At 44.4% G+C, this 144,179-nt stretch overlaps 1 protein-coding gene across 1 annotated transcript; it reads right to left on the bottom strand.

The window, feature by feature from the left end:
* Window positions 1-52,186: 52,186 nt before the first annotated feature.
* Window positions 52,187-130,686, bottom strand: NUAK1 (NUAK family kinase 1). Its single transcript, XM_010367514.2, has 7 exons — window positions 128,687-130,686; window positions 96,620-96,740; window positions 76,182-76,333; window positions 73,296-73,361; window positions 61,922-62,041; window positions 59,624-59,756; window positions 52,187-56,790 (listed from the first exon to the last, which is right to left on the bottom strand). Exons 1-7 carry the CDS (start codon window positions 128,942-128,944, stop codon window positions 55,637-55,639), a joined length of 2,004 nt encoding a protein of 667 aa, XP_010365816.1. The 5' UTR covers window positions 128,945-130,686; the 3' UTR covers window positions 52,187-55,636.
* Between the last annotated feature and the right edge of the window lie 13,493 nt (window positions 130,687-144,179).

The raw sequence follows: 144,179 nt of genomic DNA, 5'->3' as shown, positions 1-144,179 counted from the left end.
ATAGCGCCACTGTACTCCAGCTTGGGCGACAGAGTGAGACTCCGTCTCAAAAAAAAAAAAAGAAAGAAAGAAAAAGAGGTGAAGGGGCATCATGTCTACAATTTCCTCTTGGGCAGGTCAGAAAAAGAAATGCTAACATGTATACAGAGACAGAATAATAAGGCAAATGTGGTAAAAATGTTAACCTTTGGGAAATCTAGATAAGAATATTCAAGAAATCCCTGCTATTCTTGCAACTTTTTTTTGTAGATCTGGTACTAACTCAAAATAAAAATATTTTTAAAGAAGGAACACAAAAAAAAATCAATCTTTTCTCTGTCCATATATGCTCCTGAGCATGCAAGGTGTGGAGCAGAATTGTTCTATGTTTTCACCTACAAGAGACTGCTTCATTCCAGAGAAGGCTTCCTTGTATTGATGCTAACACAGCAGAATTTGCTTTTCCAAGGAAGAAAATCTCCCTAAACTATCAATTAAGCCTTTTATAGAAAAAGAGAGACATTTTAAAATTGGAAGACACTGCTCTCTCTTGTCTAAGAGGACATAGCAATGCCTCATCTCTTTCCCCACTTCTAAAAAATGTCCATCCCTGGTTACACTCATCATTTGACACCCACTCACAAGACCCTTTTTTGTCTGCCAGATTTTCATAGGCTTCTAAAGAATGCAGTGAATTTGCTGTTGCTGAATGTAGTTCATTTGCACAGAATTCCTCACCCCTTTTTCTCATCTGTATTTTCATCATCCATGCCCTTTTCTCCAATAGGCCACTTGACAGCAGAACTGGAAAGGGAGAGAAGGAAGGGCAAGGGTTGGAGGGGAGGCTGCAACTCATTCAGTCAAGAAGCATTCATTTAATGAGCACCTACTATGTGCTGCCAACTGGGCCAGAGAACCAGCTGGGAAGAAGGCAAGCCCAGCTCTGCCCTGACAGAGTTTTCACTGAGGAAGATAGGTGAAAGCTGCCAACCAAAGCATGGAGAGTGTTGCAGAAGGGGAGGTATAGGGTGCTGGGGGTATGTTGAAGGGAGCCAACTTACTCTGCAGAGGTCACAGAAAATCCTACGCCAGAAGGATGGCCTTGTGTCAGTTAGGTCAAAGGAAGTCAGAGAGGGCGAAGGAAAAAGAATGCTTTTCACTCATAAAAATAAATACCCATACTCTCTTTAAAAAAACAAAACAAAAACAAAAATAATAGTACTGTCTGTGGAACTGTAAAATAGTACGACCACTGTGGGAAACAGTATGGCGGTTCCTCAAACAATTAAAATTAGAATGATGTGGTTTCCATCTGCATCCCCACCAAATCTCATGTTGAATTGTAATCCCGTGTTGGAGGTGGGGACTGGGGGGACTGGTGGGAGGCGATTGGATCCCAGGGATAGAGTTCTCATAAATGGGTTAGCACCAACCTCTCAATGCTATTCTCATGATACTGAGTGAGATCTGGTTGTTTAAAAGTGTATAGCATCTCCCCCCTCTCTCTCTTTCTGCTGCTACTGTCATGTAAGATGCCTCACTTCCCCATTGCCTTCCACCATGATTGTAAGCTCCCTGAGGTCTTCCCAGAGGATGATACCACTATGCTTCCTCTACAGCTTGCAGAACTGTGAGCCAATTAAAACCCTTTCCTTTATAAATTACCCAGTCTCAGGTATTTATACCAGTGCAAGAACAGACTAATACATAGAACTACCGTATGACCTCCACAATCCCACTTCTGGGTATACAACCAAAATAACTGAAAGCAGAATCTCAAAGAGATATTTTTATACTTGTGTTCATAGCAGCATTTGCATAGCATAGCAGCCAAAAGGTGGAAGTAACTCAAGAGTCCATCCATAAATGAATGGTTAAACAAAAAGTGGTTTCCACATACAACAGAACACTCTTCAGCCTTTAAAAGGGAGGAAATCCTGTTCCATGCTGAAACATGGAGGAAACTTGATGACATTATTCTAAATCAATCACAAAATAAGTAGGTCACAAAAAGACAAATATTATATGACTTTCTTATGTGAGGCACCTAGAATAGTCAATTCATAAAAACAGAAAGTAGAATGGTGGTTGCCAGGGACTGAGGGGCAGGAGAAGGGAGAGTGTTGTTTAATGCATAAAGAGCTTCAGTTTTACAAGATGAAAAGTTCTGAATATCTATTTCCAACAATATGAATCTATTTAACACTTAACACTACTGAACTATACACTTAAAAATGGTTAAGATGGTAAATTTCACGTTATTTTTTGTCTGTTTTGAGACGGAGTCTTGCTCTGTCACCCAGGCTGGAGTGCAATGGCGTGATCTCGGCTCATGGCAACCTCTGCCTCCCAAGTTCAAGTCATTCTCCTGCCTCAGCCACCGAGTAGCTGGGATTATAGGTGCTCGCCACCATGCCCAGCTAATTTTTGTATTTTTAGTAGAATCGGAGGTTTCACCATATTGGTCAGGCTCTTCTTGAACTCCTGACCTCAGGTGATCCACCCGCCTCGGCCTCCCAAAGTGCCGGAATTACAGGTGTGAGCCACTGCTCCCGGCCCTCATGTTGTTGTTTTTTTTTTTATACCACAATTAAAAACAAACAAACAAACAAACAAAAAAACCAATCACTGAATTCTTACCCAGATCCAAGTAATCCCTGTCAAACAAAACATTCAGATGGATGATGAAGATAACGATGGCTACAGGTCAGGTGCTCTGGTATTCTTCTGTGTCTGATTCAGCCACAAGTAATAGAAAAGTGGCTTCAGCAATAAGGAATGAAGACAGGTATTTGTAACTGGTTTATCCAACATGCTGTATTCAGTAAGTGCTAAGCAGTGTTGTGCCCCTCTGTCCCTGGCCACCACCATTCTACTTTCTGTCTTTATGAATTTGACTACTCTAGGTGCCTCACATAAGAAAGTCATTTAATTCACATAAGAAAGACACATTTAGTCTTTCAAAACTTCACTAACAGCTCACAGCTCCCCAAACCCAAACTGTGAACCCCTTGATTAGGCAAACAATGGCCCATAGGACAAATCCAACCAGCGGCTTGTTTTTTAAATGAAGTTTTATAGGAACACAGCCACACCCATTCGTTTCCATATTGTCTGTGGCTGCGTTCACATTATAGCAGTAGAATGGAGTAGGTGAAACAGATAGAGTTGATGAGTATTTGCAACAGAGACCCCAAGGCTCACTAAGCCTAAAATGTCTACTCTATATTCCATTTACAGAAAAGTTTGCTGACCCTGCCATGTATGATAGCTTGGGAAGAGTCCTTAGTTTTTCTGATTACTATTAGGTATTAACTAATCATCTCATTTACCATGTGATAAAAGTCCAGCCCAGTCAAATATCAAAACCTCAATTTCACATCCAAGTTAAAGGTTCTTCCTCATTTTCCAGCCCCTCCTTTTTACCCAGTTCATGCTAGGCTGAAGCTAGAAAGTCTCTAATGAGTAGGGAGGACAGGGGTATCTCTCTGTTCCTTGCTCCAGCTGTCTCTCGCTTGCTAATGTTGCTTCTCTGATCCCTATAGGGCAGAACAGGAATAAGAGGAAGATCCTAATCAGTTGGTGCCATTGTTACCTGGCATTGTGGCCATCTGATGGCAGATGGAGACATTTTTGTGGTTATTGGAGACTCTCGCCTTAGCTACTTCCTGCCGCACCATTTTTGAGCAAAGATAATCCACCTGCCACTGACCAATTACCGCCACCTGCCCCCATACACCCTACACAGCCCTCACCTGCCTTGAACTTCCAAGGGCGAATCCTTCCGTGGTGATCTGGCATGGCTTCCCCATCTGTTCCCTGCCACGGAGGCCTCCACTCTTGCTGTTCTGCCACATAATGCTCCACCAGTTTCTCGCCTTTAAACTTCTCCAGGCCAGAGTCTGGCAACAGTCCCTGGGTCTCCCAAAACATCCAGGCATCCCAAAGTTCTCCCAAGAACTCTCCAATTATGCTCACCTCCAACACAGTGGAAGCCTGGAGCCTACAAGTTTGCACAGCTGCCAGTGTGGGTACAGTGGGGACGCATTAATGTCTGTGAATCATTCTCTTCATCTTAAACCAAGGGAAGGGGACCTAAAGAGGATAATTCACAGACAGCAATGGCTGTCAATGAAGGATAGTGCTGTCTCCCTCACCCGCTTCCTGAGGACATTTGGCAATGTCAGGAGGCACTTTTGGTTGTCACACCTAGAAGGGTGCTGCTGGCATCTAGGGGGCTGAGGAGCAGGGATGCTGGTAAACATTCTACAATGCACAGCATAGCCCTTCATAACACAGAGTCATCTGGTCCAAAATTTCAGTAGTTCCCAGATCCAGAAGTCTAGCCTAGAACTTCCCTGGATATAATGTTGGGAGGAGGGGAGAGGTGCCTGTAGGACTAACTTTCAGGGCCTTAGTCAAGAATAGAAAAAAACTCCCATTAGATAGCCTCTGTTACTTGTATTAAGAACTCCTGAGGGAGAGCGGCTCCTGGACGGATTCACCCATTAGCTCAATGATGTATTCGTGGACCCTTTTTTGAGGGCAAAGACTTCTTTCCACTGTACCATGTTCACTGTGCCAGCCCATCTTCCTAAGCTTCCTTGCCTCATGTTTCCAAGATAACTGATCCACCTCCAGATATCACTTACCAACTATAGGCTCGAAGGCAGTAAAAGGAAATCTTCCTCCTTACCTTTTTAATCTAACCAGCAATGATAGCCATTCCCATCCCCCAAATGATCTCCCCTCATGCCTGCTGGCCAGCGTTGCATCACCTGGCCACACTCAGACTTTCTGAAGGCAAGTGAAAGAAGAGTACTTTCACCTGAGTGGCTTTCACACTTACCCCTGGGGTGGAGAAGGACCCAGCCTTTCCAGAGTAGTATGGCTGCCATTATCTGAGACCAAATTGTTGTCCTTGTGGCAAGTACAAAAGAGAAATAATGACTGTCAGGCAGGAAATCAACAGTGTCTGCCACATCTCCGTCCAGTTTCTCCAGCCTTCTCTCAAAGCTTGGACAACTTGATTCTCACATAGAGGCTCTAGGGCAGTGGTTTCTCTACGTTCAACATGAATTATTATCACCTGGAAAACTTGTTTAAAAAAGTTACAGGTGTTCTGTTCCCACAGTAGCCCTACCAGTCAGAATATCCATAATGGAATCCATGGGTCTCTATGTTTAAGAAGCTTCACCCATGATCCTGGTGCCCACCAAAGTCTAAGGATAACAGTTCTAGTACAAATCTTGACTCTCAGCTGAAGAGATTTGAGCACTTACAGCTCAAAGCTCAGGGATACTGCAAATCACGCACTTCTACTATTGGTCTAGAGCTTGTGTTTCAAATTTAACTATATGGATCCCTAAATCCAGACTCCATGTATGCTGTAAACCTGACAACTTAAGTCCTTCTTTAGTACTACTACTATAATTACTAATTACTATTATTATTGTTGCTGTTGTATCTATTTCTTTATTATCACATTTACTATTTATTGAGATCTTGCCATATGCTGGGTACTATGCAGAACACTTGACATCATTAGCTCATGTAAAGTGAGCTATTGTGGTAGCTCACTTGAGCATTGTGGTATAATTTTAAAAATATATCTGGTCTTTGTTCCCAGTTCCTGGCACACAGCTTTAAAAACTCTGGGAATTTCCTGAGTGATAGGAATGTCTTTGTTATGCTAATAAAGTGGCTCCTGGCAGTTTCCCTAGATAGATTCAGGATGGGAGCTGCTCACCAAGAAGGTCAGTCATGTGATTATAGAGCTGGAACTTTCAGCACTCTCTTCCCCAACCTCTGGAGAGGAGAGGGGCACTGGTGACTGAGTTCAATCTCTCAACCACTGATTCAATCAATCATGACTACAGAATTGAGACCTCAATAAAAACTTTGAACAACAAGGCTCTAGGAGCTTCCTGGTTGGTGAATGCTTTCCTGAGTTGTGTGAGTTGTCCTAGTGAATTATCACACCTGAGAAGGGGTCAGCCCCCACATTTGTAGCCAAGTTGGACAAAAGTATGAGTAGCCTGGGGACCCCAAGTGCAGCTGACATCTGAAGTAGGGGTAGTCTTGTTGGGAACCCTCCCTTTTAACTTGTGGGATCTGACACTAACTCCAGGTAGTTAGTGTTAGGATTAAATTGAATTGCTGGACACCCAGTTGTGGGATAATTGGTGTTGAAATGCACTCATAGAATCATATGACAACAACTTTATCAAGGGGATCATTATTCCCATTTTACAGATGAGAAGCTGAGACTGAGAGTGGTTTTACATTCCCATGATCACATAGGAGGAAGCAGTAGAGCTCAAATTGACACACATACTTGTTTAACTTGATAGCCTGAGCTCTTAATCTAGGGTGATAGTTTAGTACACATCAGGGAGGACCACTCACATTTTGTGTATGTGAGTGACACTCCTGCTGTTATGTAATGCAGAGCCCTATAATCACTTCCTTAGCATTTGCCAAACTTGCCCGATCAGACTCACCTGGGGCATTTATAAAAACGAGGGATTCCCAGGCCTCTCCCCTGAAGATTCTGATCCAGTATGTTTGGGGTGGAGCCTGGTAATTTTTACTTTTAACAAGCTCTCCAGGTGATTCTGACAATCAGGCAACTTTTGCAAACGCTGCACTATGCTGCCTCAATCACCCTCCTTGCCTGAATGTATCAATCTACCCTATAATCCAGCCTTTCTGTTGCCCAATTTCTTGGAGCATCTGACACACTCCTGTGAGAGACTCTGAAGACCTGGATATAGCCTTTTCCAATTTCCACACTGTCACTCAGTCCTATACTTGGAAGAGTTTTAATGAATCACGCAGTATGACTCCAACTCAGCATGTCCAAAGCCAAATCTGTCAACAGCCCCACTCCTGCTTCCTGCTCTTCCTCCTACATTCTCTAACTTAGTGAATGACCCACCATCCACCCAAACCACCAAGCCAACAATCTTTGGTATATCTGTGTCCTTGTTCTCCTTCACTCTTCACATCTGGTCAACATTTCCTAGTGATTTCTACCTCCTAAATAATACAAACCAGCTTCCCCTCTCCTTTTCCACTGCTTATATAATATCCCATTCCATTTTCACCTAGACCAGCTTTCTAAAAGGCTTTATGCCTTCATTCTTTGTCCCCCACACCCAGCCCATATGTATACCACCCCATAGGAGGAGACAGATCATATATTCCAAAGGTGATTGCAATAATATCTCTCATCTCACATGTTCTTCTAGAATCTTGCTACCTCCATCAAGAAGAGGGATGTATTTCCCCTTCCCTTGAATATGGGTTCACTTTTGTCACTGTCTCAACCAATAGAGTATTCAAACTGATGCTTCATGACTTCTTAGGCCAGTTCCTAGAAGATGACTGAGATACCATCTCGCCTACTAGGACACTCAAGTTTGACATCTAAGCCCTCAGGTAAACAATCCACTTCCCTGAAATTGCCATGCTGGGAGGAAGTCCAAGCTAGCCAATGCAGAAAGACAACATGGAACAGCCCTGAGACTACACAAAGACATGGAACAGCCCTGAGACTACACAAAAGAGATGTCCAACCAGCCCCCAGCTTCCCCAGCCCTGCATTAGTCCAACTCCAGCCACTGGGTGCAACAATATGACAGATCCCAAACCAGAATTGACCAGCTGAGCCTTTTTCTAATTCCTTTTTTTTTTTTTTTTTTTTGAGGCCGAGTCTGGCTCTGTGGCCCAGGCTGGTGTGCAGTGGCACAATCTCCGCTCACTGCAAGCTCCGCCTCCTGGGTTCACGCCATTCTCCTGCCTCAGCCTCCCGAGTAGCTGGGACTACAGGCGCCCGCCACCGCGCCCGGCTAATTTTTTGTATTTTTTAATAGAGACGGGGTTTCACCGTGTTAGCCAGGATGGTCTCGATCTCCTGACCTCGTGATCCGCCCGCCTCGGCCTCCCAAAGTGCTGGGATTACAGGCGTGAGCCACCGCATCCGGCCCCTTTTTCTAATTCCTGACCCAAATACACTATCTGAGATTATAAAATTGTTGTTGTTTGAAGCGAGGAAGTTTTGGGGGTCATTTTTTTAATGCAGCAATAGCTAAACAGAACTTCCTCAATAGGTACAAATGGACAGAATTGTACAAAGCAAAACTATTCAAAGTGTAGTCCCTGGCGAGAGTGAACTGTGTGTTACCGATGTTAAGTGGAAAACTTTAGAAAAAATACATGTAACAATATTTATTTGAGCAAAGAACAAGTCGTGAAGGGGACAGCACTCAAAACCAGAAGAGGTTTTGAGAGCTGCGCTCTGCAGCGTGGGAAGTGAGGTTTTATGGGCTGAACACAGAAGTAAAGTGCAGAAATAACTTGATTCATTACAGACAGGTATTTGCCTTACTGGGGCATGGTGGGATCAGTTGGATGTCTGTGATTGGCTGAAATTCAGTTATTTGTTACAAAAAATACTCCTAAAGTAGGTTTTGGCTTGTTCAAGTACTAAGTTAGGTTGCAATTTGTTACAAAAACACAGGGACGGCCCGGGGCTGATGCTCTCTCGTTTATTTTGCTTTCACGACAGTCAGTCTGGAAATTGGGAGTATTTAGAATCTTTCAGCAGGGTGAATGTATGCTTCTTGAATCTAACCATTAAAAAATGGACAAACCTGGGTTCAAAGAGCAGTCAACTTTTGACTGGCTGATCAGACACAGCCATACTGAAAGGATGAAAAGGCTCTGTAGAAGGAGAAAGAACACCAGGCAGAGGCAAGAGTATGAAAGGGGTCCTCGCTTAATGCAACAAACAAGGCAGCATGTGCACAGGACTGAAAGAAAGGAAGGTATCCTTAGATGAGAGCTCATCTTAGGAATCCCTTTAACTGGAAACAACAGAAAACCCTACTCCAGAGGTAACAAATTGTGGTTTACTTTTCTCATTGTATAAGAACAGCGTCAGTGACATTCTCATAGCCTCTTGGCACTGGGCAGTTCTGTGCACATTAGCCAGTCTTCCAATTGCCAAAACTTGCAACTTTTAGACTGCTTTCTCCAAAGTCACAGAAGATCTACCTGCCCTCAGGTAGCATAACTCTGACGTGTGTGTCCTACACTGGCCCTGGAGTCCCCAGCAGGACTAAGCTGCAGTTGCCCACAAGAGATTGTACTTAATAACTCACTCGATATTGGCTTACTTCCCCCCTTTGTCTCATGTTCTCTCTCCCTTATCGGTGTTTCCTGAGAACACTTACAAATAAACTAATTGCATCCTGTGAAGCTAATGCAGCATGAGTGAGATAGAAAGTGATAGGTGATAATGCTGGAGAAGGAAACAGGGAACGGAGAGGCAGAGAGGCAGGGACTTGTCCAAGGAAAACACAAACTCCCATGGCAGAGCTGGAATGAGACCCTGCCCTTGGGATAGCAAAAACAGTCTTGGTGAGTCTTCCTACAATGACTTTACCTGAATTCTTACCTCTCAGGACTTCCTCTCCTCAGGCAGCACCCACCAGAAAGAAAGTCTGAAACTGAGACTACCAGATCAAAAACAAACAAGCAAATGAAAAAAGACCCATAGGAGCTGGGAGTGCCCAACCGAGTACATCCACATCATCCAGCAAAAGAAACAGAGCCCTTGAAGTCAAACAGACTGGGTAGCACACACCTCCTCCGTTTGCTGGCTGTGTGACTAAGGGCAGTTTCTTAACTACTCTGTGCCTCCTCTGTAAATATCAATGTGTTAATAATCCCACCTCTCCGGATCATTTCAAAATAAAATGCATAACATTGATAAGTGCCACGGTCTTGCCTGACACACAGTAAGTGTTCAATAACGGCCAGCCTCCTCTGCAATTGCTCCACACACTCTCTTTCACAACCAAATGGAAGATCAAGCAAAGATTTTTGGCCAAATAATCGACTCCATTTGTCTGGCGCGGCTCAGCCACTTGCTTCACATGACTCTTTCTATGAGGCTAATACCTCATTACAATAACATTGTACTCTAATACCAGTGGGCCCATAAACAAAGGCCCAGCTAAAATAAAACCATTGTAATCATGGCCCAGATTTAATCACTGGCTAGTGGGGTCCCCAGTGGTTTCACCAAGAGCCAGGCAATAGTCAAATAATCAAACTGCAGATGCTGGGATAGCAAATCGGCTTAAATTTAAACAGTGGCAGAAACCCAAACTACAGCAGGGAGAAAAGAGAGATGAAGAGGGGGAGATGTAGACTTGCACAACGTTGGAATTTCCCTTCCATGGCCTCCCTAGTTAATTGGCCCATAAAATAACCAGGCTTGTTAATGAATAATAGGCTCGTTCCTGAGAGGCACCTAGATTAGGCGGTCGCTCTGGGCCTGCTGGCTGTGGACCCTGCTGTAAGAGCTGAAAGGGATCCCAAGGGCAACATGAAGGCAGAGGCATTATGATCTCCATCCTCCTGAGAGCTCACAGGCACTCAGCTACTTAGAAAGAGGATCCTGAGTCACAGAATCAACAGTGAGAGGGAAGCAGAGGCAGGTCCCTTCTAGAGGGTTGAGGGAGCCGAAGCTTATACAATTGGGGGACCCTCTTTGAGAAAAATCAAACAAAACTGCATAGAAAATATGCTCAGCCATCCAGCACCACCTTGTATGAAAGTATAGTCAAACTTTCAGACAAGACCTCAGCCCTGGCTGACATGTCAATTACAGCCTTGTGAGAGACAAAAACAGAGAACCCAGCTAAACCATGCCCAGATTCCTGACCTCAAAAACTGGGAATAATAAACATGTGTTTAAGCCACTGTTTGCTGTAATTTGTTATGTGGCAGCAGACGAGTGGTAGAAGGAAGAGGATAAAAAAAGAAGATACCAAGGTCATTTTGCTAACTGGGTGGGGCAAACCTAGAGATGTTATTTTATTATGCACTCAAATTTTTATAGAATTATTGGAAAGGTACCTTGGAGGTCGTTTCATCAAATTCCTTGACTTTTAACTAAAATTGTAACTGGACTAAACCAATCTGCTTCAATTTTTATGTAACAAAGTTGTGAGTTTTTTTACATGCCATGGACTCCCAGGTAGAAGGTCATATAACCACAGCATGCCCAGATGAACCAAGTGTACAACCACAGGGGGAGCCTGAGTGCTTGGGCAGAGGAGAAGGGACTGAATTAAGAGGTGGACACCAATGACAGGATTCAATCAGATCAAACCCTGGCATTACCCCATGGCAGGATCCAGTCAGATCATGCCTTCTGGCATCATCTCATTGCAAGATCCAATTGGATCATACCTCATTACCCTATGCTTATAAAACCCACCCAAGCCCTCAGCTCAAGGAGACAGATTGGAGCATTTCCCCCTGTCTCCTTGCCAGTTGACTCAAAATAAAGCTTTTCTTTTCTCAAAATCTGGTGCCATGGTATTGTCTTCCACGCACATCTGGAAGCACATGAGTAACATTTGTTACTGATTGTTCAGTAACAAAACGAAAGCTTAGGAGACCTGCTTTGATCAGTAGATAAGATTATTTTCTACTTTGTCTACCAACTATTCTCAAGTCCGTGACTCCCTGAGTTGTGTTTGAAGCATGTTTTTCTTTCAAAATATTAATCATCTCATTACATTCTAACTTATCCTTTGCTTACAAAAGAAGTTCATTTCATTTCTGCTTCTGCCTAAAATTATCGCAAGTTTTGAGTCAGTGATGTTAAAACGAGTCTGTATCATGAGTCAATAATCAGAACCCTCACAGTGAGTCCTCCATTCACTCTTAGGAGGCATCATAGAACTGTAGACTTGGAAGGCACTTTGGCATTCATTTAATCCAAGTTAGCTCAGTGTAGGAGTTCTGACCAAGGAGATATAAAAGGAAATTACGTGTGCAACATCCAGAAAAAATACTTAAATAAAATAGGCATACTCTTCTTCATCTTTGTCCTCTTTCTTGATGGCTAAAATGTTTTGGGCATGGAACTCAAACTGCCATCTTGGATTATGAAGTAGAAGTTACGCATTGAAGATAGAACAATAAAATGAAGAACCTAGCTGGACGCAGTGGTTCATACTTGTAATCCCAGCACTTTGGGAGGCTGAGGCGAGTAGATCACCTGAGGTCAGGAGTTTGAGACCAGCCTAGTCAACATGGTGAAATCTCATCTCTACTAAAAATACAAAAATTAGCTTGGTGTGGTGGTGCACACCTGTAGTCCCACCTACCTGGGAGGCTGAGGTGGGAGAATTGCTTGAATCAGAGAGGTGGAAGATGCAGTGAGCCGAGATAGCACCACTGTACTCCAGCCTGGGTGACAGAATGAGACTCTGTCTCAAAGTAAAAAAAGAAGAATCTGGAATTCCTTATGATCATAGAGCTGCCAAACTACCCCTCCCTGCTCCCTTCTAGACTTATTTGTATCGAAAGAATTAAACTTCTATCTTGTTTAGGCAACTATTAATTTAAATTTCAATTTTGGGTCACTGGAAGCTGAGCTAATCTTAATATATTCTTTTTCTCCATTTTTAAGATAAGGAAGACGAGATTCACCAGGATTAAGAATAAATCTACTGTTCCTTCCTATTATAAACTAAATGCCCTCCCCCACCAAATTCATATGTTGAAACCCCAATCCCCTAGGCCGGGCGCGGTGGCTCAAGCCTGTAATCCCAGCACTTTGGGAGGCCGAGACGGGCGGATCACAAGGTCAGGAGATCGAGACCATCCTGGCTAACACGGTGAAACCCCGTCTCTACTAAAAAGTACAAAAAACTAGCCGGGCGAGGTGGCGGGCGCCTGTAGTCCCAGCTACTCAGGAGGCTGAGGCAGGAGAATGGGGTGAACCCGGGAGGCTGAGCTTGCAGTGAGCTGAGATCTGGCCACTGCACTCCAGCTTGGGCGACAGAGCGAGACTCCGTCTCAATAAATAAATAAATAAATAAATAAATAAATAAATAAATAAATAAACCCCAATCCCCAATGTAACTGTATTTGGAGATAGGACCTTTATGTAATAAGACGTACTTGAGGTTAAATGAGATCATAAGCAGGAGTAGCTGGGGAGACCTGATTCAATAGGATGAGTGTTCTTACAAGAAGAGACACCAGGGAGCTTGCTTGCTCTCTCCTCACCATGTGAGGACACAGAAAGAAGGCAGTCATCTGCAAGCCAGGAAGGGAGCCCTCACCAGAAACCAGCCCTGCCAGACTTCAATTTGGGACTTCTAGCCTCCAGAACTGTGAGAAAATAAATTTCTGTTGCTTAAGTCACTCAGTCTATGGTATTTTGTTGAGCAGACTAACATACTTACACAGATTAGTCCTCCCTATAGATAAAATTACTGGCCAGAATCTACTGACAGTAATTTTGTCTACAGGGAGGACTAATCTGCGGAAATATATTAGGGTCTATGAGGGTGCTAAACATTGACCCATGACACAGACTCGTTTTATCATCACTGACTCAAAACTTGTGATAATTTCAGGCAATTTTAGCAACAGTATGTCTTCTGTTTTTCAAGATAAATAATACCTCCAGTTTTCTTAATGATTCTTCATAAGAATAAAATGTCTAGGACTTTTACCAGCTGGGTGGGTCTCTCCAGAATCTAATGAAAAAGATAGGCTCTACTAGATTTATAAACTATATCAATAATCCTCTCAGGCATTTTCACCAAACATTGAACTTCCTCTTCCCAAATATGATCTGAGCAGAAGGAAGGTGACATCTATGGAATCTTTAGGCTCGTCTTTCCAGTCTGGGTTCTTGAGATTTCAAGAAAGAGATAGACATGCATAAATAATTTCCAATGATGACACTGCAAGCAGCCTTGGAAATGTAAGGTGTTGGGGGAAATCACCATACTCTTAATAAACAGTAAGGACAATAACCCCATGTTATTCCTTTTACTATCAGATGGTTTCAAAGCAATGGAAAATGTTGCCTACAAAGACTCAGGAAGTAACTTAGGTCAAGGAACCCATCTTCTCTCAATTGAGCCAGCAATTGTTCTTTCTGTAGGAAAGAAAATTTTGATTGTCCAGCATCCCTTCCATTTGGGGATGCATGGATCCCCCACTCCAAGTGCTATCGTAGAACTGTGAATTCTCCTACTCTAGCTACAGGGGTGAGCCAGTGATCCACAATGGCCAGTCAGATATTGTCTCTCCAACCACAGTGATTGGACCACAATAGACATATGACCCAAGTCAAGCAAATTAGTCTTCACTGAAACTTCTGCTAAAGCAGTCTGGGAAGATGATCTGTTTTGGGGGGTCTTGGGAAGATGTGAAGTCAGAACTTCTAGTGGCCATCTTCCTGCATCACAGAGAGTTAACCTGTCTGTAGGAGAAGGGAATGCAGTCAAATGCAGAGGGGAAAAGAGCAAAGAGATGGAGAGAGAGAGAGAGAGAGAGAGTATACTCTGAAGACGGTTGATGCCTGGATCCAGCTATGCCTGAAACTTACATTTTGACTTCCCAGTTACTTAGGCCAATAAATTTTGCTTTTTCCTTATGTTAATTTGGTATGGGTGTTTTGTTTTGCTTTTCTGTCATTTATATCAGAAAGAGTGCTAATACACTCCCCATGAAATAGGATCTGACTGGATGTTTTGGTACCATTTATTCAGGTGGGCCACTGTCAGGCAGCACTCTCCCACATTAACCCACACTCACAAGTGGCAGGTCTTCCTTGCTGCCCTCATCTTCTGGCTGCCCGACCCTCAGCTGCCAAACAGCATGGGTGACCTCACTCCTGCAGACTCCTGCAGAGCACAATGACCATGCCATAGTGTTTAATGCAGGAGAAGCATAGTTGGGGCCACTTTGCTGAAGTCTAGCCCAGGCACCTTTAAACTGGCAAATACAGTTATCTAAGGGAAAGTGAGTGGACAGTGCAGGGCAGGTTCAGCAAGAGGGAGTGGTTGAAGTTTTCCTGTTGCCCTGACAGGCAGCTTCCAAATCTGGTTCTGCATGTCCAGCATTTGCTCCAGAGAGAGATGCAGCTTGTCTGTCTTGGCTCATCTGTGTGTCAACGGGAGGGTTGGGAAGGAGGAGTAAGCACTGATATCCACAGACAAAGAGAAGTGAAGTTGGCTTGCATTTGAAGTATCCAAGCCCTGTGACATGCCACTGAGGGTACCAGCTCCTGGGGGAATGCACATTCCTACATGTTTGTTTGACAGCCCAGCGCTAGGGCCCCCATGTCACCGCCCCAGCCTTGTTAGTGACAGCACATCGGGGAAACAAACAAACAAAAAAAAAAACAGACCTTGATGGCATTTCCTTCCACTTTGACCTGTGAGGGGCTTTCACAGATGTCAACTCATCTGAGTCTCACACCAAGCATGAGGACAGAAGGAGGGGACAGGGCAGGGGTGAGTCTCTCTCATGTTTTATGTGAGGAGACTGAGGTTGAGAGAAATTAAATCACTTTTGCAAAGCCACATTGGCAGCCCTAGGCCTTACTTCCCCTGCTTTGGCTTTTCCCAGTTGTATCTCACCTTGACCATCTGATCCACCCACTCCCAAAATCCATGCAGGCCAAAGCAATCCCTGCATTATCTTGCCAGCCCTGGAATGAGGCAGAAATTTCATCAGTACACACACAAGCAAGCCACCCCAACACACATGTATTCATACACACATGCATCTACTCACAGGCATGTAGTCTCAGTCACGTGTTCCCATATTATACCTGCATGTATATGCTATACATTCATGCATATAGGCTTAACACAAACACATATGCAAATACTTATGCATATGCATAGCATGAAGACATACACACACATACACACACACACACACACACACACACACACGTGGTGGAGTTAATACCCTGCCACCCTCCTTAGGCAAGTTCACAATACTCCTAGAACTGATGCCTGCGTTCCTCCATTGAGCCAAGCCATCCAGTCTGCAACAGCCCCCAGATTCCAGCAATCTCATCCAAGATCAAGATTTGAGTTTTTCTTTAGTTATATTCTCTCATGGATGCTCCAGAGCTCTAGTACTGTCACAATAGCCGAAATAAAATTTGTCACTAACATACGCAGAAATTCAATAAAGAAAAGGTGTGATCCGATGAAAGACCATGGGACTTGTTCGCTGCTACCAAAGCAGTAGCAGCTACAAGGAGAGCACGCAAATAAAAAACAAAAATCCAGCTTCACCAAACCAATAGTCCAAAGTTACAAAACTAGTCCAAAGTTACAAAACCAATGCAAAACTCCAAATAAATATTGACAGGTCAGATTAGAAAACTATCGTCCAATGCCACCAAACCAATGCAAAATTTCAAATAAATATTGACAGGTTAGATTTAGAAAATTACAGTCCATCTTTACCAAACTAATGCAAAATTCCAAATACATATTAACAGATAAGATTTAGAAAACCATAGTCCATCTTCACCAAACTAACGCAAAATTCAAAATAAATATTGATAGGTAAGATTTAGAAAACCATAGTCCATCTTCACCAAACTAATACAGAACTCCAAATAAATATTGACAGGTCAGATTTAGAAAACTACAGTCCATCTTTATCAAACTAACACAAAATTCCAAAGAAATATTTGCAGGTAAGATTTCAGAAACCATAGTCCATCTTCACCAAACTAATGAAAATTCCAAATAAATATTAACAGATCAGATTTAGGAACATAATCAAAGAAATACCAGAATCATGAAGTAAGGCACCTATTTAATTCACTACATTAATTCAGTCAAAAATATTTAGCATTATTTGAACACTTACTTTTTGCCAACATAGTATTGGCTCAAGTATAGAGCAAAAGAACAGAATAAATGATTAATATAACTAAGCCTATATATATATATACATACATGTAAATGGATAATATATATACATAAATGGAAGAGGAGATTTCAGAAATAGACCCATAATGATAATAATGGTGACCATTTAAATTAGAAGAGAAAGGAAAGACTATCCAATACATGGTATTGACAAAACTGTCCTCTTACAAAAGAAAAAATAAAATTAGATCCTACTCCACACCATTCAAAACAATAAATCCCAGATGACTAGAGTTCAACATAGAAACCAAAACTATGAAGTATGCTCCATAACAAATGAATTCAGACACAACATGACCAGTGGCTGGCAATTAGTTCTTATCCTCAGCAGCTTGATAACACTGACCCCACACTGTAAGTGACAAAGCATGTCTTGGGTTTCACTTCTAGTGTTATGGTGTGATTTTTAGCATTCTAGAAGAAAACATAGGATAATGTTTTTACAACCTTGAGATGGGGAGAAGATCTTCCTAAGCAAGACACAAAATGCAGTAGCTGTAACAAGAAAGATTGACAGATGCGAACTACATCAGAATCAAGTTCCGTCAAATTAAAACCAGCAAGTGACGTTAAAAAGCAAAACACTGAACACAATCCAAACATTTTTCAATAGATAAATCATTAATATTTGATTACATTAACACTTGATTGCAATAATTAAACTTGATTACATAATTTATCATACAATCATTTTACAGACTCTTAAATAGTGGTTACAAAGAATGATGCAAAGTTACATCTACTGGTACGAAAATGTCTCCACGACATAGGGCTATGTGTCAAAAATGAATCACAAAACTGGTTAAATAGATAGGTAGATAGATAGATTAGATAAGTAGATAGATAGATATGTAGACAGAGAGAGAAAGAGATGATAGATATAGATCTCATTCCTTTTTTAAAAGTGTTTAAAAATAATGAAGCTTCATAATAAATGAACTATACTCATAATGAACTGTTAATGGTGATTATCTTTAAGGAGGAGAATGGGGTCAACAGATGAAGGATGAATTTAACTTATCACTCTATATGCTTATGAACTGTTGAGTTTTGACAAAGAGAATGTATTCATGGATTTGTTTGTGTGATATATAAAAGGCAAAACCATAACATTTGGAACTAGACAGTTCATTTGCCATCCCAGCTCAAGTGTTTATTAGCTTCCTAACCTGCAGCAATTTGCCTATCAAAATAAGGCAAGAACACCCACCTCATAAACATTGTATGAGCAATGAATAAAGTAAGTTAAAACAAATGCTTATTGAGCACCCACTGTGTACCAGGTTTTTAAAATGCACTATTGCCTTTTAAATACACTATCCTACTGAACTACAGTGTAGTAAAAGCTTCGTAAGGTTGCTATAGCATTTTGCATGTCAGGAAACCGAGACCCAGAGAAGTGAAAGAAATTGCCCAAGATCGCAGGGCTGGTAAGTAGCAGAGATGGTATGAGACCTGGGTCTTTTCTGCTCTAAGACTGGTGCCAGTTCCTCCCAGGTTCACCACTCCAGGTCTCTTTTTTTTTTTTTTTTTCTAAGAGGAGTGGTGCTTACACTGGGCTTAGGCAACACCCCAGAATAAACCTTAGATCAGCTGCACTACAGCCCCCCGCCTAGACCCTGCAGAAAGGGGACCAGGAATTACTGACTCAAAGCCGCAGCAGATTACTCACAGACGACGTATGCAAGCTCCCATCTCCCACTTCCTCTGAAATAGATAACAACAGCTATTTTAGCCTGAAATGCCACTGGCATAAAAGCATGAAAAGTCATAAATCTGGAATGATAAAAACTCGTTGTAAAGTAGCAATCAGGGATTTGGATGATAAAATCCCATACCCTGCTCTGGCCAGTTGGGACCCCCACTCTAGAGACGCCCAGCCAAAGAAGGGAGAAGAAGAAAAAAGGGGGACAGAGGGGAGATCAGTACCACATACAGTAGGAGGCTAATCAGAACTTCTTTGCCGGAAGCTGAACAGACATTTAACACCAGGAATGGCTAACTGCATATTTCGAATTGTTTACAGCAGCGTACATAGTCTGATTTCTCTGTGGACTCCAAATCTTCAGTGAAATCCGATATTCCTACAAATAGGGACTAACCCTTTTTAAAGGGTTATTATGTGCTAGGAACTGTTCTAGGACTTTCCACAAATTAATCCATCTAATTCTTACAATAACTCAATTATTATTCCAATTTCCCAGATGAGGAAACCAAGGCACAGAGAAGTTTGGTAAGTTGCCCAAGGTCCCAAAGCTAGTAGCAAGTGACAGGCCCAGGCAGTGTGACTTCAGAGTCCTAACTGTTCACCATCATTCCATATTTCCTCTCAAATATTTGGCATGGGGATAGAAGGGGGGTGCATCAAAACCAAAGAAGGGGCTGAAAGTCAGGTCTGGGTTGACACAGCACAGATAGGTTAGTCTCAAACAGAAAAGGACCCTGAGAATGTCAAGAATACTCAGAAATCTGGAGAAGAAGTCAGGCGCAGTCATTCACACCTGTAATCCCAGCACTTTGGGAGGCCAAGGCGGGTGGATCACCTGAGGTCATGAGTTCAAGACCAACCTGGACAACAAGGTAAAACCCCGGCTCTACTAAAAAAATACAAAAATTAGCTGGGCAGATGGCATGCACCTGTAGTCCCAGCTACTTGAGAGGCTGAGGCAAGAGAATCACGTGAACCCTGGAGGCAGAGGTTGCAGTGAGCTGGGATTCCACCACTGCACTCCAGCATGGGCAACAGAGTGAGACGCCATCTCAAAAAAAAGAAACCGGGAGAAGAGAGTCGAACTGCTGAGGGGATGGAATGAGGTTTCAAGACAATCTGATCTGGATCTCAAGGGTTCTGGAGCTGTTGTCTGGATTATGTTTCTGAAAGACTTTGCCACTTTCCCTCCCTCAGATCTCTCTTGGTGGTCAGTCCTAACGTGTGCTGGGTGTGGCATCCTCAAGTCCCTTGGCAGCTGGGTCCTTCCCTTTCAGTGCCTCTTTTAGGGCTCAGTTCTATTATCCCTTTGTCCTTACTTGGTTGTGTTAGGAGTTAAAGGGATTAATCTCACCTCTGCCTCACTGCCCCTAGGGCAAAATAAATCTAGAATTATAAATACAGAAGTCCGATGGAGGATAAACTATCACCTATAATCTTGGTACTGCCTAATTAGAGAACACAGCTGATTTTCTCTGGTTAAATAAGTTCTTGCAACTTTCCCCTAAATCTAGCCCAAAGTTCTTCAGTGGAAATTTCTGTGATGATGAAAATGTCCCATATCTGATCCCGAGGTATTTACACCTTGGCAGAAGGCTGGAATTGCAGGAAAATACAGGGCCTGCACTCTGCACTCTAGAGGGTGCCATTTGCTCCCTGTCTGCTAATGGCAACTCATGGAGTTTTGCAGTGCACCACCTGAGCAGCTGCCTATGGGAGCTCTGGAAGAAAGCCTGCATCCTGCAGACAGGCCATTATGAAAGGAGAGAGAGAGGAAGAGGTGAACATCAATCAGATTAAGCTTTCCTCATCCCTTGAGGGAAGATTCAGCAAGAAAAAAGTAGGAAGAGCATTACTTCCAAATTCTTTACCTCCTGGAAAGAGGGGAAAAATTTCCTCAAGAAAACATGAGAATAGGGGAAGAAATTTCTCCTGAAGAATTGTCTGGATCAAAGCACCCAGCTACTACTTGGCTGCTTGGCTGGAGGGAAGATTCCCCTCTACACCACAACATACCCAACACCCCCACCCTGCCACCACCACCACCAAATGCTTTCAGGACTGACACAGCCAGAAGACTGATAAGACCAAAAGTTTTTCACTGGCTAAGATCACCCTTAGCCCACAAAAATGTTACATGGGGCTGCTGAGTGAAATCAGCATTCTTCACCTCTCTCTGCCTTAGTCCAGTTAGCCATGCCCCTCCTCCCTTAAAGAAGAAGAGTCATAATTTTAGCCACAATTTTCCCCACTACCTAGTGCCTTAACAAACAGAATTTATCTGGCTTCATCCTCACACAGTCAGGGAAGCTCCAACTCCCATCACATTCCTTCCAATGAGTTTGAGGAGTTGGGGGTGGCAGGGGCTCAACTATGCTCACCAATGTCCCCTCCCAGCCAACAGACAGCAGCCGCTGCTGCTTTTCTCTCCTGTCCCAGCGGTGACATCTCCTGCCCTCCTCACATCCTGCCCAGGTTGGGTCGGCCCATGGCTTGACTTATTCTTCATTCGAGCCCCTCTGAAATGCTACAGAGCTGAGCCGCCTGGAGCCACCAGGGTCTGACAAGAGTCACTGACAGTGTTCCCTTGACTTTCCTGCCTACTTTGTGACCATGGCCTCTGTCTGGGGCTCTGCCTTGGACAATAAGCAGTGTTAGGCAGATGACGAGACACGGAGATGACACGCATGTGGCTTGAGGACAAGAAGAGGGAAGCTTTGGTGGGCTGAGCATGATGTCTTCCCTGAGGAATAAGATTCGAGCTAAGACCTGAACAGTGAGAAGAGGCAGCCATGCAAAGGGGTCGAGGCAAGAGCAGTCCAGGCAGAGGGAACTTTGTGCAAAGAGCCCAAGGCCAGGACAGGCTGGCTTGTCTCTGAGTAACAGAAAGGAGACCAGTATGACTGGAGCTAAGTGAGCAATGACAAGATTGAGATAATGTCCCTAAAATGCCTGAGATTTCTTAAGTGCTTAAAGAAATGGCAGCTGCTTGCAAAGGCAAGTAGTGCACAGAGAAACAAACGTTCTCTGTTTCGTCTCTGTTTAGTGTCTTTTGATGAGGGCCCACTCCATGCCAGCCACTGGGCTAGGGACAGCCTTGAGTGATTGTGGTGATCATCGTCTGGTCATGAGAGGGGGTTGCTTTTATTCCCATTGTGCAAACGTATTTTGCCAAATTGAGCAAATAAAAACACAAAATGCCTACTTAAATTTGAATTTCAAACCATAGATAATCTTTCAGCTCAAGTATATCCCATGCAATATTTGACACACGCTAACGCTTTAAAATGAAGCAGAAGAAATGAAATACAATGAAGAAATTGTGTTTTACATTGAAACATGGATTGCACACCTAATAGATGCCAGGCATGGCCCAGTAAACAAAGATAATAAAGCCTGACGTCGGAGGAACACCTACCATTGCTCTACCTGAAAGCCTTACAGCTCAGTCTTTCTGGAGGAAATTAGGTGATGAAAATCAAAATCCTTAAAAAGATTCTTATTTTTTGGCCTAGAAATTCCACTGTATATGACTTTCTGATACATTAGCTAATTTTGTAAGTTCCTAACATACATCATTATTTTTTTTGCAGAGCAGGCTACAATTGCAAAACATCATTTCTTCCATCAAAACAAATAACAAGCCAGGTGTAATGGCTCACTCCCATAATCTTAACACTTTGGGAGGCCAAGGCAGGTAGATTACTTTGAGCTCAGGGATTTCAAAACAGCCTGGGCAACATGGTGAAACCCCATCTCTACAAAAAATACAAAAATTACCAGGGTGTAGTGACCTGTGCCTGTAATCCCAGCTATTCAGGTGGCTGAGGCATGAGAATCATTTGAACCCAGGAGGCAGAGGTAGCAGAGAGCCAAGATCGAGCCATTGCATTCCAGCTGGAGCAACAGAGTGAGACCGTCTCAAAAACAAAACAAAACAAAAACACAGACACAAACACACACACAAAAAATAAAAATAAAAAAAAATCATGTAGACTAATGTCCTCTTTTTAAGAAATGTTTTATTTCCATAGGTTTTGGCGGAACAGGTGCTATTTGGTTTTATGAGTAAGTTCTTTAGTGGTGATTTGTGAGATTTTGGTGCACCCATCACCTGAGCAGTATATACTGAACCAAATTTGTAGTCTTGTATCCCTTACCCCCTCCCAGCCTTTCCCCCAAGTCCCCAAAGTCCATTGTATCATTCTTATGCCTTTGCATCTTCATAGCTTAGCTCCCACTTACGAGTGAGAACATATGATGTTTGGTTTTCCATTACTGAGTTACTTCACTTAGAATAATAGTCTCCAGTTCCATCCAGGTTGTGGCAAATGCCATTAATTCATTCCTTTTTATGGCTGAGTAGTATTCCATGGTAAATGTATATACCAGAATTTCTTTATCCACTCATTGATTGATGGGCATTTGGGCTGGTTCCATATTTTTGTAATTGTGAATTGTGCTGCTATAAACATGTATGTGCAAGTATCTTTTCCATATAATAACTTTTTTCCCTCTGGATAGATACCCAGTAGTGGGTTTGCTGGATCAAATGGTATTTCTAATTTAGTGTGAAGATTCCTAAAGTCTTTTTGGTCATGATTATGAACTGTTATGATTTGACTTGTGCCCTCCCTCAGAAGAAATTACGTTAAAGGCCTAACCCTCAGTACAACCAGCTGAGATGAAGCCAGGCATCTGAGGATGGAAAGGAATTCCAGTCCCACAAAACTCAAGCGTTCCCTTTTTTGGTGCAGGTATACTCCTGCCAGTTTAAAACTAATAGCTATTTTTTTTTTTTAAGTTTGTAAAGTTCTTTGCAAATTTGATTAGAGGATTGTAAAAGATCCTGGCCAACATCGAATGATATGTAAATGTTTCATAACAAACAATCACAACTGGCTAGCATTCTACAAACTCACTGCAGCGTCTCAGACCTCAGGCCAAGAAAACTCTGCTGTTTCACGTTGCTCTCTTTCACGGGCCCTGTCTTCCTCCCAAAGGCTGTGTGTGTCATCTCCTCATCCCATGGGCTGTGTTCTTCACATCCGGCACTGCCTGTGACCCACAAAACTCCTGCAAGACACAGGGAGAAGCTCTGAAGCTGAGGCAGGTTAGAAAAGAAGAAATTTCTGAAGGTTGGGAAACAGGAGATTATTGAGTCCACATAGTCAATGTCACTATCACCATCACCATGGTCATTGTCTCCTTCAGAAGAGTTTATTGAGCATCTACTAGGCCCCAATACTGGAAATAGAGCATGAGAAACACAGTGGAAGTTGCTGTCCTCCTGGAAGTTCCATCCTAGTGGAAGAGAGACCATCAAAAAACTCCAAGTCATTTCAGACAATGATACATGTTGTAAGAGATGCAACAGGGTGGTGTGGTAGGGAGGAACTTGGATGAATTAAGGAGGTAAGATAAGGAAATGAGAGTAAGCACCACTGCAGGAGAGATAAGGAAGAGCTGTGAGGCTGGACATTCATGAGGAGAGTTCTCCAGGCAAAGGGAACAGCACAGGCCAAGGTCCTGACATGGGAATGGACTTGGCGTGTTTGAGGGGCTGAAAGAAGATTAGTGCATTTGTGCTGTGTGCAATGAACAGCAGGGAGAGGGTGGGAGAGAAAGGAGGGGCTTGTAAACCTTGAGGAGGAGGTAGGTTTTGCTCATAGCTATTATTTATTGAGGACCTATTATGCTCCAGGCATTTTACAGACACTCTTTAAATTATCTTGATAACCACACAAGGTTGATATAATGACTGCCATTTTATGCATAAGTACAGTAACACATAGAGAAGATCCAGGATGTGTTTATGTCCCACAGTAAATGGCAGAGCTGGAATTTACAGCCATATTCATCCAAGTCCAAAGCCATGCACCTCACCACCACAGCATGCTTGGTGAAAGGTTAGGAGTTTAGTAGTTATGGTGCCTCTGCATGCTCCCCTCTCCTCCTTCCTCTGCATACCCCCAACTGCTTGTGCCTCCTCATTTGCTCTGCTCTTTCTCTCAAACACCTGTGGTATGTGAACAATCTGAGGGCCAGGGCAAGACAGCCTCCCTAGAACCTTACGTGAGTCTCAGAGCCCGGGACTGTGTCAGCAAGCAATGTTGGAAGGGAAACCTTTGTTCTCCTCTTGATGTGTCTTTCCACGCAGTAGCAAGAGCTCTCCTGGGGCGACACTCTTAGCTTCTTTCTGCCCCCTTTCTCACCCCCTTTATTAGTCCATTTTCATACTGCTATAAAGAATTGCCCCATCCTGGCTAACTCGGTGAAACCCCGTCTCTACTAAAAATACAAAAAATTAGCCGGGTGCGGTGGCGGGCGCCTGTGGTCCCAGCTACTCGGGAGGCTGAGGCAGGAGAATGGCGTGAACCCGGGAGGCAGAGCTTGCAGTGAGCCAAGACCGCGCCCCTGCACTCCAGCCTGGGCGACAGAGGGAGACTCTGTCTCAAAAAAAAAAAAAAAAAAAAAAAAAGAGGTTAAAGAATTGCCCAAGACTGGGTAATTTATAAGAGGTTTTTAATGAACTCAGATCAGCATGGCTGGGGAGGCCTCAGGAAACTTACGGTCATGGTGGAATGTGAAGGGAAGGAAGGAAAGAACCTTCTTCACAAAGCAGCAGGAAGAAGTGCCAAGCGAAGGGGGAAGAGCCCCTTATAAAACCATCAGATCTTGTGAGGACTCACTCACTATCACGAGAACAGCACGGGGGAAACCGCCCCATGATTCCATTACCTCCACCTGGTCTCTCCCTTCACACATGGGGATTATGGGGATTACAATTCAACAAGAGATTTAGGTAAGGACGCAAAGCCTACCCACATCATCCCCCAGGGAAGAGGGGAGACTTAACCTGATTGGTGAAGTTGAAAAGCAAGTTCTTTTGCCTTCCCTTACTTCCTGTCCCCTTTCCTCCCCACCCCTCCTGTCCCATCCTCCTTCTTTCCCTCCCCTCCCCTCCTTTTGCTTTCTCTTTCTTTCTTTTCCTCCCCTCCTGTCCTCTCCCCTCCCTTTTCTCCCCTCTACTTCTCTTTCTTTGCCTCCCCTTCCTTCCCCTCCTCTCCCCTCTCTTTCTCTTTCTTTGCCTCACCTCCCTTCACCTTTGCCTCCCTTCCCTTCCCCTTCTCTCCCTTTCCCTTCACTTCCTTTCCCTCCTCTCTCCTTCTCTTCCTTTCCCTCCCCCACTCCCCTCTCTTTATCTTCCTTTCTCTCTTCTCCCCTCCTCTGTCCTCCCCTCCCCTCTTTCTCTTCCTTTTCTCCCCTCCCTTCCCCCTTCCCTTCTCTTTCTTTCCCTTGTTTCACCTCCTATCTCTTTCTTTTCCTCCCCTCACCTTTTCTTCCTTCTCCTCCCCTCCCCTTCTTTCTCCTCACCTCCCTTCCCCTCCTCTCCCCTTCTCTTCTCTTCCTTTCCCTCCTCTCCCCTCCTATCTTTTCCCTTTCCTACCCTCTTCTCCCCTCCCTCCCCTCCCCTCCTCTCTCCTTCTCTTTCTCCTCCTCCCCTCCCCTCCCTTTTTCTTCTCTTGCTTTCCCTCCCTTCCCCTTTCTTTCCTTTTTCTTCCTCTTGGCACTTTGCTGCCCACATGTTCTGTTCTTAACACATCCACTAGCCCACAATCTGATCCACAGCTAACTCACCTCCTGGTGTTTTTTGAGGAACTAACAGTGGGAGAAACACTTGTAGGAGAACAATTTACGTTCAAGAGTGTGTCACCATTATTAGGCACCCACTGCATACCACCATAAAGCTGTAGTTTTTATGTTACTAACAGACAATAGTCTTAGCCCAGTGTACCACCCTAGATTACTATGAGAACCAGCTGAGATAAGGCAGTGAAAGACAAGGTGGTTCAAAAACCAAAGAACCCTGTTAATTAGAATGGAGGGTGGAGGACATGATTAAGACAGAGATCTACATACCCTGAGAGTACAAATAGGATCTCAGAACCAGGAAGAGGCAGAGAGTGTGAGGGCACAGAAAGGGACATGAGGCACAGCCTGCCCGCAGCAGTACACAGCAGAAGAGGTGAGGGCCATGGAGTTAGAGAGAACTGGGTCAGAATCTTGGCAGCCCCATTTACTGGCTGTGACATGAGACAGTTCCCAGCTTTTGGGCCTAAGTTCACCTCAGTTTCCCCATCTGTGAAATGGATGGGGCATCTGCTCTTCTGCATGCCAGCATCCATGCCCCTCTTCTGACCACAGCCTCCCAGTTTTCCTTGAGGAGCGGCCTTCCCCTACTCTCAGGTGATGTTGTGAAGCAGACCCCCTCCCCCAGGTCCAGCATGGGCATTTGACATATATCTGTGCAGTCTGAGCATCAAACTGCCACCGCCACGGTGGGTTGTTCTGAAACGGACAGATAAATCTGTCCTCTCATTCTGACACTTCTGTTGAAACTCTCAGGAAGAGAGAATCTCTTCTATTCAGACTGTGCAGTGGGTAAATTGTAAAACTGGAGCTGTCATGAGAAAAGTTGCCACAACAAGCAGCCTGATTGAGGAGGAAATACAAGAAGGTAAGACTAGGACTTGATAGCTTCTGAACTCTGGATCCAGCCAGACCTGAAGTCGTAGACTTTTTGGATATAAATAAATAAGTTACTTTAATTTTGATGAAGCCAAGTTAAGGTGCCACCTGTAAACAAAAGTAATAGAGCATTTAATTTAATAATAAATTCCAAGTGCTTATGTCATGGGATCCTTGGGGTGTCACTTCACCAGCTGGAAACCTCTGTGGCCAGCAGTGCCTTCTGCCTGAGTATTGTTTGTGCCCGCTGGACTCAATTCCACCCACTTGGCCCAGCAGGCTGCGCTTGGCTTGCACTACTGGCCCAGATTCCACACCTGCCAAGAGCGAGCCAGGCATGGAGCAGCAAGGGGTATGTGAGCAAACAAGCAAGCACAGGGTCTGGCCACTGTACACAGCCAGGCATACCAGCTGCTGCAGTGGGGCAGGCAACTCCAGGCACTGGCAGAGACACTGGCTCCGTGCAAGGCTGCAGCTGGACCAGACATACGGCAAGTGGCTTCTGTTGCAGGCACCAGTGGGTCTGGGAAGGGGGAACATGATAGCGCCCGAAAGCTCAAAGATGCCAGAAACCTCAGAGCCCCAAAAAGGGTGTTACAGCTCTGACTTGGGGAGCCCCTAGGTCTTGGGTCCCTGAAGGGCCACAGCTCTACTCTCCTTCTTGTCACCTGCAATGTGGCCAGCAAGGGGATGTGTTTCAGCCCTGTTTGTGTTACAGGTCTTTCAGTCCCACCATTCAGCAGGTCCTGAGTTCTTGTCCCACATCCAGGAAGGATGAGGTATGCAGACAACTAGAGAGTGAACAAGGCAAAGTGCTTTATTGAGCAACAGTACAGCTCTCTGGAGGTCCAAAGTGGGTAGCTCCTATCTGCAGGCAGGTCGTCCCGATGAACATGAAACCCTCAGCAGAGAGAAGACCTGTAGTGGGTAGCTCCTATCTGCAGGCAGGTCATCCCAACATCTGTGTGAGTCTGGCTGAATCTGGGGGTTTTATGGGCTCAGAAAGGAGGAAGTGCATGCTGATTGGTCCATGGGCAGCCAAGGGCAAGCGCAGGAAAAGCACCATAAGTTCTCACTCCAGCCACAGACTCCACCCAGAACTGGCAGCTCAGCCCCCAGGCTTCAGGCCCTCCCTGGCATGAAGGTGTTTCACCAAGGACCCGCCCCTTTCTGCCCAGGAACTTGTCTGCCTCCTGCCATCAACATGCTGTCCAAGGCACCCAGGCTGTTCCTGCCAAGGAGCACCTGCAGGCCCACACAGAGCTGCCCTCAGTCACCTACCTCAGCTTCCCTCCCATGCTCATCGGTGCCCAAAGTCCACAAAGGGCCAAGGCAGGAGGGGGCTGGTATATCAGCACCACCCCAAGTGTGCACACACCCAGCAGGGTTGTGACAGCACTCGGGCTTGGCCACAACTTTGCTTCACCCCAGGGTGGGCACCAGGAGCGGGAAAAGGCCAGGCAGTGGGAGCAGGCACTTTCTTTTTTTTTTTTTTTTTTGAGATGGAGTCTCGCTATGTCGCCCAGACTGGAGTGCAGTGGCGCCATCTCGGCTCACTACAAGCTCTGCCTCCCGGGTTCACGCCATTCTCCTGCCTCAGCCTCCCCAGTAGCTGGGACTACAGGCGTCCGCCACCACGCCCGGCTAATTTTTTGTATTTTTTTTTTTTTCAGTAGAGACGGGGTTTCACTGTGTTAGCCAGGATGGTCTCGATCTCCTGACCTCCTGATCCGCCCGCCTCGGCCTCCCAAAGTGCTGGGATTACAGGCATGAGCCACCACGCCCGGACGGAGCAGGCACTTTCAAGCCTGTAGGGGCAAGAAGCTTCCTGGGCCCCCAAGAGCACAGGGATGCCCGGGATGCCCGGGTCTGCAGCATGCACCCAGGGAGCATGGGGCTCCCACCTCACCCACTCAGCAGGGGACAAGGCTCCCACCAGTTCCTGGCTCCTGCTGGCTCTTTTGCACAGACTTTTACACAGAGTGCACAGCCCCAGTTGTACCTACCCCGCTGCAGCTGGTGTCTTTGCAGCAGCCACTACAGATAGGCCACTGCTGCCATCACTTTAGAGCCATGCCTGGCACACAGTAGTTACTCGATACCTGAAAGCAAGAGCCATATCTGGGATCGAACATAAGCAGTCTGACCTCACAGCCCATACGTTTAACACAATGTAAGATTTTTTTCTGAGACTCCATCAATCGAGTGCTGAATTCATTAGATGATAATCATAGGTGACATCAGAGGAATTCCTGAGATGCAATTCTCTCCCTGTCTCCATATGTATACACACTCACACAAACACACATATATATATAGAGAGAGATAATCAGAGATATGGACCCCAAAATGTCTTAAATATTATTGAAGTCTGTAGCTGTCCACTTTCACACTGTTATAAAGAATTACCCAGGCCGGGCGCGGTGGCTCAAGCCTGTAATCCCAGCACTTTGGGAGGCCGAGACGGGCGGATCACGAGGTCAAGAGACCGAGACCATCCTGGCTAACATGGTGAAACTCCATCTCTACTAAAAAATACAAAAAACTAGCCGGGCGAGGTAGCGGGCGTCTGTAGTCCCAGCTACTCAGGAGGCTGAGGCAGGAGAATGGCGTGAACCCCAGAGGCGGAGCTTGCAGAGAGCCGAGATAGCGCCACTGCACTCCAGTCTGGGCGACAAAGCGAGACTCCGTCTCGAAAAAAAAAAAAAAAAAAAAAAAAGAATTACCCAAAACTGGGTAATTTATAAAAAGAAGAGACTTAATTGACTCACAGTTTCACAAGGCTGGGGAGGCCTCAGAAAATTTATAATCGTAGTGGAAGGTGAAGGAGAAGCAAGCACCTTCTTCACAAGGCAGCAAGAGAGAGAGAGCATGCAGGGGAAACTGCCCCTTTAAAAAGCATCAGATCTCGTGAGAACTCCCTCACTATCATGAGAACAGCATGGAGGAAACCACCCTCATGATCCAATTACCTCCCACCTGGTCCCTCCCTTGACACATGGGTATTACAATTTGAGATGAGATTTGGGTGGAGGCACAGAGCCAAACAGGTGACAATTAGAAGCTCTGATTGGCTATCAGGGCCATCATAAGAAATTCTAAAATGTGATTTTATTACATAATCAAACATATCTGAATTATAAATAGAAAAATAACAGTAGTCATTATCTAGCAAATGATTTATTCAGAAGATAATGTCTTTGAAAACATGGATAGAAAAGGAATAAGAGGTCAGGCATGCTGGCTCATGCTTGTAATACCAGCACTTTGGGAGACAAAGGCAGGAGGATCACTTGAGGCCAGGAGTTTGAGACCAGCCTGGGCAACATAGCAAAATCTCATCTCTACTAAAAATGAAAGATAAAAATTTTAAAATTAGCCCAGCATGGTGGTGCATGCCTGTAGTCCTGCCTACTTTAAGGCTGAGGTGGGAGGATTACTTGAGCCCAGGAGTCTGAGGTTGCAGTGAGCTATGATTATATCACTGTACTCAGCCTAGGCAGCAGAGCAAGACTCTGTCTCAAGAAAAAGGCCCAGGCATTGAAAACTGTGGGACACTGCTCCAGTCCAAACTAGTTGCTTTTAACGCAGGTGGAAAACGATGGGAGCCAAATCAAATACAACTACAAAAGGAGAAACTTGTTTTCTCTAAGTTCTCATCAGAAATTCATAGTCCTGAGGACAAAACCAGAGGATGATGTACCCATCCAAATGTATTTCTTTTTTTCTAACTGTATGTGGATTGAGCTTTCCAAAGAACTTATTAATATGGCAGACTAGTTGGCCAACATTTCTAGATGTGGAAACGTTCCCACAAAGCCTTATAAAATGAGCCTGTGACCAGCAGAGGAATCTGGTAAAGCAAAGGAGCAAAATTATCAGACTCCTTCATCCTGTTCAGACTTGGCCAAGAGTCAGAAGAAAGGCTGGCTTGGCCACTTCACACAGACCACCCACGTGACATATGCACACTTCCAGATGGACATATACAAATCTTGACTATTGCTATTTGATTATTTACTGATCTCCCCCGCTACACCTTAAGACAATAATCTCCTCCTTATATCTCCAGTACGCAGAACCTTTGCCATGCAGTGAACATTCCATAAATGTCTGTTGAATTAATTCATTTTTATTGAATGTGGCATTAGTCAACAATGATTAATGTAGACTGAAGGACCAAGGTTCAAATCCTGGCTCTTACTGGCTAAATTTATGATCCATCTAGGCTACACTGCCTTATCTGTAACATGAGTAAATTTGAAGTAAAAATTCTTTTGCCATGTTGGTGGAAAGGTAGATGGTTACAGACATTTCAGAAAAATCTGGCAGCCCTGAGTGAAATTAAATTGCATATGTCCTCCTAGATACATATCCCAGAGAAATTATCTCTCCCCGTGTTATGGTAATGGCTTATGGTAATGGAAGATGCTAGGAAAAATAACCAAGTTGAACTTATATGTAATGAATGTAGTCTACAGAATGCAATGGAGCAAAAAGGCACAACAAACCATATATCCACAGAGCAATGCGGCTAGATTACAAAGGTGCAGGATTATGCAAAACAAGCAAGCAATCCAGAAACACATGAAAAGATGTACAACCTCCCTCATAACAAGAAAAAAAATACAAATTAAATCTGTACTGAAATACTATTTCTCACCTATTCGATTGTTAAAAATATAGAAGTTCAGCTTCACTGTTGGCAGGACTGTGGATTAATAGGCATCTTACACATTGCCGAGGAGATGCAAATGACACATCCCCTGTAGAGGGGAATTTGAAAATATCTCTGTATTAGTCCATTCTCATGTTGCTATGAAGAAATATCCAAGACTGGGTCATTTATAAAGAAAGGAGGTTTAATTGACCCACAGTTCCACATGGCTGGGGAGGCCTCAGGAAACTTACAGTCATGGCAAAAGGTACCTCTTCACAGGGCAGCAGGAGAGAGAATGAGTGCCATCAGGGGAAATGCCAGATACTTATAAGACCATCAGATCTTGTGAGAACTCACTCACTATCATGAGAACAGCATAGGGGAAATATCCCCATGATTCAATTGCCTCCTACCATGTCCCTCCCACTACACATAGGGATTACAGGATTAAGATTCAAGATGAGATTGAATGGGGACACAGCAAAACCATATTAATTTCATAAAGTGATGTAGCATTTGTGCTTTGACCCTGCAAGTCCATTACCAGGAATCCACCCTGGAAATGCATCTCCACAAATACAACATGCATCCAGGGTTATCCACAGTGGTATTGTCTGTAATAAAAGAATGCAAGCAACTTAAATTTCAAACAATAGGAATTTAGTTGAAGAAACTATTGTACATTGTCACAATGGAGTACTATGCAAATGCAAATGTAAAAAGTATTTTAAAAATTTCTGTTTACTGATTTGGAATAACTTCAGCATATATTCTTGGTAATAATTCCAGTATATATGTTTGGAATAACTCCAGCATATATATGCCCAGGTATAGAACACTGTTTATATGTGCACTATATTTCACAAAATAAGAAAGAGAAATGAGAATATATATGTATGTGTTTACTTTTGCTCAAAAAAAAGCCAGAAAGATAAACCAGAAACCAATAATCATGATTATGTTTCTGGTTATGGGGGTAAATAAACAGGAAGGAGGGGTAAGGATGGGAAGAAGCCATCACTGAGTAGAATTTTTAATTTAGTTTTGTGTTTGGAACTATGTGTTTTACACATTCAAAAATAAATTGAACCAAAAAGAGGGGAGAAAAGACTAACTCCAAAATTAAAAACAAATGTTTGAACACAATATCCTAACTATTCATCCTTAGGGGGATATACTCTACAAACCAACACAACAAAAATTTTTGCAGAGAAATCTTAAATCATTCAGTAGTTTTATTGTTAGTAATATATTTGTATTAGAAAAATAGTATTAAGTGAAAAAAATTAAAAAGAATTAGGTTTATAGCATATCATTTGTGAAAATTACAGACTCATAGACTGGTAATATTTCATAAGAACACAGCTTTATTTAATGGTTTATGTGTGTGTGTGTGTGTGTGTACATATATTACATACATATATACAAATATATTACACATATATACAAATGTATTACATACATATATACAAATATATATATTACATATATGTATATATATATACACACTCATATATACATATATGTGTATATATACACACTTTAGGGCTATTACTTATTGTAGGGAGAGAGGGACATAGAAGTCAGAAAAAAGGGAAAAAATAAAATGAGAGAGAGCCTTTACAAGGACTAATGATGACTATGTGCTATGAGCTGAGAAAAATGACTTACGAAATTTTCTGAGGCAAAAAGCAGTATAGATATCAAATAAATAAAATGAATGCATTGATTTGAGAAGTTGCTGAGGTTGCTCCTGGCTCTGATCTAAATTTTAAATAAAGAAAGTTTGAAAAGACCTTGAGCTACATAATAGCATTCTTTTACTTCCAGAATCCAGCACAATGTCTGGCTTATAATAGGTACATATGAAATATATACTGGATAATGCATATCAGTTATGAATTACATTTGACTGCTACTAACAGAGATCAGACTTCATAAGAAGAAGCCTGTTTCTGTCATGCACAAAAGATGTCTAGAGATAGGCAGTCCCTGGCAGGGATAGTGGATCCATGGTCATTAGGAAGGGATAGAGGCATCTATCTTTCTGCTTCACTGACCTCATGCAATGGCTTCATCCTCAAGGTCACCTTGTGGTCCAAGTTGACTGGCCAGATGCCAGTCATACCATGTACATTATAGGCCAGATAAAGGGAGAAATGGGAAAGACCAAAAGAATGAAGACAAGTTTGTCCCCTCCCTTTGAAGGAAACTTTCCAAAAGCTTTCTAAACTTTCTAAAACTCTAAGTCACACTTGTGATTGCATTTCATCTAAAATAACTTAGTCACTTGGCTGCACCTAGTTAGAAGGAAGCAATAAGGGAGGCTGGTGAATATAATCAAAGGATGTACCCGGCTGGAATTTAGGATTTGATACTGAAGAGTCATAGATATCAGAGTTGCGTAGGAATTAGCAGTCTGACATAAGAGAAGGAAATGAGGCTTTTTGAACACCAACTATGTGCCTGGTGTTTAACAGACTCTACACGCAATATCACATGGCCATGTCTCATGGGAGACACTTATACTAAAAACAATTACTCGTCACTTATGTAAATTCAAGTTTAATTAGGCATTCTATACTTTTATGAGTGAAGTCTAGCAATCCTACACACTTGCTGAAATGTGACTAAGGCTGCTGGTAAAGCAATGAGCTCACTGGCTTGGTGGTAAAGCCAGTAGGCTCCAGAGTTGGCCAGGGTGTAAATCTCCATTGATTATATGAACTTGAACAATTGCCTAGTCTTTTTCTCCATGTCAACTTCTTCCACTGTAAAAGAAGAATAATTGTCTCTATATCTTATGGCAGTTGTAGGATCAGATGAGTTATATGAGAAAAATACCTAGGACTGAGTGTGCCTAAATAGATACAAGGAGTGAGTTTTGGACTCACTTGGATAGGAATGACCCTGTCCTTCAACTTTCAGTCCCTCCTGACTGACATCCTGGTTGGCCGTGGCCTAGTAATGTGGGCTAACATCAACCCTCTCTATTTCAGTCATTATTAAAACTAATAATGATGATTAATCATAATGGCAGTAATTATGGTCAACCATCCCACTGTACTTTACAATGTGGGAAAACGATCTCCCTTATATTATGTCTGCTATCATTTTCCATTTTGTTACCTGTAAAATATCAGTGATATTCACAATGATATCCTCTTCAGAGAGTGATGTGAATATTAAGTGAGATGATGTGTGTCGGATGCCTAGCACACAGTAGGTGATCAAGAGTTCACGTGCTTAATTCCTAAACTCTACTGCATAGACCTACATGTGTGCAAAACTAGTGAATATTTTCTATATTTTAATATTGAATGTATATCTATATTGAGTATATGTATATACTGCACATTTATCATAAATAATGCCTAAATGAACCAATTCTTGTCAGTGCTCGTAAGTCACCGTCACAGATAGTTTTTATTGGAGGTCATCCCAGGGAACTTTTGAATTGGGGTTTCCTCTCTGTGGAGCCTGAGCTTGGCCTGTTTCCATTTAGCCTGGTCCTCACACCAGTGACAGTAACTAACCCGCTTTTAATCAGTGGCCTATGACTGGACCTGCTCCAGATATCTCAAATCAGGAAATAGATTACAAACGAGGCCTTCTTTTTGTTCTTTCTGTCATTGGCCTGGCTCAGGGCTGGGAGGATAATGGAGTAGGAGAAAAGAGCTGTGTCAAGGATGCCCACCTTGAGATCCTTGAATCCTGAATCCCACCCACCTGGGATTCCATCTCATTTCCTTTGCAATGCTTGGTGGAGAAGGACAGTAAAGAGGGCAAGGAGAGGCAAGACAGAAGATGAAGTTCCCCAGTGGTGGTCTCATCAGCAGAGCCTCAACGTCCCTTGTCTAAATTTCAAGTTGAGAGAGAGTAGGCCATGCCACACAATATATACTAACAACAGGGGACCAATTCAGAACAGATGTCTGAAGGTATATTTCACTAAATAGGGAAAAAAATTAAAGTTCTGCCATGCCCAAGCCTCAAAAGCAAATGGGTCAGAGCTGTTTGGCCAGCTACTGCTCCCATTCAACCTGTCTCCCCAGAGTTCTCTGAACCACACACCAGATAAAATCCACCTGCCTCTTCTTTCCTCAGAAAGGATCTGAACCTTGACTGTCACTGCAAGAAGAGGCCACAGAATGTGCATATAAAGCTTAAATGACTTGAGTTCAAATTTTAGTTCTGCCCTATACAAGCTCAGGATCTTGGGAAAGGAGTTTCACCTTCCTGGCAGCCTTGGTTTCCTTATCTATTAAGTGGGGATAATAGTAGTTCCCTGCTGGGTTATTATGTGGATTAAATGAGATGGTGCAGGATGATTTGCCATTTTCTGTGAGTCAGTTTTTTGGCTGTACAGCAGTTGAAACTTCTGGGCCTGTGACCCAACCAGACACACCTGCTCAAAGTTTTAAATCTCAAAGTAATGGTCCACAGACACAGAGATGAGGCAGGATCCATTTTGGCAATACTGTACTTACCAGAACCACCCCATTTTCTAGAGCAGTGGTACCCCTAGCAATGCCCAATGGCCAAAGGCCAGAGCTGGCTGTGGTAGTACAGCAGCCACAGTGCCAGGGGACAGCCAGGGTAGCTGTAGTCTAGCCAACACCCTGGCTCTATGGTCCAATTTTGGCTGAGTTCTGGCCACCTTGCTTCCTTTATATTCCCAACTATTTCCCAAACCTTGTTTTCCAGCCTTCTTGGAGTTTCTGGGAGATGCCTTATATTCTTTCATAAATTTCTTTCTGGCTTAGATTAGCCAAAGACCCTTTCTATTGCTTACAACTCAGATCCCAGTCTGGTATCGCAGTCAAAGGACTTGACATGGTGTCTGGTCCACAGCAAACATTCAGTGTATGCTAATTTCCCTGTGTGTCAGAGATGTCTCCCTATTTCTGTCCCCTCATAACCATAAACATAATCATTATTATTGGTTTCTGATTTATCTTTCTGTCTTTTGTTGTGTTTATTAGTTTTCTACTTGTATTAGTTTGTGTTGGGGCTGCCATAACAAAGTACCACAAACGTAGGGGCTTACAAACAAAAACCATTCATTACGTCAGAGTTCAGTAGCTCAGACGTCTGGCATGGCATGGCTGAATTCTGCTCAGGATCTAACAAGGCTGAAAAGGTGCCTGCAGAGCTGTATTCTCTTCCAGAGGCTCTAGACTGAAGCCCCTTCCGAGCTCACTCAGGTTGCTGAAAGAATTCAGCTCCTTCCAGCTGTAGGACTGAGGTTCCCATTTCCTTGACCTAGGACACCCTCCATCTTCAAGCCAGTAACAGAGCTTTGAATCCTTCCCATTCTTAAAATCTCTCTGACTTTCCCTTCTGCATTCCCCTTCTGCAATTAAGGGCTTGTGTGATTACACTGAGCCTACCTGGCTAATCCAGGATAATGTCCCTATCTTAAGTCAACTCATTGCTAACCTAGATTTCCTCTGCAAAGTCCCTTTTGCCATGGAAATAACTAACATTCAATACCCCCAGAATTAGGGCTGGAGTCTTGTGGGGGCTGTAAGCCTGCCCTCTACACCCTCCTTCCCAAAGGCATGTGGACAATGCCTCCATTTTCTCTTCTTGCTAAAACTGTTGGTATTACCTGGACAATGTTTTCAAGTGATATCTGTGGCAATGTGCTGGAGGAAGCAGAGAAGAGACCAAGCAGTCAGGGACTCAGCTCCAAAAATATCTAAAGAGCTTCATTGAAAGATGAAGAGGGCGGAAACCAGTCAGAGGAAGCAGAAGGGGGACAAAGAGCCATGGGGAAACCAACTGGAGATAGAGGGAGGGAAAGGAGAGGTGAGGCAGGAAGCAAAACCGGTTCTTCCCGGCTTTCCATCCAGGCCTCCGGTGCCAGAAGGCAAAATGCAAAACCAACAACGAGGAGAGGCAGATTTACTAAGTGAGAAGAACGGGATTTTTACTTGAATACGTGGAATTTGAGAGGTCTGAAGAACAAAGTGAAGATGTGTCTCCACGTCCAGGGAGGAGGCAGAGGAAACTTGAGAAAACTCAAGCTAAGATAAAATAAAAAATATATAAAATAAAATGTTAATAGTGAAAGCAAAGGAGAGAGAGGGAGGAGAAACTCAGAGTAGAAAGGACAGGCAGGGGAGGAAGGATGAGAAGCCGTGTCTCAGACATGCTGACAGCGCCACATGGGAGTCACAGCTCCTGGCTCTGGCTGCTCACAACACGTGATTTCAAATTCCCATCTGCCACAGAGTGTTTTTATGCTTTCATGTGAGTCTGCAGCCCGGCACAGGCCTGCAGATATAAAGGCTGCTTAGGGATGTTCTGGAACTCCAGATGGCACTCTGGGATTCCTGCCTACATGCCTTATGCTTCCTGGGCCCAAGAAAGATGCTGCCACCCGAATTCTCCCCAGTTCCTGCCCACCGTCTCAAAACAACTCGCACAACGGCCTCTCTCTCTCTCCCTCTCCTTTCCCCTTTCTGCTCCTTAGGTCCCTGCCCTGGGACATAGTGGAAAGATCATGGATTCTGGAATCTGACCTCTGGAACCTAGGTCAGTATCCACCAGCTGTGTACCCTTGAGCAAGTTACTTAGCCTCTCTGAGGCTCAGATTATTCACGTATGGCACGGAATCAGCAACACCTATCTCAATAGGCCTGTTGTGGGTTAAATGCCTAGCACAGTGCCTGGCAAGAAGGAGAAGCCCAATCAATGTCCGTCCCCATCCTCCAGCCTGGCACACAGGCCTGTGGGTCTCTTTTCAGAGGCAAACAGGTCCAGCCAAAAGCCCCAGGGCCAGGATGACCGCGGCGAGCACAGCTTTATGGTCAGGGGGACTGAGTTGCCATCTGTTTTTACCACTGATTGATACAATCTTTGGCCCGTTATCACTGTGGCCTCTCTGAGCCCTGATTTCCCCATCTATAAAATAGGGACAGTGACAGCATGCACCTCCACTGAGGATCTCTTATTTGCCTTGTATTAGTCTGTTCTCATGCTACTAATAAAGACATACCTATGACTGTTTAATTCATAAAGGAAAGAGGTTTAATTGACTCACAGTTCCATATGGCCTGGGAGGTCCCACAATCATGGCAGAAAACAAGGAGGAGTAAGGTCTTGTCTCACATGGTGGCAGGCAAGAAGACAGTGTATGCAGGGGAACTCCCCTTTATAAAACTATCAGATCTTGTGAGACTTATTCACTATCACCAGAACAGCATGGGAAATACCTGTCCCCTTTATTCAATTACCTTCCACCAAGTTCCTCCCAGACATGTGAGAGTTACGGAAGCTACAATTCAAGATGAGATCTGGGTGGAGACACAGCCAAACCATATCATGCCCCTTCCGGTGCATTCTCCACCCTTCTCCACCTGCTCTGAGCCTTGCAAGCTGACCTGTGTCAACTACAGGAAGGGATATCTGCCCTCTGACTTCAGCAGAGGTTCAGCAGTCATTTCCCAGGCTCCCTCCCGGCAAGGTCACCTCTGGCTGGCTGCTTTTCCTAGTGACCGCTCCTGTCAAGGAAGCCCTCTTGACAGAGCTCTCTCCTTCTAGAGTCCAGCAACTCCTTCCTTCCTCACACTGTCGTTACTATCTGTGTAGGGAAAAACTCTGTCAAATCTTGCTTTTCTTCTGCTTTCACACCACCACAACAATCATCAACACAGAAGACTTTTGTAACAAAGATGTGGAGATTTGTTGCCACACACCAAGCAGTAGACCCCAGTTGGGCATCCTCCAATTCAATGCCAACACTAGCTACCTGGAGATAGGGTCAGTCCCCAAGACTCTCTTTCTCTCCTGCACCAAGACACCAGTCACAAGTCTGGACCTCTAGAACTTCTGACCAACTAGCTTCAAGTTGGGGTTCCTATGACCCCCATTTTGGGTTTAATTAATTTGTTAAGACAGCTGCCAGAACTCAGGGAAACAACTTAAGTTGACTGGTTTATTATAGAGGATATTGCAAAGGATACAGATGAAGAGATGCATAAGGTGAGAAATGGGGGGAAGGAGTGCACAGTTTCCATGCTTTCTCTTGCTTGGAACATCTGAAGGTTCCTGGGTGCACCACCCTCCAGGAACCTCCACGTGTTCAGGTATCCAGAAGCTGTTCTTCCATTGCAAGTGACAGAAACCCAAATCAAACTAATTCAGCCCAAAAAAGGAGAATAACTCTCATCACTATGAAGTCTCAGGTTAGTGTTTGCTTTGAGGGCAGCTTGGCTCAGGAGATCAAATGATGCTACAATACACATTTCACTTACTCTCTTAGTTCTGTGGTGCTCTTTCTTGGCTTCATTCTCAGGCCATCTCTGTTATCATTTGATGATAAAAATTGGCCACCAGTAGTATCTCTAGATTTACATCATCCTAATGGCGAGTCCAGAAAAAGAAAGAAGGAAGGAAGGAAGGAAGGAAGGAAAGAAGGAAGGAAGGAAGGAAGGAAGGAAGGAAGGAAGGAAGGAAGGAAGGAAGGAAGGAAAGAAAGAAAGAAAGAAAGAAAGAAAGAAGAAAGAAAGAAAGAAAGAAAGAAAGAAAGAAAGAAAGAAAGAAAGAAAGAAAAGATGATGACAACAATCATCACAAATCCCCCCACCCCCACCCCCGCCACCACTCAACATCCATACTTGATCACCCAAATGGCATTGATTGGTCCTGTTTGGGCTTTAGAATGAATACTGAACTAATTATTAGGTCCAGAAGAAAAAAATTGAACTAGTCAGAGTGAGTGAAGAGCTTGTCCCTATAGTGTGAAAGGTAATTAAAGCCCGGTGAGGTCCCACTGAATCACATTGCCTTGCCTGAAACAGAATCCCAAAATAAGTGATGTAGAACTGACACAAAGCAGATTTCCAGATAGGACCATATAGATTTCCACTATAGGACCATTAGGGGCACAGACTATATATTCAACAAATGCTATCAGAATGGAAACTAAGAGTTCTATGAGATTAATACTTTCTCCTCTCTCTGCCCTCTCACTCCTGTCTCTTTCTCCCTCTCCCCCGAGTCTCTCTGTCTCATATATTCACACACACACACACACACAAAGAAGTAGTTTCAAATAGTCCCTGGGGCACTAACAGAGGAAAATGGCCATGAGGATGAATTCCAGTATTACTCACAAGATAAATTCTCTTGTTACATCAAGAGGAAAAGAAAAACCATTAACTGAGGCATAAACTTCCTAATTGTGAAGACCATGATTGGCAGGCAGTGAATACCTCATCATTCTCAAATAGAAAATAAGCTTCAGGAAGCCTTTAATAATAACCTATTATATTGACATGAATAAGGTTGAGCTAGAGCAGGCTATGCTGAAGTGGTAGAGGCTGAAAGAGAGAGAAGATTGTTCCTGATGTCCCTTTGTATCTCACCCTTATCCAGATACTGAAACTGAACCACCATAATGAGCCAAGTATCATATTCCAAAAAATCTGCCAGACATTCCTGACATTTCAGCTTTATTGAATTACTATGTAGTGCAGCCTTAGAAATATAAATCATGGAGAAGCGGGAAATGCGTTTATTTCATTAACCAATCTAGCCTTCATTGAATGCCGGCTGGTACCTCTCTTAAAAATAGCTTTAGAGTCTCACCCTGCAAATACATTTGCATTCTGTTTTCCAGCAGCAGCAAACCTGATGATAGACTATTGTTTAATTCCTATTTCTCCTCAGAAGCCCTTTCATTCCCATTTAGTTGGCCTCATGTTGTTCAGAACTTTAAAGAACATCCTGTCTCCTTTGTCATTTCTTGGTCTTCCACGAAGTAGCTGGCCAGACTTGCTTTTTTGCTACCATTCCAATCAACCAGCCACAAAGAGGAAGAAATGGTTCCTGAGGTTGGCGACAAATATCTGGATGCATTCAAAAAGCCCAAATCACCTTGGACACCAAACTTGGTGCTCTGTGAAAGAGTTGCGCAGGAAAATCCTGAACTGATAGAACCAGTAATGAAGACAGAGATGATTTGGTCATAGCAAGCAGCTTTGCAAGTTTAGATGGCAGAGCAGAATTAGGACCAGAAGCACCAGAGTTAGATGGCCTCGGTTCAAATTCAGACCATAACACTTATCAGCTGGGCAACTTGAGTTAGTGACTTTCCTTCTTCCAGTTTCCACTTCATCAGCAGTACTAATGTTTACCTCTAAAGGCTGTTGAGAGGTGGCTTCAAGAAAAACAAATGAGTGGGTGCGGGGACCTGTAACCTACAAAATGTCACTCAACTTTGTTATTATTATGACACCCAGACCAAAGAATACAAGGGACATATACATCTCAGCTTGGGACAAAATTTCAGAATTTATCCTTGCCACCTTTTCTGTGAGAATTCCTTTGCTTTCTCATTCTGTCCCATTTCCCAAAAGGCCTATGTTGTTCTTCATGCTTACTCTTAATTAACACTTAATAAATCTCTCCTGAAACATTAATAGCTGGCCAAGATTTAGCTGACAATGGCTTAATGTATGATACCTCCCCAGGGGTGTTGGCGTTTATTTTAATTTGAAAGGAGACCCTAACTTCTCTCCTAACAACCCAGAAACTACACAAGGGTCCAGGGAGTCATCCCTAAAATGTCACCATCTGGGACTTTCCCACATGATCATATTGAAAGTTTGGGAGACAGTAAAAGAATGAAGAGGAAGAAAACAAAGCAAAACCCACTGGGAGCTGCATTTCCCTCCCAAAACAACAACAACAAAAACCTAGTGCGTGGTACACAGCAGGTGTTCCATTAATAATCTTAAATGGAGGAATAAATGATAGAATTAATGAACCAGCGAACAAATAAACGAAGAACTGCCCCATACTTTCTCCATTCACTCACAAGGAAGAAAATAAATAAAAGCTAACTTTGGCAGGCCACTTCTGAGAAGTCGCCAACTATAACAGCAAATTCCCTGCCTAATCCTTCTTACTGGAATTGTAGCACTAAGAATAGCCAGTTTGCTTTTTACTGACTGGGTTCTTACCTGCCTTCTTTCTGGAATGTGGTCCAAAAAAGGGGAGAATGGGATCTTGATCATGATGAAGGGCACAGGCTTTGAAGTCTATCATATTTGGGTTTTAGACCCAGTGCTGCTAACATCTATTTGTGATTGGGCAAAAGACTTAATCTCAACTTTTGCTTCTACCCATGAAGGAGAAACTCCTATGGGATACACCCTGACCCACTGAAAAAACAATCTACAAACAAAACAAAATAGATTCAAGAAGTGTTTTCAGACATTAAACAGCAAGTAACACAGGACCATAATCACCAATAAAATGAAAAACTAAAGTAAACCAGACAATTGCACCATCTTAACCTGGAAGTAATTTTTGGACTGAATCACCAGGAGGATGAACCCAAACAGAGAAAGTCACAGAGATCAGGGAGGCCAGGGTAGATAGATTTGGAAAGCACAGAGTACTGGAGTGAAGGAAACCATACAAAGAAAGAGCTCCAGAAATCTGCATAGGGGCACTCTGGATCTTTAGCTAAACATTAATCTCCACATACAAATGAGGCTGGGCAAGGAAAATTAACAGAAAAAAAATCACTAGAGAGCTGCAAGCCAAACAATTCTCAGAGCTCACCCAGGGCTGAAAATATTCAACTTCCCACCAGCCAGAGCACAGAGACAATGCTAAATACATGGGAAAGGTAGTAACGCCATGGAAGTTTTATGCCTTGGTAGTGGGGCTAAATAAGCCCTTCAGTAAAGGGATTAAATTAACCATTTAAAAATATCAAAATTGAGCCTCAAAAGAATCAAGCTGAATTGCATCCAAGTCACTTGACCCACCAATACAAAGCATAACACTCTTCAAAGGGATATAATAAAATCCAGCAATAACCAATTAAAATACACAATGCCCAACCTCTAGTTAAAAAATTAGTAATTATGATGAAAGAATATGATTTGTAAAAGAAGGAAAATCAATCAATAGAAACATCTATAAATTTTAAAGATGGATGAATTATCAACTAAGGACTTTAAAATCTTTCAGGTATGCAAGCTCAAGTGTTTAAAGAAAAACATGAGTATAATGAAAGAATATATGTATATACAAAGGAACACACACATACACTATTTATATGTAGTGTGTGCATATATAGATAGATCTATCTATAGTGTATATAGTGTGTGTGTGACACACGCTATATACACACACATGAAAACATGCCAAATGGAACTTTCAGGAATGAAAAAAATTCAAGAGGAACCACAGAGAAAAAGAAAAAGACTGAAAAATATAAACAGAGCCTCACTGAGCTGTAGGTCAACATCAAATGGTATAACATAAATGTTGCTGGAGTTCCAAAAGGAGAAAGATGAACAGAAAAATAAAATTGAATTTATAATGGCAATTTTAAAATCTAAATTTTTGATGACATCTATAAACTTACAGATGCAAGAAGGTCAATGAACTCAAGGAAAGATAAACACATAGAAAACCATACCAAGAGAAATCACAATCAATTGCTAAAGAAATAACTACTAAATGAAAAATATGAAAAGCTGCACAGAAAAACAGACATGATAAACCCAGAGAACAAAGAGAAAAATTATCTCAGATGTCTCATCAGAAACTATGCAAACCAGAAGACAGAGGACTGATATCTTTGAGGGATAAAGATGTAAAATGTCATGTAAATTTTGATAACCAGAAAAAATATCTTTCAAAAGTAGAGTTGAAATAAAGATTTTTTTTTTCAGACAAAAAAAAGCTGAGAGAAGTTGTCACTAACTGATTTTCAGAAGAAGAAATGTTCATGGAAGTTCTTCATGAAGAAGAAAACTGATACCAGAGGGAGACTTGGAACACAAAAGAGTGAAAACACAGCAACCATAAGATTATGAGTAAATATGAAAAGAATAAATCAACAAGGAAATCAGAAAATATTTTGAACCAAATGAAAATGAAAACAAACCATGTCAATATTTGTGGGATGCTTCAGCAATTATTAAACAAAACCATACAGCTTTCAATGCTTATATTTGAAAAGAAGAAAGGATCAAAAATAATGACATTAAAGCTTTCCACAAAGGAAATTCCAGGTCCAAATACCTTCACTGGTATACTAAATCAAATATTTAATGAAGAAATAATGCCAACTGTACACAAACACTTCCAGACAATAGAAAGGAAGACAAGATTTTCTAACACAGTTTAAGGTCACTGTTGTCCTGAGACAAAACCAGACAAAGACATTAAAGAGAGAGAGAAAAACTATAAACCAATGTCTTGCAGGAAAAGAACATATTTTGCAAAATATCAGCAAAACGAATTTGGCAATATATTTAAAGAACAATACAACATGAAGTGAAAATTATCTCAGGAAGGCAAGTTTGGTTTAATATTCAAAACTCATCTAATACAATCACCGTATTAACATACTAAAGAAGAAAAAACATAATTATCTTAATAAATTTAAGAAAAGTATTTAACAAATTTCTTTACCCATTTATAATTTAAAGAAATCTCTCAGCAAAGTAAGAATGTAAAGAAACTTCTGGCCAGGCACAGTGACCCATGCCTATAATCCCAGCACCTTGGGAGGCCGAGAGGCGGGTGGATCACCTGAGGTCAGGAGTTCAAGACCAGCCTGGCCAACATGGTGAAACCCCATCTCTACTAAAAATACAAAAATTAGCTGGGCATATTGGTGGGCGCCTGTAATCCCAGCTACTTGGAAGGCTGAGGCAGGACAATCGCCTGAACCCGGGAGGTGGAGGTTGCAGTGAGCCAAGATCTCTCCACTGCACTCCAGCCTGGGCAACAGACCCAGACTCGGTTTCAAAAAAAAAAGAAAAAGAAAAGAAACTTCCTCAACTTGGTAGAAGACATTTATAACTAACATTATACATAATCGTGAAAGACTGAATATTTTTCACTAAGTTCAGAATGAGGAAAGACACTTGCTCAGTCTATGTCCATTCAACATCATACTGGAAATCCTAGTATTAGGTGTGCTTTGTTGTATTGTAATGAGGCAAGGAAAAGAAATACAAACATACAAATTAAAAAGGAAGAAGTAGAACAGATTTTATACACAGAGAACCTAAAATGGAAAACTCCACGCACATGGAAAATCCTACTGGATCTTTTAAAAAAAAGCTACTAGGTAAGACTACTAAGTGAATTTCGCCAATTCATAAAATTCAACTCTATTTCTACATACTAGCCACAAAAAACTTGGGAAATAAATTTGTAAAGAATTCCATTTATAATAGTTCAAAAGTATAACATGCATAGGAATAAATTTAACAAAATCTGTGTAATTCCTGCATACTGAAAATAAAAAATAATGCTGACAGAAATAAAAGACCTAAATAAATACATACACCCTGTCCATGAGTTGGGAGACTTAGTATTGTTAACATGTCAATTCTCCCCAGATGATTTATAGATTTATTATAATTGCAATCAAAATCTTAGCAGTCTGCTTTGTCAAAATGGACAACTGATTCTAAAATTTATTTGGAAATGCAAAGGACCCAAAATATCCAAAATAATTTTTAAAATAGAAACAAAGTTATATGATTTCAAAAGTTACTAAAAGCTACAATAATCAAGGTGGTATGATTTTGGCAAAATGATTGACCAATTAATGGGAAAGAATACAGGGTCAGAAATAGACCCACACATCCATAGTTAATTGTTTTACAAGGGTGCTATGTCAATTTAACAGAGAAAGAATGGTCATTTCAATAAATAGCATTCCAAAAACTAACATCTCATACAGAAAAAAATAAGTAAAATTCAATCATTCCCCACATAGTAAACAAAACGTACCTTAAAATGGATCATACACCTAAATGCAAAAACTTAAATATAAAGCTTTTAAAAGATAATATAAAGAATATATTTGCAACATCAATGTAGGCAAAAATTTCTGAGATAGGACACAAAAAGCTCAACCATTAGAAAATTTATAAAATTTACTTTATCAAAATTCAAAGCCTCTGCTTTTCAAATCACTCTATGAATCAAAAATAAAAGACAAATTCAACAACTGGGGAAATATTTATAAAAATGTATCCCACAAAATCCTTGTGTCTAGTATATATAAAAAACTCTTCTAACTCAAAAACATGAAGATGACTATCTTAGTCCATTTTCTGTTGCTATAATTGAATATCTGAGACTGGGTAACTTACAATAAAAATAAATGTGTTTCTTACTCTTCTGGTGCAAGAATAGGAAAAATCTCAGATGAAACTAGTCAAAGCACTGACATGCCATGACTGCACTTCAAACTTGAAGGATAACTCACCTCTTTCAATCTGTTTCTTCACTTTGAAATTCCCTTCTCAACAGGGAGCACTCCTATTAGCTCCAGCGTAGCTTCATGGGCAACATGATCCCACCACTCTAGATCCCCAAATGACCTGAGCATGTGATTATAAGTTGTTTCTCTAAAATGGGAGGCAACTTTTCCCCAGCCACCCATATCTCTCTCCTTCATCAAAATAGTGCTTAGCTACACGTGTTTGTAAGAAGCCAGTCTAAGCAGAGCCCATTTCCAGTGACAATCTGTACTTCCTAGCAATTGAATCCACATCCATGCCTTTGGAGATGACCAGCAGGACTGGGTAAGAGGTCTGCATCTGGCTTTCTGCTCTGCACACATGCTTTTGTCTGGACTCCAAGGCCTGACAGCTGAAACTTCTGGAACGCCCTAGGCACTGCTGAATCAGATGTTTTTCAGCTTCGGTGATTCACAACTTCCAACTTGCAGAACATTCTCAAGCTAGCTATTTTCTGGAGTCCCTTTTCTCCAGCTGCCTCCAAAATGAACTGTCTCCAGCCCTGAATTTCACTGACAGTGAGGTGTTTCTGTGGAAGTCTGGTTGAGGGCCATGCCAGTGTCATCGCCCTGTACTGGGCTTTGAAGTCATGATGACCCACTGATTTTTATGTGATGAAGTTGCTGTTGCAGTGCCTGACTCCAGGCAGGTCCATGCAACCCAGCCTGGCATCCTGTGTTTCCATATGGCCCCAACCAGGTTGCTTTGAGCTCTCAGTCCTCTAGAAGTAGGGTCCCCTGAGGCACCACAACATAGAAAAGGCCACATAGAGCCCTGTTGGAATATGTGCATGCACAGCTTTGGACAGCAACTAGAGACCTGCTGTCTCCTTTACTGAATTCTGAGCCATTGCAGGTGCTCAGGATGGAGTGACCTCCATCCCATCCCACAGTAGAGTAGTTAAGAAACATGAATCATTCTGTTAATCCCATCTGCTGAGATGGGAGCTTCTAGAACTTCACATCAGTGGGGTACTGGGGACAGTTGCTCTCTGCTCCATGTTTGTTTGGAGAGTGCATTGATTTGGGCAACTGTCTTTGTTCCTGATACCTGCTCAGCTCCTGCAGGAAATGTTGTTTATATCAACAGAGATGGCAACAGACTGGGCTTACTGTCAAAGAGACTGAGTTGCAGAATGATCATCCCTGATTCCCAACAGAGCAACTAAGAGCTTGGGCTTGAAAGTCAGTCATCCAGGCCCATATTTGAATCCAGATGCACATTTAACAGTGGGTTGACTTGGGCAAGTTACTGCGCTTTTCCAAAAGTGTTTCCTTATCTGTAAAAATGGAGATAAAGGAACATGAGGAAACTTCAAAGAGATAATAAATGCAAAGGGTAGGCACACGGACTGCGGCCCAGTAAGCACTTGGTTAATACTAACAATAATTATTTTTCTTAATGGTGAGAGTTCCCACCAGGAAGCAAAAATAAGCTGTGGCAGAAACATTGCTAAGTGTTCATCTGATTCCATTTTACTTTTTGCTTTTTAAGTACTATAGACTTGAGGACTGTCTATGATTAGGTCGAGGTCAGATGGCTGAGTTTTGACCAATGGGAGGTGGGCGCAAATGATGCACACCACATCTAGGCCTGATCTTTAAAAGGTTCTGACTTCTGCTCTCTCCTTCATTTACACAGCTAGAAATGAAGAACCCAGAGATGTCAGAACCACAGGATGGAAGCAGCTCAGGTGTTTGAGTACCTGCTGGGAGGTGACATGACAAGAGAACAGCCCTGTACTGGACTTAGTGGGAGTGAGAAATTGTTATTATATCGACACATTGACATTTCAGGGTTTATTTGTTACTTCAGCATAACATAGTCTGTCCAGACTAATTCACAAACAAACACTAGTACATGGAGTGGATGGGGAACCAGCTGGTCAAGATAAAATGGATATTCCCAGTCAGGTAGAGAAGTGTAAGTTTTTCATCAGGATGAAAATAACTCACTATTTTACAACAAAGTTGATTGCAAATCTCCCATGCAACCTCCCACTGGAACCAGACAGTTGTGCCAGGAGGAGACAAGTATTGTGACATGAAAACCCCTTTGTTTGCACTTTCTGGTCTTCATATAGCAACACTGCTGTTCCACTTCCATACCCCAAACTTTGCATGATTCTGTAGATTAAGAACATCCTCTCCATAAATTTCAATAAATTGGCAGTGAATTTCTGCAGCGGAAACATATTCTCATTTAAAACTGCACATCATGGCATGTATCTTTGTCTGGGGACCACCTGTTGAAGGAAGCAGCCATCTGTACACAAAGTCATAAATGATCACATTCAGTCCATGTTAGAACATGGTCACACATGTTTAACAAAACATCACGCTCCCTGGGTCATGGCTGTCCTATGCCAATGGAACCAGAAATGAATCCTGTAAAGCTCTAATGTGAAGACCCAAGGGCCTTTGCAGATACTGTTCTCTCTGCCCAGAATGCTCACTTTATATATGGCTAGTCTTCATCTTCAGATCTCTGCCCAAAAGTCACCTCTTCAGAGATGCCTTCCCTGAATGCTCTTTCTACAGGAGGTAGCTCCCACCCTTACTTCTCTATCTCTGCACCGTATCCATTTCTTCCATAGAACTTACTATATGTAATTTGGGGAGGGGGGTTCTATATGTAACTTATTTCACTAGACCCAAGTAACTGGGAAACCCCAACCTCTAGAATTCCAGGTATATGAACTGATAAAGCCCTTGTAGTGTTTAAGCCAATTTCAGCTGAATTTTCTGAGATTAGAGCTGATTTTACAGCTAAAATCTTCCTAACAAATATTTCTCCTCTTTATAGTATTACCACTATTGTCCTCCCTGAGATTATCTGTATAAATTAAAAATCCACTATGTGCCAGGCACTGCGTTAGGTACTTTATTTCATTTAATCTTCACAATAACTCTGAAAATTAGCAATTATTTAATGCTACTATATGAGTGAGGAAATTGAAGCCTAAAATGTGTAATTAACATTGTTGGCTCTGAATTCCTTCCTTTGGGGAACTGTCCTCCCACATTCTGTGTGATTCCGTGTCATTCAAATATACTGCAAGGTGGGTATATGATCCAGGCTGGCCAATAAGAGCACTTCTCCACCCAGACTCTGTGATGAGCCAGAAGGAGACACATGACCCAAACAAAGACAATCACAGTCCTTCCTTGTTACATAAATGCTAGGCCATTAAGAACCTATCTGGTTGGAGGATCACACTCTAAAATAACGTTAATAACCCTGCTTTGGCCAGGAGCTATCTTGCTGCCATGTGGGGAGGGCGTGCTAAGCATAAAGCCTCATCCAAGGAGAGTGAGTGAAAAGGAGGCCAATGACATCCCTTGAACTCCTGGATCCAACTGTGCCTGAGACACACACCTGGGCTTCTCGGTTCCATGAAGTAGTAAATTAGTCATTACTTAGCATGGTCTGAGTGGATTTCTGTCATTTGCTACTGAACAAAGATGGAGAGGGCATTATGTAGAAGTTAAATACATATTAGTTCTCTCAACTTTTCCTCCTTAAAGTGACCACTGCCCATTAACCCCACAACAGTTGACAACATGTCAGCTGCTGCCACTACAAGCAACCCTATTTTTTCATTGCGCTTACTATGTCACATTTGGTCCAGCCTCTAGGCCGTGCACAGGCTATTCTTTCTGCCTGGATACAGAATTATGTCTTTTCCAAGGGCCACACTTCTAAGCAAATACACTCCACAAATGACCTACAGCCCCTCTAACTGCAAATGACTGCCCATTTGCTAGTGGGGGCAGGGGCTATAGTAAGAATTAAAAGCCCACAGGTCTTTAAATGTCCTATTTTAAGTCAGTGAATATTGCCCTGCCAAGAAAGGACTATTGTTTCTCATTCATATTGAGTTTTATATTCAAGGTAACTTCATAGAATTTCTCTCATTCCTTCTTTTTCGTACCCCTGTTAGAGTTGAGTAAGAGAGCAATGAATACACCCATTAGACAGATGAGAAAGCTGAGTTCCAAAAAGGCATAGCAACTTAACTCAATTGCAATTATCAAGTCCAGACTGAACTTGGAATTCTTCCCACCTCAGCCCAACCTGAGACGCACCAACATGTTCTAATCTGGCAAGCCACAATTATAAGCATCCATTCCCCAACCTCCTCCCGTACCCAGCACCTCGTCAATTTGGACAACTAAGCCCTATCAGGTTAGGTTGCCAGATAGTATACAGTATGCCCAGTTAAATTTGAATTTCAGACAAATTTTTTTTTTAGTATAAGCATGACCCAAATATTGTCTGGAACACACTTATACTGAAAAATTATTCATAGCATATGTGAAGTTCAAATGTAACTAGGCATTCTATAGTTTTATTTGCTAAATATGGCAATGCTACATCAGATGTTCTTCCAGTAAACTAGGAAAGGGGTGCAAGTTGTAATTTATTTGGAAAGTCAGACTTTTCTGGCATGGATCCTATAACACTACTATTCTGTGCACAGCATCACTCTCTAATGTTTGATACTAGGGTAGGGTTTGATGTCACTTGATATTATGGCCAGGATCCAGGTACTCTTCAGTCTTGTTCTATGATGCACCTCTCCTTCCAAGAGCTTTGTGGAGGGTCTATTCGCACAAGAAACAGTGGCAAAATGGGACTCAAGATACTATGTCATTCTAGGCAGAGCCGTGAGTGGCCTTCCCCATTAGGAAATCATGACCCACTGATCTTGGACTCTGATTAATCCCAATCAGATTAGCAACTTCCTGCCCTTGGGATAGATGGGAGTGCCTAGGGAAAGGGCAGGCACAGGAAACTGCAATGTGGGGGAAAAGCGTGGCTGAGTGTTAGCCTTTGATGACGTCTAGAGTGCAGAACTAAGGAACCTGGTGAGTAGTCTCTTTTGGAAACCAAGACTGAGAACATGTAAATTTGGAAGCTATGGGATAAGCCAAGGTAGGTTCCACAATCAGGGAGGAGAAAGCCAGGGTATAAAAGGAGAAGAAAGCTGATATGCAAAGAGAGCAGAATAGAGGGTATACTGTCCTCTTCAGTCCACCACTCCAATTCTTAATTCCAGCTGCACTGCAAGCTGCATTTCCTCTTCTGAGAACTTCGAATAAATTCCCTTTTGTGCTTAAGCTCATTTGGGTAGGTGTCTGTTACTTATATTGATTCTGTCACTTACTTGACTAAGAAAAACCACCAAATAAAGAAGCAAGCTCTCTGGTTCAGTTCATTGCAATTTATTTAATTTAAAAATAAAAACAGAAACAAAAACCAAAATGAAACAAAAATCAGTTTCCAATAAAAATACAAACACTTTGGGTAGTTATCCAGCTTTTTTTTCCCCTGTAGGCTGTTCTGGGCTCAAACCAATCAAATGAGTGAAAACCAATTTTGACAGGAGCCATAAAGCATGTTGCACCAATTAAATTACACCAATATATTATTATAATACCTTTGAAATGCCTTTCAGACCAATAAATAAAAAAGACAAATTCAAATAAAAAAAGTCAACTTTTTATTACCAAAAAAAAAATAGAAATTAAATAAAAGTCACAACGTGGATTTTTTTTTTTTTTTTTAATGTGCAGTCAAGTTTCTCTCTTTTTTCTTCTAGGAATGATACCATGCCAGTAAATCCCTACAGAACATTTCCAGTTTGGCAACAAGCAGTCAGTCGATCATTCACATTTGTACTCAAGACAGCAGGCCTGGGCAAAACTCGCCTGAGTTTCACCCTGAAAAGTGCTCCCCATCATCTGAAGAAGCAGCACCTGGTAACAGGGATGGCAATTCAGAGGGTACTTAGCATTTTCATTTCACCTGGGGTCTTGAAGCACTTCCTGAAAACTGATCGTGCCTTGAAATTTACCTGTAAAAAGAAGTGTAATTCTACCCCTTTGGCAGATGTGTAAACTAAGACGGTGCAAGGCCCACAGAAGCAAGGAGAGGACCAGGAAAGCTGACAGCGAATCTCCTGCTTTGTCCATCAGGTCCTAAAAGTGTCTCTCACTTGTAATTCCACGAAAGCGAATAAAGCATAACTTCTTTGACTGGGATTGGCTGGTAGGGATGACAGGACTTAAGGATGAAGCAGGGAGCTGCTTTAACGGCTTTTCCCTCTATTGCAAGTTTTTCCTTGAAAGGACAGTCAACATCACACCTAGAATCAGAGGATGTTGGCAGTGTCAGAGCTAAGCAGGGCTTCAGGGACCAGCTAATTCATCCTTCCAGCCCTCACTGGAAGGAAAACTTAACCCCCGCAAACAATGCAGATGCCTAAGGCCACCTATGACTTAACTCAGAGTCTCTGCCTCTGAGTGGAGGACTTTCTCTGCCACAGTCCACTGGCTGAGTTTCCTGATGAAAGAGAACACGTGTTTGGGGGGAGGAAGAAGGGAGTAGACTGACTTTCCTCAATAGTGTCATTTTTACTTAAAGACTAGAACGATGGAAAATACTAAACAGACTCAATCACTTGGCAAAAGGAAAAAGCACATCAACCAGTAGGTAGGTGCTAGATCTAAGTCATACTGACAGCTAAGGACACGGCCAGCTGCCGTGCACAAGGGGCCAGCAGGGCAGCAGCATAGGAAGCCAGAATGAAATGAGGCAGGAAGTAGGGAGCTCAGAGTTGCAGGTTGCCCTCCATGCACCCACACCCCCATCCCCCCCGCCCCCCACACACGCACAATTTGCTATCTACAGATTTTTTTTTTTTTTTCCCTTTTAACCTCTATTAGAGTTCAGGAAGGAGGTGGAATTGAATGAAAGGAAACTGAGCAGCTTCCCATAACACACTGCTCAGCTCAACCTGAAGGAATGCACAAGCCAAAACACCAGAGCCGGTGGCAAGGGGAGAAATCAAACTGTCTCCTTAAGGAAAGGGCAACTCCATTCTAATGCACTTTCTTAGCACTGTAAGGTGAATTTTTTCTTCTCTCTCTACGAACTATTTTTTGTTGGTTTTTCCAAAGATGTTCCCAAGACCAGTCTTCCTGTCTATCTACATGGCTACCAGTGCTGGCCATCTTGAAATGAGTTCAATTTGCCTTGGCCAGCAGAATCTGAAGTCATCCCAAAGAGACCAGGAAGTCCAAACCTAGAATCCTGAAGGTGTCCCATGGTTGGAGTGGCATCTTGTCATTGTGATCCGGGTGTTTAGAAATTACATATCTAGTGTTTTTTTTTCTTTTTTTACTTTTTAAGATAAGAGTCCTGCCGCACCTCTTTTCTACCTCCCCCAGAACCATCTGGGTGACATCTAAGGAAATGTTCACTCTCTTACATGCTTCCTCCCAACCCCCTGCACTCTTTCAACACCTTATTCATTTAAATGAATGGAATTTTCTTTTCCCCCAAAGCCCAGGAGTTCACGTCAAAGTTTAAAACCATGACATAGAATACTTAGATTTGGGGGGAAAAAGCACCGTCTACCTGATTTTCCTTTCCTCATCCCAATATCCCACCTACATCTAACTCCCTAGAAGCAAACTTGTCTACCTCTGAGGATGCTACACTCAGTGGATGGGGAAACCATTTGTCATTGGTGAACAGAGCCAATGGTTGAGCCAGGTAATCCTCTGGAGACTATGGACAGTAGCACGTCCAACTCAAAGCATCCATGCATGTGAGAACCCAAGAGGCAGCATTCCAGTTAATATTGAGAAAGAAAGTGACAAGTTGCCTCTTGTTGGTGCACATCAACTTCCATTCATCTGTGCAAAGATCACAGACCGTCTTGTGCCCTGTCATATACAATAGTTTTTACCTCTGACACCATCATCTTTCTCCCTGTCCACACTCAAGAGGTTGTGCTGTAGAGCAAGGCAGACATCAGGAAAGAGGAGGTGAACAGCAAGGAGCTAAATCACCATGGGCTAACTCTATGTCCTTAGCAGAGTTCAGAGTGTTCTCTCTCTGACCAAGGCCCTGTCTTTCATCAAAGTTGAGTAGCAAATTAACAAATGCCTCACCAGTGGCATGAAAGAGTTAACATAGATCCCACAGGATGACTAAACCCGATTCTGAGGGCCTAGCCAGATCAAAGATGACAACTACATAGCATTAGTGCTACTGCTTCCCTTCCCTTTCCTGTGGTAGCCATTACTAGTCAATCACAGCACTCCTTCCCTATGATGTGGGCCACTCACACCAGCACAACCGGCAGCCACTATTAATTGATCATCAACTCAAGCTCAAGTTGCTGAAATCTACTTGCCAGCTCCATGCAGCCAGACCTAGCTTGCTAATGCAAGGAGAAAAGGGGCAAGTTCTTTGGGCTCACCCAAGGCAAGCAGCCCAAGTGTCTCCTGCCCCTCCTCCAGAAACATTTGGATAACTTCTAAGGAAATGCTCCCTCCCCATATGCTTCCTCTCTACCCACTGAGTGCCAGTCAACACCACCTCTCCTGGACAGCTGGTCCTCTAGGAGGTGCCATAAAGCAAATGCCAAATAGGGCCCAAATTCTGACTGACAGTTGTCAGAACTGGCAGAAGAGCCCACCCTTCCCTTTTAGGTGTTGGCTCAAGGTTGCAAACTTGGCCAAGTGAGACAGTGCCAATCATTTTTCAGTCTATTGTCATGGCCAGCAAAGAGGTAACCAGCCTGTGAGCCCAAGTTTTGCTCCCCTTCCTCCCTCGTACCCCCACCTGCCCCCGGCGCCCTGGAGTGCTAGTTGAGCTTGCTGCAGATCTCCAGCGCTTGCTTGTAGACCTGAGTCACATCATCCATGTCTGCGAGGAGGGAGAAGCTGCTGTCTGCCAACCGGTTCCGGTACCGCTTCAGGTACTGGGGCCGGGGCCGGTTCTGGAGCCCCTCAAAGTCCTGGATCTGGAGGAAGTTTTCTGCAGAGACACAGCTGCGGATGCGCTGGCGGGCAGGGCGATTCTCCTGCAAATCCAGCAAGTCGAAAGAGTCGCTGGACAGCACGCTGTCATCACTGATGACACTGGAAGGACGGCTGTAGCTCCGGGAAAGGCCCTCGGCAGGGACACCAGGCTCTGACAGGGATTCCAGTGTGGGCATTTCAGGACTGACCAGGGCCGGGTCCATGGTGCCCGCTGAGTATTTGCTGCTGTGTTTCAAGATGCCCTTCCTTCGGCAGGAGAGGCTGTGGGAGGTCACCCTGGCTGGGTCTGGGGGGCTGGGGGAGGGGATGCTGCTGCCCATCACATCATTACTGTCCAACAGCTCCGAAGACTCACTGCGCTCTGGGGAAGAGTAGTAACCTGATTCTCTCTGCTGGGTCTTTTTCAAGATGCCTTTCTTCGGCATCGTGGCCGACTGCTTGGGGCTGAGTTTTCCCGGCACCTCTGACTCTGGTGAGCTTGGGAGGAGCACACCAGTCCTGCATAAGTCCTGCTCCATCTTGAAAGTAGAGGGTAAGGCAGGACCAACTACACCTTCAATGAAGCCAGTGCTGTGAGAGCGATGCTCGCTGTTGCTTCGCTTCTTCAGGATCCCCTTGGGCCTCTTGGAACTCAACTTGGATGGGCTTTCAGGCACTGCATCCAGACCAGACTGAGCAAAGTCATTCTCTTTCTTGGATTTCTTCAGCGACCTCTGCCGCTCTAGCATGACCTCAGAGGTCGTGGGTTTGACCAGGCCCTTCATTTTGGCTTCGGTGTCAGCCTGCAGCCCTGTGGAACGGTGGTGCCAGTCAATGATCCGAGCCAGGAGTGGGGACTCAGAGTCATGGAGGGCATCGCAGTCACACACGCTGCTCTTATAGCCCCAGTTCACCCACCAGTGGTTGGCAATGTCCTCAATAGTGGCCCGGCGATCGGGGTTCACCATCAGCATCCACCGTATGAGTCCTCGAGCATCTAAGGGACAAGGGACAAAAAGAATCGGGCATTACGTGGGAGCTTCTAGCTTTGTGATAGTGGGACCCTCCAGCAGTGATGAAAGACACACACTCCCTCTAGGAAAAATCCATTTGGAGACCTGGTCCAGTCACATTATGGAGCAGGATGCCCCAGCCTTTCAGACCATCCATCAAAAGCGTAATCAAGACTTGGAACAGGCTGGGGTGCCATCACATGGTGGCATGTTTTCCCTATAAGTGAGCAAATGCCATAGAGCTATGAAGCTTTTCATCATCTTGAATCTTTAGAAAATGTCAGGTAACCAAGAAAGAATCCAGACTTGACCCCGAGAAGTGCCCCACCATTCCTTTGGCGAATATCATTTTACCAGAGGAAAAACAGGTGTAGATCACCATTGCTTTCTTTATTCCTCCGTAGGTGGGCTTGTATAAACACATAGCACCTGCAGTCACTGGGAAAGCATGCCAGAGACAGAACATGGAGTGTGGCTCAGAGGCACTTACCTGCCACACCTGGGCAGTAAGAGCGGCTGTCTCCAAAACTGGCCTCCCCCCAAGGTCCTGGCCAGGTTCTGAGACCAATACTCAGTGAGCTCGCCTTCTTTCCCTCTCTGACATAAGCCATCTCCTACTGAGCTGTCAGATCAGAGAAGTGATCTATATCTGCTACCCATTCACAGCCTGTCTGAAAATTCTACTTGCAAATTTCTGCTGCCAGACATATAGGGAAAACCCCTAAAGGGATGCTGAGAAGGCCACAGGAACCAACTGACTCTCACAGCTTATAAACTGACTTTTAGGTTCAAACTGTGTTCCCCCAATTGGGGTGAATTATATTCTGGGAAGCTGCCACCTCCCCTCAGCTGCTTATGTAGGCAAATGAGAAGCTGGCAAAGGCCTGGTAAAAGGGACTGGGGCAAGAAACGCCTCTGAAAAGTACCAAGATGATCATCCTCAGTCATTCAGTGAGTATTTCTTGAACCCCTACAATGTGCCAGGAACCGCATTGGCATCGGTTAGCTGGTGAGGCAAAGAAGACCACTTTAGAGGTCATTCTGAATTTTTCCAAAAAGAATAGGCTGGCTTGTTGAAAAAATTATATATATATATAGAGAGAGAATGCATATCTATATATACACACATACAACAGTCTAGCCTCAGTATCCATAGGGTCTGTATTTGCAAATTTGTCTACTCGCTAAAATTTATTTGTAACCTCAAAATCAATATTCACAGCTCTTTTGCAGTCATTTTTGCATATGCACAGAGCAGCAAAAAATTAGAGTCACCCCACCTAACACACATATGTATTCACAGCTAAGGTCAAACAAGGCAACACTCTGCCTTCTTATTTCAGATCTCATACAAAGTGTCCTTTTCTCAGTCTATTTAGTGCTGTGTTTCTCACATGTTTTGGAATTTTTTTTTTTTTGGTGATTCCTCCATTTTAAATGGGCCCCCAAAACAGTGCTGAAGCACTGTTTAGTGTTCCTAGCACAAGAAGGCTGTGATGTGCCTTATGGAGAAAATAAGTGTGTTAGATCAGCTTTGTTCAGGCATGAGTTACAGTGCTGTTGGCTGTTGAGTTTGATGTTAATGAACTAATATAGATTAAATAAGGTGTCTTTAAACAGAGACACACATAAAACAAGGTTATATATCAATCAGTTGACAAACATATTGTGAGCAGAGGCTCTCAGGAATCTAACCCTCTATTTCCCCTAGGAGCAAGAGTTCAGTATTCACAAATTCAGTGTTTGTAGCAACTTTGTAGAACATAACTACTATGAATAATGAGAATCAACTGTGTATGTACAGATATATAGATATACATATATATTCGTATATATATATATATGCATGTGTCTAGTATGTATATAAATGAAGTGCCAATGTTAACTTCGTTTTTTAACAAAAATGACCAGTGATGACCAGCTGTACACACCCTCTGTACAGGCATGATGCTCCCCATCAAGAGACGGAGCTCATGGCCATGGTTGTCTTGACCAGTAGAACACAGCAGATATGACACAATCTGGGTACAAGCGTGGACATAGCACTGGCACTCCAGCCTGGGCAACAGAGCAAGACACTGTCTCAAGAAAAACAAATTTAAAAAGAAGAAAGAAGGCTCAGCAACTTTTTATTCCTCTTACTTAGAACCCCTTGCTGCCACTGTGGGGTGGCACCTCAGAGAGCGCCTAGGAAGGTCCACTGTTCAGCCCCAGCAGCAGCCCCAGCTGCCATCTACTTATAACTATAGGAAAACCCCAAGGCCAGAAGAGCACCTCCCAACCCACAGGAGTGAAAGAGATGATTTCAAGGTTGTGTAAGCCACTGAGTTGGTTTTGTGGGGGCAGATGGGGTAGAGTTGTTATGCAGAAATCAATAATGAGACAGTGCCCATGAGCCATATCCTATGCCAATGGCACAGTAGTGAGAGACAGAGCAGTGGCCACACTCACAGTATTTACATTCTGAGGTGGGTGGTTTCTATGTCTACTCAGACTGGGAGAGACCTCGTCTAACACCTTTTCCAAAATTTTTATTTATGGTGGAGAATCTGAATCCAAAGAGCTTAAGTGACTTGCCCAGATCCACACAGCAAGCAAACAGGACTCCTAGAATGTGTGCTCTGAAAAGTTTCTTTGGGAAGGTTTGGGGAAAGCAGCCTAACAAGCAAGCTTTGCCAAGGATGATGCTTCTGGGAAGAAGAAAGAGGAAAACCAGGAGACTCCAGACAGACACACTAAAACAAAAGCAGAAAATGAGAGTCGGTAAACAGATCTCTCTCCCCTCCACCTCTGACCCTCCCTCCACAGGGCACGCACCTGAGGGCTGCGTGGGCTCCCGGTACTCTCCACTGCTGATCTGCCGAATGAGGTTTTTGTGATCGAAACCATCGAAGGGCATTGTTCCATAAACAAGGGTGTAAAGCAACACGCCCAGGGCCCAGCTGTCCACCTGAAGCAGAGAGACAGCACATATAGGAGCTGGGAAACAGATCCCAAGATGCCTTCCAAACCATTAGCATCACAGCCTGTGAGCAGCCACCCCCAGTGCCCCCAGGAACTGAATTTAGCACCTGGAAGACAGGTTCCCAGTGCAGCCTGACATCTGACAGCAATGGAGCTGGGACCTGCTACAGAGCCTGACCTTTCCATTCTGAACAGAGGCCAGTGGTCCCAACTAGTAAAGTACTTTCTTAAACAGATTATCTTATTTAATCCTCACTACAATTTTGTGAAGCAGTTAGGGCCAGGACTATTTTCAGCCCCATTTGACAGATGAGAATACTGAGGCAGGAAGAACCTAAATGGTTTCTCCAGAGGCCCTACCCCAGTGATGGAGGTAAAACTGGGATGCGGGGCTCTTCATTCCTAATCCAGGAATCAATTCCTTCCTGCACTTTCTTCAAATGAATCAGGAATTACAAACTGAAATCTTGTAAGAGCCAAGCAAACAACAGATATACACAAAGCAAGAAAGAATTGGGGTTACGACATAGAGTGTTGGGGATGGAGACAAACTGTACAGTACATTCACCCGTCTTAGGCAGACAACCTCTGTTTAGCTAATTGCTGCCATGTAGTAATATGGGCCTAGCACTACTAGATTCTTTGGTTTTTCAAGAGAAGTCAGAAGCCAAACTTTTATATGGAATCTCCTAATTATTACATGTTTGCTCAATTTTTTAAAATAAAAACTAAGGTGACCAAATAAAGGAGTTTGCTGACCAGATCACAGGCTGCCAGCCTGTAACCTCAAAAAACAGGTCATCAAAGACCAAAATACTCATTATCTATGAGAAATTTAGTGTTGAGTTTCTACAAGTTTGTAAATTGAGTTCTATGCTCCTCCCTCGCATTCTTATTTTAGAAAGACTTTCTCGTCATTGCAGTTGATAAATGGTCTTGGCATCCTTCTCTTTACCCTTCAGCCCTGCCCCGAAACACTCTCAAACAGATAAATATTTAAAAGAAAACATTTCAACACACTGAGCAGCGGCTATTTAAAGGATACTGAGTGGATGAACTTCTCTGAAAAGAGAACCATCTTTCAAAAAGAGAATCATCACCCACAACTCACTCATTTTCAAAATAAAATTTCCACATACCCATATCTTACAGTGGCCCTTGAAAGCACTAGCATGTAGGGAAATGTATTTCTCATGAATTAGAAGATGTCATTAAAATGTATTTCCTTAGTCAGATATGCATGCTGCCAAAAAGATATACAAAAAAAGATATTTACTCCACAGTGAGGCAATCTTTTGTTTGTTGTGTCTGTTTTGATATAATAGGGAAAAAACTAAATGTTCACATCTAGACATTACTAAATAAATTATGGTATATTCATCAATAAAATGTCATTAAAATCATGTTGGTTTTTTTTTGGTTTTTTTTTTGTTTTTTTCTTTTTGAGACAGAGTCTCGCTCTGTCACCCAGGCTGGAGTGCAATGGCACGATCTCCGCTCACTGCAAGCTCCGCCTCCCAGGTTCACGCCATTCTCCTGCCTCAGCCTCCCAAGCAGCTGGGACTACAGATGCCCGCCACCACGCCCGGCTAATTTTTTTATATTTTTTAGTAGAGACGGGGTTTCACCATGGTAGCCAGAATGGTCTCGATCTCCTGACCTCGTGATCCACCCGCCTCGGCCTCCCAAAGTGCTGGGATCACAGGCGTGAGCCACCGCGCCCGGCCGAAAATCATGTTTTTAATAATGAATTTGGAAAGTGTCACAAGATAGTTTTGATAGTAAAGGGCAAGATATACATATGTGTGTCATATACATATGTATATCTTGCCTTTTATTAACTTAATCTCAATTAGTTTTGAAATGCAGAGATCTTCACTGGGAAAAGTTTAAAAGTCACAAAAGTATTAAGTGATTCTCTTTTGTGGGGGAATGGCAGGTACCTTTATTTTCTCCTTTAGGCTTTTCTGGGTTTTCCAAATTTCCTCCCAGGAGTATATATTATTGCTTTTATAATCGTATAAGGAAAAGTTTTCCTTGCTGACTTTTTTAGGCTCTGTTTTTTTAAGCATTTCTCAAATCCAATTTTTGCCCTTCCTCCCTCTTCTCCCTCCCCTCCCCTGCCCCATACGCATCAGGCAAGCTGCTCACCTCTGGCCCTCGGTAAGGTCTCCCATTGACAATCTCTGGAGATGCATAGAGTGGACTCCCACAAAACGTTTGCAAGAACTTATCCTTCTGGTACAGGTTGGAAAGCCCAAAGTCAGCAATCTACAAAGAGAAGCAAAAACCAGGGAGACTTGTTAGCATTCCAGTTTATGTCCGTGTTGAATCAGTTCACACCACACAGCACACAGAGTGGATGAAGGGCACCTGGGTTGGTCTGCTGGCTGGATCGCCATTTTCTCTCCAGCCCTGAGTCTTCATAAAGGACCACTCAGCCCAAGCAGGTCCGTGTTTCCTAGCTGCAGTCCCTGGCATCCATCACAAGTTCTACCAAATCTGCAGACTACAAGCTTTGCGACTTACTTAGAAATTATTCTTTAAATGGACGCTCTATTTAAACTTTAATTTAGACTTGCTCTGAGAAATAACATTCACAAAATCACTGGCTTGATGTTTCTGATGAACTTTAAAGTGTGTAACTATTAATTTAGGAATTCTCCCTCTGTGGTCTACCCAATCATATTGCATCTGCAGTGGCGTGCATATCACACTGCGGAAAACCCCTGACCTACGCAACTGGTGATACCACCTCTGTATCCACTCACACCCCAATCAGAACTGTATTTTGACTGTCTTGTGACCTGAGATGAAATGGACTAATTGACTCACAGCATTGGGTTTTGAGTCATCATATTTCAGCCCAACTCTGCACCTATCCATCTGTCACTCAGTGACCTTGAGCCTCAGTTTATCCACCAGAAAATGGGAATCCATGATCCCTTCCCTGTTCTAGCTCACAGGATTATCATGAGAATAAGAAGAAAAAGATATCAATCGAGATGAGACCTTGGCCGGGCAGATCATTTGAGGTCAAGAATTTGAGATCAGCCTGGCCAACACGGAGAAACTCCGTCTCTACTAAAAATATAAAAATTAGCCAGGCATGGTGGTGCATGCCTGTAATCTCAGCTACTCGGGAGGCTGAGGCATGAGAATCACTTGAACCTGAGAGGCAGAGGTTGCAGTGAGCGAAGATCGCACCACTGCACTCCAGCCTGGGCCACAGAGGGAGACTCAATCTCAAAAAAAAAAAAAAAAAAAAAGATGAGACTGTGAGTGTAAAAGTGCTTCATAACCTTCAAGTTTCATGCAAATGTTTCACCTAGCCTTGTTTCCACTGTACTCCACACTCCTTGGAATCATTCTCTTCTCCTTTGGTTTCTTGAAGTGTTTTATGTGTTATTTATGACAGCATTTTTACATATATATGTATATGTATATGCACACATATATATGCATATATACATACATATACATATTTGCTTTCCCTACCAGACTCTGAGTTTCCTGAGGCAGTTGGCAGGTTCCACATCCTCCCCTTAACTTTGTATCATCCACTCCTTAGCACCTGCCCATACCCAAGAAACACTTGTCACTGGAATAGGCATTATATTTTGAAAAGCACAAGATAATTAATACATAATGCAAAATAATAATAATAATGATAAACTTAATTGCCACTTTTTGAACAACTTCCAGTTATCAGGTACTGCTCCAAACACTTTAAATTCTTTAATCTAATCTTAACAAAAACCTGGTTTACACAGCAATGTGAATGCATTTTATGCCTAAAAAAGGTTAAAATAGTCAGTTTTATGTTATGTCCACTTTACCGCAAATTTTTTGAAAAATTCATTTAACAGATGAGGAAATTGAGGTTTAAGGAGATGAGGTCACTCATTTAAGGAGATGAGTAACTAATATGCAGCAATATAAACCCCCGTGTCTCTAAAGCTTCAAACCACAGTGCCACCCTTCCCCTGGGTCACCTGCATATTTCACTCCACTCTAAGTCAACCTTGCAAGCTGAGCCCCTGTAGGTTTCCATCATTCTCCAAGCTGATTTCCATTTGAAGCTTGGAAAAGAGCTGCATGATTCACATGCCCAGAGACAGCCCAGCCTGAATACCACCGAGGCTCTGTTGTGGTCACAGCCCCTAGAAGCAGCCTATTTTGTAAAAGTCATCCCTGAATGAACGGAATGTCATTGAAAGCAGTTGGTGTACAACCATCCTCAGAAAATGCATTCTCTGGGCTCAGACTGCACTTAATTGCCCTGAATTCCACTTTCCTATCAAGGCCCCTGACTTGCTTGCAGGAAGTTGGTTGGAAGCTTTATGAAGTGTGCCCTGTCAATCAGAAGAGGCATGGAATGGCTACACACAGGAAAACGCATTCCCTTCCCGCCTGGCAGCAGTGCCTGGGGCACCATATGAGCTTCACGTGCGTGTGAGAGGCACCCACTGCACATGTGCACGCTCACGCTGGGAGTTTTCACTCCGAATCTGGGCAGCCCCGTTTGCTCTGTAGCGGCTCTGGAGAAGTGTGTTTATGTTATGGCCCACTCCCATCCTCGCAGACTGATGTTTATCAGCCTCTCCCAGTAAAACTGTCATTGCCACTGACACAAGATTAATAGAAATCCAGATTAGCCTGTGTTCTTGGCACTTCGAAGGGAAAGCAGTATTAATCAACACACACACACACACACACACACACACACACACACACACACACACACACACACACAGAGCGTTCTCAAACCTTGAGCCTTTGAAACTTAGGCTTCGGCTCTAAGATTTAATGCCATATGGAACTTACGTCAACTACTGATAGGAGGGGAAATGGCCCCGGTTATGAAACCTCTCTGAAGCTTCAGTTTTCTCATCTGTAAAATAGCGTTAGGAAGAGGGTCTATCCCTACTGTGCCATGGCGGAGATTAAATGACAAAAAGTATGTAAAGTCCTTACAACAGTAATTGGCCCAGAGTTGGAGCTCATTATATATATTTGCTTCCCAACTTTAAATCCAGAGAGTTAATTATCTTCATTATCCTAGAAGCAGAGTCTATCCCAATGCCAGGGACTCTTGACAGTGAAGAAATACAGAAATTTTAGATGCCAAATAATAATGGAATTAAATAATGTTGAATAATAAAATGAAAAATTCATTCCTTTCTGGATTCACCTTCAGTTCTTTGGATTAAGTCAAGGAGAAAGTCTCGGTTGGGCACTGGTGTGTCTTCAGTATCTCTTTAGTATTTATTCAAGAGACCAGGCCTCGGGCCTAGCCTGCAGCAGCAACCAACATGAAGTTGGAACTTCATAATGCTATTTGGTTTCCATTATACTTAGTTTTGAGCTTATCTTCTATTCTTGGTAAGTGATTCTGGTTTTCCACTTAAGGTAATTATTTAGGGCTTCTTTTTCAAATAGACAGAACTTTAAAGAGTGACCTGAACGCAACAAAAATATTAAGTAAAATAGCAGTGAGGATACTGCGGAAAGGTAAAATCCATGAAAAGGATGAAAAACTGAAATTTGAGAAATATTGATTTTAAACATCATAAAACAAAACTAATCGCATCTCAGAATTACTTTGACCTGAAAGAGCCCTGAGAGATGTTAATCCTGCCCCTCGCTCTAAAAGTGAAGCAGCTGAAGGTTCCAGGGCATAAGAAGTTTTGCTGAAGGTTGCAAAAAGGGGCAGCAAGTATATGAAGGAGCGCATGGATCTTCCCAAGCCGTACAGTTTCTCCAACAGAACATCAGCTGTAAAAGGAGAGGATGACTTTCCAGCAAGGAGGCGACTGGGCTGTAGTATTTTGCTGACACACTAGCAAGTAAGCCTTGGAGGAAGGTACCTAGCTGGCATTTTCACTTGTTGTTCTGACTGTTTCCCTGCTCTATACTGGTTCAGAACCACCTTCTACCCCTGCCCTGTGCTTCAGTTCAGCCTTGATTCTCAAAAGGAGCCATGGAACTCAAGGCTTGGGTCCTTAATATTTGGAGTTTTTATTGTTATCAAGCCTTTCCGGAGGTGCTCCCTGCTGCATGAAAATTGGGGTTAGAAAGATAAATGAGGAAGTGATTATTCATTCATATTTCAAAAGGATTAACCTCACTACAACACAGATGAACCCTGAAGACGTTATGTAAGTGAAATAAGCCAGATACAAAAGGACACATATTATATGATTCCATGTACATGAGGTCCCTAGAGTAGTCGAATTCATAGAGATGGAAAATAGAATGGAGATTGCCAGTGCCTGGGAGGAGGGGGAAAGGGGAGTTACTGTTTAGTGGGGACAGAGTTTCAGCTGGGAAAGGTGAAAACATTTTAGAGATGGATGATGGTAATGCTTATACAACAATATGAGTATACTTAATGCCACTGAACGGTGTACCTAAAACTGGTAAGTTTCATGTTACATATATTTTACCACCATAAAAGGATTAACTCCAGAACACTGTTAATAATGAGCTCGTCTGGTGAAAACTAAGTGTCACCTTGCTGACATTAACTGATAGGAAAGGATGCTGATGGCAATGATAATAATTAGTGATGGTCTAACAGTCATCTGCAGTGTTTAAGAGGAAGTATGGTGCACTCCACAGATCAGATGTTTTGGGGCCAGGAGAACTTGGGGCTAACCATGGCTTTGTCGTTACTAGGTGATGGGTGGGACCTGCCAAGTCACTCGAGTTCCTTATCTGCAAAATGGGACTCAGACTAGAACCCACCTCACATAGGTAAGAAGAGTAGAGAAAACGTATGTAAAGCTCCTAGAACAGTCCTGGGACCAGCTGATGCTATAAATTACAGCCATTATGGCAGGCTGATGGTTTGGCTAACTTCACAATTGTTTGTTAGACCAGGCAAACGGGAAACCGAAAGCATTAAAGCCACTGCTCATTAAAGAGCCAGGAGATCTTATCACTCGTTTATAACAGAGGCATGTCCAGGGTGAGAAGCTGCATCGTAGGATGGGAAAAGGAAAAGATTCAGGGTTTGAGTACTTGAGTTCAAATCTCAGCCTCACCTCTTACCAGCATCTAACCGAAGGCACTTTAGTTAATCCCACCCCACTCCAATCTGGCCCACGGACCAGCAGCATTAGCATCACCTGGGACCATTTCAGAACCTGAGACACTCAGGCCCCACCCCAGATCCACTAAAACTGCATTTTAACAAGAGCCCCAGTGTATAATACATACTTGCACATTAGCCATTCTGAGCCTGCATTTCTTCATCTATAACATGGAGTTGATGATAATAATGTCACCTACCTGGAAGTGCTGGTATCAAACCAAATAAACTGATCCGTGGAAGTGCTTGCACCATGCCTACCTAGCACACAGTAGGCCTTCAATAAACGTTAGCTGTGACTACTTTATTTAGCCTCTCTGAGTCTCACGTTCCTTTGCTGGAAGGTGGAATTGCGATGCCACCAATTGCTTGGTGCTGTGAAAATCAAAGCCAGATTAAACAAGAAAAGAATGAAAAGAGGCCGGGTGTGGTGGCTCATGCCTGCAATCCCAGAGTTTTTCAAGGTTAAAGCAGGGGGACTGCTTGAGGCCAGGAGTTCAAGGCTGCTGTGAGCTATGATGGTGCCCCTGCACTCCAGTCTATGTGAGAGAGCAAGACCCTGTCTCTAAAAATAAAAGTAACAGTAGCAGCATTGCTATGTGCCAGGCACAGTTCTATGAGTGCTACATATATTAATGTAGTAAATTCTCACAACAATCCTATCTGGAGGACTGCGGATAGTGAATTCTAACATTATCCTTATTTTGCAGATAAGAAAACTGAGGCACAGGGTGGTAAAGTGGCTTGCCTGAGACATCGGTCAACAGCTGCCTTGGCTGTAAACTGCTACATAAAGGGGAGTTATTGCTGTCAGGTGGCTGACGAGGAAATGCACTTTCTGTGTAACTCTTCGAGAAATCAGCAATTCCATCCAGGAAGATACACTCCATAACTCCTTTCCGGCCTTGGAGTTGATCGTTGTGGCTTCACCCACCACAGCCTCACTCCTGAGTTGCCAGGAAGTGAAGGCGGGGAGTGGAACAAGGAGCCGAAGTGAGTGGGGCCAGCTTCCATCTTCGGAGGATCTAAACTCATGCCGCCTCTCTTAAAAGAAAAGAAATTCCCACCACGAACAATGTGAGGAGGCTCTTAAAAGAGGGTGCGTCCAAGCAGCAGCTCCCATGGATGCTAATGAGCAGCCAGTGCCAGCTCACAGCACACAGCCCTGGCATCCCTGCATGGCTACTCTGGCCACCATGACTCAGCCTGGCCATCAGCCACCATTAGCACTTGGAGAGTCTCTCGCAGGGACAGCTGTCTGCAAGCCTGCCTGCAGACAAGGTAAGGCTGACTAAAGCACAGACCAAACAGTGCCCTCGTGTGATGTGCTCTTAGATGTGGGGCAAATTTGGATAGTGAGAGTAGAGGGTAGAATTCATCAGGTGTCTGGTCTTTAGAGTCAAATAGCCATAGATTTGTAGCCAGTCCCATCACTTATTTGCTGCAAGAGCCTCCTCATCTGTAAAATGATGTAGCCACACCCACCCCAGTGGAGACATTCTGAGGACCAAATGAAATAAGGCGTGGAAGGTCTGACATGGGGCTGTAGCTTCTAGCAGGGGCTCAGAAAGCATTACTTTCCTTTTCTTTCTTTTTTTTTTTTTTTTGAGACGGAGTCTCGCTCTGTCCCCCAGGCTGGAGTGCAGTGGTGCGCTCTCGGCTCACTGCAAGCTCCGCCTCCCCGGTTCACGCCATTCTCCTGCCTCAGCCTCCCGAGTAGCTGGACCTTGCCCAGCTAATTTTTTGTATTTTTAGTAGAGTCGGGGTTTCACCGTGGTCTCGATCTCCTGACCCTGTGATCCGCCCGCCTCGGCCTCCCAATACTTTCCTTTTCTAGTCCCCATGCTGTGTTCCTGTGCTTGCTGTTTCTTCCTCTTGAAAAGCCATTATCATGTTCCTTACTATCAAACTCCTACCCAGCCCTCAAAACCCAATTCAATTCCTCTTCCTACATGAAAGCTTTCTGGTCCATCCAGCCAGACAGACCCACTACTTCCTGCTCAGAACTTCCAGAATACATTACACAGGGCCATTTGGCCCTGCCAAGGGAGGAGGATCAGGGAAGGCCTCCTGGAAGAAGAGACATTCAAGCAGAGAACTCAAAGAAGGAGCAGGCAAAAAGGAACGAGCAGAGCATTCCAGACAGTGTGAACCATGTGTGCCAAGGTCAAGAAGCCCGAGACAGCTTGGGGGATGAGAGGAATTCAAGTCCTATACCAGGGGCCTTCCCTGAGCACTCTAGCTAAAAGAGCAACTCTATTCTTCATTGTCACCCTGCATGGATTTTCTTCACTGCCAGCCAATTACATGATGTGTTTATTTGTTGATTGCTGTGTCTCCAACTGGAATTTTAAGCTCACTAGAGCAGGTACCTTCTCTTCTTCACTGACTTCTGTATCCTCCTCACGGCTCATTATCACTGCAGTTTAACAACTGCTAGATCCTGAGTTCCAAGTCAGAAATTTGGCCAGCTAGTTCTCTATTACATCCCCAGCACAGGGCCAAGTACACAGTAGGACCTTAATGAATATTTCTGATCAAATAAATATTGCCCAGAAGAGATATTCAATTCCTCAGTGAATAAATGCAGGAATGGATGAGTGAATGCAGGTGTGCATGGACACATACACACAACACATGAATTGATTAATTCATGCATGAATACAGCTCTCACACTCATATCATCAAAGCCCAGAGGCTGACTCTGAGCTGCCCCACTTGGTCTTGTTAAGCTTCAGAGGTTTCTATCTCTTCTTGGCCCTGGCCATTCAAAGCTTCTTTTCTTATCCACAGCAGCCATGTTTCCATTGTCATAAGGGGCAGCAGGCCATTTCCCTTAAGCCCCTCTGTTCTGAGCCCTGGGAGCTCACCAGATTCCCAGCCCTCTCGGAGGAGGTCGGCTGACCCTGGTGCCTGGACCTCTTCTCATTGTAAGACATTTTTACAGGAGCCTTCTATGGGAATTGTCAGCATTCCATTCTCTCAGAGAGTGGGCTGTGTATTTGGCCCGTTTTTTATTAATTGCAAATTAATGCTGTGCTGGGTGTCTATTTTAGTAGACAGGCTTCCAGAGTGCGGAATGCAGCCCAAAGCAGCACATTGCTCTCATTCTTTCTGCTGACCGACTGTGTGAATATTTTTAGAAGCCACACCCTCTGGCAGTGGCCAGATAAATAATTTTCAAGGCCAGATGTGCTCTCTGCAAATCAACATCAGGCAGGGAAGGGGAGAGGAATGAGCTACATGGCTCTCCCCACCATTGCAGCGACATATGACAAGTTTAAACCAGTAGCATTTATATAGGCTTCCTAGGCCAAAGTCCTCCACACTTGAAACATGGAAGATGGATCCACACTTAGAGAGGCACCAGAGGGAGCTCCAAGAGAGGACCTTGCTGCTCATGTCCCGTTCATTGGTGGCTCATGTGTCCGTGGTCCCCCAGGTCCAGACACGGATGGCAGGGGCTCTCTTGAGCATGGAGGCCAGCTTGTGGCCATGTGTCTGCCTGCCTTTGTCAGCAAGGGTCCTTTCTAAATATGTTTCAGCAAAATGCTGAGTCAGGAAGAGTTGAACATATACCACCAGAAGACAAATCAAGACCATCTGAATCACATTTTCTAAAACCTTGGAAGTGGATGGGAGATGATGAAAAGATAATTTGCCTGAAGTCAGACACATGAGTTCTAATCCCGGCTCGTCATTCCTTTATTCCAAAGTCAAACCATTTTGAAGTACCTACTGTGTGCCAAGCACTAGTCTACACTCTGGGGAAGCAAAGACACAATAATTTAGTCTAGACTGAGTCACTGCGTGGTCATGGGCATTATCATCTAGACTCTCTGGGTCTAATCATTAAAACAAGGGGTTGGAAAATGACCCCCAAAGTTCTTTGAAGATGTAGATTCTCAGATCTGAGTAGGATTCCTTGAACAAGGAGGAAAGGAATTTAAAAGCGTTGATAATGGGAAGATCTGGTTTCTCTTTGGGATGTATGTGTGCATGCGTACCCGTGCTTACCTTGGGAAATGCCAGGATTAGAAATTCTTAAGGAAAAGTGTATGCCTAAGCCTTCCTTGTTAATACTGTTTTGTGTGTGTGCTCTTTCCCTCCATCATGCACAGGGACCCCAGGTCGAAGAACTTGGTGCAGGGGAACTGTCAGGCCCAACATCATTGCCCTTTTGCTTACACAAACGAAGCCATTCTTCTGGGCTCCTGCCTCACTGTTTCCCTGCACAATTGCTTTCAGAATTCTAATCATTCTTTTCCTCCATTAGGGAATTCTATGATTGCATAGAAAGCTATGTGTCTTATCACTTCTGGGAATACATCATGGGACCAAGGGGTCACACTGCACCATAGAACCCAATCCCTAGGCAAGAGGCTCACATTCCAGGCCTTGTAAAGCTGACATTTAGTTTTGAGCGCTCTGGGGGCAGGTGGCAGGAAGAAATCTGGAGAGGAAGTCAATAAGGTTGATGACACAAACCCTTAGAAAAATGTGGCCCTCAAGCCAGGACCAATTTTTCAGCCATGACCTGATCACCACTCCCCAGGACCTAGGCATCTTCAGAGCAGCTGACTTCCAGTTTAATTCCCTCTCCAGTAGCCATCCACTTAAGCAGGCTCCCGGTATAGTAACAGTTAAGCGTGAATTGCTTTGATTGTAGTATTGTCTAAAATCTTCACGTTTGTTATGGACTCCCCAGGACTGGGCACAGGACATTGCACACAGTAACTGTTCAGAAAATATTCATCAAAAAAAAAAAAAGAACAAATAAACAATAATCTGCAGAGATAGGAACTGGCATCCCTACTTGACAGATGAGGAAACTAAAGCCTAAATCATCAAGAAACTTACCCCAAATCTTGCCATTACTAAGGGGCAGGGTTGCAATATCTAACTCCAAAGCCACTGCTTTTAACTTTGACTCATTCGGACACGAGTGCTTAGCAGTTTACAAAACTAAACACAGAATGTCTCATTCACTACTCTAAGCAGGCCTGTGGGTAGTACTGTTACCCTATTTTACAGTTGAGGAAACAAGGTTAAGTGGTTTTCCCAGTCTCAAGAAGCTAGTAAGCCACACAGCCCAGAATTTCCTAACTCTATAACCAGTGCTCCTTCTAGAATAATCCAACCACTTTGCCAGAAATAGACCCTGAGATTCCACTTCCTATTCCCATGGAGAACTACTTCGACCAACTATTTCCTCCTTATTCTATGGACTGCATGTGACTACGGTCAACCAGTCTTCAAGAGCAAGAGGTCACTGGGTCATGGTTTCCAGGGGCCTCTCAAAGGATGATGGTGACTAATGGTTGCCGCCATGATCTGTACAGAGAATCCCAACACCAAAGCGACTCCATCCTTCCAAGCAAGGAAATAAGTCTCATCACACGCTCCTCCACTGATAGCAGCGACAACAAAAAATCATTCCCATGCTTTGTCCAGGGACCAGGGATAAGCCACTAACATCACCAGCGGCCAATTGGAAGGCTCCTGCTGGTGCCGAAAGTACTCAGGCCGTTTCATAATGAAACCCATGCAGTGAGCTCCGTTTATTTTGAAACCTTATTTGCTTATTTTGTAGACGTGGTCAAAAGGACATTCAGAGGGCTCCCCGGGAGGCACTTGAACCCTGCGGGCCAGGAGAGCTTTCTCCAGCTCCAGCAGCAGCCAGCAATAATACTCTCTGTGTGAGTAAACTCCAGAACTTGCTATTTCCCAACAGCAAGCACCATTCCCATTTTGGTCAGCTTCCCAAGTCCATGGCTGGTTTCAGGAGTGGGAAGGTGGAGAGGGAGAAGTAGGAGACAGGGTGGAGAGTGACAAAGAAATGGCCAGGAAAACAGTTCCAGCTCTAAAATAATTTAGGGCCCTGCTAGAAAATCAAGCAAAGCAACTTGAATTTGGGCTCATGAATCAGAGAGACATGGGTTCAAATCCCAACTCCACTCTTTACCATTGGATTACCTTGGGCAAATTACTTAGTTTTTCTGTGCCTCGGTTGCCCTATCTGTGAAATTATGTAAATCACAGTACCTACCCTGTAGAGTTGTCATAAAGATTGAACTTAAGTGATATCAGGCAAAAATATAAAATACACATGTATCTATTGGTTGCTAAAAGTATTGTTATGGTGATGATTTTAGACTATGAGCTTCCTGAGGAGAGACACTGTATCTCAGTCATCTCATCTTACCCAGGGAGAAAGAACAATGCCCAGCATGTAGTAGGAGATCAACTGCTTGTCGAATTTAATTGTTTGAACTGGACTTTGAGCTCAAGCAAAGAGACTCTTCCCCACCAGCCTGCCAGGTAGGAAGTGGCTGCCTTATTTCCAGGCTGCGGCTTGGAGCGGGTTAAGCCTCCACAAGGCTGCAAGACCCAGGCCCCGCACATCAATCAACGAGACAAGAGCTTTACCTTAATATTGCAGTTGTCATCGAGCAGTATATTTTCCAGCTTCAAGTCCCGGTGGACCACACCGTTCTGAAATGAGAAGACAAAGAGGGAATTGAATGGGAGCGGCTGGGATGAGAACAAGAGAGAAAGAGGAAGAAGGAGGGTGCGCAAAGGGAAATGTCTGACAGATTAAAGAAATGCGCCAGCCCGGTGGTCTTCGCCTCCATCCTTCAGGCTGCTCTCACTGTCTTGACGCTCCCCCGCCAGCAACCGATCAGCGACAGGAGAGCATTAGTCACTTGCTGTGTGGTTAAGGGAAAAATGACTGGAATCTGTTTTCCCCCAGAGCCTGTAAAACAGCAGGGGGATTCTTTGTCGGAATGTAATTCCACTGTGTGAAAGCAATATAATCCCAGGCAGCGGCAAACAATGTCTGTCTGGGATGGGATTCCCAGGGAAGAAGCAGATTTCTCTGCTGGGGACTCAAGACTTGTGGGGCTCACAGGCACTCCTCGTCTGTCTGTCTGTCTGTCTGTGTGCCTGCCTGCCTACCCAATGCTGGAAAGACATCTGGCTCAATCTATTGCGACTCATTTTGATGTGACCTGAGGATAACATTTCCTAAGCAGCCTGGAGAGAAGACTTAGGAAGTCCCTCTCTGCTCAGCAGGACTCTGGGCTGGGTGAAAGGTGAAGCGTGAGCGCAGACCAATGAGACCGGGACCACTGGCCTGACCGAAGCAGGTGGCTGCCGTCCTGCCTGACCTTTCCATTCAGGCAAACTCTGGCAAGGCTGGAGGCTGAACTTCAATGACCAGCAGCCAGCCAGCTGAAGTGTGAAAAGCAGTCATCAGCCAATTGGCTGTCGGTCTACACAGCAGTAACCATTGGTCTTCTTCATTCTTTTTTGAGACTATCTTTTTAATTATCTTTTTAGGGGGTGGGTGGGCATGGGAAGAGCAGTGGGCCTGAAAGAACTGGCTATTTGGGGGTGCGTGGACAAGTAGCGGGGGGCACTGAATGATTCTGAACATCATTCAGCATAAAGGACATCTGCAATCAAAGCTGCTCTTCTGAGTGAACCAACAGGCATGTTTATGGGTGGTTCTTTCTTGTTTATTTTCCTTTTCATTTGACCATTCTTAATATCTCCAAAAGCACTGCTCAGAGGGAGAAATGAAAACATGTATTTCTACTAATCTTTTTCTAATTCAAGCCTGCAAGGAGGCCTTCTGAATTCAGAAATGCACAAAGCCAAGTCTCTTAGAAGAAAGATGTCGACTACAAGGCGCCTGATTCCATTAATTGTAAATATCAGGAACAGTTTGGTTTACATTGCTTCATTCCTGGTTTTCGTAATAAGATGAAATGAGTCTAATAAAGCCTCATTCATACAGAATCCAAGTGTTCATACACTTCAAATAACAAAAATATCATCTCTATGGTGATTTACAATGATACCTGATGACGAAATACAAAATATTATACGATTCAAATCATGAGCACGTTTTGAGTCAACAAAGAGAGGTCAAACAATGTTCACATGGGTTAAGGGTTTCAGATTGGAGTGACTGTCTTCTAATTACTTACAGAGCCACTCTCAATTAAATACAATATTTAACAAACCAGGAGGCCCCATGTTGCAATTATTTGTATAAACAAGTTGACTCTGTTTTGGATGCCCTGTTGGACTCAAGTCACATTATCCTCAAAGTAAATGACTGTTCAGGGTGTGACAGATCTGGAGAAAGTCTGGATGAGATGAAAATCATGGCCACAATGATTAATAACAATAATGGCTGAGACATGGCTTGTAATTATCTGTGTTCTTCATGCCTTTTCCAGAAACCAAGAGTGACTCTACTGTGGCTATATTATTATTATTATTATTTTGGAGGTGGGGTCTCACTTTGTCACCCAGGCTGGAGAACAGTGGCAACATCATAGCTCACTACAGCCCCAAACTGCTGTGCTCAAGGGATCCTCCTGCCTCAGCCTCCCAAACAGCTGGGACTACAGGTGTGCAACCTCATGCCTGCCTACTTTTAAAAAAGTTTTTCAAAGCTGGATCTTGCTATGTTGCCCTGGCTGGTCTTGAACTCCTGGGTTCAAGCAATCCTCCCCACTCAGCCTCCCAACTAGCTTGGATTATCTTCTGAGCACATCCCATCAAGGTGTGCTGTAATAAGATGTATGTGCATGTAGGTGACCTATGCAAGAAAAGGGACCAAGAGTATAGAAAGGTTTCAAGAACATTTCTCCCAGTAATTCTACTTTTGGAATCTCTCTTAAGTAAATTATTCACATGAGAGGAAAATATTCATATGTAAAGATATTGATCACTGTTTGTAATAACCAGAAATTAGAAACAGCCTCAATGTCCAACGATCAAGAATCACAAAGAATTTTTAATAATATAGGAAAACATTTAGATCAAAATATTAAGTAAAAAAGCATGACACAAACGATGTAAAATTGAATCCAGTGTGGTACCCTAGATTGGATGCTGGAACAGAAAAAGGTCATTGGTGTCTCCATTTTGACAAACGTATCACAGACATGTAAGATGTCAATATTAGGGTAAACTGAGTGAGGCATAGATGGGAACTCTCTGTACTACCTTTGAAACTTTCCTGTAAATCTAAAATTATTCAAAATTAAGAGTTTGCCTAAAAAAAAAAAATGTGAGAAGGAGGAGGAAGAAAACTGAAAGGAAACAAGCAAAAATGTCAAAAATGGGTTATCCCTGGATTCCAGAATCGTGGGTGATGGTAATTTTCTTATTTCTAGTTCATAAATTCTCCATACACGTTGCCATGAACAGATATCACTTTTATAACAGGAAAAAAATCATGCAGTGCCACAAAAACCATCTATGGTCAAAGCTGCGGGCCAGTCGCAGCCGTACCTTGTGACAATAGTGCACGGCGGAGACGATCTGCCGGAAGAAGTGCCGGGTCTCCCTCTCACTGAGGCGCCGCCGCTCACTGATGTAATCGTACAGCTCCCCTTTGCTTGCATATTCCATGATGATCACAATCTTATCTTTGTTCTCAAACACTGCAGAGGGAAAACAGCAATACACAAACACCCTGTTTAGCCAACAAGCTCACTTATGCTACAGAGAATGCGAGAGAGGACAATAGAGACGTCGCCAGGCAGAGGACCAATCAGTCAATTCAGCATCACGAGGCTCTGGGTGTGCTGTCCTGCCAGGTGGGCAATGGTGTGTGTCACCACCATTGTTCCTGGACACGCCTTTGTCATGCTAAGGGAAATGTGGTTCTCTTTTCTGAGGACCCCACTGTCCTTGTAAGATCATTCTCACAACCCTCTCCTGGAACGGCTCTCCTGTAGACACAATGATGGGTAACAATAAACACTACTAATAATTTATTAACCATTGGATATAGACCAGGTACCCAGTCCTAATAGAGCTACTCTGACCCCAAAATGGGTGCTCAATCTTGTCATCTCTTTATAACTTCCCATCTCAGGCAAATAAAACCCAAAACTTTTAATGTCGCCCACCAGGTTGTGTACGATCCCACGGGCCCCTCTCAGCCCTACTACACATCCATTCCACATATTTATTTATTCTGTCTCCCCAGTCAAATGTAAAAGGGGGTTAACCAGTTTCACTCACTGGTGTATCCTCAGCACCCAGAACAGCATTTGGCACATAGTAACATAGTAGGAGCTCAGTTACTATTTATTAAATGAGTAAACTCAAACTACATAAAGGCATTTTTGAACATTAATAATAAATAACAATATAGCACTTACTATGCACCAAGTTTGTGTGTAAGGTTTTAAGTACCTCACATGTACTGACTCGTTTAAACCCTACAACAAATGATCAGGGAAATATCTGTAATTTTACCGTTTGAAAGATGAAGACACTGAGTCCTACAGAGGTTAAGAATCTGGCACAGCCTGCAATCAGGCAGTTTGGCTTCAAAGATCAAGTGCAGAACCATTAGATGGATGGCCTCCCAAAGAGCTGGCTGTAATCAGCAAGGCTCCGGTCCCCAGCATGGATGGGGACCTAACGCCACAGCCTGCCGAGCTGCTGCTACTGTCATCTCAAGCCAGTTCCCTGCCACCAGGTCCAGCCCCTTCTCACTGAACCTCCGCACCACCAAGGAAACAGTCTCCCCAAATGCTTGTAAATGCTTCTTTCTCTCCAACTCTGATGCTGTCTAGCTGTGATGTTCAAAGTCAGGGTTCCAGGCAGATGGCCAGGGACCCATGCATGGAGGCAGGGAGAAGGGAGGCCACAAATGACAGGCTGTCCAAAGCCACTCCATTGCCACCTGTTTCATACTTTGGACTTTCACATAAGATGTCCTTTGAGCAAGGATAAAATAAGCAGTATTTGTTTTGAAATCCATCATCACTCTTAAGGGATATAGTACAAAAACCTTTGCAGGGTACCCAAGACCCTCCCTGAAGGTCCCCTGCCTACCTCCCTCCATCTCATCCACTTTTCTAACATTTCCATCAGGGCCCCTATGCCCAGCACCCTAATTCATTAGCCAAGAATGTGCTCATACGTGGTTTCCACAGCACCCCTCCCATTGCACTAGTCACTACTTGCCTCATAGCACATGCAAACTGTGCTATGGTTTATTTCCTGGTTTACATATCCATGTCCTCTGCCTAGATGGACAGAGCTAAAAACTCTAGTGTTGGAATGAGATACTCCTAGAGCTGTGTGATTCTAGGGATGTTGCTTGCCCTCTCTGGGCCTCAGTTTAGTCAACTATAAAACATGAATAATATTAGCAAGTATTTAGAACTGCTGGGAGGACTTCCTGATATCAGGTATGTTCAGTGTTTACAAGGCCTTCCCCTTACAGCATACACTCAATAATGTTAGCTAGTATTGTTGCTATCAATACTAATTCATCCCCAGAGCCTAGCACCAAGGCAGACACACATTCAATGAAGAACTGAGTTAACCTGGAACCTATCCTAGGCCTGGGTTCCCTGTCCTCCCATACCTTGTTGCTGGCTGCTAGAAGCTCAGACACCTCCAGTTCCTTTTTGGCTCCTTCAAGTCCAGCCAAACCTCCCTGATAAAATGAAGGGGAAGGAGGAGGGTAGGGAGAAGGAGGAGAGAACATCCAGATAAAATTGGCTGCTCCAGCGTCTGCTGGCCTCGGTGTACCCTGCAGCTTTGGCTCCTGCCAGGGATTTCAGCCTGTTGTGCACTTTTCATTAACAATAAACTCTGGAAACTGGAAACATCCCGACTGCCTCGGGATGCATGGCTCAGGCCCCAAAAACGAAAGAGTGATAGGCCCTGGAGAGGGCAGCAGGTTTTCTAATTTTAAAAAGAAGGGATGTAGGAAGAAGGAAAGTACTTTGACAGATAAATAAACAAGAAGCCTCACAGCCCAAAGAGTCTGGTACGTCTTTAAGGGAGCCAAAGCCTCTGGCCCTACAGTGACTATCGGGAGGTGTGGACCACTTGCCTCACACAGGCAGAAGGGCTGTTTCAATGGCTGGATTCTTCCCTCTCCAACTGACTGATTTGGTATCAAGGAGACGTAAACACAATTCGGCTCAATACAGTCCAATACACCAAATATTTTACTAAGCAGCTTCCATCAATAAGTCCTACTGATCCTGTCTCTACAATATATCCCGAGTCCAGCCGGGCACGGTGGCTCACGCCTGTAATCCCAGCATTTTGGGAGGCTGAAGCAGGTGGATCACTTGAGGCCAGAAGTTACCAGACTGGCCAACACGGTGAAACCATCTCTACAAAAAATATAAAAAATTAGCCAGGCGTAGTGGCAGGTGCCTGTAATCCCAGTTACTGGGGAGGCTGAGGAATAGCTTAAACCCAGGAGGTGGAGGTTGCAGTGAGCCGAGATCACACCACTGCACTCCAGCCTAGACAACTGAGTGAGATTTCATCTCAAAAATAAAATAAAAATAAAATAAAATATGTCGCAAATCTGTCCACCTGTCTCACCTCCAAGGACACCCCTTACCCCCATCCTTACTGGTTGCCAGCCTTTCACACTTGCCTCCCTACTGACTGCATTTGGAGGGGTCAAGAAATAGTTCCAAATGCATATTCCATGGGGTACTCATTCTGCAAGCTGTCTTGAAGAAGAAAAGAATTCCATGGTCAAACACAAGCCAAATGTTAATACTTGATTGTCCTCAGAGAGCCTGGTTTCCTTAACTCAGAGTTCTGCCAGTTGATTGGGCCATTTCAGTCCCCCAATCGGCATCCAGAAGAACTCATATGGAGCCAGTTCGGGAAGCACTGGATGAATGAGATGATATCCGAGGGACAAAACTGGCCCCTCACTCTCTCAGGCAGGGCCAGCGAGCAAGGTGGTCAGAGAACTGTCCGAGCGGTCAGGCCTGGCTCTGGGACACCATCCCCCAGTTCCTCATAGGAAGCAGCCCATGTCTCATGGTCAAGGCCCTGACTGCCACTTTAAATGAACTGACAGTAAACAAGATTCCTAGACTTCAAGCCTCAGTGTTTCATCAAGCAGGCTGGGGGTGTTACAGATGAAGCTTCTTGAAGCCTTTCTTAGTAACAGCAAAATTTGCTGTAGGCTTACCATGTGCAGGCACCATGCTAACAAGCATTCTGCATGAATTACATCATAAGGATTTGAAACTATGAAGATCCCCGTTTTACAGATGAGAACACCTGGGGACAAGGTGAATAATAATTCCCGTAACCACAGGGAGTACGAGGCACAGCCAGCACTGCATCCAGCAGTCTGACTGCTGCCCCCAAGCTCTCAGTCACTCCATTACTACTCATATATCTCAACTCCTCTGACCCTCGGCCTCCTCATCAGTCCAATGAGACTAGTAATTTCCTCACAGGTCTCTCGCCCTCAGCACGGTGCCTCGGCCAGTGCTCAACAAATGGAAGCTGTTCTCATAATTACTTCATCAGCCACTTAGGCAGCTCTAGCAAAACAAAACCCTAAGACTTTCCTCTTCCTGCTGGCATCGCTCTTTAAAACATGTTGTGGCTGCCGCAGAATCACAGCATTTTCGAGAAGGAAAGGACCTTAGAGAGCGGGTGTTATTTTTCCAGAATAGTCTAGGATTTATAATGCATAAGAGCAAGGCCTCGGGAATTAATACTGAAGAATGAGCAGCTTCCGCACCCTTGGCCCAACGCTCCTTTGCCCATGCTTAAGGTCACTATCTACAAGGTGACAGGGATACTCTTGGCCATTCTTCTAGCAAAAAACGGCTGCTTCCCTTGGGCACTTTTACAACTGGTTATTTATAAGCCCAGAAATCTTGTCTGTGTTTATGTTATTAGTCACTAAGCAAAAGCTTATTTTCTACCAGTTGGGAAGGGTTTCCTTTCTGAAAAATGAAAGCCTGTGTCTCTTGGCCAGACAGTTTTACCCAGAAGCCTGGTGGCTCCAGAACGGTAAGGAAAACTATGCCCCTTGACATGCCAGGCCTACCAGGAAAATTAAATCCCTGAATAGAAACTTAGCTCAGCCTAAGTCAGCCCACAGCACTGGGGCCATGGCCAGGTGGTGCAGAGCCTGGATTTAGCACAGCAGAAAGCACCTACTATGCAGATGGCACTGGGGATACCGAAAGAAGACTTTTCCCAGTTTGGAGGGAAGGAAAGGCGGGCCAGGTAGAAGGGTCAGCAAGAGGAAGGGAACAGAGCAGAAACAGAAGCACCAGCAACTGGCAGGGCCAGAGACTAGGAGGAGAGAAACAAGAGGGCGATGGATGAAACACAAGACCTTGAAGGCCCACAGGGAGCTGCAGGCGAGCCAGACAGGCAACCAAACATCGCCGAGAACAATCCAAGAGACAGGAGCAAGGCACAGGACAGCATCCAGGATCCTGGACCTACGAAATTGTTCAGGGCTCAATTTTTTCCAGGAGACTTCCCAGACAGGGATCTCTCCTTCCCTAGAAGGCTTGTAATAAGAATAGTTAACATTTATTGAACAGTTACTACATGTCATGGATTAAAACACTTATTCCTCACAACAATCTTATGAGATAGGGATCCATGTTATCCCTACTTTATAAATAGGGAACCGGGCCGGGCGCGGTGGCTCAAGCCTGTAATCCCAGCACTTTGGGAGGCCGAGACGGGCGGATCACGAGGTCAGGAGATCGAGACCATCCTGGCTAACACGGTGAAACCCCGTCTCTACTAAAAAATACAAAAACCTAGCCGGGCGAGGTGGCGGGCGCCTGCAGTCCCAGCTACTCGGGAGGCTGAGGCAGGAGAATGGCGTAAACCCGGGAGGCGGAGCTTGCAGTGAGCTGAGATCCGGCCACTGCACTCCAGCCTGGGCGACAAAGCAAGACTCTGTCTCAAAAAAAAATAAAATAAAATAAAATAAACAGGGAACCAAGCCAGGCATGGTGGCTCACACCTGTAATCTCAGCACTTTGGGAGGCCGAGACGGGCGGATCACTTGGTCAGGAGATCGAGACCATCCTGGCTAACACGGTGAAACCCCGTCTCTACTAAAAAATACAAAAACCTAGCCGGGCGAGGTGGCGGGCGCCTGCAGTCCCAGCTACTCGGGAGGCTGAGGCAGGAGAATGGCGTAAACCCAGGAGGCGGAGCTTGCAGTGAGCTGAGATCCGGCCACTGCACTCCAGCCTGGGCGACAAAGCAAGACTCTGTCTCAAAAAGAATAAAATAAAATAAAATAAATAGGGAACCAAGCCAGGCATGGTGGCTCACACCTGTAATCTCAGCACTTTGGGAGGCCGAGATGGGAGGATTGCTTGAGGCTGGGAGCTTGAGATCAACCTGGTCAACATAGTGAGACCTCATCTCTAAAACAAAAAATAAAAATAAATAAATAAATAGGGCACCAGCACTCACATCAAGAAACAGTATTGCCAGCCCCCTGCAAGCACTCCTGCCATGTCCTCTTTCTGTCATTAATCATCTCCCCAAAGATACAGATACACCAATACCATGAATATGAGGAATATGAACCAAAATCATAGATGAGTTTTGAAGTTCTAAAAAATGGAATCATAGCCAGGAGCAGTGGCTCAAGGCTGTAATCCCAGCACTTTGGGATGCCGAGGCGGGTGGATCACAAGGTCAGGAGACCGAGACCAGCCTAGCCAACATAGCGAAACCCCATCTCTACTAAATACACAAAAAATTAGCTGGGCATGGTGGTGGGCACCTGTAATCCCAGCTACTTGGGAGGTTGAGGGACAAGAATCGCTTGAACCCAGGAGGAGGAGGTTGCAGTGAGCCTGCCTGGTGACAGAGTGAGACTCCGTCTCAAAAAGAAAAAAAAAAAAAAAGGAATCATGTAGTATATTTCCTTTGTCATTAATTCAATATGTTTGTGAGAATAATTTATGTTGCTCAATGTCGTCAAAGATTGTTCATTCTCATTGCTCTAGAGTACTCCATTATGTGAATGTATCGTGTGGTTTATTTATCCATTCTACTGTTGATAGACATTTGGGCTGTTTCCAGTTGAGGGTTGTTTGAATAGTATTGCTATGGATATCTTTGTGCATGTCTTTTGATGCATATCTGTATGCATTTTTATTGGGATTGGATGGCAAATTTGTGCAACTCAAAAGCAAATGTTCCTGCCACGACTCTCCACCCCCTTTCTCCATCATCCAGTTCTGCTTTTCGCATTACATCCAATAAAGGTTCTCCTTCATTAAATGGAGCCAATCTCACCGATTTTTCTGAAATAGCTTTATTATCAGCCTATTTGAGGCATCAATCTGAGTATTTTGCTATGTGTCAAAGGGAGTATAAAAGAGGAGAAGGCACAGTCATTACCCCCAAGGAGTTGCTTTCGAGTTGGAAACGACCAATACTTAAAAAATAATTCAAGAGCTAACCTTACAGTACAGACTTTAAGTACCTGGACAATCAGAAAGATCAATGAAGTCACCCAGAAGGTACCTGAAAAGATTTCTAGAAAAAGCAGGCATGGAACTGAACCACCCAAAAATGACTCGGGTTTTGCTTTTGAGATAGTTTCACCATTGTTTCAACATATCCTAAAATACCCAAACTCTCCTTTTTCTTCAACTGTTCCACAAGCAGGCCTTCCTTCTTCCCAGACACCAACTTAAATTATTTTTCTTGTTTGCTGTTTATTTTCCATTTCAAAGGAGAGTAGGGATTGGTTGCTATAGCAACAGCTACTTCTCCACAGTAATCCTGAATTTCATCAGATGTTTGGTCTGACAGTCCCATTCTGCCCTCTGATCATTTGGCTTTCACAACCAGGCTAATGACCCAGCTCCCAGAGATTGCCTCCTGCAGCTCTCGAGGTTAATAACACAACGTGTAGAACTTGAGAAAATGTGTATTATAAAAACAGTGCTCTGGTCTGAGGGAAACGCTGATGAGTGAGGAGATCCTGGGATTTTAAGCATCCACTGGCCACGTGATGCCCAGCAGAATACACTGGGCCATTTTGGAAGAAAGAGGCCTGGAAAGCAGAGAGGATGAGGACCAGTTTACAGGATGTGCCAGGAAGGGTGGGTTTTTAAAAAGGGAGAATTTCTTTCTGTAACCTCCAGGGAGGAAGAGTCCTTTGTTGAGTTTTTTGGTTAGTTGGTTGGTTGGTTGGTTATTTTGTTTGTTTGTTGAGACAGGGTCTTGCTCTGTCACACAGGCGGGAGTGCAGTGGCAAGATCTCGGCTCACTGCAACCTCCACCTCCCAGGCTTAAGTGATCCTCCTGTCTCAGTCTCCCAAGTAGCTAGGACCACAGGCACACACCACCACTCCTGGCTAATCTTTGTAATTCTTTTATTATTTATTTATTTATTATTATTATTATGGGGGTTTTTTTGTTGTTGTTTTTTGTTGTTGTTGTTGGAGACACGGTTTTGCCATGTTGCCCAGGCTGCTCTCAAACTCCTGAACTCAAGCCATCGGCCGACCTCGGCCTCCCAAAATGCTGGGATTACAGGTGTGAGTCTCTGCACCCAGCCCATCTGTTGATTTTAATAAAAAAGGCCTAGGGCCTAGGAGTGGCCCCATGAGAATTCTCTTCACACCTTTGCCTTCTATCAGCTCCGTCTCCTAGGTGGCATCCAGGGTGCTGCCATTTCTTCCACAGCACTGCCTCCCTAGGCAGCAGCGTTTTTGTCATTTTCCCAAAAATCTCGGACCGAAGTACCTTTCCAGTCCTCATGGGTGCTCTTTTATTAAAGATCAGGACAATCCTTACAGAAAGTAGCTTATTTTTCACTTCAAAAATGAAGTGATATTTTCTTTGAAAGGACTGTCTGCAAACCGAGTCATTTAGTCAATACAAGATTCGTTCTTCAAAACTTTCCTCCCTAGGAGTCAATTTCAAACACCTCGTGGGCTCACGGCTTCACTAAATGGTCCTCTGATCTCTTGAATCTGAAAGCCCAGAGCAGTGAGGATGAGAAATGTAAACTGGCATCTCCCTGTCAATAAATTGGTCTGAGTTGATTCAGTGCAGTTCCTGGTTTGCACAACAAAAGGCTTTTTTGTTCACTCACTGTCTTTTCTTGAACCAAAACTCTTTCTAGATGTTAGCTGGCATGCCCGAAGAGAACTATAGCCAACGAGGCCACCCACGGCCAGACTGGACTCCATGGAAGGCAGAAGAAATGGTAAGAAAGTGTAGAAGCCACCTGCAGAAGAGGGGATGCAGAAGCCTTGCCAAGACCCATCCATGCCTGCTAGGATTAATAGTGCCAATGGGGCCCAATATCCAATCCTAGGAAGGCAGGGGATATGGCCAGGATAGAGAGAGAAGTTGTGTGGGAGAGGCGACTTGACAACACCATGCTGGACAAGCCACTGGATTCTACCCTCCTTCCACAACCATCCCTGGGGAGCATTTCTAGAAACCAAGAAAGACCCTAAGGTGGAAATGGGCTCTATCAGCCATCACCACAGGCTCATGATACACACTCAATATCACACACGCACTCCAGAGCCTCCCTGATCATTCCCTCTATTGCTCTGTCTCAGCCTTTGTGTCATACACAACACACACACACCTCTCTCTCTCTCTCTCTCTCTCTCTCTCTCTCTCTCTCTCTCTCTCTCTCTCTCAAAAAAAAAACACAACTCACTCACACAATCCTGAATGTGAGAAAGCCCCGGCAATTGATCAGAACCTCTCACAACTACCCCCAGAAAGAAGCAAGTGTTCTTGTACTTGATGCTGTGAACTTCTGAAAAAGCATGCTCCCCAGTTCTGCCAGTGATGGGGGTAGAAATACCTTTGTGAAGACAGCCTTAGTCTTCCACCCCTGGAAACCCCAGCAGAGGGCTTTGATACAAGGGTTCAACTCACCCTCACAACCTCACCAAGGTGGAAAGGCCAGGCCCGTGGTCATCACACCTCTGGCTCCAGCCACTTCCCAGTTGGGTGACCTTGGCAAGTTACTTAGCCTTTCTGTACTGCAGGCTCTTCCTCTGCTAAAACGAAGCCTCTACCTTACGCCTCATAGTAAGTATTATCACACTACACGGCAGCGAGTACAAGCAGAAGTGTTAACTGTTCCGATTCAGCAGCAAAGGGGAACTAAGGAAGACATCAAATCCAGAATTATGGGTATGCACCGGCAGAGTCCACACCCAAGGCTGCATTCGTGCCCTTGAGGTATGTGTGTGATGGGCTGGAGGTGGAGGAATGGCAGAAATAATGAATGAACACTTAAAGACATCGGAGGATTCGAGTGGCCCCCAGTAAAAGCTGAGGTGAAGGCAAACCTAGCTCTCTTCCATTCTTTGGTCCCTAGGGCTATTCCAAGCATGGGTGTCAATCTCTAAGCCACACCTACCAGAGGTACCTGCTGTCAGAAGTCATGGCGGGGAGCACAAATTCCCCAAATCAAAAAAAAATCCCAGACTCTGCAGGTTAAAAGTCACAGTTCATCTAATCTGACCCCCCTTTCAATATCCAAATCCCCGCTATTGTACATGGCCATTGTGGAGGCCCCTCTTCTGTGCTCTGTGAGCCTTCCCAAATGCATGCTGGTGACTGTGCAAATTAAGAAAGCCATCCCAGTTCATTCCGAAAGACTCCATAGTAAAGGGCAATAGAGGTTTTTGGTTTTTTTTTTTTTCTTTAAACATTAGTGTCAAGTATAAGTGGCATTATTTAAGGCACTGGAAAATACTGAATTCCAGGAAACCCAGGAGGGCGAGGCAGGACAGCCTGGGAGTAGCACTAGTTTGTAGCTGTTTTGTTTCTGATCTCCTGCCTCTAGAAAAATGACTTGGGTGTAATCAAAACAAAACAATGAAAATAATAACTTGAAGGTCAAATAGCTAACTTAATAGGAAACTCATTGGAAACGTGGCTGGACAGGCTCACAGCTGAAGCGCTCGTTCACATGATTACACGTGAAGAGAACTCTCCGGTGCTGTGTTACGAACAGGGGCGAGTCCTCAGTTCGGATCCAGTCTGCAGGGACTTCATGTGGAACTTGTGAATCTGGCAGCAGAGGGAGTGTGTTAAAATGCTCAATGATTTGCCATGGGTTCAAAAGAGTAAACACAAGCATAACACACTACTTTGCCAAGTTCAACAAACCATTTCATGGGGCTCTGAGTCTCTGATGAGGGCAGCAACCCAACAGCTAACTAAGTACACCAAGCCTGAAGGTATCACTCACTGCTCACTGGTGACTGCCGCCAGACACACGTTCTTCCCTGGAATTCACTGATGACAAATGATCAGACCAAGACAAGTTTCCACAGCAGGGCTCATTTTCTCTTTGTTGCAGGATTAAGTCTGTATTTCTCAGCCTGGTCAATTAAACTGGAATATTTGGGGGTGAGACCCAGGCATCAGCATTTTTTACAAACTCCTCATGAGATTTTAATGTGCCTCCATCATTCAGAATCACTGATAGGCAAGCTGGCCTCACTCTTCTCTTCTCCAACCTCCCGACAGAAGTTTCTACTCCAGCCAGAAAGGACATCTCACTGATCCCTAGATATGACATCAGGAATAATCAATTCCATTTCTTGAGCATGGCCCTGGCATGGTGCTTAGCAATTTTATTCACTAGCTCATTTAATCCTACATTATCTATAAAGTAGCTAGCTACTGGTCCCATTTTATAGACAGGGAAACAGCCTCAGAGAGCTTAGTCACTAGCCCAAGGTCACACAGCAGTAACTGGCAGTGCAATTGGCTCATTCGAATCTCAGCCTATGTGGATGACAAATTTACACTCTTGCCCTACTATTAGGTTGGTGCAGAAGTGATTGCGGTTTTCATCGTTACTTTAATGAATGGTACCCAAAACAAAAGTGTTAATAGAACAGTACCTGGAACAAAAGTGCTCAATACATTTTTGTAAAACACATGAATGATTCAAAGACTAAATAAGCAAATGAATGAATGAGAACAGTGGGTAATGTTAAGGACGATTGATCTTGTTAGATCAATTCAGCCACTCTCTGCCTTCAAAAGAAACTAAATCAGGACCTGCTTGCAAATCTTCCTGGCTGAGAACCCTGGAGTAGCACAGTTGTGTCTGAGAAGAGAAACATAAACTGCTTGTAAGTATTTCCAAATAACTGATGCTAGAAATACAGCCCTGCTTTTGTTTCTAAAGAAACAAGAATCAATTATTTGGAAGGTTTTGCTTCTAACCTTCTATGGAGGGGTTTTTCTAGCACAGTGGGGTTGTCAAATTTGGGTGTACATCAGAGCCACCTGGAGGGCTAATGATTACTCTGGGTGCTGGAACCCACCCTCAGCGTTTCCAATTCAGCAGGTCTGGGGCAGACTCCAGCTAGTCCGAGACTGCCCTTTGAGAACTGCTGCTCAAACGCATTATTAAGCAGTTTACCAGGCTCCTGCCATTCTCAAGAGGTGATTTTCCAGGGGCACAGGATGGAGCAGCAACACTTTCTGATTCCAGGACCTGTGCTGGGTTCTGCGGAAACATCTTACACAAGCTCCACTGCCCCTGGCCACAAGCTGGGGGTCAGAGTGGGGGGTGGGGGCAATGCCGTGTACAATAAGGAATACAGGCTTTTCCACAGCCCCTGTCTCTTGATTTCTCTTCTGCTTCTCTGGATTTTTAGAGCAGTGATTTTCGCCAAGAGTGATATCTCCTCCCAGAAAGACCTATCCAAATCTCAGGGAGCACAGGTAGCTTGCAAAAGCATATTGTAGTGCAATTTCTCTAGTAAGATGAGAGGAGCTTTTAACTGATAGTGCACTCATCCAAAGTGTCTTCATGGTGGGAATTTAGAGAATATTTGAGAATACAGACTTATTATAACTTATCTTCTCGTGGGCAGGATGCTTAAGGCTCACAGGGTGGGGGCATGAGATTCAAATGCTTATCAAAGGACACGTTTGTCTCTTTTGTTTCTTTTCAAGTTGGAGAAACACTTCCAATGGATGAGAGATCACAGTTAACAAATGCCAAAGAGGCTTCCAACTTTGTCCCAGAAAGCCAGGATCACCCTTACCTAAAATAGTTGAAGTGATGAAAGGGTTGGCCAGTTCCAGCGTATCACAATGCAAAGAACCCATAAAGAGATGCAATCTTGCATGGCCAAGAGGAGAGATTTCCAGAAACCAAAACCAAGGGTGTCAAAGGGAAGTCACAGGCCGAATCTCCCCCACCCCTCCACCCACCTTTTCAATTTTATATACCGGACTGTTACCAGATGGGATGCTAAAGATGTTTGTTCTCAGTGGTTTTGCAGATCGGGTCTCCTAGGCTTTCAAAGGGGAAGTGGGGGTGAGACAGCATGCCTTTGATGTTTGAACTTCGGTCCTGAAATCAGAACCTCAGGCAAAAGCTGTTTTTATCTCTTCCATCCTAGGCAACCCAGTTGAAAGCTCCAGTGGGTACTTCCTTTTCAGCTGTTTTTTCCATATTGTCAATTACCTCCCCGCTGAGAGAATGGAATTCCTTTGACTGGAAACAGGGGTCCCTCTTTGAGATGGTGCCAGAGATTTCTTTCTTTTCTCTTGATTAGGCTCCCCTCAGTATCACACACTGAAAAGCGTACATCTATCCTCTTTTATTTACTTAGCATTAGAAGCCAGTTATGTTTGTATTTACACAGAGTTGACAAATTTGAGGGTTAATCACCTTCACCCATGGGTCAATAGGAGAGTTAACCCCAGGGTTTGGTTCAAGAAAGATACATTTGAAAGGAATTATTTTTGAGATTTGGTGAGCAGCAGAGTTGCTTCAGTGAAGTCACAGATTTTACGGGCCTGTGGGTATTGTGATTATATAAAAATCAAATTTTCATGGTGTTCTGCAGTTTAGAAAACACTTGACCTATGAGTTTAACAGATGTGAACCCCAGCCTTCTTCCTTGGATGCTGGCAGAAGTATTTTCTAAAATGCCTACAAAGCTAGGATTTAATGCTGTCAGATATGTAAGACTGCAACCTCTATGAAGACTGGGAATTCTCCATATCACAGGGTCTAGAATAATACTTCCCTTCAATTAGGAGTCTCTGCAGACCACCAAATGACCTGGTTAGTATCAGGAGCACCGAGTTCTGAGTGTCGCTGCCTGGGTTCAACTCTCGGATCCACCACTTATTAATTGGTAACCTTAGAAAATGGACTTTGCCTCTAAAGCTGAATTTTCCTTACCAAAAAATAGGGATCTTAACCTTTCATATTTCCCAGATATAAGGGTTAAACGAGATAGTACATGCACACCTCCTAGCCCAAGGTAAACACTCAATAACTCCTTGCTATTGTTAGTACTATTTTATTTTGTTTTTGTGAGATGGGGTCTCACTCTGTCACCCAGGCTGGAGTGCAGTGGCACAAACTTGGCTCTTCACTGAAACCTCTGCCTCCCAGGTTCAAGCTATTCTCCCACCTTAACCTCCTGAGTAGCTGGGACTACAGGCATGTGCCGCCACATCCAGCTAATTTTTTGTATTTTTGGTAGAGATGGGGTTTCACCATATTGCCCAGGCTGGTCTCAAACTCTTGAGCTCAAGTGAGGCCAGAGGATCCACCAAAAATACCTCACTTGAGCTCAAGAGTTCGAGATCAGCCTGGGCAACATGATGAAACCCCATCTCTACCAACATGACCTCCCAGAGTGCTGGGATTACAGGCGTGAGCCACCACGCCCGGCCTTAGTATTATTTTAAAATGTAAATCAAAAAACGCTACTTCCTCCTTTCTAGCAGTTTCCCATCATTCCTTATAAAGAACCCACAGTCCTTCCTCTGGCCAGTGTGGTCCAGATCTAGCCTTCTCCACCTTCTCCTGTTACCCTCCTCCTCACCCCTGCACACCTCCCAGATCCTTTGTCCGTTCTACCCATACCAGTGCCTTCTCTCCTCTGAGCATTTGCGCATGCTGTTCCCTTTGTATGGAATTCCCAGGACTCTGAAGGGCTTAGTCTCTGCTTCATTCAGGTCTTCACTCAATAACTACTTACTCAAAAGTCCTTCAGCTCAAGACTCAGTCCAAAAGGGACCGCCTAGTCTGTTCACTTTGTTGACTCTCCATCTCCTCTCCTTGAATGGCAGCTCCAAGAAGGACAGGAGCTTGTTTTGTTGGCCCCTGTATTCCTAGTGCCTAGAACAGGGCCTGGCACATAGTAAGCACTTTATTAGCATTTTTGTTAATGAATAAGTCACGTTTTCTCTAGAACTGGTATTTCAATATCACCGGTGAGTACAGCTCAAGATGATGGCTCCCTTTCATTAAAACCCACACTTTCTAAACATACAGGGTTAGGCACATCATTGCGTTGTCATGTTGCTATTGTTGTTTTGTAGATGTTGTTGGTGCTGCTGTCACTATGTGTGTGCACATTTGGCTCTTTATTTTAATCATAAAGATCTTTGCTAAAGAAGACATTGGCAAGTTCTTTTACAGCTTCTACTCCTTTGGCTGGTATCCGAATAGCCACTTTGGTGCCTTAGAATCCATTTCTTTCTAAGCAACTTAACGCATTTCCGCACCAAGCTAAGGCTCTTGATTGGCCTGTCAACCAATCGGCTTCCGGAGAGAAGGTTCCCCTCTCATTCTGTGAGTAGCAGGGAGACCAGCAGATGGGCTCACAAACTCGGGTCCCACCACCACTGTTGCCACCCTTCTTGCCCCTACCACACCCCCAGGTTGCAGCAGGGGCAGGCAGGGGCAGAATGGAAAAGGCCAGGCTGAGGTGGCCTGCAGAGCCAGCAAAAGAAGACACAGGATCAGAAATACAGGGATGAGGCAAGGCAGAGCAAGAAAACAAAGGGGACCAGGAGACCCATATGTCAGGGTCACCACGTAGCCGTGACACCCAGCATGAAGAGCTGAACTGCATCCCCGCAAAAACTCAGGCGTTGAGTACACCAAGTACTTCAGAATGTGACCCTATTTGGAGACAGGGTCTTTACGGAGATAAGTTAAAATGAGGTCCTTAGCACAGGCCCAAATCTAATATGACTGGTGTTCTCATGAGAAGAGGAAATTTGCACACAGACATATGTGGTGGGAAGAGGTATGAAGACATAGTTAGAAGTCAGCCATCTATAAGTCAAGGAGGGAGGCCTGGAACAGATCCTTCCCTCACCACCCTTAGAAAGAATTAACTTTGATCTCCGACTTCCAGCCTCCAGAATTGTAAGAAAATACATTTCTGTTGCTTAAGTCACCAGTCTATGGTATTTTCTTATAACAGCCCTAACAAACTAACACACCCAGCAAGTCATTAAACCTTCTAGAGTCTCAGTTTCCACAGCTGCAAAATGGGAATCCCTGGCCTGCCCACTTCACAGGTTTGCTGTGGGGATAAAATGAGACCAGATGTGGGAGACGTTTGTAAACTATGAAGAGTTCTACAGATGACAGGATGTCTAACTTCACTTTCAGAGCTGGATCTTTGGGTCCTGTTGGGCAAGAAAGCAGATAAAGTCATGGGATCCTGGGACTGTGGTTCCCAGTGAGAGGTGTAGGAGCTGGAATACAGCCTTGGCAATCTCCTGCTCCCAATCCCCAGGGAAGGGAGGGGAGCTGCCCTCCTCCACAGTTATTTAGTGGATGTGGGAGAAACAGAACTTGCGTGGGAGAAGGGAAAGGGAACAGAACAGAAACTGGAGAGCTCTAAGAAATTAAAAGAAAGAAAAAGGACACATGTAAGACCCCGGGAGTTTTCTGGATAAAGACAACACCTTTTATTTGCATGATACCCTGCAGGTCACAAAACACTTGGAGGCACTGGGTTCTCATTAACCTACCTGAGGTCAGGAATGCCTTTGAGAGTGTGATGAAAGCTACATACCCTCTCTCAGAAAAAAGTAACTCATGCATACAACACATAAAACATTATATAGCAGCACTGTCCAGCAGAACTTTCTATGAGGATGAAAATGTTCTGTAGCTATGCTGTCCCATACGGTTGCCACTAGCCTCCTGTGGCTACTGAGCACATGAAACATGGCTAGTGTGACTGGGGAACTGAATTTTAAATTATTTTGCTTTAATTATTTTCCATTTAAATATCCACCTGTGGCTAGTGGCTTTTGTGTTGGACAACATAGTTACATACTATTCCAAGGGATTCACAGATCCCTGCAGCTCATCCATGAAATACCCTTGTCAATGGACCCCACGTTATGAACTATTTGTGATGATTACAGTGTCCTCATAATAATTATCTTTTTTTGAGCTTACCGGATACATGTATCATGCCATTTAATCCTATTGAAAACCCCATGACAGAGCTAGAATGGTCATCCCCATTTTATAGATGTGATTACTGAGGCACTGAGAAGCCTACCATCTTACCCCAAGTGTTGTGCCTAGGTCACAGTGGAGGACTGGGGACTGAAACTGAAGACCTCCTGATGTAAGACCTCAAGTCTTCCCTAACTCCCTAAAACCTGTCCTAAGGGTTTCACCAACTGAAGCCCCGGCTCCCTCCTGAGGCCTGGATAGAAATTATTTCTAGTAACCTAAAGAACTTCCATTCGCACTGCTATGCATCTTTAAAGTGACAAGCAAGAGCTTTGGGGGCTTCTCTTCTCCTTAAAGCCTCCAGCCCGGGCTCTACTGAGGCCAACTGCATGTTGGTAACTAAGTATTCTTCCATTAAGATTTGTCTCTGATCTTCCTTTTGGCAGAGGGATGGTTTCCTGTTCTCCATTAGTCCTGTCTGATTCCCAAGGCCATAGAGGGCATGGTGCTGGTAAAGAAGTCAGGTTTCCCCATGTGGGATGCCAGCGACCACACACTGCCTCTCAAATAAAGAACCCGGAACCTTCATGCTGGGAATGCACTCTCTTTGCCTTCCTACTCTGGGTCAAGAAATCCCAAATCACAATAGTGTTCACAGGCCACAGGACCATATGGGTCCACACCCTACAGGTCAATCCTTCACCATGGCCTATGGAGCTTAACGAAACTCATTTCCACGTTGTGTCTGTGTCTCTACTCACTTCTAACTTCTAAAAATTCCCCTCATTCACCAGGTATATTCAGATTGGAATTCTATTTTCCCCAATTCTTCCCCCATCAAAAAATTCCTTCAAGGCCCAGCTCAGATGCCATACATCTCCATGAAAACTTCCAACCCCTAAGCTTCCAGAACATGGTACCAAAATATATTGCTTACATGTCTACTGATATGGTTTGGCTGTCTCCCCACCCAAATCTCATCTTGAAGTGCAGTTTCCATAATCCCTACATGTTGCGGGAGGGACCCGGCGGGAGGTAATTTAATCATGGGGGCAGTTACCCTCATGCTCTTCTCGTGATAGTGAGTGAGTTCTCACAAGATCTGATGATTCTATAAAGGGCTTTTCCCCCTTTTGCTTGGCACTTATCCTTCCTCCGTCCATGTGAAGAAGGACATGTTTGCTTCCCCTTCCACCATGATTGTAAGTTTCCTGAGGCCTCCTCAGCCTTGCAGAACTGCTGAGTCAATTAACTCTCTTTCCTTTATAAATTACCCACTCTTGGGCAGTTCTTTATAGCAGCATGAGAACAAACTACATCTACATAGCACTTTTTCCATACTGTCTTGTATTGCTTTTTTTTTTTTTTTTTTTTTTTTTGACAAAGTCCCACTTGGTCACCCAGGCTGGAATGCAATGGCACAATCTCAGCTCACTGCAACCTCTGCGTCCCAGGTTCAAGCTATTCTCCTGTCTCAGCCTTCCAAATAGCTGGGATTACAGGCGCATGCCACCACACTCAGGTAATTTTTGTATTTTTAGGAGAGATGGGGTTTCACCATGTTGGCTAGGCTGGTCTCAATCTCCTGACCTCAAGTGATCCTCCTGCCTTGGCCTCTCAAAGTGCTGGGATTACAGGTGTGAGCCACTGTGTCTGATCTGTATTGCTTCCTGAGTGTGGGATCCATGTTGTTTCTTGAGTGTGTGGTCCATATCACATTATTGAACGGAGTGCTTGACAAGAAGTAGACACTCAGTAGACTAGTGGTTCTCAAACTTGTTAAAACACAGATTGCTGAGCCCCACCCAGAGAGTTTCAGATTCAGCAGGTCCTGGGTGAAGCCTGAGAATCTGCATTTCTAATAATCTCAAGTGACACTGATGCCACTGGCCTAGGGAGCTTGAGAAGCACTGTAAGAGGTGTTTGTGGCATAAATAAAAGATGGAATGGATAAAAATTTCCCCTAAAAATCCTACCACCAAGGGCTCCAAAAATGAGCCTTCAAATGACTAGGATAAAAGAAATATATTACAAACATTTACTTCTAGATAAGAGGCAAAAATAGAAGCAACAGAAAAAAAGAATGGCAACAAAAGATCAGGGAACCAGATGAAAAATGAAAACTATCAGAAAAACTTTAGGAGCACCACTGGTTGGTTTCCTTTTAGCCCTACCTGATAACTTTTTACAATCAGACCAGAAATTAAAAATAAGTTCATTTTTCCTTTTTTTTTTTTTTTAAAAAAAAAAAAAAACAGAGTCTCACTCTGTTACCCAGGCTGGAGTGCAGTGGCACAGTCTCAGCTCACTGCCACCTCCATCTCCCTAGCTCAAGTGATTCCCGTGCCTCAGCCTCCTGAGTAGCTGGGACTACAGGTACACGCCACCACACCTAGCTACTTTTTGCATTTTTAGTAGAGACAGGTTTCACCATGTTGGCCAGGCTGGTCTCAAATTCCTGACCTCAAGTCATCTGCCTGCCTCAGCCTCCCAAAGTGCCAGGATCACAGGCATAAGCCACCGCACCTGGCAATAAGTTCATTTTTCTGACTTAGTCATATATTTTTAAATATTCTAGGGAAACACTCTGACTCAGTAAAACCAAAATTGGGAAATTTTCATAAGAAAATAATCAGAAATGAATGTCAAAATGATGCACAAGGAGAGTTGTGAAGACCTGTTTACAATAACCAGAAATTTGGAACAACTTAAGTGTTTGGCAAAAGAAATTAGATTCAATAAATTATGGTATGTCCATAAACAGAATGCTACAAAACCTTTTCAAAGGTCTTTACAGGGGAATATTCACTGATACAGAAAAGATGCATGAGACAACAAATGAAAAAATAATCAAGCTAAAAAATAGTTTAAATAGCATGATCTAACTGGACAAAACCCACAAATAGATATAGAGAAATAGATAAAAACAGAGCTATGGAAAGAAAGCTATTTATCAAATTGGGAGTTAGAACAGAAATTATTTTTTAATTTTAACATTTCTATTTCAATCATTTCTACAATAAACACATACTGCTGTATAATTTATTTACAGGGTCTTAAAAAATAAATGATAGTCTGTAGGCGGTGTACTCTCTCCATTTCTTACATGAAGGACCAAAGAGTTGAACTGAAGCCTGAGCATTTGTATAAGCTTTTCCCCACTCTGCTCTTTGGCAAACACCAACACAATTTGGGATCCATTTATAAGGCATCTGCCGCACCAACCCTCTTTCTTGGTGCTTACTGGACCTGCTCAGGGTTAATTTCTAACTCAAAGAACCTAACTTTGAATAACTTCATACCAACAGCAAAGCAACTGACTTTGGAGAATGACATTTACAACGTATCCACTGTTATTTGGTCACCCAGCAAACTGTCATTTTTCAGAAACCAGGGCTGTCTCACAGACTGCCTTTCAGTAAGGTGGGTTGCTTAGCAACTGCCAAGGAATTAAGAAGACAGAATAAGGCATCTGCCAGAGATGTTTTATGACCAAAATGAGCTGCATTCATGTGCCTGGTTGTGTTCAAGGTAACCAAGTAAGAGATAACACCGGACTATTTTTGCATCATGAGGAAAAATACTTGGCTTCTGCCCAGAAGGGCAATTATCTCAAAGTCTTGGCAGGCCCCATGGTATGAGAAACAGTAACTGATACGGGGGTGAAAAAAAAAAAATCACTGACCTTCATAAATACTGATGATATGAGGATGGTTGAGAGATGACATGATCTCAATCTCTCGTCTGATGTGAACCATGTCTTGTTCATCCTTAATTTTGTCCTTACGAATGGATTTTATAGCAACCTATAAAGTCAGGAAATGAAATGTTATTCAGAGAACTAAACAGATGCAAATCAGCCATTGGGGGAGTTTGGAAAATAAATACAGATGTTACTTGTTGGCAGAACCGACAATAACCAAAACAAAGCTTGGAAAAGCCCCCGTCATGTCTTTCGTATATAGCAAAAAGACTCCTCCCGGCAACAGAAAACATCAGGTTTTAACAGCCTGGGATTTGTGATGGTGGTTTTTGTTTTTGTTCTTGTTTTGTTTTGTTTTTGTTTTTTTCATAAAGCAGAGGCTGCTTAACACGGCCAGAGTCATTTACTCGAGGAACCCTGATGCTTTGAAAAAAGAAAAAAGGCAAGTTCAGTTTACAGGGTATTGATGATTAAACATGGTTAGGTGAAATTGGTGACCACTCAGCTCCACTGTGCAGCTGCCACAGCAGTGGCTATAAAAAATCATTACTGCCTGGCCAACCTTGAGGCCAGCTCTGCCTCAAGCCTTGGTTTTTAAGACTCCAGGCTACGCTGTGTTTACGCAAGGGCTCAGAAGCAAATTCCTTCCTACATCCTTCCTCTTGCTCAAGGCACCTTCAGTAGCACATGGTATGACTAGAGGGCTCTTCTGGAGACAAATCAGGGTAAAACAAAGCGAGCGACAGCTCATCTCCCTGCCCGACCCCTGTCAATTCCCAAAGCTCAGTGCCAAAGTTGCAAATCCAAACTGCAGAGACCTGCTAGGGCCAACACACAGAGCAATTACTCAAAAGAAACACACCAAGAAAAAGGCAATGAATGACAACAGGAACCTAATAAGGAAAAGCACGTGTGCCAATGGATTCATCTTTGCTCATAAACAAGCTGGTTTGTAACTTAATCAGATTGGCTCTAAGGGGGCCAAAAACTACCTGAGGAAGGAGTATCCACGGGTAACAAAGAAGCCCACCAATCGATGTGCTGCCGGATCAGAAAGCCTGCCCAGCTCCCTTCCAGGCTGGTCCTCTTGTGACCTCAACTCTCACCAGTGGAGGTCAGGTAAACTTTCCTAGGGGAAAGGCAGCTAAACCATCCTTCTGGATTATAAAGGCATAGAGTTATCTGGAGCAAAGAAAGTCCTTGTTATCAGCAACCCACGGCTACACCTTGCCTATCATACAGTCAACCCCAGCCAGCCTCAGCAGGGATATATTCACTTTTGGGAGCACGTGCTACTTCTGACTTGCACCAGCTCTCCACCAAGCACTACAAATGGAAACATTTCTAAAACACGTCAGTCCGTCTATGACTCAACAAGAACTGGGTAGCTGTTATGACTGTTTTCGCTATGTGCTGACCTCCCAAAAGACAGGTTATGTCTGACTAGCAGCTCCCTGGATTTCTCCTTTGCAGTCTCCTTACCCCAGTTGTGATTAAATCAGCATTTGTGTCTTTACTTGACTCCACACTGGTAAGGATCTTATTCACTGCTTTTTTTTAACCTCCAGTCCTTAACACCATGCTTGGCATATGGTAGACCCAAGAAAACATTTAGTTTAGACAGGTAGGCAGGTAGATAAAAAAGGAACGAAAGATGAAGGAAAGGAGGAAAGGAGGGAAGCTAGAGGGAGGAGAGGGTTGATGTTATTAACTGATGCAAGCTCAGACCAGAGAAGTGATAGCAGAACTGGGGCAAAAAATGTGGGAACCACCCCAGTTAAATAATACTGCCAAGACAAGCATAATAGGAAGAAGATTCAGAATTTCTTTAACATCTATCTACACAGGCAATAGAGAAATAGATAAACAAATATAAAACACAGGAGGCCCTGCTGTAAACCCAGGGCAGGCTCCACCTCCCTTCGACCGTGGGTGGACCCATGGCTGGATAGAAGGAGGCTGCATGGAGATGAATGAGCCTCCCAGCTTAAAGGCCCCTTTTCAGCAGAGAGCCAGACTCAGAGCTACCCCAAGTCCTCACGACAGCCCCATTCACTATATGGCAAGAAAAACTTCCCTTCGCTTACGTCAAATGTAAAGATATGACTGGATGGCTTTATTTTATCTGAGGAAGGGCTGTAATCCTGGCACCTTGTTCTGGGAGGAAGCAGACAGTGAACACACACAGGCTGTGGAGGGTGTGGGTGGCTGCTGGAACCACTCCTACATTCCTCCATAAGCTAAAGATGGTCAAGGGTAGAAACCACCCCTTTGATTATGCAGCAAGCTGAACTTGGCCTCAAGGAGGCTCTATTGTCAAGTTACAATAGGCATAAATTCTTCACCATGCAGGGTCAGAGGAGGGTAGCAACATTCTAAAGGGTAAGAAAATAAGCCCACTTGCTGATTCCCCCCTAACAGTCCAGCGAGGCAGAGGGTCCCACGGTGCAATCGCCAGGGGATGCTTTCAGCTGGGTGTGAAAAGGAAAGTGCCCACATTCTCATCAAGCCTTGCTCAGCACTGAGGAAACTAAAAGGGTTCCATAAATGTTAATAAGCATAGTGGCTGTCTCTCCACAAAAATTTTCCCTTTTCCTACAATGAATTTTCCACTGAAAATGTAAGAGGGTGCATTCTGCTCCCCTATTTCAAAGGGGTGACAGGAAGCCAGGAGGAGACAAATGCTAGAAATCACTTTCATCTGTGGTGGCGGACCCATCCAAGGTTCTGACAGCCAGTTAATGACAAAACAAAAAAGCAATACTGATACTAATAACCATAGCCAGCATTCATTAGCCACTTAATATATGGAGCAGACAGCATGCTGAACGCTTTACACACCGGGGATCTTTGCACCTTTCTCATTCGAGCCTCAGCTTCACACCACCCTCTTAGGGAGACCCTTCCTGACCCCTCTAGCTGAGAAGGCCACCCTTATGGCCACCTCCCTCTCTATATACCCTTCCCATTTTATCTTCTCTGCAGCATCTCACACCAACTGCTTTATTAGCTGCATATTCAGCCTGTTCTTGTAGGACCCAGGGAGCTAAGAATGGTTGTCATATTGTTTGAGGGTTGTTAAGAAAAAAAAAGAAAATCTCTAAACGCAGCTCCTGTAAGTGTCTGCTTGAGGAAGTTGAAGGATACACTGAGCCAGTGCACAGACAGTATCACATAATGCTTAGGAACATGGCTTTAAGTCCAGGCTAAAGCCACTCTCTAGCTGTGTGACCCTGGGCAAGTTACATAACCTCTCTATGCACCAGTTTTCTCATTCATCTGGTAGAGAAATAATAGTACCTGCCTCAGAGGTCCTGGTGAGGATTACATGTCAGGTGCTCAAGAATACGCCTGGGCCAGGGGGTAACTGCTCAATAATTGTCAGTCTTTTTTAACCCAGAGTGAGTGTTCTATAAGTACAAACTTCCTTTCTTCCTTTCTTTTTCAGAGCAAACTTGAATTTCTCCTGGCTCCCCAAGGGACAGTCAGTGGAGGTCTTAGGGACATGTTTCCAAAGTACATAAAGGACAAGAGCATCTCCATCCTGGGTCTTTACATTACAACCTCACCTGAAATCAGGAAGATCAGATCAGCTGGTCACACACCATTATCAGCAGGGCTCCTGAGTCCAAATCAGGCAGGAGGATGAACACCTTGAACCCAAAAAGCAATCCCAGGACCATTTCTCCACCTGCTCCCACACTGTCTCCTTTGACCATTCAGCTGAACAGGGCACAAATATGTTCCTACTTAAAATCAAAAGTCAGCCTCAAGATAGATATTCACACTTCAGCCTATATGAAATTTGGCTGTTCATCCACTTGTTCTTTTTGAAAACCTACCATGTACCAGGCTACACAGGAGGGAGCCAGCGCGACTGCTCCAGCCCTCAAGGTGGGAGGTGGGGTGGGGAGGGTACGGGCAATAAGCAAAACTCACACCAGTAATTACATAATTACCCTCATGGCCAGGGCTACCAAAGAAATGCACAGACATGCCCGGCATTGCAGAGGAAAACTCCTCTCCAGTTTTCCTCAGTTCTCACATCTACAAAGAAACACAGAGGTAAGGAAGGGGCCCAGTAGGAAGAGATTACCAAACGTCTGAAATCACACACCCTCCACCCCCCAAAATCCCATTTGTTCCTGCACAAGTCAGAGAGCCTGCAAGGAGGAGGGAACTCAGGTGTTTGAGCCCGACTCACAGTATAGCCACGTTCATAAATGTTCCCAAGTCTAGACAGCACTGTGTGCCTTATAAAACGGTCTGCTTTTAAGTAAGGTTTAATGTTGAAACCTTCTGCAGCAGCAGGTTTGGTGGAGAACCTGTGAATCCTGCCCTGTAGTGCTTGTCTGTTTCAGAAGCAAACTCAGCCCAGATAGTTCTGTTACATGCAACAGGCACAGCCTCCTCTTGAGGGATGGAGGCTTTTCCTTTTCTGAATAATCACCAAAAACCACCTGCTCTGCGGCCTGCTGGGCATCCTCTCCCACATTCGCTGCTGTGGGTGTTCAGAGCTTGGTGACCTAGGAAGGGCTGGGGGATGCAGAGTGGAAGAGTAAATGCTCAGACTGTCATCGGCTGGGTAACCTCAGGCAAGCCCAAACTTCCCAGGTCACAGTTTCCTCACCTGTAAAATGGGGTTAGAAAATCCTGTTTCTTGGGGTTGTTGTGAGGAGTGGAAACTAGGTAAGTAAAGGCCCCAGCACACAGTAACCACTGAATGGCAGTGATAATAAACCACATTTAAGGGGTAATGAGCCCACAGCAAATCATATCATAGGTCTCTCAGCTCCCCTGCACCCCTACACATATCCTCCCCCTCCCCACATTTGCACAGTGGCAAAAGCAGGTTAAAATTAATATCTGGCCGGCCCCAGATATGTCCTGCTGTCTTATCGAGAGGATGCCTATGTAGTGTAGGACCAGCTGGGAGCGTGGCAGAGAGTCTGGGCAGGTTGTATGTTGTCGAGGCTCTAACCAAGAGAATCCCTGCCCTCCTCCTTTTGCAACCATCTCCCTGCGTGCTCATTCATTGATATAAGCTGGCCTTCAAGGAGTATTCTTGAAATGCCTCTCAAACAGGAGTCACCTGTGCATCTTTTAAAAGTGCAGATTCTGAATCCATAGGTCTGGGGATCCAGCCTGGGATTCTGCATTTCCAGCAAGGTCCCAGGTGATGCCAGCCCCAGGGACCACACTAAGCCAGGTCTTAGTGCTTTGTCTTTGACCCTGATGTCTCAATATTTTTTAATCAATGGCAATATTCTTAATAATAACAATAACTACTATTTCTTAGGTGTTAACCACGTGCCAGTGGACCTTCTCATTTAAGCCTTCCTACAATCCCATTTTGCAGATGAGAACATTGAAGCCAGGAAAGATAAATATTTCCCAAAGTTACATAGTTTGTTTAAAAAAAAAAAAGTGGAGCTAGAATTTGAGCCCAGAGGCTGCTGACTTTTAAGGCTATGAATAAAGTTGGGATGAATAGAAAACAACACAGGGAACAGAATCTCCTGTAGGATCGGAAAGGGTCCCTAAAGCCTAGTGAGATGGACCCCCCTCCAAGCAGCTGAAGTTTTACAGGGTCATATGTGAGGTCCCAAAAGGAGGGACTGGAGGGCTGAGCAGCAGGGAAGAAACACAGTCATAAATACGGCATTAGCATCACTTAGTGAGAACAAGTTTGCATCCTAATCCCAGCAACACGAGCTGGCAACTTCCCTGCCATTCACAAGGTGTGATCTCATACCCAGGCACGTTCCACAGGAGCTGCAGGGCACGAAGTCAGAGGCAGCACAGGGGATCTCTTCTTACCTAGGAGCCCAAAGGCCACCTGCAGCAGGAGCGGGCAGCCAAGCCCAGCTGGAAGCTAGGGTAAAGGGCTCCTGCTCCTGCCTGGGAGATAGACAGAGTGCGGGGCAGGGCACAGCCCCACCGAGGCCACACCGGTCCAAAGCTCCCAGGATCACCAAGTGGCTTTCACTCAGAAAGGCTCTGCCCAACGACAGTCACCACGGTGATGTCACCCATCTTGCAAACAAAGCCCCTAATTAAATGACCCCCGGCTCTTTATGGAGGGGCCTGGCCAACTCAGAACAACACCCCAGCAAGTTGCCATGATGCAACGGGCCCCATGGGAACCAAGCCAGCTCTGCCTGGGGCCCATGGGCCTCTTCTTCCCTTCCTCTTTGGCCTGTTGGTTCATGTCCTACATGAATGTATTTCAGAAGGAAATGGATTGGAAGCCAAGAGTTGTATCAGCAGGCTCTGAGGCGAGGCACTGAAGTCAGGGAGCGCGGCATGTGTAGCTAGGAGCTTTTCCTTCAAAGAGTGGCATCCCCTCACTAGCCCCCATCAGCCCTTTAATCTTATCAGAGGTTCTGAAAATTTAATCCTCTGTAACTTGGTTCTCAAACCTCTATTTCTCAAAATTCTCCATTAAAGAGATGAGGATTCCTGTGATGATATCGATTTCTCTCCTGCCATGAAAAATGCATTCTATTTTCAGAACATAAACAACAAAGCAGATTGGTGCTTGAATGGGCCTGGGCCAGCTCAGGAGGGCCTCAGAGGGCCGGGACAATTTTATCTACAGGGACAGTCATTCCTTGGTCTCTAAGACTCAGCCCTACACCTCTCCCCTTCAAAGACTGAGCTAAGAATGTCATTATTGCAAGTGGTGATGCCACAAGGGAAGTGGAATTAGTGACTAAGAAATCGTAGGCAGATTTACACTCCCTGTCAAGGTTTGTAAACGTAAGATACAAACCGTGGCTGACCAGGCAAGAACCAAAGAAATAGCAGAAAGGCCACCGGAAAGTTCGTGCTGGGTGGGCATGCCAAAAGTGAGCCGCCAACTAGCCCGAAAAGGACAGTCAGAGACTCCAGAGCACTATCTGTCCAAGGGTGGTGAGCAGATCACCTGCCTCCGATCCCCTGGTTAGGGGGAAAGGGGAAACATTGCTAAAATGCAGATACCTGGGCCCACCCCAGAACTAGTGAATGAAGGTGGCGGTGTCCAGGGTAGGGGCAGACCTGGTATCAGCATTCTTTACAACCTCCCAGGTGATTGTGCTGCACTCTGAGGTTTGAGGGCAGTCACCTTAAAGCAGGGTAAATGTGGCCCTGACGACATCTATTATTCTGTAGCTTAAACAGGAAGCAGTTATATTACACACTAGATGACTGATGAAAATTAATGAAACTTCCATTTATACAGAGGGGAATTAAACACAGGCTTCCTTGAGGGGGCTCGGTGACTTGAATTAATTCACCCCTGGTAAATGGAAAGTTTGCTTCCAACGGGTATCTCCCTAGTCCCAGCCCAAGACGGGCCTGTGGATGAAGTGAGGCCAGGGAAACTGGGTGCGGATGGGTTACTTCACAGTCTACACACACAACCCAGAGCATGAGAAAGCCTCTGGTAACACAAGAGACGCTAACACAGGCAATATCAGATTCAAAGAAAGACTGAAAATGCCAGGCTGTTTAGCTGAGACTGGAGTTGCCAAGCAGCTGTTTATTTTTGGACTTTCATGTCTCTGAAGCCAAATGCAACACCAAATCAGAATTCTAAAGTGCAACTGTTTTTCTTCCAGGTTACAATTGCCCTGGGGAGGGAGGGAAAGGGCTGGGCCAGAGGGCTGAGGTTGCTTACAACTTGGACAGCCTCAACCGGTAGCATCTGATCACTCTGACACTGTTTATAACAAGGCTTGGATAAGCTTAAGGTTCTGCAACTTTTATTTATCAACCTCCAAACCCAGAAGAACCCAAGCCAGTACTGCTAAGAAATCCAGCATCTGCACCTTGGGCTTGTCGTCAGTCACACCAACTCAGCCCAGGCGACTCCTATAAGCAGAGGGACTCCGATGATTACGCCACTGGCTCAGTTTCCTCACCTGCAAATGAGGATGATGATGGTACCAACCTCACAAGGTTGCTGTGGCAACATGGCAGATTGTGTATATGATGGATGGCAGAGAAGGCAAATAGTACCTATGGCAGAAGCCAAAATGAGCACTGTTATCATCAGTGGATGTTAGAGCTGTAAGGACTTAGAATGTTCTACGCCAATCTCCTCATGTTATAGATGAGGAAACTGAGTCCCAGGGAGGTTAAAGTACATAGAGACCCCAAGTTCATGAAGTTATCGGTAGCATAACTGCAACAAGAGAGTCCTGATTCTCACTCCAGGAGGGATAAACACTCTGAGCAAGGGGTCCTTCCTAACCACATACTAAGCCACAGTGAGCAGCAGGGCTGAAACTGCCACAAAAAAAATTCAACATTTACATGGGAGGCTGGCCCCAGTCACAGCCAAGTCCCCAGAACTGTTGCATCATTAATAAACCCAGATGGGAGTGGCAGATACTCTTCAGGGTGCTGACAAATCATGACTTGTGTTGCAGTGTGGTGCATTTCACCTCCAACTATCGTCTGTCTTCACATAGCTATTCCAGAGACGCTGTTTCCAGTTCAATTCTATCCAAACCTTCCTCCAATTTCTGAAGACTGATTTAATATCATCCATGAAGACGCATACTTGGGAAGTTTTCATCCCATTATTTCTTAATTCATTGCAAACATTGCTTTTAAATAACTTCAGGCCACTACTGAATCACTAACCTTGGGGACAATGAGCTAGGAACACAGAGACCTAAGAAGCAAAATTAGTTTTCCAAAGGGAAAGGAAATTAGTCAGTTGAGTTTAGCTGATCCAGGTGAGCAGAACCAAAAAAACTTTTCTTCATTTCTTAATATGGTAAAATATAACAAGCAAAAAAGAGGCATGATTTTCTATCTTATTTCATATTTTAATCATGAATGGTTTTATAAAAACGTGAAAGAGAAGATTCTGCAGAAGTTATTTTTATCCAGACAGAATCTCTTCTGTATAGAAAAGTGATTTATAGCAATCAGGATGTAAAAGACCTATTGGATAGGGTGGGAGCAACGGTGCAGGCTGCAGTCTGTCCCCCAAAGCCTCTGGAGAGCACTCAGGAGCCCCTGAGGCCTCTCTCATTATCTCCTCACAAGCATCTTTTTCTTCCAAGAGAAGCTCTCATTGTCCATTATTCCTAGAGTTAACAGGCTGGTCCCTGCTCCCCAGCCCATTGCAAGATCCGTCGGGAGGCCTGTCATCTCCCTCATTAGTGCTCCACAAGCCTGCCTGCTGGGATGCTCTTGCTCATTGCAAATGCACAGCCCCAAGAAACCGCAGGCTGAGCTCAGAGGAGTGTGCTCCACCCCAGACGATCATTTCTTGCCGTCCCATCATGGGGATGAGCTTCGCCTAGTACTCAACTCTCAGTTCCTACCCTCCAGGAGGTTGGGGCAGGGGTCTGTGGTCATCTCAGAGACCCAAGTTGTGCCCTGGGTTGGGAAGTGTGCTCATGCCCCTAGACATGCACCTGCCATTTTCTTTGCCAGGATCCTCCACACCCTGTCCTTGCCATTAACATTTTCAGTTGACCAACTCCTCTGCATCCATCTGCTGCAGACATGGCCCATCCCCTGCAATGACCCCTTTGTAGATATGGGTCCCCTTTTATAACCTCGGTCACCATTGCTCATAAGCTTCATTCGCACAAAAACCATTTGTGTTTTATGCACCATGGCATCTCCCGTACCGAGCATGCACCGAATATATAGTATATACAAAAAAGCTGGAGCCCAAGTATTAAGAAGGACCCTTGACAAACAGAAAACCATGGTGGGACATCTGATCATTCCGGTCAACCTAAACCCCAGCCACCTGCCCCTGAGCCTTCTTTTACTTGCTCACCTTTCAAATGTGGAATCCCTTCTTGTCCCAAAATCACTGAGCCTGAACGTCCTCATCTTCCAAATGGAGATAATAACAGTGCCCACTCCAGAGGGGTTGGGGGTGATTCACAATCACAGCTAGCAATCATAATTATTACCAGTTATCAAGCCCTCACTATGTGCCAGGCCCTCAGTACCTTTCTGTTAAGCCTCTCAACCTCTCACTCATTAAATTCTCACAAAAACATTATTATTTCTGCCTTCTCAATGAATATAACCTGAGTCTGAGGGAAGTTAAGTAACATGCCCTAAGGCACATAAATAAATAGGAGATCTGGGTCTCCATACGCCAAAAGACCATACTCTTAACCTCTGAAGCACACTGACAAAGTAATCAGCACAGTGCCTGGCACATTACTATCATCCCCAGCCCCTCTGGTGTTACATAAATATGAGCTGAATCAGAACCTCTGGACATGAAGGCCCCATCAAGGCCACACTGTCTTGTCTCCACCTGAAGTCCTTTTGTTAGCTAATATTTAAACCACTTCCATCTTCAAAAGCACACCTATCAATCAGTGTTCCTGCTGCTTTCTGTGGGACCAGGTGGGCAAAAGGCAGAATTGTATGGGAGGGGCTGGGAGGCATGTCCCTAAAACGATGTGGGAATGAGTCAACCCCACAGCAAGCAATTTTGGAAACTCTGTTCTGGATAAGGCATTGATCCAGTCCTAGAGAACATGACCTAGACCTACCCTTCAAGTTGCCTACCATCCAATGGGAGAGGCCAGTAGCCACAGGGGGTCCTCCCCACCCAGCCCCTATTCACCCTCCTTTTGGTAGGAACACGCTGACTTCACTGTGAGGACTATCCCTACCTCCCAGATGCGTTTCGAAAGAGACCAAGATACTTCACCCTCTCCCATGCCAACAGGCAGGCATACGACTCTCGAGCTGGCCCTGGAGATGCTCTTTCTAAGGTTTCAAGAACCGTCCCAGCAAAGTGCTCTTTTGGGAGCCCACCAGCACTTGATGTGTATACGCAGAGATAGGGCCTCCTGAGAAGTCATTCCATGCATGGCTCCCTCATTTCTATCCCTTTGTCTTTCTCACGCTCCTAAATAAGAATCAATTCAAACCAGAAAACCGAGTCTCACTTTGCTCAGCTATTCATTTTCCTGTTTCCAGAAAGAGCCAAGGCATTGTCGCTGCTGCCTCTTTCTCATACTGTGTGCCTTACACTCAGTCATCTCCTCCATAAAGTGGGCCTATTTCACTTGACCGGTGCTAGTTGAAATGCAGTCTTCAGGACCCACGTAGATGTCATTTTTATAATAACTTCCTCAAACACTATAAAATGCAATATTAAATTATTGTGGAGCTTTGTCCCATTTCGGGGCAGGGTTTCATTAAGGATAACACTGACCTACTTTGCACAAAGGTGCAGGAAGTGCAGCCACATTCTCTGCCAAAGAATAATCACACCTACAAAATATTTACCTGTCACTGTCCATGCTACATAATGACAGTCAGTATATAGTCTAACAAAAGGGAAGGTCATTGATTGTCAATGCCCCAGACATAGCAAGCAGAGACTGCAAGCCAGGAACTGCCGTGTTCCCCTCTGTGTCCTCAATATCTAGGAAAGGATCTGGCTCTATAGTAGTAGAATTCCAATAAATATTTGTTGAGCTTAATTTTAACAAAAACGATGACTATCATAAGTCTTAATTTGTATAATTATTCCTTTCTTACACATCCACCCAATACCACCAACCTGGCCCAATATCTACAAGTTGCTGAAGTCGACCAATCTACCCAGATTCCACTCTGGTCCAAGTTGCCTCTGTACTTGTGGCTAAGACCACAGATCCATGGAGGCAATGCCATGTTGCATGAATGACCTCCCACCGTAGATACGATGTCATACCACTTTGTTTTATTCCCCCCACCACCACCCCATAAGACAGGCTAGAAATTTTGCAGGAGAGGAAAACAGAAACCAAAAAGAACTCCCCAAGTTTCCACAGGTCATGAAGGCCCCACCCAAGTTTCAACCCAGGTACTTAGATCCGATGGCCAATGCTGCTTCCACTGGACCACACCTGTTTCCACATTTGTCAAATCTATGGAAATGTGTGCTAAGGAAGAAAACACTCTTAGCCCTGGCATTGTGATGCTTCCTTTCTCTGGAGTGGAAAGCCTTGGCGGGGAAACGAGCTCAGATAGCAGATTGCTCAAATGTCATGGAAGGTCTGGTCGGAGAGCTAATCAGAACAATTTGAATGTGCGGCTAAGCAAGGACACTCCTTCCTGGATCACGCGTTGCTTTGATGGCAATACTTTATAAGAACCATTCCCTTACAACAAAACTGTCAAATCCAGCAACCACAGGCCAGAAACATCCCTGCGGAACCCCGCCAAGCTGCTTTCTGATGTACTGTACACACAAATACCAATATTCCCCAGATGTTCTCCATGTAAAACATTTGGTTTGAGGCACTGCTCTTCTTTCCCAAAAACTTTTACATTTGTTTAATGGACTCATACAGTTCAGCTAAAATATCCTGGAGCAGACATCTGAAGCCAGCCCGGCTCTAATGTGAGCATCCCATCTGTGGAAAAGACGAACAAGTAAATAAGACCGTCCTTCCCAAGATTTATGCTCCTTGCATCTTTAAGCAGGTCATAAAATGTAAGCTATGTAAGGATAATAATGCAAGTTTGCTTTCAAGTGTGTTTCTGAGTCCATCTCAGTATTAATCTAAGACCGATGTTCCAACAGAGACTGGGTCTCGCATGCTAACGAGGGGACTAAATTCTACTTCTTACTCCCTCAAAAAAGAAGTCTAAAAATCTGTCACCTGAGCAACATAGATGATTGAGATAAAGGTAGGTTTTTCCTGGTTTTAATTATCCAAATATAGCAATAGCTTCTTTATGCCAAAACCACTATCCCTTAACCTGTAGTGTAAAACACAAGTAAGAGGTAGCAAAATAGGAAATGCACTTGACCTTGAGTCAAGAGACCCAGTTCAGCCACATCCTAACTGAGTGACCCCAACCAGCCCTATTTACCCCAAGGCAGTTCATCCTGTTACCCAGAAAACACAACTTCATGCCTGGAGTGCTATTCAGCCCTGAAGACTTTGGGGAAGGGAAATAAGCCCTTAGAAACACCACTCAAAGAAATGCCATGGATTCCATGCACAGAGCCCCTGCAGATGGTCACCCACAGCTTTCCCACTAACACAATTACAAGGAAAGCTTAGCCACAGAAAATCTGTAGGGAAGCTGGAAAAAATGGTATTAGAAAGCTGAGAGACACAGCCTCACTGACAGAAGCAAGACATGACAACTCACTTTCCCCTTAATCTTTAACTTTTCTGTATCTGGTGAGTTTTCAGTATTGAGCATGCACTATTTTCGCTAAGGGAAAAGAAGAATTTTATTTTTTAAAAAGGTCACAAAGAGGAATGAAAGTTAATGAGGGAGATGACAGATACAAACTATAAATAGTAGACATGAGAACTCCAAAACACAGTACAGAGGACCATCGAGGAGAATCTCAAACTCATCAAGAAAAGGTTTTAATTACCTTCAAGGAGCTTTGTTTTAAGAAGCCAAGAAAGTGTACATCCCGATGAGAAAGATTTCCTAAAGAAATGCCTGCAATGTTTAAGAGGATTGGCTCTTAAATGGGTGAGCTTCAATTGTCTGGAAAAAATATATATTTAGAGCACTCTATTATAACTTATTAGTATTTCCACTTAACCAAAGCATCCAATTAACCAGTGTTCTCCACTCCCTTGACTGAGGCTCATGGCAGGCTGAACACTAGGGGCTGCTGGGCTACTCTCTGCTCTTCTCACAGCGGTCCACACAATGAGCCAACTACCCACCCTCATCTCAGCCAAGTCTACAGCTTCCAGTATGGCAGTCTCTACAGACCATGGCCTCCAACACGACCAGAAACTTACAGCAACACTGCAACTGGCCCTCTGCTAAGGATAAGAAGTCCAATTTCAGACTTAGATTTGCCCTCATCATTGCCAAGAAAAGGCAAAGTGATATGAGATGGCATACAGAAAATGCCCAATATTGTGCCCAACATCCAGCATATGCTCCAAAAACACTGGCTGTTCTTATCATCTTTATTAGTATAATAATAACAAATAGACCTTATGCAGAGGTGTGTGCAAATACAAACATCACAATGAGAACTTCAAAATCTGAGACTCAGAGAATAATGTCGGGGGCAAAGTGAGAAGGGGGCTGGGAGAAAATGAGCAGCTGTCGTCTCTTCTGAGAAGCCATTTCAGGTCACCCCACTAACAGAAGTCTCTCCAAATGTACTTCTGTAGCCCCCAGGGAATTGATTTCACAGGATGGAATTATTTCCCTGAAATAAACAGACAGTCAAAGGTCACTACAACTGGGGCCTAAAAGAAAACAAGCCAGCTGCCGATTTACAGGCAGCCTATGATGCAAGATAGCAAGAGGTCTCGGTCCAGGTCCAGTGCAATGGCTTCGGACACACCAGTCCCACAGGGGCGAGGATGGAGGAGGGTCTCACCTTCCTGTGAGCAAGGTTCCAGCTTGACCAGGCATGGATGGGGACACCTTCAGGAGAGCAGACCCTTAAACCTCTGCTGTCAGCATGCTCTAACCAGTGGCCCTCAGCCCTAGCAGTGCATTACAGTGACCTACGGGTCTGTTTAAAAATACTGATACCCGGGTGCCTTCCCCAGACAGCCTCCTTCGGTTAGCCTGGGGAAAAGTCCAGACGTCAGTGTTTTGAAAAGATCCCAGGTGATTCTCATGCTCAGCCGGGCCTGAGAACTAGTAGCCGCATAGTGGAAAGAACCCACAGTGGGGTCAGGTAGACCCGAGTTTTTAACTCCAATGCTCTCTTGCTTTCTTGAGCAGATCAGCCACTCTGTCTGAGCATCGGTTTCTTTTAACCCTAAAGTGAGGACGATCATCACTCCCCATCACAGTGTTGCTGTGAAGACTGTACAAGATAACATATGTAAACTGCCTCATCTAGTGTACCTCGCAGAAGGCACACACAAGGTGGTTTCTAAATGTTAACCCCTCCTCATTTCACGCTTCTCTTTTCAAGGTATTCCCATGTGGGATAGGAGTTCTAAGCAGCTCTCAGTTCTAAGGGGTCTCTTGCCTTTCTAAGTGGTTCAAAAAGGGTGGGAGGCTGGGCGTGGTAGCCCACACCTGTAATCTCAGCACTTTGGGAAGCCCAGACCAGCAGATCACTTGAGGTCAGGCATTCAAGACCAGCCTGGCCAACATGGCAAAACCCCATCTCTACTAAAAATACAAAAATTAGCCGGGCATGGTGGCAGGTGCCTGTAATCCCAGCTACTTGAGTGGCTGAGGCACTGGAATCATTTGAACCTGGGAGGCAGAGGTTACGGTGAGCCGAGATTTTCCACTGCATTCCAGCCTGGGGTACAGAGCGAGACCCTGTCTTGGAGAAGAAAAGGGGGGGTGGGGAGGGAGGTACATCCTTCCTGAAAAGCAGGTATGAACGAAACTGCTGACAGAACGGGTTGGTGGATCCCTACACACACATACACACACACACACACACACACACACACACACACACACACACCCCTATTGGGTGAAACAGCAAAACTATGTAAAACCTGAGTCATAAGCAGCAAAAGTGAGGAAAACCCAATCTTAAAGATTTGCTTTGCTTTTCCCGTCTAGAAGAAAATCTATCTTGTGTGTGACGCTTTCTCAGAAACTCTTTGCCTGTGCTTCTGCCTCCTCCATCAGACCAGGTGAAGTCTTATGCCTGGGTGTACGACACAGGGCTGGTGCACAGTAGGCCCAAGGGAATGTCCATTGAATAGTTAAGCTCCTTGGGGGCAGAGGTGGACATTTGTAGACCAACAGTGCTCATAACATCCACACGTGGTAATCCCCTAAACAGGCATTTCATAAGTATGCCGGAACTTTGATTCCAAGCAACTAGCAGAAAAGGATAAAAAGCACACTGGGCATTCAGGAGGCAGCTGCCCCAAGTCCAGTGGCCACGAGCAGCAGTATCACAGCAGTTCAGGATTTTCAGATCTTACAAGGAGTATAAACATGGGCAAGTGACTTAATTTTCTGTGCCTGTTTATCCACCTGAAAAATAGGGATGATAATGGTGTTCACCTCTTAGGGTTACCATGGGGATGAATTCAGGTCAGTGACTGACATGCTTAGACTACTGCCTGGCACGTAATTGCTGCTATGTAATTGTTTGCCATTATTATTACTCCATGATTGGATAACAAGAAAGAGACCTCAAGTTTCAGGTCCAAAAAGGAGCCCTCCATTTATCACAAGAGAAGGTATAGACTACGGAAAATGGTGTGGTGTATCCCCAAATGAATACAGCAACTAGCTTCCCGTTGTCCAGAGCTGTATTCTCAAAATAACACATGGACTTCCCCCATCACATTCACTTGAGTTGCTTCGTTAAAATGCAGAAGATACTCAGGTGTCCCTAAGTCCCACCCCAACCCTGTTGAATCAGAATCAGACTCTCTGAGGTCAGTGACAAGGATGGTATATTTTAACAGGTGCACCTAGGAGATTCCCATATCCCTGAAAATTTAAGAGCCACTGGATTGAATAAGCTCCTTACCTAAAGGATCTATGTCTGTTTGCTCATCACTATATACCCAGAGCCTCGCATAGCACCCAGCCTGTAGTCCATGCTCGACAAATATCAGATGAATCCACTCCATGGTTTCAACTCTAGAAGTATGTGTTCCATTTGTTTGCAGGCCCATTATGTGTTAGGCTCATGCAAAGCAATGCTGATTCAGGCAATTTCATTCATTCTAAAAATCATTACTGGGTGCTTAGTGCATACCAGAAACTGTTCTAGACACTGGAGATACAACAAATGTGATGAACGAGGTTGCTCAGAAATATAACACTTTATAGACCATAATGCGTGCTATGGAGCTAATAAAGCAAGGTAAGGGGCCAAGTGTGTGCCACGTCCTCATTCAACCCAGTGTCTAGAGCAGCACTAGTCCTGCCCAGCAGAACGTTCTATGATAATGGAAATGATATATTCTGCAACATCCCATGATAGCCACTAGCCACATGGGGCTACTGGGCACTTAAAATGTGGCTGGTGTCACTGAGGAACTGAATGTTTTATTTAATTTAATTATAATTAATTTTAACTTTAATAGCCATATGTGCCCCTATCAGACAGTGTATGTCAAGAGGCAAAGAGGCAGATATGTGAGCTGGAAATTACAACACAAGGCAATATGAGCTATAAGGAGGGAAGACAGAGAGCACCATGTGCTATATCAAATGCCTCTCACCCAATTACCAGATGCCCTAATGTTCTCTGGCTCTGGGAATTGAAAGAACAAGGTCAGGTACGAGGCATTGTGCTTGGGCTGGAATTTTTACAGCCCATGAGCAGTTGAAAATGGTATGCAGCCCAGCCAAGCCCCAGAGACTGCAGCTCAGGATCACCCCATCATCTGCAAAGCCAGGCCACAGCTGCCAAAGAGATCTCTTTCCTCCCCGTCATTCTGCTGATGGTCATTTTGTCCTTGGCTACAACGTCCCACTGGGCCCGAGACACTGCAAGGATTTTATGAGATTTCTTCGCTTCAAGCGTAAGCACGATTACAAGCCTCCTAAATTCCACCGGAAAATTGGTGGCTAATCCAAACATTTCATAAAATTAGAACTCACTGTGGGGCTGAATGGAATTCAGACTGTGCCGCCACCAGGGAAATACAAAATATTCATTATAATTTTTTCCTTCATGAGCTGTTTTAAGAAGCAAGTGCTTTTTCTGCTTGAAGCAGAGGGGTTGGGGGAAAGGAAGAGTTTTTGTTTTTGTTTTGTTTTCTCTGCGGTTTGCAAAAAGCATCACCAGATGAAAAAGTAAGGAATCCTGCCTGACTCCCCAGTCCCTCAACTAGCAGGAATAATAACAAACCATCCCAATCTTAACTGTTCTTGCCTTTATAAAGGCAGTGTTTTTCCTGGAAAATGGGATTTTTTTTCCTGGAAAATTGGATTTTTGCTCCTTAATTTTTTTCTTAGGCTTCAGCCCTAGAATTTTTATATCCTGAGATCTCATTAGCAGAGGAGATACTGCAATCATTTATGCATGTGTATCAGCAATATTTACTTGCCAAGCACTGTTCTAGGCACTTGGGGTACATCAGTAGGCAAAACTGATGAAAACCCCTGGCCTGTGGAGCTTGCCTTTTAGTAGAGGAAGACAAACAGAAGAGAATCCAGCAACTGCCACTTTGAAACAATTTTGGCACAAGGCATGAAGATTCATAAAATGCAGTTTCTAGAAGGGGCTTGAATGTTAAGCCGCAAGGAAGGGAGCAGAAACGTCGTCTGTCTCACCATGGCTGTCTCCCTACCATCTAGAGTGGTATCTCACACAGAGAACGTAATCAATAAATATCTGTTAAATACCCGGGTGTGGTGGTTCATGACCATAACCCCAGCACATTAGGAGGCTGAGGCAGATGGATCACCTGAGGTTAGGAGTTCAAGACCAGCCTGTGCCCCGTCTCTACTAAAAAATACAAAAGTCAGCTAGGTGTGGTGGTGCATGCCTGTAGTCCCAGCTACTCAGGAGGCTGAGGCAGGAGAATCACTTGAACACGGGAGGTGGAGGTTGCAATGAGCCAAGATCACACTACTGCACTCCCGCCTGGGCAACAGAGCCAGACTCCATCTCAATAAATAAATAAATAAATAAATAAATATATAAATAAATATCTGTTGAATGGATAATAAATTCTGAAACAAAAATCTGGCCCACAGCGTTCATCTTACAGATAAGTTAGCTGAAGCCATGGAGGGGCATGTCTTGCCCAAGGTCACACAGCTTAAATTGTGGCAGTGATGGAACCAGCAGTCAAGTCGCCCAGCGTACCCAGACTTATAACACTCCATAGCCATTCGACAAATATTTATTGCATTCTGACTGCGTGCCAGGCACTGAAACTAGGCACGGGGAGGAAATAAATGAGTAAGACATAGAGCGACTGGGATCATGAAATTAAGTTCCTCATACTGCTATTTTCTCAAGCACGGAGGCAACTTCTCTGTGCTTTAAGTCCGGCTCCAACAGCGGTTGTAATTGCGAACGCTGAAGTCAGACGGTACAGCCCTACATCCTGTGATCCCGGCTCTGTGACTTTGGGCAAGCGGTTGGACTTCCTCTAAGCCTCTGCTTCCTCATCTACAAAATGAATGTGATCATAATACAGGTTTGAAGGTGAAAAAGCAGGAAATAGTCAGAATAGTGCCTGGTGCACACTGATCCCTCAATGATTCCTGCTATTAGGGTTGTTAGGGGAAGGATGCTCCCTCTGCCCTGGACCTTCCTGCACAACCAAATAAGTGGAGACTTCCACTTCACTCTTCTCCTCTCTAGGATCTCTACTACCCGCTTCACGCCCACACACTCATTCGCTTCCTCCCTCAGTATTCCATTTGGTCCTGCCTGAAAAACAGATACCCACACACCATGAGGAAGATGCAAAATGAGGTTCTCCTCAGGGCAGCAAGCACATCACTGCCCTGTCTTTCCAGGCAAACATGTTCACAGCTGGGCTTTGAGCTCACCAGAGAAACAGACCATTAGCCTCCTCCCTGCATGGCTTCTGCTAATAAAAGAAAGCGTTCACTTTCAAATCTACTAAGAATCACACAAGGTAATTATCTTGCCTCAAGGACCACTGAGAGCTTCTAAGGTTTGCTGGTATCTGTCTTAATTGATACTGAGAAAGCCCAGGCTGCCTAACGGATGTGTTTGATAGAAAGTAATAAAATTCTGAGAGATTAAAGAAGAAAAAAAATACAACAAGAAATCAGTCTCCCTAAAAGGACCAGCAAGGAGGGATAAATGTGGACCACAAAGACTGAGGATCTTCAAATGTCAGGGTTAGATGTACACTCTAGAAGCAAGAGGTGGGTGAACTCATTGGGGCAATATCTTACTCTCTGTTGCCTCCCCCTGTGCCTAGCACAGTGCTATTCAAATAAATATTTTTAAACCAGCTACTTGAGAGAGGCAGAAGGGAACACCTGCCACAAGAAAAAATGACAGTTATTTCTACTCTTTCTTGGGAAGCAGTCTAGGCTCATAATTTCAAGCTCAGACAGACATGGGTTGCCTTCCTGCCACCATCCCCAAATTACAAACAGTGGGGCCCTGGGCCTCAGTTACCTCTGGGCGAAGTCAGGTGACAGCATCTATCTCATAGAATGGTTCTAAGAGTTCAGCGAGATGACACAGGCAATGCACTCAGCACAGGGCCTGGCAAATAAAGTGCTCAGTAAAGGTTAGCTTTATTTGTTCAACGTCAAGGATGAAAGAGTAGTAAACATGAGTCAAGTCTTCCCTTTAAGTGAGACTGCAAAAACATCCCTTCCCCTGGGGACAGGGCTCTCTTAAGTCTTTTCCTCATCCCTGGAATCTTGCCTCTAGCCTACCTGTCACCCAGGATCAAGAAGCCAAGCTCTCCTGCGTGCTCAATGTGCCCAATCACTGCTAGAGCCTTGGGAAGACTAAGTGGTGTCCCCAGAGAGAGCCTGAGAGCAGAGGCAGCCACGAGCCTCTGGCCTCACTGGGACCAAAAGCAAAGCCCCTTTAAAGTCTAAACATTTAAGGAATGAGCAAAGATTCTTCTGAGCAGCCCAGCAGAACATGAGCTTACCCTCCTCTGAATCACAAAACACAACAAATAACACTGCTTGACAACTGGCTTCACGTCAGGCACTGTTCTCAGCATGTGTGTGGCCCATGAGTCCTTGTGACGACCTAGGAGTTCAGTTCTATTACCAGCCCATTTTACAGATGACAAAACTGAGAGGTTCTTTGGGGATGAGCACTTTCTTTTTTTTTTTTTTTTTTTCCTTTTCTTTTATTTGAGACAACTTCTCGCTCAGGCTGGAGTGCAGTGGTATGATCATAGATTACTATGGCCTCCAACTCCTGGGCTCAAGCAATCCTCCCATCTTGGCCCCCCAGGTAGCCAGGACTACAGGTGCAGGCCACCATGCCTGGCTAACTTTTTAATATTTTTATAGAGACAGAGGAGTCTCACTGTGTTGACCAGGCTGGTCTAGAGCTCCTGGCCTCAAGCGAACCTCCTGCCTTGGCCTCCCAAAGTGTAGGGTTACAGGCAGGAGCAACCACACCCAGCATGGGTGAACATTTTCTGTCTCACATAGAGTCTAGTTCAGAAGCCACCTCATACACATGTTTAAGAAAGCCCTGGCTGCCTTGAGCTGAACAGAATGCATTCACATCCCACAGAACCAGAGAGCAGGGACGGGGAGCAGACCTCCCTAAACGCAGGCTGACAATCTACATAGCGAGACTCTCCGTACACTTGCAAAGTGGGTATGAGAACTGAAGATACTTCCGCTTTCCCCAGCAAGGAGTCCTTCTGCCAAAAAACAAGCAATAGGAAATGAAGGCTTTCAGTGAATCCTAGGATTCTCTTCCTATGAGCTGGAAGGAACCCTTAAGGACATTTTTGTCTCAGCCCCTCAATTTACAAGTGAAGCAAGTGTGCTCGACAAAGCGGCACCTACTGTGTGCAATGCCCCGTGCCCAGGCTGCTGCAGGGACAGACATGGCCAAGACCCCATCTTGCCTTTCCAAAGAGTCCTCCTTCCAAAACTTAGATTTACAGACCATTCACTGTTGGCAACACACTTTTCTAAGAACTCGACATACAATTTGTTAACCCTGCAACTCCCATTTCACAGATAAAGAAATCGAGTCACAGCTGACTATCTCAAGGTTACACAGGAGGTTCATGTTCTTTCAAATCCAGGAAGCCTAGCTCTAGATTCTCTCTTTTCTTCTTCTTCTCCAGATTCTCTCTTTTCTTCTTCTTCTTCTTGTTTTAATTTAATTTAATTTAATTTTTTTATTTTTTTATGCGAAGACTCATTCTATCGCCTAGGCTGGAGTGCAGTGGTGTGATCTCGGCTCATTGCAACCTCTGCCTCCCAGGTTCAAGCGATTCTCCTGCCTCAGCCTACTGAGTAGTTGGGATTATAGGTGTGTGCCACTGTGCCTGGCTAATTTTGTATTTTTAGTAGAGACGGGGTTTCGCCATGTTGGTCAAACTGGTCTCAAACTCCTGACCTCAACTAATCCACCCACCTCGGCCTCTCAAAGTGCTGGGATTACAGGAATGAGCCACCACGCCCGCTTCCCTTTTCAATGTGTAGATTGGACGGTCCACTTCCCTTCCATGATCCTGCAGAAGACTGGGATAGGAGTGACCTTTGGCAGTTGAGGTGAACCGCACGTGAGCTGAGCCTAGTTCATAGTGAAATTGCAGCAGCCAGCAAGGCTTCGTTTGAACCTGCTGCAATCAAGCATCTTTGTGGCCCTTGAGCCACATGAATAATGGGAGCCTGACACAGACAGAAGTGAATGGGGTCCCGCTGGAGATACTAAGAGAAGCAGCAGCTACCTTTTTTAAACAGGGAAATTGCCCTTCAGCCAAATAGATGAAAGTTGAGCCCTAAGCCATTCACCATTCCCCGCCCTTCCAAGGAAGGAGCTAACACCTACCACAGCCTCCTCTTAACGCCTTCCCCCTGGAAATCTCAATATCTCTAATGAAAGTAAGCGAAGTGGAATTCTTTTCTCAAATTTAAAAGGCAAATCATGATGGTGTTTTTTCAAGACATACATTAACTCTACACCCCAGCCGGTTTACCATTCTTAAAGTACTTGATTTACAATCCAGAAAGAAATGTTTTGAAAACCTTGCAGACGCATTTTGCATCTAAACCTTGCAGGCTCTGCAGAGCTGATTACCCAGGCTTCTCAGATGGAGGGCTGGACTCTCCGAAGGAAGCCGGGCCAGTGTGGGAGTAGCCCAAGGAGGCTGCTGAGCTCTGAAAAACTGCCCACCTGGAGCAGCCTCCAAGGGTGGGAAATGGGTTTGGGATGGGCTTGAGCCGCCTCTCCAGCTATGGTGCAGAGCTGTCACTGAGAAGCACCCGGCAATGCTGTGCACACAATGCAAGGGGAGGCATGATCCAGAGAAGGAGGAGGATGGAGCCCCAGGGCCTTCCCTGATGACTCCCGCCTTCACAGAACTCTCCCTTCTCAGGACTGCTGGTGCTTCTTCCTGCAATTGTTCATTGGATCATTCATTCATTCTTACTGAGCACCCACTAGATGCGTAGCACTGGGCTACAGGCTGGGCTGCAGTGACGAGTGAGACAGACAGCAGCCTGGCTGCCTTTCTAATAGATAAGGAAGAACGGAGCCTACAAATAGTCCAACACACACTCTCCATGTGCTCAGAAGGACACAAGACACAGGGCTGAAACAAAGGAGTAAGGAAGTGGTGGTCTGAAGACCCAAGCAGGAGCCTCGAAGGACATGGTAAATTCAGACTTTGGTTCCCATGCAACCCATGGGAGGATTTTAAGCATGAAGAGCCATGAACCAAGATAAGAAGGTCACTGGGTACTCCACCCTAGCACTTCTCCCTGAAACAGTAATATTAGCTCTAGTTTTCAAGAACTTACTATGCACCAGGCTCTGTGCTGGAAGCTTCCAAATCCTATTTCTGATGGCAATATCACTTGGTAGGATATTTCGAACTTGGTAGGATATTTCATAGCTGCATTTTCCAGATGAGTAAACAGAAGCCAGAGAAAATGAGCAGATTACCTGGGACCATCTAGCTCCCGGGTAGCAGGACAGAATTTGAACCCAAGTCTGTCTGATTTGACAGCTGGGATTTCTTCTTCCACATCTCATTCCTTTTTTTTTTTTTTGAGATGGAGTCTGCCTCTGTCACCCAAACTGGAGTGTAGTGGCACAATCTTGACTCACTGTAACCTCTGCCTCGCAGGTGCAAGCGATTCTCCTGCCTCAGCCTCCTGAGTAGCTGGGATTGCAGGCATGCGCCACCATGTCTGGCTAATATTTATACTTTTAGTAGAGATGGGGTTTCACCATGTTGGTCAGGCTGGTCTCAAACTCCTGACCTCCGGTGATCCACCCGCCTCGGCCTCCCCAAGTCCTGGGATTGCAGGTGTGAACCACCGCACCCAGCCTCGACACCTCATTTCTATACTCAGATTATTGCATTGTTCTCAGATTATTCCAGATGTCTGAATCTAATAGCCCCAAATAAATTCTAGGTATCTCAGTGGCAGGACTTGTAATATCCTCCTCTGAAAGTCCCTATGGTGCTGGACACATTGTGAAGCACGTATTAAATACATCTATCTGGTTTACTGCTAGATGGAAAAGAAGAGCAGGTATGTTGAGCCCTAATGTGGGGATGTTATATCTTTTTTATGGGGAAGCTTCAGCCACAGAGTATTGACAAGTCGTAGCTAAGACGAAGAAGAAAGCAAGCTACCACCTGCTGCCAAGCAGGGATGTGCAGATCACACACGTACAAGGCACCAGCCAATGCACAGGTGAATGGGCCCCAGCCCACGTCGTTCTCACAGAGCCACTAGTCAGAGAGGCGCTGCTTCTGGCCAGGACAGAAGCCTTTTCATATGTATCCCCCTAGAGGAGGCCTTTTTTAAATTAGCGTCAAGGTGCCTTGTAGAGTAGCAATGGCCCTGGTTGCATCTATTGTGCACCTACTGCGTGCCAGGAACCAGGCAAAAGGCTTAGCTATGTCACCTTGGCGCTTCCTCTCAACAATCCATAAAAGAAGAACTATCGTGAGCCATAGCAAAGAATCCAGAGGTTAAAAATTAGTAACTAGCCCAAGGTCACACAGCTATCAAGGGGTGGGCTGGCATACGGACAGAGGCAGCCTGGCCCTGGGGCTCTCCATGTTGACCATGGTTGGCAGGATATTGTCTTCGCTTTTTTCACAAAATGAGTGTGAGATTTCTGTGGAACCAGAGGTTGGAATCTCAGAGGCCTGAGAGATACAGGCTTCCACCCCTTTCCCACTCTCCACCCTGTGCCCTCCTTTTTTAAGTTATTACCAGCTTTATTGAGATGTAATTCACATATCATACAATTCGCCCGTTTAAAGTGCACAATTCAGGGTTTTTTAGTATATTCAGAGTGGTGCAACCATCATCACAATTTTAGAACATTTTTAGCATCCCCCAAAAAACTCCATACCCATTAGCAGCTAGTCCCCATTTACTCCCAGCCCCACCCCCAGGCCCACTCATCTACACTCTGTCTCTACCGATCTGTCTCTTGTGGACATTACATACAAATGGAACCTGTGGCCTTTTGTGTCTGGCTTCTTTCACTGAGCGTAATGTTTTCAAGGCTCATCCACACTGTCGCATGTATTAAGTACTTCATTTCTTTTTACTGCTGAATAACAGTCCAAAAATATTCCATAAATAAAATTATGGAATAGATCATAAATAATATTCCACAAATGAAATGGATGTGCCACATTTTATTTATCCATTCATCAGTTCCTTCCACTTCGGGGCTTTTATTAATAATAATGTTCTGTGGACATTTGTGTATAAGTTTCTGTGTGGACATATGTTTGCATTTCTCCTGGGTAAACCTAGAAGTGGAACTGCCCAGCCCTGGTTTTCACATGCAGTTAAAAGTTTACCGAAGAGTTTCACTGTAAAGCCAACATCTGGCTGCTCCTGGGCTGTTTCCAGGGAATTTTATCAATTCAGCCAGACTCCATTCACGGTGGGTCATCTGGCCCGGCCCCTCCTACTCTGAGGCCTGGGATCCTCTCATTCCTGTACTCTACAATGTCGTCTGGGCCAGTATGATGATAAATGCATTCTGCTTTAAAGCAGATACTTCACAAATCATAACTTACAGATGCTCCAGGACTTTCATGTGGGAAAGACAAATGAGACTTCTGCTGTCTGACTCTGGAGCCACTGAGGACAGGAAGCCACAGCCAGAAACCTGACAAACCCTGGATATACGTCTCTCCCTAACAAATGCATGTGCAAACGTAACAGAAGGGGAATTCGTGCAGAGAAGGGTCTGCCTGTCTTTTCAGACTTTGCTCTGTAACCTGCCATTCATTTCCAACCATTGTCTTTCCTTACCTACAAATCTGAAGTTCCTTGAGGTCTGGAAAGATAACGTACAACTTCTACGCCTCCCAATATATTCTCTCGCTCAATGTATTCACTTCAGTTCCATCCTACAAGCCTCTGTTGAGGACCTACTATGTGCTTGGCACCATGCGAGGCATTGACAAGTAGCTATGCAGGATGGATTCAAGACACACGGGACACAGTGACACACAAGATACCTTGACTCAAACCCTTATCTCCTGCTGCTTCCCAGGAGGAAGCAAGATCAACACATACTAGCATGGTGTGGGGGCATTTTTGTCTGCAGGCAGGGAAGTGAACCAGCTTACCCCTCAAAGCCCCCTAGGGACTCCAGGGTCTGAGGCTGCTTGGGAAACAAAGAACTCTGTGTGTGTCCAGGTGAAGAGCTCCCTGACCCGATTCATTAAAACAAACTCCTCAAGGTCCAACAAACAGACCAAAAAACAGACGGCTCACCAGAAGCAGGCAAATCTCATCTCCCTAACTTGGCTCTGATTCTTATCTTCCCAACTCAACTCTTGCAAAAACTCCCTGCTCCAAGCCAGCACACCAAACTGATGGGCTCAAGGCCCACTGTGATCAGAACCCAGCTCAGACACCTCTAGAGGGGGAGTTAAGGTCAAGGTCTCTGCATTCACATTGCCTGGGTCCAGGCCTGGCTCTGGTGCTGCCTGTGACCTTGAGCAAGCTAGTTAACCTCTCTGGGACTTCAGGTTCTTCATCTGGAAAATGGGATGATAGCAGAATTGTCATGAGGATTAAATCAGTTAACATGCACCTAGCATGTTATAAGCACTCAAGAAGTATTAGTTGCTATTATTTGCATTAGCATCAATTATTATCATTACCCCCATCCTACCTTACCAATCCTGCCCTCCCATTGTGTCCCAGCACAAACCTTGCATTCCAAATCACCTGGAATATTCACCTTCCCCCAAACACAAGTGAATGAATGCCTTGGAAAGCCTCGCATTTCAATCATCTGAAACCCAAATCAACGGTTATTTTCAATAGCACTTGTCCTCCCATTAGCCGAAGAACACTTTCTAATCCCACAGTATGCCCTGGCCCCTCCTCTAGATCCCCTTCCGGAAGGGTGGGGGATCACCCCATGGCTGCTCTTCTGGCATCATTAGCAAAGAACCACACCCAAATCCAGAGGTCACCAGCTGTGCAACATTAAGGAAGGTTCTCAATTCCTCTAGCAGCAATGGGTTTCCAAACAAACTCGTTTGGAAACTGGTCAGACACCATCCAGCTGTCTGACCCTTGACAAGTTACCTCACCTCCCTATGTGTCATTTTCCCCATCTGTAAAATGGGTCTCACTACTTTACACCTCACAGGGTGGCTGTGAAGGTTAAGTGAGGGAAAATGTCCCTAAAGCACTTAGCACAGTGCGAGGTACCACAAGCTCTCAAAATATCAACTGGTAGTAAATCATGGTAGCAGCAGAAATATGATTCTGTCCAGGATCAAACTCAGTTTGATGAGCTAAGCTTCAGTGAGCTGTCATCCAGCTTGAAAATCACCTGAAACAATCGAATCCTCTATGGAAGAGTTACTCATGCCTAGTAACTACTTCCACCTTCTTTTTCACCAGGCTGGAAGCTCCCTGGGTCTTACTCATTTCTATGTCTCAGTGTTTAACATGGTGAGTAGCATATGGCAGATGGTAATAAATCTTCGTTGAACTGAACAGAATTAGTTCAATGTTTAAGTACATTTCATCTTTGCTACTAGATTATAAGTTCTTTAAGAGTGAGGCCCATATCTTTCTCCAGTAAAGATTTATTAAATGAGTGATGGAAAAATACCAAACCAAGAATCAGGTTTCTAAGATCAAGCTCAGTCATTCAACAGCTGTGCAACCTCGACAAAGTCACTTAACACTTCCGCTCCTTATTGGTCCCGCCTCGAAGATGAGAAGTTTGAACCACATGTTTGCCATGGTCCCTTACATTCTAAAACTGGATTTGGGCCTTAGCTGCAACATGGCACTTCTGCCACCATGCATGTGACGTCAACACACACTCTGGCTTGGCAGGCCAGCTTGCTAATTTACCTCCCTGATTTGCAATTTTCCAGCAGGAGGCTATGAATAGCTTTGGGCCAGTGCTTAAAACACTCATCTTTGGTCAAAACACTTGGCTTGCTAGGTGAGGATGCCCCATCACCCAAGCTAATGCTCTAGTGGCCAGGGGCAGCAGGGCAGACTGTGGGGGAGGGGCACACACTGACCACCAGTCCTGCCACTCCCATCCCAGACTCCCTGCCAGGGACCCTGCCTCCAGCTCACACCACACCACCTACTGCTCACTACAGACAACCTGGGACAGGGAGGAAGTTGAACTTGGCCCCTTGACATAGAGGTGATCACAGGACATAAAATTGTGTGGTTTTGGTTTTTTTTTTTTTTTTTTTTCTTTTTTTTGCAGTGCTTTGTGTGGCCTGCAGGTCCAGGGAGCTTAGCTCAAAGAAAATGCATGCTGAATTATGACACAGAGGCTCACCCGACAGGCCTGCCCAAAACTGTATCAAAACAAAAGTTGTGCAATAAACAAGGCCCAAATTCAAGACTTGAGGAATGCATTCAGATCCTATCTGAATCTGGCTAATTATCTCACCTTCCTATGGACACACCTCCCTAATTAATTTGGTATTTATTTTATTACTCTGAAAAGTTGATTATTTCTTCTATCTCTCTCTGCATGATACAATGCATTGTGTCTCTCTCATGGTCTTAAAATCTAATGAAAGCCTAAAACGAGATGAGAAAAAAAAAATCTGCTCAAAGGAGGAACTAAATCGATTAATGTCCCCTTTTGAGGTTTTATATAGATCACTGTATTCAGTTCTCACAAGTCCATGAAGTTGGTACTCTTAGTAGCTCGTTTTACCGATGAAGAAGCTGAGGTTTCAAAAAGTCGCATAGCTTGCCAAAAGACACAAAGCTAGTAGGGGATAGATCAAGGATTTGAATGTAAGCCAGGGCTCTTAGCCTTTCTGCAAGAGTGCCTCATTTTTGAGCTTGTTCATCTCTGGAACAAGCCACTCTGAGTCCTGGTCTCACGGACATGCTTTAGCAGAGGCCGCAAGACTGCAGGAGGATGCCTGCACGGTGCACAGGGTCGCACCAGCTGACTCCAAGCATCTCATTCTGCACTTTTCTTCAGAACTGCCTTTCGCGGCACACAGAAAATGATGCTGTGTTGTGTTGTGTTTTATTCGGAAGGTCCTTCCAGGTATGCAATTAAAAACCATCACATCCTCATTTTTTTGAAACTTCTCTCCTCTCTGAGAAGAGCCCCTGGTTTCAACAGGGATGTTGATTTCACAGCATTTCATAGAGCCCCGTACCGGCACCTGTCTTGGGCCACTCACATTAGTAAAATATGTTAGAACCACTGCTCCTCTTGAGAGACGCTGTAAAAGGCATTGGTGCAAAAGAAAATAAAGCATCACTTCAGAATTCTACCCAAAGATCAAAAGGCTAAATTAAGATAGCGCCCTTTCAGTTCTCCTCAACTGCACCTTCAAAGCAAGTTGTGAATGTTTAGCACATCATTGGTACCAGAAGAAAACTCCAAGTTCATATTTTAGATGAAAATTTCTTGCTGCTCTTAACAGGTTCTGAGTCACCAGGCACTGTATGGGCAAGAACAACTCGTTGACCACTTTTTTGTGTGTTTGTTGTTATTTTCTGTTCAGCCAGTCACAGGAAATTTTCCACTTGACAATTCCTGTTTCTCACTTAAGTTCTTAACACCATCCGTGAGCAGTGTGCTCAGCAGGGGGAGGACAGGGGGACCAAGGAGGACTTCCCTTCCCCAAACCTCAGTTTTCCCATCTGTTTTATGCAAGGTTTTCACCCAGGGATCTGGCTAACATTCTATAAGCTTAGCTATCAAGGAGAAAGCAGCCCCGTGAATAAATGAAGCATTTTAGAGACTGCCAGTTTCTGGGCATGGGTCTGCTGCCAGATTTAAAATCTTTACATAATTTTGGGGTAAAACGAGAGATTTAGCTGAAATTAATAGCACAATGGGAAACTGAAGTAGGGCTGAACAATAACACAGCGGGACTTCAGACTTGTGGCTGGTAAAGAAGCCTCTCTCGTTCTCAGGGCGCCCCCTCGTGGCCTCTTGACTAAATCTTGACGGAATGTTCAGTTTCCGCAAATATAGAGAAAGACATCCCCCAAAAGAGAAAGGCAGACTCCTGCCTACTGATGCAAATCCCTTTCACTCTAACCTAGTCTGTGGATCAGGCAGTTCGAAGAACGCCTGACAGGAAGTCCCAATGACGCTCAGAAAGGCGTCTGCCCTGCCTAAGACAAGGGTTCGTTCTTTAGAAGGGTCTGAGGCAGTGCCCCAGCATTTAGACTTTGGGGTCCCTTCACAGACCCCAGGCACACTCTTACCACTTCAACAACCCCTCGTAGTCTCACATTCTCAACCTGCAACTTGAACTGCGTCTGTTTTTCATTATTCTGCTTCCCACCTTCCCAGTGCGATTTCTTCAGCAGCTATTAAGACAACATGAGCAGGGATCTAAGCTTAGTTTTTGCTTATTCAACATCCAGCCTGGGGAATACCACCTCAGAAGAAAAGCATGAATGAAGTGCACATGTCCCAGCCTCTTCTTCCACAAACCTGAAAATGCCTTCATCAGAGGCCACCCCTACAACCCTCCCCTTTAACAATTTCATCCTACAAAAATGGCACCTGCCCAGAGTGAATTCTCAACTACTTGCTTGCTGTAGAATTTATTACAGAGCCAGCTTTAAAAAGAAATGTACATCTCAAATTTCCAATTAATTGATAACAGATTTTTTAAAAATAACGTTATGGGATGAAGTTATATAGACTCAAACATCGAATCTGAGAAATGGGTTGGGAGGGCAATATCCAGGTATCTAGATATTTGAGAATTTGGAGACTGAACTTTGCTGACTGGCACCCCCATTTTTTTCACAGAACTGTCTCTGCCCAAATGCAAAAGAAACATGTCAATATTAGCTGCTATTTGACAGCTCATTTTCCTTTTTTCCTGCAGTCATTTGTTGTTTATAAGCAACCCTGAGCCCTCAAAACACCCCCAAAAGTGTACACAAGGAGTCCCATAATTAGTTTCTGACTTTGGCCCTAAATCGATTAAAATACATCTGATCTGTTTCAAATCAAAGAACCATGTTAATTTTCTGCCACACACCACACAAAATCTTTCTGCAACAGTCAGTCACTTTGAACCCAACTCTCTAGCCACAAGCAGTGTGGATTTCAAGGGCCTGTTCTGCAGAAGTGAAAATAACAACAAACCAAGGCTGGGACAAGGCAGACAGACCCCAAGGCACTCAAAGCACTTCTTGGAGCTGTGCAAATGGTGCCAGGACCCTGGCAGGGTGTCAGCTGTCACAAGAGCAGCAGGGCCAGACCCCTTCAGCAGTTTGGTAGCCCTGCAACCAGGAGCTGAAACGCAATTGAGCCTGCTGCAACTATGCACAGCTATCTGTGTAGCTACCCATGCCCTGGACATTTCACTCCTCCCAAAGCCACGATACAAACTGTTAGAATCCTCAGACTTGCAGTAGTCTCTATTTTTGCTCCCTAACCTTGTCTCAAAAACAGGCAGAAGTCGCCCTCCCTTGCAGCCACAGCATCATCAGGGCAATGCAGAGTCTGAGTGGGAGGATGCAGAGCAAGGGGCTGCGGGCAAATGGGTGCAAGGGGGTAGGGACACCTACAAAACACGGGACTCGAGGGGCTAGTTCCTAGCTGGGAATGTGGTTATTTGGAGAGTTGTGGAAATAAGGCATTTCGGAGCATGGTCTGAATGTGTGCCTGCGAGGGAGACCCCGGCCGTCCCAACGCTGCAAAGTGTTTGCAAATCTAAAACATTCCTTTGCTGCTGGGATTAAATTTTTTAAAACAAACCAAAAAATAAAATAAAATATGTGCAGACAGGATGTAACAAGTGTTTCAGGACAGAGACACGCCTGAGTCACGGGGTGCTGGGGAAAGAGTGAGGAGTCTGTCTCGGGGCTTCCCAATGAGCCCCCTCTCTGTCAAGAGAGCCCTAGGGCGCACAGATCCCCGCCTCGCACGCCACCGGTCCCCAGGCGCGTCCAGCCAGCTTCCCCCGCACCCTCCAGGATTGACCCACTCACCACTCGGCCCGAAAACCTCTCGGTGGCCCTCTTGACTTTGCCGTAGGTGCCTTTACCCAGGGTCTCCTGCAGCTCGTAGCGGTGCTTCAAGTTGTGCTTGTGGTGATGCCGCTTCACCCCGTGAGGCTTCCTGGGCTCCAGGGCGGCCGCCGCCGCGGGGGCTGCAGTCGCCCCCGCCACCGCCTCTCCAGGAGAGCCCGGCGCCCCCAGCCCCAAGTCGGGGCGGTCCCCCGCCACGGGCGCTGCGGCCCCTTCCATGTCCAAGCGCGGGGCGAGCCGGGCTGCAGAGGGCAACACCGGGCACAGCGCTGGGGTGTCGTGGTCCCCACTAAGGGAAGACGCGGAACGCTCAAGGTCGCCCCCGCAGCATCAGGGAGGCGGCACGATCCCGCCCGGGCTGCGGCTCGGTCACTGGCGGCAGCGGGGACTGCACATCTGGCGCCCGCGGCGCGCACGGTCCGCGCACCGCCCCCCGGCCGCGGCGAACTGTGGAGCTTCGGGCGAGGTGGTGGCGGTGGCAGGGGAGGCGGTGGTGTTTGCAGGAAGGAGGGGAGAGGGTGGCTCGGAGCGCAGGAGGGGGAGTGTTATGTGGGGCGCCGCGCCCCCCAACCCCTCCCCTGGAGGACGCGCAGACGGGGCGGGGGCGGGGACGGCGCTCGCGCTGCCCCGGGGGAGGGGGAGCGAGGGGCGGTGCAGCTAGGGCTTCCCCCACCTCTCTGCAGCCACCCAGGGCCGGGGCCGCGGTGAGCTGGGAGGGGGATGGGAGCGTGTCGCGACTCGCCCTTTGTGCGGCGCGGCGTAGGCCACGGCGGCGGCGGCGGCGGCCAGGGGGGCTTTGTCCTCGCTGGGCCGGAGGGGACCGGGAAATTCCAAGCCGGGCGCCCCCTCCCCGGGCGCTCTCGGGCTCGCCAGTCGCAGCTATCGCGGGCCCTCCGCCGCCTCGGGCTCCGGCTCTGGCCGCTCGGCCTGGATTCCTGCTCGCGCCGGGGCGGCGGTTGCGGCTGACCGAGCCCCGGAACCAGGGAAGCTAGAGCGCCGCGAGTCGGGGGCCGCCGGGACCTGCTCGCCATCCGGCCAGGGGCGCCGCGGGCCCGGGCGTCCCTTCATTTTCTTGTAGGTGTCGCCGAGGCCTGGCGGCCAGAGCTGGGGGAGGGGCAGGGAGGCCTGGTGTTGGGTTACAGGCGGTGACTCACGGACCTTGCCCGCCGAGGCTGGCACCCCGCGGGGCAGAGCTGCGCCCGCCTGGGGCACCTCCGAGTCCAGGAGAATCCCAAGAGCGGCGCTTTGGCCCCGGCCCCCGCGTCCTCTCCGAAGAAAGGAGAGTCGGGGACGAGGGAGGCCGGGAGGCTGAACCCCGGGCCCGCCGTCGAACCGCCGGCCCTCCGACACCATCTGGACCCCGGCGGGGACAGCAGCCTGGAAGGGGAGGAAGGCCGGGGACGTGGAAGAGATGGGGTTCTAAAGGCGCCGGGACGGAGCTGGCTCCCCAGAGGCGCCCACCCTGCCAACGGAGGTCGCCATCGGAGGTGGGCAAACCAGGGACCTGGGGTGGACCAGGAACCCCGGCCTGCTGAGCAACTCCTTTGCTGAGCAGGAGGCGATTTGAAGGCCTCTTGCCTCCTTAGGCCTTGGAAGATTTCCTTTCACTGTAAGGGCCAGCCAGATCCTTGCGATGGTGACAGGAACGGTACCCCGCACGGTAAGGGTCCGGCAGGAAGGGCCTCCCGCCGCGGTGTGACTGTCCCCCTTTTAAGAAGAGACCATGAAAAATAAGGAAGAAAGCTAGAGAAAAAGAGGTCTTGGGGAATTTTTTTTTTTTTTAAACGAATGGTGCAATATACCAGACTGGAGTGGGAAGAGTGAAGGCTGAAGAATGTCTGGTGTTCTGCAAATCGCATGGCGGTTCTTCTCCACCAGTGGACCTCACTGGAGCCTCCTCTGCAGCTCTCAGGTCCAGCCCTTCCTCTGAATTCCCGCCGCCTTCATTCCTGTCTACCCCTGGTCACCTTACCCCGACTCCTGCAACAGCCCGCCCTCCCCGGGAGCCTCCTCACTGCTGCCAGAGTAATGGCCTGAAACACTGCCATCATCCTCCACACACGTGTCTCTGCTGTACTCTGACGCGTGATATTCTTACCTGTCCAAACTTTTCTTCTACTGATGTTTGACACAAACTCCCCTGCCCCTTCTTCCCTTTCCCAGGATCAATCACAGAACACAAACACAAAGGTGCATCATGCCTAATTCAATTCCTATTCTGTCCACCATCATGCTTATTCAATTCCTATTCTGCAGGGCCTCCCTGTCCCCCATCCTGAAACTGTTCTGCTTCTATACAAAGTTTGTGGACGTTGTCCCTATAGATCCAACAGTCAGGGTGAGTGGCATATGTTGAGTCCTATTTTCGCAGAGGATTGGCTGTGTGACCTTGGTCGAATGACTTAACCTCTCAGAGCTTGGGTTTCCTCTGAAGATACGGATTAGCAGATCTATTGTAGAGATAAACACATTGTGTCTACAGTAGTATTTTAAAATGTTTTCTACTTCTTCCCCTCCCCTGGGATGTGGTAGAAATCCACTACCCCATCCTCTTGAAGTTAGATGTGACCATAGGACTTGCTTAGGCCAATGGAATGAGAGCAGAAGTGATTGTGTTGCTTTCACGTGGAACCTTTAGGAGCCAGTGACCAAATCCCCATGTCTTCTTTTTCCTGTCTTGACAATCATGGTGGTACAAAGTTGGAGCCTCCCCAAGCCAGCTGAGTCTCTGTGTAAAGATGGCAGAAAATCCCAGCCAATCTGCTTTGGAAAAGTAGCGTCAGCAAATGTTAAACTTTATTTATGTTAAGCCAGTGGGATTTGTTAAAGCAGCGTAACCTGGCTTATTCTGTCTGATAGTGTTACTCCCAGATATGTGGGACTTCATCAGTATCTATTGAATCAACAGCATCTGCTCTACCATAGGCTGGTACTGTTTTATGACAGTGAACCCTCCTCTGTAAAGTAGCTGTTTACAATCCCTATTTTTAATTGAAGAAACCGTATCAGAATGGTTAAGTAATTTCCCAGAGGTTACGCAGTTTGTAAATGGCAGCACTAGGATTTAAACCCTACCTGTACAGTTCCGAAGCTCCCCCTCTTCTCCTTCCATATATGCCATGCTCCATCTCCTTAAATGGGAAGGATGAAAAACACCCAGTACAATGCATAGCACACAGTCATGCCCAGGCACTGGGAGTTCCTCTCCAGACTGAATTCCTACCACATTTATAATTGGAACCACACTTCAGCACAATGCTATCAGGCACTGTGTGTGAATGTTTTCACATCGATAAAGGATTTTTCTCCAACAAGAGCCCAGGCTCCTTGATGAAGAGCTTGAGATCTAGAGGTAGAGTGACTGGGTTCAAATCCCTGTTCTGCCACTTACGATCATCTTGGATAATTGCTTTCCCCCTCTATGCCTCAGTTCTCTAATCAGCAAAGTGGTGATGGCAACAATGTATGTGGTATTAGCAGTTACACCAATAATACATCCCACAGGGTTAGTAGGAAGATTAAGGGCTGGAATATATATACTCAGTAAATTGTGGATATTAATATGATGCTTTTCATCTTCCATGGATCCTACTAGAATTGGGAGGCTTTTTTTTTTTTTTTTTTTTTTGGAGATGGAATTTCACTCTTGTCACCCAGGCTGGAGTGCAATGGCACGATCTTGGCTCACTGCAACCTCCGCCTCCCTGGTTGAAGCGATTCCCCTGCCTCAGCCTCCCAAGTAGCTGGAATTACAGGAATGTGCCCCGACGCCCAGCTAATTTTTTTGTATTTTTAGTAGAGATGAGGTTTCACCATGTCGGTCAGGCTGGTCTCAAACTCCTGACCACAGGTGACCCACCCGCCTAGGCCTCCCAAAGTGCTGAGATTGCAGGCATGAGCCACCACACCTGGCCTGGGACAATTTTAAGCAGTTTAATCATACTGCTTGGTTAGACTCTGATTTCTGGTTTTGTTCTGGATACAGGACAGATGTAGTAACAGTGGCATTTGAAAGTGTGACATCCACACTCTCCTACATCTTTTATTTACATAAGGCTCATTACTGGTCCTTCACTGCACTTTCTATTTTCAAAGCAATTTAAAAGAAAGAAGGTATGTTCGCTTTCTCAAGAAATCGTTGTTCAGGAATCCTGTCATTCAGGCAGCATAGATGAGCTTGGAGGACATTGTGTTGAGAGAAATAAGCCAGGCCCAGCAAGACAGATACCAAATGTTCTCACTCATATGTGGATGCTGAAAAAGTTAATCTCATTGAAATAGAGAGTAGAACTGTGGTTACTAGAGGTTGGGGGAGGGGATGGGGATAGCCAGAGGTTGGTTAACAAGTACGAAATTACAGCTAGATAAGACAAATAAGTGCTCATGTTTGATAGCACTGCAGGGTGACTATAATAATTGGGAGGATGGGAGGATACAATAAATTAATAATTTATATTGTATTTCAAAAACATACAGTAGAATATTATATTGTATAAATTAATAATTTGTTATATATATTCAGATAGATAGAAGAGCAGATTTTGAATGTTCCCAGCACAACAAAATGAAATACGTTTGCTATGCGAATCACCCTGATTTGATCATTACATGTCGTATGCATGTATCAAAATATCACACTGTGCCCTGTAAATATATACCATGATGTGTCAATTAAAAAGAAAAAGATAAAAAAGAAACGTTTGTTCAGAAAACATCGTAATAGCAGTCATTGTTTATTTGCTACCTCCTGCCTGCTAGGATCCCTCCATATGCATATCGCTCTGCTAATCATCTGCAAGGTGGCTGTTATGTTGCCCATTTCGCTACTGGGAAATCTGAGTCTCAAAGAGGCTAATTTGCCTGTGATCAAATAGTAACTGCACAATTAATGCCTGTGCTTTGGTTGATAACTGTTCTTCCACTTTGCTAGATAAAGTTTTGAAAAGTTACCTAAGACTGTGACGTTTCTAACTTAAAACGTGGTCTGGTGGACAGTTTACATTAAATAGCAAGCTAAATAAGCACTTAGTCTTCACTGTAGAGGAAGGAAGATAATTGCAACCAAAAATTCATGCTGCTTCATCCATAGAGCTGACAGACGGCTGCTCAGCCAGGGACACATTGCCCAGTCTCCATACATCCAAGTGCGGCCATGAGACTAGGTCTCTCTAATGGAACAGAAGCAAAAGTGATGTTTTTTTCTTCCAATCCAGGGTGTTTAAAAAGTGGGTGTGCCTTCTCCACATTGCCTAGCTGGAAGCAGAGGACCTGGAGGCCCTAAGTGAATGGTGAAGCCACAAGATAAAAGAAACCTGGGCCCCTGCTTCACTTTGAGAAATAAAGTCACTCTCTGACCAGAACATTGGACTGGTGCATCAGTGAATAATAAACTTAACTGATTGTGTTCAGCCCCTGCAGTTTGAGGGTTTATATGTTATGACAGCTAGTACTACCCTAACTACTACATACAGTTTACACCAAATCTGTATTTACACAGAAAAAGCAAAATGGAAGATTGTAACAAGTACCTGAATAGTTGGAATCCAAAATGCCTTTTTTATTTTCTCTCTGTTTATTCAAGGAGATAGCAGATTATTTAGGGTCTTGAGTTTTTCTTTTATTTTTCCTGCATTGCTTGTGTCACAGATTTAAAAAGAGGAGTATTCAAAGTCATAAAACAGGAAGAAACAAATTTATTCATTCCACAGTATTTTCCCGTACATGCCAGGCACCTGGGTCTGAGAATGTGGTCTGATCTCATCTTCATGTGGCTTGCAGTCTACGAGTATTAAGTACAGTTGATAGCATTCAGCTGACTTCCAGCCATCAAACTTCTTGGGAGAAGCCAGGCTACTTGAATGTGGACTAGATAACTACAATAAAACTAAAGCTTACAAATCCAACAGAAAGCTATGTTTCTTCTCCCTGCTAAATGACTAGAGAAACAATAAGAATGATGACTAAGGGCAGAGACTCCAGAATCAGAACAACCCGAGTACAAATGCTGACTCTCCCACTTTCTAGCTGTGTTATCTTGGTCAACTTCCTCTTTGTTTCTCAGTTTTCTCAGCTTTAAGATGGGGGCATTAGTAATACCTGTCTCATAAGGGTTTTTTTGTTGTTAAGGATTAGATGAGTTAATTTAAAAAAAATTAAAGAAAGCACAAGATCAGCAAGATACGAGTAGTAACACCCAATAAATGTAGGCTGTTTGTTTGTTTGTTTTGTTTTGTTTTGTTTTTTTGCAACTTGCCCACTGATATTCCATTCTGTGTGTAAAAGAATATAAGAGAAGGCCTTTCCATGGGGGTTGATGGGTGATATCAGGAAACAGAAGTATAAATAGAATCAGTGGATATTTACAAGGGTCAACAGAAATAGCCCAGATGGAATTTTAGTTTTAGTTTATCTCATGCATTTGATGGTTGAGAGGGCCCGTTGAGCCTGTTGGGAAGAGTGTCAGTTTGGGGAGCCACCTCAGTGGGTAACCGATGGAGCAGGAGATGACCGATGACACTCCCCCACACTGACATTCTTGATTCCTTTTGGAGATGTCAGGCTTCGTTCCTTGCACATTCCTTCTTCCCTTCCTCCTGCACTTGTGAATGGGATGGAGCACGTGGACAGCTGGCAGCAGTCCCATTTGCCTTGTTTTCTCTGTTCTAAACCCTGTACTGAAAAATAAGATAGCTTGTTCCTGGGGAATAAAACAGCAGGGATTCGCTGGAAGTTTCTGTTATCAAAAAAAGAAACTGAACGGTGATAAATCCGTGTCAACAGATAAGGCACTGGCAGGACTCCAGAGCAGAAACAACACCGTGCCACCCTGGAAAGAGTGGCTGCCAGAAAGTCGCAAGAGTAAAAATGTCATGTGCAGGAACGTGCTGGGGTCAGGTGAGAGAAAAACTCTAATTGGCTACAATGGAAGAGGCTTAGGGTTTTACTGAGGTTAAATAGGGTTCTGGGCAGGTTGGGGTCCTTTCTCTCGCTGAATAATACACACATTCCTTTCCCTTCGTGATTCTCAGGGTTTCATGTCTCTTGGCCTTTGCACATACTATACCCAATTCCTGGGACACCTCATTTCCTGGCCTCCAGATGACAAACTTCTACCATCTCAGAGACCTGACTGAGGACGTCACCTCTCCCCTGATCCTGGGCTGGGCAGAACTGAAGGCTCAGTTCTCTGTCCCCAGAGCACTCGGTTCCTGGGTCTATTATAGCACTTACCACATGGTATTACAATTACTCAATTGTGTGCCCAGCTTCCTGCAGTTGCCTGGAAGCTCCGGAATGGCAAGGTCTAGAACAGCACTATCCAGTACAAATATAATGCAAGCCACATAAGTAATTTTAGCTTTTCTGTCAGCCATGTTAAAAACCAGTCAAAAGCAAGAGAAATTAACTTTAATAATATTCGGAATAGTAATAATAAATATATTACTATATTACTATAAAATAAATAGTAATAAATATTTGGAATAGTATCATTTCAATATGTAATTAATATAAACAACTCACTGATAAAATATTTTACCTTTTTCTGCACTCAATCTTCAAAACTCATTATGCATTTCATACTTAGAGTAATTCTCAATTCAGAGATAAATTTTCAATGATTAAACTGAAATGAAACTCTAGCAAAACAATAAAGTTATATTTCATAAAATTTTCATTTGAAAATTTAAATTGAAAAAATCTGAAGCAGTGTAAAATATATTTACAGTTGATTATATAAAATTATAAAATTTATTATATATAATATATTATTTTTATCTATTTTATACATATATATTTATTTTATATATATTTTATATCCAATAGTATAGATCTAGATCTTACTCCTCTAACAGAAGCATAGGTCTGGCTTGTAGTGGGTGCCTTAGAAATGTTGAACAGATGTATGGATGGATGGGTGGGTGGGTGGGTGGGTGGATGGATGGATGGATGGATGGATGGATGGATGAATTTATTTGATACCTTTACTTTCTCCCTAGTTTACCATTCAATTTCCTATTCGGGAAATGCATAACCCAGAAAAGAAAGTGAGAATGAACTTAAGAAAAAAAGTGAATTCACAGAAATCTTCCTTGGACTCCAATTTGCCTGTTTGCCACATTGGACAAAGTTCATACAAACCAAAATTCTACTTTCCGATCCACACAGTTCAGCAACCCAGTACCTTCAACTCTGCTCAGATGTCACCCTCTCCATGGGGCCTTTCCTGACCAGCCTGTCTACCACTGCAGCCCACCTTCTCCACCTCCCATTCTGCTACTGGCACTGCTTTCCTTCCCTGGATACTTTATTCTTCACCATTGCATTTACCATCATATAATACATTATAAAATTTCCTTATTTGTTGTGTTTGTCCCCACATAGCAGGAGTCTTCGTTGGTATTATTCACACATGAATCCCTAGTGCCTGCTATATAGTAGGTGCTCAATCATTATGTAATGAATGAATGGGTGGATGAATGGTTTGAGTTCTAGCAGCTCTTCCGCCATTCAGCTCTGTGACCCCAGGAAGTAACTGAACCTCAATCCCTCCATATGTAAAATAGATAGAGTCATAATACTTAGTTCGTAGGACTGACAGGATACAATCCTACAGAGTTAATGCTTACCTTGTAGAACTACGAAAATGTCTACGAAGTGTTCAACATAGTACTATATAGGCATGTGGTAAACACAGACAAAATAGTAGCTGCTATTATTATTGTTTAAATAATATTATTATTAGATTTATTTTATCAGGTCTATAGCAAGCATGTAAAACAATTACCATTTCCCAAGTAATTATGTCCCAAACAAACAAACAAAAAAACTAGGTCAGGTAAAAATAGCCATGGGACCAAGATTTCCTATATAACTGCCTACTTTTATCTGTGCTGTGTTTCTGTGTATTCTTTTAAGTCTGGGAAACAGGTCTATCAGACCCACCCTGCCAAGACCCAGGGTGGCTCAGTGTCAGGCCCTACGTCCGTTCTGTTTACTGTCACCAGGGACTAAGGCTCTAAAAGCAGGCACGAGAGGGAAGGCATTCCAGGCGGGTCACCAGCCCGCCCGTGACGACAGAAGCTCCCGGCCCACCTGCTCTGGGACACTCACACAAGCCTTAGATGGTCTGGGGCCTGGCAGCTTGCCCAGTAGAGCCAGCCTGCCCGGCAGCTGGCTAACTGGCAAGTGATGCATTAGCTGCCTTCCTGGCAGACAAGCCACGTGCCCTAGATTCCTCTCAAGGGCCTGCTTCTCCTGCTCCTCCCAGTCTCATCCTTTGAAACCCTTAATTTAATAGGCACATTTCCAGTCTGCCAACCCCTTCATGATGCTCTTAATTCACCTGTTCAGTCATTCATTCAACAGATGTTAATTGAGCATCTATGATGGTGCAGTCATTCTGCAGACAAAGAGTAATACGTTTATTACTGGTCCTCTGCCCTCAAGGAGTTTCTAATACCTCCCATCAGCATGATGCTTTATAGTTTACAAAACACTTTCCCACAAGGGGTCTTTTTTAATTCTCAAAATGATACTTTGCTTGGGATTAGATATTTTTATTTCCCCCATTTTTCATGGGATATGCTAAGAGATCGAGAGACTACCCTATGGTCTCACAACTTACAAACTCAGGTAATTTGGCTACACAGTAGCTAATATCTAAGCAACAAAAACTTCTCCAAGAAAGGGGGAAGAAATCACATCTCACCAACAGTTGTTATACAAAAGTCACAAAAAGTCAGCTCCTTGAGAGATAAAGTCTATTTGATTGTATATCTAATGGCTCCAAAAAGAAATTGCATGTTTTGCATGGTGAGGAGAGAGACTGATTTCCTCTATGACAGAACCAGGGACAACTGGGAAACTTCCAGGAATTTGGATTGAGCACCTCACCAGATCTAGGATCTATCTGTCCCTGGCCTCTCCCATACAGATGCCCGACTCAGGACTCTTGAAACATCTGAACTCAAAACCCTGACTGCCCAAATTAACTGGATGTGGACAGATGCTGGAAACATGCACACAGGTATGAACAACACCTTTTTCCCCCAGAAGCACCATTTCCAGCATCCCCATCTTTAAACCTGAAGTTCTCCAGGGGAAGCATCAGGTACCTTTATAAGAAAAAGCATCTTCCCACAGCTCCACCAAGTGGCTGGGTCTGCCCACTGAAAACTTCTCCAGGAAATGGAGAAGAAATCTAGTTCACTCACTTCCGTGCAAGCCAAGGTACAAAATAACGACTAGGGCCAAGAAAGAGAAGTTGGCCAAATGAAAATGGGGTGGAGAAATTCTGGGGAGACAAGGAGGCATGGATATCATCAGGGCAGGGAGAAGGAAGGCGGTTGAAGCTCTTTAGCAAAAGGTAATTTGGCAAAAATGTATAGACTCAGAGCTAGAAGTAGCCAACACTTCCCTTCTAATAGATAAGAGAACTGAAACCCAGAGACGTTCATGCTCTCATCATCTGGTAGAAGGGCAATGGTGGATCCTGTGCAAAACACGTTACTGGTGTGATCTTATTTAATCCATGTGAGTCTAAGGCGGAGGTATTACTACTTCCCAATTTTACAGACAGAGATAGGGCAAGGGCCAGCATGCTATGGCCCCCTGCCTGTTTTTGTGCCATACATAAGCTAAGAATGGTTTTCACACTTTTGAGTTGCTTTTGAAAATCAAATAAGAATAATATTTCATGATTCATGAAAATTATATGAAATTCAGATTTCAGGGCCATAAATAGAGATTTATTTGAACACAGTAACATCCATTTCTTTATGTACATCTATGGCTGCTTTTGAACTAGAAGGGCAGAATTGAGTAGTTTCAACAGAGATCATATGGCCATCAAAGCCTAAAATATTTACTATCTGGCTGTCTACAGAAAAAGATACCAGTTCCTAGAATAAAGGCTCAAAGAAGTCAAGGAACCCAAGAAGAAGTGATACAATGGAAAGAGATCAGAAGAATGGGAAGGAGTTAGAAGGCCAGGTCTGTCACTAACTGATCTGTAAGACCAGGGATAACAATAACATGTCCTACTGGGTTTGTTGGATGGATGGATGGATTAAAAAGTTTAAACATGCAAATACTCTGTCAGCTGCAAAGGGCTCTATATGTTGTGTCTATTGTTATTTATCAAACTGGAGCCAGCTTATAGTCTCAATTTCCCAACATTTCCCATCACATCACACAATCTCTCCTGGCCTTAGTTTCCCCATCTAGAAAATGGGGATAATGATACCCTTCTACGTAGAGACATCATCAAAATGGGGGGAAAAAAAAAAAAAAAAAAAAGCATGTTTGTGAAAGCCACTTCTGAAATAATCTGTAGATACTTCGTTTCAGGGTCCCGATCTCCTTTTTAAAATGAAACTGAATGCCATGAGTTTTCAGCCTCCAAGGTAGAATATTTGTGAGCCAGAGAAAGGACAGGACAAAGAAATCCAGCCTGGCTTCAGCTTGGAGTCCTGCTTTTTCAAAAAGAGCAGCTGCCTCACTGTTCTTTCAAAAGGGCAACTGATTGGATTCTCTGCACCTACATTATGCTGGAAGGGCATTTAGGGAAATTAATGTGTCCTTGGGGGATTGCTATCCAGCAGTCCCCTCCAGCCTCGCACTTCGCTCTCACCCCTGGCTTCTCATGTTACCAGCTGGCGATCTCTTCAGAGGTGGTACCAGCCACTCACAGCAGACAGACAGCAGGTGATGAGTGGACTCTAGCCATAGAGATCAATCTCTGTACTGACAGAGTGAATGAGAGGCCAGGTGGGGTGGCTTACTCCTGTAACCCCAGCACTTGTGGGAGGCTGAGGCTGGTGGATCACTTGAGGTCAGGAGTTCCAGAGCAGCCTGGCCAATTTGGTGAAACCCTGTCTCTACCAAAAATACAAAAAATTAACCGGGCATGGTGGCTTGTGCCTGTAATCCTAGCTACTTGGGAGGCTGAGTCGTGAGAATCACTTAAACCCAGGAGGTGTTAAGTTGCAGTGAGCTGAGATGGCGCCATTGCACTCCAGCCTAGCCTGGGAGACAGAGTGAGACTCCCTCTCAAAAAAAATTTTTTTAAATAATAAAAATAAATTTTAAAATAAAGAGTGGATGAGTAGTCCCTAGGGCAGTTCTAGAAGAGAAGCAAAGACCTACTGCTGAGGCAGGAGCTGGTGAGCAACCCACTCGGTCCACACCTGGCCACAGCATAGATACAGCAATTTTCCAGAGAAAATTTAAATGAACACCTTTACCTAAAAGTCCCAGTAGCTCTCACCAAAATACTTGGGTCATCGGCCTACCTGCTGGCTCGGACTTTAGTATCCAGTGTAGCCCCTTAGTATCCAGCTACATCCATCTAAAGTAAGTCCAGCCAAAGTTGAAGGGAATAAAGCACAGAGAAATTCCAATGTGAGAGAGGCTGTGTAATATGGAGAATGAAAGCTATTGTAGTCTGATCTGGGTCAAACCCCAGCTCCCACCATTTCTAGCTGTGTGACTTTAGGTAACTTGCTTAACTTCTCTGGGTCTCAGTTTCTGCATCCACAAGATGGAAAGAATGCCTAACAAATATAGTTATTTGGGGAAGATTGTATTAAAATATGCCTGGTATCTGGAAAATAATAAGGGCTCAGTTAAAGGGGAGTTGGGGCAGCAAGTTCTGCTTAGGCATCTTGGTAGCTGTTTGTCTACAAAGACTGCAGAGAACCACTTGGTGCATGTGAATGAATGAATGAACAGAGGAACTGACAAGCAAAAGAGCAGGGTGCCTCATTCTGGCTTCCTGATAACGCCCAGGAGAACCATGATGTCACATTCTTGTGTCCAATTCACAAATGAACAATGTGAGTCCCAACAGCCTACATTATCCATAGAAATCTGGAATTCGAGCCCAGGGTTTACATTTTGGCTTCCGTTTGGGCTTCTGTTTGCTCATCAGGTAAACAGGTAAAATCATCAAACCTATATTACTGAGCTGTCAAGGGCATCCATGGAGAGGAGGGGATGTGAGAACATCACATTTGTGGCTATTAAGCATAAAATCTCACTCTCCAGGTAGAAATGTCCTTTAATAAGACACAGGTTCCCTGTTTGGCTTTAGCCGAAAGGATGAAATTCTAATTATGGAATTTGAGGCATAGTCAGATGAGCTTGACAAGTGTCAATGCAGATGAAATGGGAACTTCCCATCACCTTTGCAAATAAGTGGTATATGGCGGTGTGGCCAGGGGTGACCTTGTCCTCTGAAGGTGTTATCCTGAATTTGTAGAGTCCAGCCTCGACTGTGGCTCTGGCCCCTGAGAGAAACCTGCAGGCAACAGAGCTGCAGAAGACACTGGCATACTCCACAAATCCATCCTTGTTCCTTCAGCAGAAGCATCTGGCATAGTTCCCATTTATGAGAACCCACCAAACTTTCAGGGATCTAAGGTTACAGTGAGCTGTGCTTCATGCACTCCACTGGCTCTGTCATAGGTAGAAACCCATCAGAGGAAGCCTTTTCAAATTATACACACACACATACATGCACACACACACACACACATACACAGAATTAGGAGTATTTAATAATAAAAGAATCATCTAACATAAAATTATCTAAACTGTCTCGACTAAACCTTCCCATTAATGCACACACATAAATTCTTTTGCGATAAAAGGCCTTATCTCTTGGCTCAAATTCCAAATTTCTATTGATAATGTAGGCTGCTGGGACTCACGTTGTTCATCTGTAAATTGGACACAAAGAATGTGATATCATGGTTCTCCTGGGTATTACTAGGAAGCCAGAATGTCCAAGGAGGTACCCGTAGGAATCACTTACCTGTAGGAATGAATGGTGTGTCACCTCAGCCTTCATCTCAGCCTTCACCATAGGTTGGATCTAGGAGAAGAGTTCTTATCAGAGCATGACCCAGAGCCTCTAGACAAAGAGCTCCACAAGTTACTTAGGAAGTGGGAAAATGGAATGAGGAAGCACAGCGCAGTCCCTGCCATCTAGCCATCTGTCCTCAGGGTCCTTGGGCTTTGTCCTGAGGAACTCCCTTTTGTGATTGGTTTCTTTGGGGTGTTGCTGTTCACCCCCTTGCTCTGATTGGCTATATGTGAATAAGCAAGGCCAAATATGTTGATCCTAGATATGTTAATTAGTGCCTGCTGACTCTATTTCCCCCCCACCTATCTTTCTATTTTGTATGGATGTGTAAATTAGGCTACCTTAAAATGCTGATGATGGTCCTTGCTGGGAGACAGACAGACCTCTTGTGCTGATATATTGGTGCCAGAAGTGAGACTTCTAGTTAAAACTCACATACTCATACCTTTAACACACCCATAGTAGGTGTTCAATAAATATTCTCTTTCCTGGTTTGCTTTGCTCCCCACTTTCCCCCCTGCCTTATGGCTGAGTTCTTCTTCTTTGTCCTTCCATAGCATCATAGCTCTTTCCATTATGTATTGGGATCCTCTATTTATCTGTTTGTTCTCCCCTGTAGACTACAAGCTCTTTGAAGGCAGTGTTGGGATCTCTTCTTTATTGTGCATCATTGGCACTATTACTGTTCTTCATATTGCTGGTGATAAGTAAATATTGAACTTAGCTGAGCCAAAGCCCAGAATTGTAACTGTGAAGGAATGAGACTTTTTAAAAAAATAAATATGTCAGAATGCATACATACAAAATGAATGGTGTCCATTTCAGGGAAGTCACCATAAGAAGGGGTGCACTTGCTGTGCCCTTTTGGGGAAACAGCGTTTTTAGTGGGTGGCACATTCTTTTGAACAGCTTTAGTGAGAGTGCATTTTCCTCTCCTAATGGGAGGATTTATATGAGAATCCTTTTAGCGACAAGAAACAAAACAACTAAGTAAAAGTGCCTTAAACAATGAAAATGTGCCAGGCGCGGTGGCTCATGCCTGTAATTCGAGCACTTTGGGAGGCTGAGGTGCACCTCCTGAGGTCAGAAGTTCAAGACCAGCCTGGCCAACATGGTGAAACCCCATCTCTACTAAAAATACAAAAATTAGCTGGGTATGGTGGCACACGCCTGTAATCCCAGCTGCTCAGGAGGCTGAGGCAGGATAATTGCTTGAACCCAGGAGGCAGAGGTTGCAGTGAGCTGAGATCACACCATTGCACTCCAGCCTGGGCGACAGAGCGAGACTGTATCAAAAAAAAAAAAAAAAAAAAAAAAAAAAAAAAAAAAAAACAGTGAAAATGTTATTATCTCACACAAGACGACTGGGGTTAATGGTTCCAAGGTTGGCTCAGTAGCTCGACAAAGTCATCAAAGATCCAGGCTCTTTCTGTTCTTCTCTACCATTTAGCTTTCTAAAATCCACTGGGTTGTGACCCAATAATCACAGATGGGTGCCTTTGTTCCGGATATCAGACTCTCATACTATTATTTTTGAAGGAAGTAAGAAGGAATGAAGTGGAGGCTCAGCCAGGGGAAAAGAGCAAC

This window comes from Rhinopithecus roxellana, chromosome 10 (assembly GCF_007565055.1).
Source record: "Rhinopithecus roxellana isolate Shanxi Qingling chromosome 10, ASM756505v1, whole genome shotgun sequence".
Classification (NCBI taxonomy): domain Eukaryota; kingdom Metazoa; phylum Chordata; class Mammalia; order Primates; family Cercopithecidae; genus Rhinopithecus; species Rhinopithecus roxellana.
The sequence above is the reverse complement of the archived record's forward strand: the minus strand, read 5'-3'. Positions and strand labels throughout refer to the sequence as shown.

What these genes read in the sequence shown, in the direction of transcription:
- NUAK1 (XM_010367514.2), bottom strand. Translation starts at nt 128,944, where the DNA reads ATGGAAGGGGCCGCAGCGCCCGTGGCGGGGGACCGCCCCGACTTGGGG. An exon ending in ATGACAACTGCAATATTAAG is followed by an intron (nt 62,042 to 73,295) that starts GTAAAGCTCTTG and finishes TTCTCTTTGTAG; the next exon opens with ATTGCTGACTTTGGGCTTTC. An exon ending in GACCTTACCGAGGGCCAGAG is followed by an intron (nt 59,757 to 61,921) that starts GTGAGCAGCTTG and finishes TCTCTGCTTCAG; the next exon opens with GTGGACAGCTGGGCCCTGGG.